Raw genomic sequence first — 143,730 nt, forward strand, 5'->3', positions numbered from 1 at the left:
GGTTTGTATTATTATTATTTGCTAAGGATTCTGTGCTTTTTAAAAAATTACTAGCTAGGTCACAAACTCATTTCACCTGTCATCTCCTGGATGAAGGAAACAGTATGATTGTTGAAATGATTGTGTAAATGGCTGATGTTGGTGCCCCTTGGTCAATTTAAAATACTAATCTTACTTTTGTAGGGTATTGAGAATGTTATTGCATGGATGGGCAACAGTTCTTCCCTTGGTTTGGTTCACTGTTTCTTGTTTGTTAAAACACTGGCAAAAGACACAAGTTTTTGTTTTCTTTTTTTGGTATGCAGAAGGCCCAAGTTGCAACATTCAGGACATGGACTTCTTAAAAATATGATGGAGTCTTACGGCATTGGTTTCCTGCCAGATCTGAGCTGCTGCCTGGGGAAAACAAGCAATAGAGGAAAGGCTACAAAGAGAATAATTTTTTTCTTTTGACAGCTGGCTAATCTATCTGAATTTGGAAGGTCATAGTCAGAAGGCATAGAAGGAGTAATAATAGCAAAGGGTGTTTTAGAGAATGCCCTGCTGCTTTATGGCTATTAGGAAAATACCACAGGAATGAATTTTTAAAAATAGCTCAACATTACAAGCACAAGGGGTGTGACTGTGGCTGCAGGAAAATGTTCTAGCTTCTTTGTTCCTAAAGTTAAAAAAAATTCTGTTTGCTTAATATTTATCTGGAGAAGTAAATTGGCCTCTCGTGCCAGTGAAAACAGTGTTTGGGTTCAGCAAGTCCTGAGGCAAAGAAACTTTATTATTGTTTGGGCAGGATCTGGAAAACGCTGCCAGGTGCAGTGCTTGATACCTAACTTGAATGTTCCTTGTAGATGAGGAGGCCTAAACTTAAAAGTATGCAGCTGAGGAGAAAGGCTTTGATAGCCTGTTTTTCATCAAAAACTCAAGACCACAGCAGCAGCAGAGAGTTGGAAGATGGAGAGAAATAGTTGAGGTCTTGGAACAAACTTGAGGGTAAAATTCTGTTGGAGAAACCCTGAAAGCTTTGTGAGGAAGAGGAGGAAGAGGAAAAGGAAGTGTGGGGGGGCTGAGAGATACAGAAGGTGGGAAGCTGTACCCCCACATGGTGTGCTGTGGTGAGACATGCAGCTCCAAAGCCCACAGACACATTTCCCATGGGCAAGATAAGAAACACTCCAGTTCTTAGTTCACAGCCCTGGCTGCTTGCTGCTTAATCAAAGACTTGGTCATGCTTAGAAGCACCACCAGTGCCCACTCACCTGCTGTCAGTCCAGTGTACCCTCAGCTCCTGGGGCTGCCCTGGCACTGTGGGGTGGGCAGTGCAGGTCTGATGGGCTGTGCAGATTCAGGTGGTTGTGCTTCATGGACTGCCCAGCTGGTAAGGCTCAGAGGCAAATGGGAATTCTTCCAGTGTGATTTGGAGGGACTTGGTTTGAATCTGTTCACACCTGGAGGCTCCAGCCCTCACTGAAGCTGGGGAAGTAGTGGCAGGATTGGGTCCTGCCAAGAGTCAGAGCCTCAGTTGGGGCTGGTAGTGAGCAGCACAACCTCTCCACCAGCCCAAAGGGTTCAAATGACTGGAACTAGAGGCAGCTTGAGGAGGCTGAGAGTAAGGTGAGAGTATTTCAAGTGTAGTGTTTATACAATTGCTGGTGGCTCTGTTGAAGAGCTTTTGATAGATTGATGTCACTGTGGGCTAGACTGGAAGCTCTGCAGCAAAGTAGTTGTGTCCCGAAATGTGAGGCTGCAAGAGCTCTCCTTTTGTCTTGTCCTCATGCTGCCCTGGTTTGTGTTGGTGCAAATGCAGTGTTAAAGTCTTCGAATGTTGATAGCTTTGTTTAATTGAAAAATGTACTCTGGAGCCCTTATAGTGGTCTGTATATGAGATAGAAATGACATGCTGTACCTAGGTAGGAAGAAAAGCAGCTGTGGTGCATGGTAGAATGTGATAGAGAAGGGAGGGATGTTGCATTTCAATGCTTTGATGTGGGCAAAAGAGGTTGTTCATTTTCAGATACAGGAGAAATAGGAGTTTTAAACAATATTTCTTACTTTGAGTAAAAACTCCATTTACAGCATCCACTTTGAACTACTGCTTGGATGTTTGTTTCTGGAGAACATGCAGTGAGTTTCACAACTGCTTGGCAAGGGACAGGGTCCTGTTAAAAATTAACTAGAGGCTCAGATAAATCACATACCAATATCTCAGAGACTGTGCTGAATTCATCAGTGTCTGATGTACTTGCTTGTGTCATGGCTGCCCAAGTTCCTTTGTAACGTGTTTTGGGTTTCTTAGCTTTGAGATGCCCTGTCCAGCAGTTCCTTCAGGAGAGAATGTCAGATGCGTTTCTCTGAGCAGCATTTTAATGTCTTGCCTGACTCTGGTGGTGAAAAAAGGATGGGTGAAAAAGTTCCAGGGTTCTGGAAATCAAAGACTTGTTAATAAAGTTTCTCCCCTTCAAAAATGCTGGATAGCAGAAGCTTTTAATTGTGTTAGTGCTTTGAACTAGCTGCTGTTGCAGGTTAGACTGGTTGACCTGAGTCTCTGTGGCTGAGGTCAAGAGGACAGTGTGTGGCAGGAGAATTTGGGAGTTCAAGTGAATGGCACTTACCTAATTGGGGAGCACAGTATAAACGTTTGCTCACTTATCTGTCATGGGGGTGAGTTTACTCACCTTTCTTACAGCAGCATGAAAAAGTGTGTGGAGAGGTGTACAGAGAAAATTTTTACTCCTTCCTTGAATGTGTTCAGGGAGCTCACAAGCAGCCTGACCCTGACAACTGAAAGGCTGGTGGGCAAGGCTTGAGACCACTGTAGCAGCCTGTGCCTGTCCTGCTGCACGTCTGTGCAGTTTCCTTATGAGTGCAAGATGTTTCCCTTCCCCAAAGGGAGTTGTTGCCACTGAAACATGAAGCAGGGGTTGCCTGTATTGAGTGTCAGGACAGAGCCATCATTCCAAGGATATTTTTAATAGCAAGGTTTGAAAATCCCCCTCACATAATATTTTGCATGCTGCAGGATTACCTTGTAGTTGCTGTTGGCAGCCTCATATGCTTGGAGATGCTGTGTTCCCAGGCTGTTCCAGGCAGACTGGCTGTTGGAAAACTCACAAGCCTGTCAGTTCAGGGCCAGAAATGGAGTCCAGTTGTTTTGCAGTTGTATACTGCTGAGTGCAAATTCCAGGATTTCTTGCATTCCCCATTTGCGCCTCCTGTAGTTTCATGCATAGCTGCTTGTTGAAGTGTCACATTTCCAATCTGTCTGCTGCAGGCTCAGGATATTGCCTTATTTGGGGAGGGGGGCAGTGGTTTGTTACCTGCAGACAATGGGATTTCAGTTGGAGCAGCAAGTGGTACAGAATGGGTGGTACAGAATGGGTCTCCTCTGGTGACGGTCTCTCTTTAGGGAGGCAGCAGACTTCCATATCAGGGAAGGAAAAGCTCCTTACCTTTGTTAGGGCACACGAAAGTTTGACTTTTCTCAGTGTCTGTTTAGCCTAGCTGATACCTCTGGCAAAACCAGAGGGAAAAATGAAGAGAGTTCCAACATTAGGGACCACCTAGTCACAGCCAGCCACAGAGAGAGGTAGTCATGGTTTGTGTTTGCTGTGATGCCAAGCACACCCTTTGGATGAAGTGGTACCCTGGGAGGGGATGGCTGAAGGAAAAATGAAGAACAGTGTTATGAAGAACTTGTGTGAGGGGCTGGGGGCTGGAGCTCTGTGGCCAAGCTGTAGTTGAATCCTTACAATTCTCATCCAGCTCTCTAGCTGCCAGTGTAATCTGACCAAAGGCCATATGGTGATGAAGGCATTCCTGATGTACCACATACTTTCTCTGCCTATGTTTTGTATTAAGGTAATATTTTTCAAGCCTGTCACATATCTTTATTTTGAAAGCAAATTACTCAAAAAAAAAACCTGGCAGAGCAGTTCACAGTGAATTTCATAATGAGTGTGCCAGAGCTGTTTACTAATACACAGATGAGCTGCCAGAATGCCAAGGTCTGCTAACCCCCAGAAAACTGCCTGATGTACCTTTTGAGTAATTAAACCTCACTCAGTTCTAAGAGGCAACCTTCAGTAATAGAGTTCACCCAACTATAATATCTTTAAAATCAGGATAGATTCAGTGGCATATGACAGGAGAGTGACTGAATTGCTCACAGTTAAATCACTCCTCCAACTATGCAATACAGGTTCTTGGTTCCTGTGTAAATTGATAGGCACCATAGAGTTGTGGACTTTATTACTAGTGAGCAGTTCCAGTGGCTTCAAACCTTGTGTATTCACAAATGGCTGAAGAAATCCCCATGACTATTAGGAAGAATCATCTATGTTTGAGAGAGAACACTCAGCATTGGGAAATGGAAGCTTTGAAGGGCTCCAACAACTTCAGTCCTCCAGCTGATCCAGGAAGATCACATTCTTTGAGCCAACTCAGAATTTCAGAGGGATGGAAATCAAAGTAAATTTCTTGTCGTTCTTTTCCTAATTTAAAACAACTGGCAATGCTCACTACTTATTTGCATTTAGTTCTCTACTTATATTGTGCTGGATATAAGGATGGTCTTTGCTGAGGATTCTGGTGGTGTCATCACCAGCTGAGGTGGCATGCAGTGCATGAGCTCCCAAACGAGGAGCTCTTGCTTTTGTGCTAGAATTGAACCCAGGGGTGTGAGAACCAAAGTCAATTTTCATTGGAAGGCTTTTTTTTTTTTTCTGTTCTTTGCAGTTCAAAGATGCTGGTACTGAACAAGAGTGTATGCATGCCACAGTAATCCTGCTTCACATATAAGAGAATTCTGTATTGAGCCATTCTGATAGAGGAAAAAATCTGCTGAGTTCACTTCTATAATTTTTTACCTAAAATACGGGCAGTGCAAAAGGCAAGCAAAAAGGTAATGTGATCCCATTTCTGCTGAGGTACCATGGTATCAAAATAGTGATGGTGTCTTCCTGAAATTCCATGAGAGTGTCAATCTCAAATTTTAGCACTGGTGTTGCATACAAATACAGTAAAATCATTCTCTGAGAACACACTATATTTTGTCTTTCCAGGTGCTTGCCAAACTCAAAATGAATGTATCAAGAGTATTCATTATAAGAGTCTGAAACAAGAACATGGGCTGCTGAAATGCATGGCAAGTTAAAACCTGGGAGAAAAGTGTCACAGAGGACTATTCCTGGCCTGAAGAGAAGGTAAAATTCCTGGGGAAGTGCTGTAGTTACTTGTGGTCAGAGGAAAGCAGGATTTGGCTGTGTCACAGAGAGAAGCATCCTTACCCTATGTACCAGATGGATCTTGGCTCCCTTGCTCAAACACCAAATACAGGTTTGGAAGAGGTCACACAAGCATACAAGGAGAATTGATAAGAGCAGAGCCCCTAGAATGTGATTTGATTCATTTTGGACTTACAATCCTGAAAACTTATGTGGCTCTGGTTCAGTCTGGACCATTGAAAACTTGTCTTTATGCTCCCTGATGGTTTTGGTCTGCTGGCATTTTAGACAAATGCAGCACTACAGGCATTCCAAATACATTTCCTCATGTGTCACTAGGTCTGCTTGATGTAGTAGGTGAGGTCTGACAAAGGAATCTCCTCAAGCTTTCAAAGTTAATGCAGTGATCTTTCAAATCATTACTGAAACTTACCACTAAAATGTTTTGCATTTCTTTCTGAAGTTGCAGGTTTACACCAATGCCATTGTTCAACCTCTTCTTTTGTTTTTAACTGATGTGGAAAATCTGAAGTCATAAACCGCTGTGTGACTACAGGATGTCAGGATAAAACAGCAGGTAAGAAAGTGTTTTAATCACCAGAAAAACTTCAATAATTTGGGTGTTTGAGAGATAGATCTATAAAAACAGAAGTTTGCATCCTATTTAACTGGACCTCACTTGCTAATTAATAACTCTGTAATATTCACAATTAAAATTTTAAAGACATCTATACTTTCTTGCAAATTTTTAAAGGCAAATTGAAAACTTTCAAGGTGAGTGTGACAATGCATTGCTAAAATCAAGAGACTTTGGAGCAAGCTATCTTTCTATAAATACTGTGAATAGATATAAATCTATCTTCAGATAAATACTGTGCTTCATTTTTAAGGAGAAATAACCTCTAATGGGATATATATAGAGCACACAGGTTAAAGGCAGCTGCTACTGTGGCAGTTTTTCTCCAGCAGAACAGAGCAGGATGATGGAGGTTGCTGTCATAAATGTTCTTCCATTCAGGGTTGTCTTCTTATGACTATTTGAGTCTTACGAGGGCAGTTATTGTAATCTCCAACTATGGTAAAAACCAATGTTGACCTCCAAGTCTCAGGAGATTTATTGAAGGAAACCTAGGGAAGCTTTTCTTCAGAATGAATTGGCTTCACTAAAAGCACTCACTAGTGATTTAGTGACATGGCTCTGATGAGAGATGAGAGCACTATATAGAATGGAATTGAGAACCAAAAATCGTGTCTTGGTCCCCTCCATTCTGCTGATTTTGATATCAGCAAATTCATAAATTGGCACACTGCCACTGGTCCCAGTACCTGTCATTTATAAAGAATCTTATTTTCAGTCTCTTTGGGGGAAAGAGTTGAACACATCTTTTAAGAACATTTAATTATAAACTGGCAAGAGGCTAAACATTAGGTAAGTATTTTCATATTAATTTAGCGTAATTTCTTGTGCTTGCTTAAGTCTCTAAGTGGGAATTTCCATTACCTATTTACTAAATCCAAAACTATAATCTGCTTCATAGGAAGACCTCAGGCCATATTTTCAAGGCCTCCCTTTCTTGAGGCTCATATGGAAAGGGCAGTCCTGGCTGAGGTGTGTGACTGGAGGGAGCTGCTTGAAAAGCACCTGGAGAGCAAGAACTGGAGAAGGATCCTTACAACCAGAACCCCTGAGTGACCTCACCTTGTCTATCTGAAAGATGGAGAGGAGGCAACACCCAGAGTCACAGCACAACCAGCTTTGGAAGTGAGTGACCTAGAGCCACAACAGCTCCCCCAGAGCTCAAAACCACTGCTGCACTCCTGTCTTTTCCTGCAGCTGTCACAAGGCTTTACAAGTCCATGTGTTACTGTGGCAATGAAATACAATGATAAAACAGAGACCTGAATCCCCCCCATCACCTGAGTATGCATTGCTGTCTACCTTCTGAATTAATTCAGATCCTGGGTTCTAGAGACCATTTGTAAAATGGCAAAAAACTCTGACAGTCTTGCATCAACAGGAGTTCCATTTTAACTGGGGAATCTTAATCTCAGCAAGCTGTAGTAATATGATGAGCCAGACTAAAATGTGTTAGTCTTATATTCCTTGGCATCTAACAGCAGTTTGTGCCGCTTGAATCACAGTGAGGAACAATAGTGAGGTGGCTGCTCCTTCTTGTAAAATGGACATCTAATATTGCAGAAACTCTTAAATTACCTGTGAGACTTCTCTTAAAGTTAAGTTGAAAATTGCCTTCTTCCTTCTGAATAATAAATACAGTGCTGTCTTCATATTACAGTGAAATGTATTTTGGTTTTTAAAACAGGTAATAAGAGCTATTTCTCTCTGGGATTGTCATCTTTTGTTTCATTTCACTGCAATGAAAATTGTGACTTTCAATCTAAAAATGAAAACAAGATTCCCAATTAGTAGCAATTAACAGTCTCTTTTACTGATTACTTTAAAATAAGGACAAGGTATTTCAACTATTCACAGATATTTCTGACATATCACAAAGTAACGTATAATAAAATAGATCATAATCACATTCAAAGCAAAATACTTTAAAATTTAATGTTTACAAACACATTGCTTTTTTCCTTTTCAAAATGTTTGCTGATACAGTTTTGCAGGAGACTCTCTGTTTGGTCACATATGTTTCTGCTCTACACACTATGCTTTGTCCTAGGGGGTGAATGGGAAAAAATATTTTCAGATTGGTACTTTGTCAGGAACAGTGATTTGGAATATGACCTTTAATGATGTTGCAAATTTGTATCTGTGAACTTTGTACAAGACTGAACATGCTATGCAGCTGACATTTATATTACACTGTATTTAAGTATTCAAAAGAACTGAGATTTTTTTTTTTTTTTTAGCTTTAAGGCTGCACCACTAACAACATTTTGTCAATCTCTTGTAATTTTCTTATATGTTACAAATACTTTGTCTATTTTAGAATTGCTAGCCGTGATGATGATGCCCACTTAAAAAATTCCAAACCAAACAGAAGAGTTCCCTGGAAAACTGCACAGCACATGCATGATATGTAACTATAAAATTAGTCCAAACTTTTGATAAATACTTAGTTCCCACCAGAAATAATAGTTGTTCTAGTTCTAAAGAATAAAATGTTTATTATATACAGAAGATTGGGTGGAGTATGGACATTTGACAAAGACCACTCAAGGCATTTCACCGTCTGAATTCTTTGTACAGTGTTAATGCAGCTGCCCTTTTTCCTTGTGTGTAGGCTTGTGCCATCTGTGGGAAGGGATCCTTCCTAGCAGTGTCAACAGGCTCAACCTTACAAGAGCCAAGTTCATCTTTTCCTGGCTGCTTAGTCTTCAGCTGAACCAGTAGCTTCTTGCAGGATTGAGAGCCCTTTAGGGCTGGCTTGTGAGCTCGATGCAAAACTTGTACAGCATTTTCAGATGCCATTTTCATCAGGTGAGCGTTTGGTGTTTTGCCTTCAGGACATTACAACATGAAAAACTGCACCAGCATTTTTCAATGAGCACCATTAACTGACTTTGATAATTTGGCATGACCAGCAGTATTGAAGATGATGCTGAACTCCTGTCTTGTACATAAAGAAAGTACAGCTGCCAATTACCCTGCAACTACAGCCTGTAAATACTAAAAAACATAAATATGTTAACCATACACATATACAAAAAACACAGCAGTAGCAATATTACAGGATGCAATGCCTACTCTCTATACCTGGTTTTGGTTAATACAGATGCAACAACAAAAACAAATGCTATTTCATATATGAAGAACCTTTCTTCAAAGGTCAGTGGCAGTAAGCCAAAGTTCAGGTCCAGGCTGTCACCAATCCAATGTGACTCACACAAATTAACCAATGAAAGATGGCACTTTGGCATGATAATGGCTGTCAGTTAATACTGAAACTTTGAGATGGAGCTTTTTTTGCTACCATTTGTAACTAATTCTCCCTTTTTCACAAGTGCTTTTTCTGTGAGAACTCACCAGACTTAACAGGGAACAAAGTAATTACATACAAAATATGATTATGGGGTACGGATTAATAAAAAGAACCAGCCTGAGATTTGATTTCCTCAATCCTGGGAGGTGCTCTCCATGTATTTAAGTGAAATTTCCATGAGATTGCACTTAGCAGACCACTAAGAAGTTGTTGCTCTCCCACTTTTTCTTCTTTTGTATGCAGTTCTGTTTCAAAGTTTGGTAGGAACTGCAAGGAACAAGGGCAAGAGGAGATGACTGCTGGTCCATTGTCTTGGCTAATGCTCTTCAGAGCAGCGTCCTCTCCTCAAGACCACATCATCTAGTCCAATATCCCCAGTTCTTCCTTTCCCTCTCTCACCTCTGAAAATAACCTAGAAAGAGAAATGGAACAACTTGAATGGGGGATTAAAAAAAAAATAATTACACAGAGATAATTCATTAAAAAGTGTGATGAGGCAGCTCCTGTTTGTGGTGTGATGGATGGCAGCCCATGCAACTACAGGGGGTCAGGAGAGTCAAGGGACAGTGCTACGGGGGACTGCCAGAAGTGATAAATTTAGGGAAAAGAAAGGTAAGAATATAGCAGATGTATTGTTCATCTGTTAAAAATATCCTCAGTCTGAGTCTGACATTCATTTACAGCTAACAAAGTCAGGTGTCTTTGCTACTGTTGCTGAGGTAAATTTTCTAGAAATTTATCTGTAGTAATTACAGCCTTAATATTAATTTTAGAGCTAGACACTGTATGTCTTTTAGCCTGCTCCTATCATGAACATTATCATATGTGAGCTTTTAAGAGCTCCTCGTATTTAAGCCAGAGTAAAATAGCCCCTGAAATACCCAAGTCACTGCTTCAGATCTGAAATAAAAACTACCTTCAGAGGTTGGAGAATAACACAGAGCTTTTGATACCAGTTAATCACACAGTGTTTCTAAAATTTCCAGGTATTGAAAGATTCTCCATGGCACTTCAGGCCGCTTCTTTTGATTGCACTAAACCATTTTGTGTTACGGGCACTGTTACGTCATCATTCACCTCCTTGGCCTAATCATCTGCAGGGATGCTAATTGCCATAAAACCAAGTGTGACTGCACATGTAATCTCCTTGCATTAACAAAAATTACTTATTTTCAGTATCTTTCTCCTGATTTAGCCAGTTATTAATCCACAGGGGATGGTTCTTCCTATTTCATGGCACTGTATTATTCAAAGCATAACTCATGCGAAATCTTGATACAGGCTTTTTTTTTAAAAATATCTATAGAGTATGCCTCTTGTCCATAGGGCTGTTCTTTCCTAGGTGGTGATTCCTTTAAAATGGGTTGTACCAGGTAGCTCAGGAAATGACACAGTAGCCTGTACTATGAGTCCATTTCTGTAGCTGGGATTTCTTTTCTTTTTTTTTTTCTTTTTTTTTTTTTTTTTTGTGCATACAAGTCATTTTAAAAAATGCACAATCATCTCTCTTGTGATTCCATTGGCAGAGATCAAAGTAGTAAAACAGAGAGAAACTGAACCCAGAAGATGAACACTGCTCCATTTAAGTGTCTTCAGCTTTTCTTGCAAAACTCCAAAAAGCAACACAATCATCAGTACTTACACTCTTGATGCCTAGTCCTCGTAAAGTTATGTGTGTGTGTCTCCAGCCATGGCCACCGTTTCTTCCCCACACAGCTGGGCCGTGAGCACCATTTTTCCTTACAAAGACTTGGAGAGCACCAGAATGCAGCCCGGGCACCTTATGCCTAAAGGACAGGCACAGATCTCCAGCCTGAGCCATGTAGCCCAATGGCAGGATAAGATGTGCTGCTCCTCCTTCTTTGCCCTTGGGATCAGAGATGGTGAGGTACTGTCCCCCTGCAGTGGAAAAAGCAGTTAGTTGGGGGAGTTTGGTTTTTTTGACACTACTAGGTTGCAGGACCAAATGCACAAGAGTTATTGAAAATAAAGGGGTCCACAAGATCCAGAGAGTGTAAAATAAGGCATACAGAACCAGAACTAGTGCATCTGCCTCCTACAGGGTAAGATTTACAGTGCTGCTCTTCTCTATACATTAGTACCAGGCTGGGCGTTGCCCATCTGATTTTTTTTTTTTTTTTTTTTTTGACAAAGTAAACAATATCCCTCTCAAAACCTAAAACCTCATGTATTTCATCATTTCTGACAACCACTTGGTCACTGCATGATTTTAAACACACAGTGATGTTAAAGCTACTGTGCAAATTTATTCCCCTTTTAAGCTGAAATATTTTGCTGTTGGATAGATAATGGAGACCAGAATAAATGATATCATGTGATTGAGCTATGGCTCTGTCCCTTTCCTTTTGTTTGGGAGCTGTGTTAACGGGCTAAGTCTCAAAGCATATCCATTTGCAACCCTGATAGCCTCTTTTATTTAACTGTAATTTAAACTCTTAATCTCGGTTAGATAGAAAAAGCAAGAAGCAGTAATGATTTCCACATGGCTGTTAACCCCAAATTCTAACAGTAGGAAGTTGTCAGTGAACATACATACTTAATTCAAAACCCTATTTTTATCTCTTGTCATGTATGAAGTAAAGGTGCCTTCCAGAAAACACTCAGAATATGAGAAGCTATGGATCTCAGGTATGGCAACATCCATTAAACCTAAAAAGAAAAAAGGCACCTTTCACACTGACACTCAATGAGATTTCACATCTTGGAGGAAACCCAGATCTATATGAGTTGTTTGTACTTTTCATTAAAGCTTTTTTCATTAAACCTTATCTTATACTGAATCTAAGAATATTTTTTCTTTAGGTGATCGGATTTTACATATTTTTTTAATTAAAAAACGCCACCTCTACTTTAAGTTAATTAAGAAAGTGGCATTTTTAGGGTTCTTAGTTAAAACAAAACATTGAGAAATATTGAGAGTTTGTAATATTGTTGACATACACAGTTAAACAGGACAGAAAAATATTTTTCAATTGTCTCCCTGCTAGTACTCAAACAGAGCATTATTTTTTGAAAGCTCCTCTTTGAAAGTCACAATGATTTCCCTCAAAAGCTGTAAGACTTAATTACAATGTACAAGGGCTTGCCACACACTTAAAAAGGAAAGTCAACCTGGTCTCCAATTCACTACTTCTATGAAAGTTTTTAAGTTCTTTGGTCTAAATAAGATTTCACAAAGCAAAGTATTATACTGCTGTCTGGGCCCCTAGATCAGCATTTAGCCATGAAGTGGGATCCATTTGTCCAAGGATCTGTTAAAGCCTTTTGGTGGGTATTTTCTCAGGGATTTTTTTTTTTTTTTTTTTTAAATGCACTGCTTTTGCAGCAAGGTCATTAATTGATAAAATAAGCATAATAGAGTTTAAATAACTGTACCTGTTTGCTGAAGATACAATTATACCACTATGAAAGTCCTGACTTATTAACTGCATCGTTTTCAGATAGTTACTGTGGCAGAATCCAATCAATAGGCAACAGATTTAGCTAAGCACAAAGCAAACATATCTGTAAGCAAGCCCCTGCAGGAAAAGGTCTCCTCAAATCAGCATTTTCTGCATGCAAGATAAGCTTATAATGCTTCAGCACAGCACCTTTCCAAATGCAGATTCTGATAAACCAATACATAGCAAACTTTGCAAGGTGAAAGCAAGCAGTCAGGAACAAGCTGTGAAAATAAATCCTTTCAACAAGGTATTCCAGACTGGCAGGGGTGGGTGGGTGACTTCAAGGGACTAGTTTTAACAGGTTATGTCAACAGCAGCAGAATATACACAGGAAATAAAAAGCTGAGCTTGTCTCTGATTACTGGGAAGCACTGCAGGGGAAAAGTGTGACAAAAAAAGAGCTAATTAAAAATCATAGTTCTTATAAATCATAGTTCTGGAATTTAGTATGTATTAATACAATTTCTGAGTACAGATAATTAATATGCTTTGAATTACTAACTTAAAAAACAATTATACATAATTCATACGTTTTTTGAAACAACAAATTTAAAAATCCATTTTTTCTAAATGCCACTCTGCGGGCAGGAGACAGCTGCCTGTTTTCTCATCTGCAGGAGGAATGAGCTCTGCTCTCCCAGTCATTCCCAAGGCTTTTCAAGTGTCACAAGGAGCTCTTGAAGGACTAGAGCAGCCTGTGTGGGGGGACCCCTGCCCGGGCAGGGAGGACAGCACTTGCACTGAGCCAGCCAAACAGCCTGGAAAAGGTGCCAGGTGACCTGCTGTGGTGCCAAATGACTGCCCCATCAGTGGCAGCATGAGGCCAGACAGCTCTGACAGGGTGGTGCATGAGGAAAATGGCTCTCAGTGTCCTCACCCTCCCTCATCTTAACCTGCACCAGTGTCCCGCCTGAGAGCGGTTCTTTCCTTCCGCAGGCTGCCCTCCTTGCATAATGTGAGCTTTGTGCACTTCAAAGGCTGCTCCTTGGGGATGCAGTAATCCCATCATTACGGGGAGCCAGGGATGTGTGTCTAATCCCCAGCACCGTGGGGCAGGCACTGCTGGGGGAAGGGTAGGCAGGCAAGGGCAGCAATCTCTCAGTGCCACACCAAAATCAACAGGAGACAAAACACATCCCACTTCCTGGGACAGCAGAGGAGGGAGACAGGGAAGGGTTGTTCCTTCCTCTCCTGCCCTGCAAGCAGCTACTACACACTCCCCTCTAATGTTTGGTGTAATGCCACTTTTTACCATCCCAAATAATCCCATTTTCAGAAGCTCTGTGTTCCAGCATTTAACTTGTCTGCCTTCCATTTGCTTAACATTTTTTCAATATACAGATTGATTTCATCGAATTCTACTCCATTATAGCAATCTGAGAGGTTAAACTAGAACATTATATCTGGCAGCAAAACAAAGCCTATTTCCAGTACTTTCCATAATTTTGCTAGTGATAGGGAAATAATTATGTATACATGGTAGTTTGAAAAATAAGGTTTGCTTCACCATAAATTAAAAGTTTTTCTTTAGTCCACAATTTTTTTCAGATTCCTTTAAGACAAACTTTTGCTGACTACATTTACTAGTCCTTCAGACTAGATGTCAGCTGTGATAAAAGTGTAAATTTTCAATTGCTCTTTCACACTGGGAATCCTCAATTTTGCTTTTTGTACACAGAAGAGGCATCAGTGTGCAATACACCCCAGAACTTAAGGGAACAGAAGCTGTGTAATTTGTCCTCAAGCAGGAACTGTCATCAGCCTCAAGCCTGGGAGGTTCTTCAGCTGCAGGATCTGATTCTACACAAACCACTCACCTGACAGATCTCTTACTGGTTCCCAGTGCAAGTCATCATCTTTGTCCTTGAGCCATCCACACAGTCCACTGTCAAAATCACAGCTGTGCACAAGCACACCTGGCAGAACAGAGCCAGAGGTCACAAAAAACCCCAGAAGTGATTCAGATTGTTTTGGTTTTCAATTTCCCATGTGGCTGACACTAGCAAGTATGAAAATTAAATGTAGAAGGAGCCCTAGGAAAAGAATCTGCAAAAATACTAAAACAATAAAAAGGATCCTTGTATTATTAACAATTCATGCTACATTTGTGCTGAATGATTTAGGAAATAAAACTGTAAGGTTCACATAGGCAAAGGGTTGGTTTCACATGGTTTTATAAAGCATAGTTTAAAAGATGGGCATAAGATGTACGAGTCCTAAAAAATGTATAAACCCCCAAGAAATCTCAAAAACTCATAAACATAAACCCTAGGTCTCAATAGCAGACATGGTCTTTACCTGGGTCATCATTTGCTTCAAATTCATCAGCTGTAATCCCTCTTTCAATTTCAAGTATTTCAAACAGATTATTGCTCACTCCAGGCTGGCGTGGAACTGTGAGAAAAAATGAATGAGATAAGGAAGTAGGTCTCTAACTAGCTTTATCTCTAACAAAAACCAGAAGAGCAGCTCTGGGCATTGTGCTTTTCCTGGGGATTTCAATATATTTAATTATATTCGACATGAAGACTCATAAACTTTATGCCTACATGATTTACGATTTGTGTAGTAACATTTGCCTAAGCACTGTAAAAGGTGATTCCAAATCTCCTAAAGGCCCTTTGAATGAAAGCTCCTTTTTAACCAGGGGGCAAAGCTTTAACCTCGAAGCACACTATTCCTCTCCAAATGCATTTTCAGAGATAGTGGTTTCTCAATAAAATAAAGTCACATGAAAGTCCTCACTCAACCCTTCCACAGATGTTTATAGGAGAACATCACCAGGAGGCAGCAGTACTTGGAAGAGGCACTTAACCTTTGAAATACCGCTGAAAGTACATCAATCTATCTGCAAAGGATTAGAGCTCCCAAAACAATTATCAGGGTTGTACTGGGAGTTGAGAAGGAGGAGCTCTAGTGGAAACTGGAATTCAACTGTAATTATACTTTTTGCTTTCCAGCACAGCCTGTCCTTCAGCTGCCGTTCCCAGCTGCAAGGAGAAAGAACAGCTCTCAGTGATTAAGAGGCCAGAGGTTATTAGCCATTCAGCATCCAGGACAACCGAAATTTATGAAGTCTTCATTGGAGTGATGGCTGCCAAAGTCAGGTGGCTACAAAGATTCCCACATATTTCTGAAGATGCTGTGCTAGTCACTGTAAATTTCACACAGATTTCTTGCCTGATGGACAACTGTCAGCCAGAGACAAAGAGATTGTACCAAATAAAGCTGTATTGGAAAATTCCTCCTTTAGAGGCAGGTCTAATGCATAATTCAAAACAGTAGTAATGTGTTTCAGACATGTCCTCAGATTTTATAGGCACCTCTGACACGTAAGGTATTTGTAAGGGTCTTATCTATTAAAAACTTGACATGTTTTTCCATTTGCAGTGCTAAAATAACTATTAATGTCTCTATAGAACAAGTGAGAACATGAAGAATGAAGATAACTGAAGGGATTGTTGTTTTCAGAAAATCAAATCAAAGGTTATGAAGGAACTTCTTTTGCACTAGGTCAACATGAAAATAGCACTGCTGCAAGAGCTCCTGTAAAGCCAGAAGACAGAAAAAAAAAAAAAATTGAAATTAGGACAAAATAAGCAAACTCTAATGTATTTTTAAAGTACTATTCTAGGCTAGAGGTCTTAAATAAAAATATTATACAACAAAAACAAACGGTTAAAAAGCTCAGCATCTGTAGGAAACCAATGAACTCCTAAATATAAGTCATTATTTGAATCATTAAGACTCCCTTTTTTGTTTTGTTTTTAATCCTTTGCAGATTTTAGATTATGTCCATTTGCAGTCTAGGATAATAATGCTCAAAACAGCTTCAGACTTAAGGCTGACTTGGGTATTAGAGGACTGTTAATTTTTAAAGATACCTTGATTGTAAATAGCATTTTTGCTGCTTTGTTTCACCTGGGCTGTTTTGCTTATATGATTAAAAACCTTGAGATTTAACATGAAAGAAACCTTACAAATGTGCACAGTCCACACAACCTAGGCCAATAATTGCCTTGCAGTACAGCTATGCACAAATTTTATATTCAGGCATATAAATCCATTGTTCACGCTGAATTTGTAGGTGGGGCAGTTGAACAAGCACATCTATGCTGCACACCCAGGGAGCACCACCTTGCCTTTCCACACCTCAGACTGTGCCAAGGGAAGAAGACACTGTTTGTTTTCTATGCTACAGAGAACAAGTCAGCAATTTGCTTCAGAACTGCTGAGCACAGCACAGCAGGCACCAAAGGCTCAGACCACAGGTTCACAGGCAGGTTATTACAAGGTTCTAAATCAGCACTGTGGCAAAGAGCATGAAGGAAAGCTCTAAGGTTTTTAGGATACTCGGGGGCCACAGTTTTAATGTCCTGTGCATCCTCCTCCCAGTCCGTCATAGTCCTGGTTTATGGAAAATACTGCAAAAAATATTAGGAACTTATCTTGTAAACTATTTCAGTTTACTTCTTCAAGTACCATTTCTAATGCACTAATGTTTTCTACAAACCTGATTTACATCTGCATACAAACACAAGAATTCTCCAAATTCAAGTTGATGTATCTGCCTATAATTAAAGTGCTGCAAAAGTAGTTTTTCAGAAAATTCCCTGACAGTCTTTTCCAAACACTTTATGAACTTCTGGAAGAATGTGTTGCAGTGCTTCAATTCAGTCACTTCCGTGCTTGGACCTAATTACAGGAATGAGCACTCAGTTTGAAACAAGGGTTACCATAAGAGATGCAGGACTCTAAATATGACCCAAATCAACACTCCTTTTTGCCACGACAACCAACACGTTGAGTGGCGATTGTGGGAGAAAGTATTTGGTACAATTATTTTCTGCAAGTTTTCCAATCTCTTTCTGTGTACTTTATAGTGTATCAGTGTACTTTTCACTTAACTTCAATGGTTTGATAAAGCTTGTTAAATAGAAACTTGGCTTCTTTTACTTGGGAGAATTTTATAAGCTTTGTGTGAGCCAATACATCAACACTACCATATTCTCAAAGTTCATGAGCTAACTTTCTCACAGATGCACAAATCTGGGGGAAAATATTAAATAACTGAGATTATTAAATATTAAATAAGAGCGATTTATTTTTGGATTTTTTAACCTTTGGGAAAACAATAGAGCTTTTTTGATTTACTTGCTAATTGCTGATATTGGCAGTATAAGAAAGTACAGGTATATATATATATCAGCTTGTTTGCAATAAACTGAATAATTGCTGTTTTGGTGTTACAAACCCAAAATATGGAGTGCAACTCCATGTGATTAGTAATTGTTATTACCATTAATAACGCCACTCTCTGGCTTACAGAAAAAACTGGTTTTGCACTGTAAGTACAATTCCACTCCACACAGTAATCATGACTAAGCTCCCCATTTGCTAAAAGCAACAACAAAAAAGAACAAAGATTTTTTGACTGAATAGTTACAACAGAAAGCTGTTAAATCCCACTTGCAAAAAAATTCCCACAAGTGATGAGATCTCACACACAACTAGTAGAAAACAGCTAAAAGTAAGGGTAGTCCAGAGGTCAGTCAGACTGAGAAAACAAGAATAAATCCTGTTTTCCTCAAGGGAAGATTTTGATGTATGCTGAGCTAAAAAGAAGGGGCAACAGAGAGGTACATTTCACCCTTTTGTTCAGACACCCACAGTGTCCACAATACGTTTCTTAAAACTCTACAGAATCAAATTCTGCAATAAGAATTATTTCAGGAAGTGCTTTCATGGACTGTGCTACCCTCTCCAGCACTATTTACACAACAGTGTCAGTATGCCACCACTCTGAAGTCCAATCTCACATTTCTTGGGCAGTTACAAGGCTAAGTTTTACTGAAATCAAGCATCTTGGTATTTATCTTTGCAGAAGGTTTTCTGCAAAGTGACCTGCCTGCTTTTGTATGAACATCCATTCAAGAGGTGCAGAGTGTCAGCTGAGTTCCAGGGAAACACAGCTAAAACAAGGAGTGTACAGAAGCTTGCATATCACATCTGGGGACAAAACCTGCTGGAAGACTGATTGAGGGTGAGACTTGTAAGATTCCTAGATTTCATGACTGAACTCCAGAGTACCAACAGGAACAAAGCACTTATCGTAAATGCTTAAATATAGAGACAAATACATTTTAAAAGGTGCCAGAACAGTGAAGACAAATGAAAAGATGTTGTGTAAAATAATGCTACTCTAATGATATCAAGGAATAACAAACTCCCTATTTCTTTGCTTTTATTATTTCCCTTTTTTCAACAGCTTCAAGGACCACAAAACTGCACTTACAGCACTAAGGACTTAGCAGTCACTGAAATGAAGAAAAGAAAGAATTCAGTTTTAATCCAATCTTTACATTTTTAATAGCTGTTATGAGAAACATTTCCTAACTCCAATCTTTTCAGCTCCACTAAGGGCTAAGAAGAAAAACTGCTGAACTGTCTTTTATTACAGATAAGGGGGTTTGTTCTTGCTATGCTGATATCTAGTATTATGCTTCAAGTTTATGCTTTTAGTGCTTATCATCCAGATCCCAATGATAGCAGAAATTCACATACTTATTGAGAAGTTGTTCTATCTGTTAGAGACTTATAACTAGACAAGATTCCTCTGTACTTCACTGTAGTTTGTAGCAGTGCTGAAATAGTTAAATATTAAGCTATCACTGCATTCCTCTCTCGTTGCCATTCCCCCCATATCCATATCAGGAGAAGATTATCCTTGGTGCCAGATTCCACTGTCTGCATCTGACTAAGTGGTTCAAAGGCCAAGTGTACGAATTCCATGTTAAAAAATACAATTTTTTTTGTTCTCTAAAAAAGCAGCTCCCCAAAGTCACTGAAAGCTTTTTTAAAGAAGGGGTAAAGCATCTAAAGAAAAGCAACAACCCAATACCTTTCAAAAATTGCAAAGGCATTTAAATAACATTATCAGCATTTTTATCATTTGTGCTCTCTGTCACTGCTTTTGAACAGAGCAATTTCTCTGGTCCTCAGCTCAATTCAGGTAGAGCAGCATATTCAAAAGAGCTCTAGAGTGAAATCCTAGGTCAAGTTTACTCAGTGTGTGGAACAGCAGGTCAAATAACAAAGGGAGAAATTAGGGAGCAATGAGTCACCAAGGGTACCCTAGGAAAAGGTTAACTAACAAAAAACTAGAATTTGAGAGATGCTTGCAGAAAAAAGTACATTTCCCCCAGCATGTTTCCTCTCCTGATGTGGACCAATCCTAGAGCACCAGGATGTGCAGGATTTGGTCTAGGACATCTGTGCAGCAGCCAATGGCCCCTTTGCCATGGACTGCCTGACAGAAGTACCACCTATTCAATGGCAGATCAAAGCAGTGGTGCTTCCTCCGAGTCTGGCCGAGGCTGCAGAGCCCCATGGGGAAAAAAAGGAAGGGAAATGTCCATGTATCACAAGACAATCTAGCTGAAAACACAACTTTGAGGTCTTCAGCAGATGCTAATGTCTGGGAGCACAGAACTGCCAGTGGTTGCTGGATACAGTGCTTTCTATGCTAGGTTTTGCCCATTTCTCTGTGATAGAACACTGGATTTTGTGACTCTTTAGAATACAACCACCCTTGGAGACACAGGAGGAAGCAGCCACCTAAGATGACACAAATTCTTTTGAAGATTTATAAAACTGAAGTTAAATCCTACTTCATAACCTGAGTGGATCCAATGTCAATCTTCTTCTGTTTCCCAAGAAAATAAGAGTTCCAAGACCACTAATTGCTGCCTGTATTCTCTAGTGGGAAACAAAGAAAGGCAGCAAGAGCAAGGCTTTTTCTTCTCTTTCCAGACAGGCATATGGGGACCACAGTGCAAATTGATTTTTGAGAACAGGAATCTTTGCTGCCGCAACTGGAGAAGCAGTTGATGTGGGGAAATAAACCTAAAGAATCTCACTATAAGCAAAACAAAATTAGCTTACATCTACAACCCAGGAATATTGCAAAGATGTCTGATGTAGGTGAGACTAAAACAGAAACAGCTTTAAAGAAGGCAAAGGAAATAGTTCAAAACTCCCCTTCCCTGAGGAAATATAGAGACAAGTGAAAAATGTTTTTGGAGGTGGGGAAGGTTTGGCACATCCCCATAGCAGCTAAGCAAGTCAAAGGTTAGCTAAATGTTACTAGTTATTCCAGTTTGAAATCCTGTATTGTCTTAACACCATGGCTGTTAACACTGTGTCTGGCGTGAGGAATGATTTTGGGGAGGCACTGGCTTACACTCAGTGGGAGTGCTGCCATCCTGAGCTCGCAGTACCTCACACTGAGGCAGGCACTGCTCTCCCACACACCCAGAGCAGGGGCAGCACTGGCCAGCAGGAACCTGAAGCTCAACCCACCATCTGTAAGATAATATGAAAGGTGTTTCAGCTAATGCACCTCACATTTGCCATGAGCCAAGAGCACTCATGCAGCCAGGTCTGCAGCCCAGCTAATGCCCAGGAATGCAGCATCTGGCATAATGCTCCCATGGTGTGATGGCATCTGGGGATGTTCAAGTATCTCTGTGTTATCCTTACAAGTGCAGTACTGAGGAGAGGCTGTCCCACACTCTGTGCATCCCACTGTAGTAATGTATGTGGGCTGTAACTTTTCTACCTGCTTTTCTGAATGTCCTACATGAGGAAATGTAACTTCTGCTCTACCCCACAAACTCCTGCAGCAACAGGATTCAACAGGTGAAGAAACACCTTACAATACAAGTAATGCTTTCTTTGAGAAAGTATTGCATCCTTCTGAAACTGAACTGTTTTCACGCGACTGAAGTTTCAAATCCTTAACAAATGCTTTGGTGCACTCCCAACAAAAATGCTTCTAGACAGAGAGAAAATAGGAGAGGACTCCAGTGACCACTACCTAGATGATACTTTCAAGGTGACCAGAAGAGAAAAGAGAGAAAAACAGAGCAGAAAGCAGAGTGGAAAGGAGAGAAAAAGATAAGAGAGAGGAGAAAAAAAGACGCCAGTTTCATTAAAGATCACACTACTGGCATCATCTAGAGCATGAGTGGAGTATGCTTTCAGTCACACAATTATGTCACAAACATATGTGTATCAAGTATGTCTCTTGCAGAGAATCAAAAAAATTATATGGAATTGAAGGCAGACATCTGTTGACTTGACCTGAGGACTATCTGTCCCTATATTACCTGCTGAGGCCAGGAACAGCTGGTGCTTGACCCATCTCAGTCCTGCTGTGCTGTGCACTGAAGCCTTTGAAAGTATGCATATCACAAACCTCAGTGTGGCACCTGACCTAAACCAATTGTTGATAAACACTTTGCAAAGGTCCTGTGTTTGTTAAATGTACCATAATATAAGCTGCAGTCAGACCAAACCAAGCTTAAAAGGCTTTTACTTTCCTATTTCCCAAACTCCTGTATCTGAAGCACATGTATTGAAAGCATTAGCTTCAAAATTCCTCTATGGACAATACAGACAAAACCAATTGTCAATAATAAGCTTTACACAGAGGATTGTTATGACTTCATGAAAATAGCTGAAAATCATCCTTCTGCTTTAGTACTCCAGAGAACACTTGCAACACAAGACAGACGCCTGGGATGCACAATTCTGGAGCCTACATAATTTCCACAAAACTATATTTTTAACTGGTTGGTTCCCATTAGATTAGGCCTCATAAATCTTTATTATATTTCCTTTTAGAATTTTACTTAAATTTAGAGTTTTACTTAAACATATCTCTATATGTTTAACTGAATATGAAGCCAAAAGTACACTCTACTAAGCAGTACCAGGATTTGTCTTCTAACTTTTGTCAGCTTCACTCTCAATTTTCTGTCTACAACAGATAAAATGTCACGAGGAGAACTCTTTTACAAGGAACAAAATATTGCATTGAGTAATGACCTAGAACAACAAAGCCCAAGAGATTACCACACAGATGCCAAAGCAACCAGAAAAAAACTCCCACATTGCTTGTGCACCTGCTCTGAGACAGCAAACTTTTCCTCCTACTACACTGCTTCAGCAGCTCTATTGTACAAGCTAAAGAGCTGATCCAACATACCCTCCCCGTCTCCAAAATTAGCCGCAGAACTAAAGATGAAATCGAGTGTTGAGTATTTCTTGGCAGATACACATAGCTCTGTAAGTGCCAGTAATGTCTCCTGTGGTATGCACTAAAGCTGGCACAATGGTGCTGCAGATTTCAGAGGAGAACTTAAAGTTACATGTGTTCATGCTATAAGAATCTTTACTATCTTCAGCTTTTCATGTATCCCTTTCCAGAGACATGGTCCATAAAGTTACCCTCTATGCTATTTTTATGCATTTTCCCCATTGCCTAGTCATGAACATCTGTGACTATTCAAACCCATACAAAATAGGTCACATAGAAGTCTTCAGGTAATCAGGCATGATCCCATTTCTTTACCATTCTTAAAGTTTTGGTAATACTGTGTTTAGGAGCGACTCTTAACTCTCTGAATTTAAATCCACTGACTACTTTATGAGTTGTGTTGCACTTCAATACTTTTCAATAAAACATCTTTCATTTTCTTAAAACCTTCATGTGAAAGCGTAATTAAGTATTTCTACAGGACAATGTATTCAATAATTTCAGGGAAAAAAAAAACAACCTTTTTTGATTAATTGATTCAGAACTTCTGTCCCAAACTTTTGCTAGGTAATAAAACCAAATACTTGTGCAGCTTTACCATATAACCTTTTTCAGTTTCATTTCCCTGTTCTCAATGGTATACAGTGTTCCAAAAAACCCAAACTGTATAGTGCATGCTTTCATCTACAGCTTTGATAAACGAAGGCATATGGAAAATTACTTACTGAACACATCTCCTCGGGGTTTCTGAGGATCTGGCTGGATCCTGTTGTCATCTATAACTCCTTGGGAAGATGTAGTTTCAATGGGAACATGTGATGGCTCTTCAGTTGTTACCAGAGGAGTTGTTTTTGGTGGTAGTGTAGGTCTTACCGTTGTAGGCTGAGGTGTTGTTGGAGGTGGAGGCTTCATCACTGGTGTTGTGACCGGCTTTGTCACTGGCACATATCTCATGGTGGGCTTTGGTGTCAGTCGAGGTGTTGTTCTGGGTGCAGGCTGAGTTGGCACATGTGTAGAACGAGTTGTTGGCACAGGTGCTGGACGAGTTGTTGGCACAGGTGTCGGACGAGCCGTCGGCACAGGTGTCGGACGAGCCGTCGGCCTGGTTATTGGCTTTTCTGTAACAAAAGCAGGTACATACAGTGGTCTGAGGAGTTGTGCCTTCAGCATCAACAGTCCCACTCATTCTACCACTGCCTCCCTCAGGGAGAGTGCAATTGGCCTTGAATATGTGATATGGACCAGGTGGTTCAATCATAACAATAGGAATAACTGCAAAGAGAATCAAAATGGGACCAAAATGGACATCTCAGCCTCTCACTCCAGAAACTTAATCTATTTCATTATGACACAAAGAGACTTGGATGGAATAATTTTTCTTTCACTGAAGGTTTCCATTAGATAGAAACATACTTTAGCATCAGCACTGCTAAATTATCACATCCCTTTAGGTTGTACTTGGCAGTGCAGCAGTTTAGAGATAATTTAGAATGACTGAAGGTCAAGACACTTCCATCCCACCTCCTCTAAAGCATCAAGTCTTTCAGAGTTGGCAAAACTTACACAAAAGCACTGCTGGTTAAAAAAAGCGTAGGCAGGAAGCCATGGGTTAAGCAGCTCTCTAAACTGGACAAGGTCATAATGAAGAGTGGAAGCAAGTTTAGTTTAGATGTTATAGCCACTTTGATCACTGATGGGCAGATACCTTTGGCTTAAGAAAGTTCTTGCAGACCTTTCCTTCTAAACATTTCACCTTGTCAATAGGCAGTAATAATTTTAGAGACTGAACCAAGCCAGCCTTCATTTAGATCCTTCCCTTTGCTGAACACCAGGAAACTAAGTAAATAACATTTTTCAGCCTCCACAAAAATGAGGTGCTGGACTGAGCATCACTTTCATCTCCTCCAGTGTTTCATGAAGAAAGGACAACAAATTTTAACTTAGTTTCACAAGGAGAGTTTCTGAAGACATGAAACACAAGAATATGTTTTGTTGCTTCCTATTGGTTAATAAACCTTTTATATCTCACTGGAGATCTTAAAAGGCTCACTAAGAGCTCTAGTCACATATTTTGTGTACAAGTGTTTCAAGTATAACACACAATTAAAATGAAGAACTACTGTTTGCTAATCAGTGAATTGTTTGATGATAGCAGGTAAAAAGGTTTTCCCCTCTGGCCTCTTTTTTGTTACTATTCCTTTGAATACCCTGTAGTTTTGACATTTATAGTACATTAAAATATAAAACACCCCTTTAAGACCATGTCCCACTAACACACATGAAATGTGCCCACATATACTTGCAAGCACTCAGGATGTGATAGAACACTTTTTACCAAGACAGCCAAAGGGAAAAAATGGTGCTGCTCTTTAAAGAGATCAGTGAGTCACCAAAGACCAGATCCCACAAAGGAATGCAGGATCAAAAAGATCCAGCAGATGTCGAAGAGCTGCACAGTCCTGTGGGACATCAAATATGGGAGAGCTCCAACACCTTATTCTGTACCAAGTGGGTGGCTGCTTCTCCCAAGAGAAAGGTGGCCAAGGGAATTTTCCAACAGCAAATCCTTACAGAGAAATCCTCCCTCCTGGCTCTTCTCACATCTGGGAAGCAGCAGGGAGTGGATGGGGGTGAGCTACTGAAACAGGCCAGTTGTGGAGTGTACATAACAACAGGGTATGAGTAATATGCACTGTTTGATCAGACTTACCCTGCTTACTCAGTTGTTCTCATCCTGAAGCAATCTCTAGAATCAAGCTGGGAATAGGGAGAGGTGAATTTCTTTCTAATTATGAAAATGTCTCAGGGAAAGATATTTTTACCAAGGCGTGCTAAGACCTACAAAACACCAACTACATTCCCTGGTCCCTTATTTAGTATTAAAAATAGTCAAGAGAAACTCAGCCTGATAGTGGTGTGCCTTAAAATTTACAAAATAGGACACACAAGCTTTCAGAATCTCTATTTTAAAAGGAGCATTACATACGTATGCAGTTTGTTCCATTGTCTCTGTACCCTTCTTTACATTTGCATTTATAGGATCCTGGAGTGTTGTAGCAGTGTGAAAAACTACCACACTGATGGTGACCAAGGGAACATTCATCTATATCTGCAACAGAAAATTTACATTAAAAAATCATTTGCTTCAAAGAAACCTGACTTTCTGCTTATCCCTGCAAAAAATCCCAAACATTATTACAATTCTGATTATTAAAAAAATAGTAATAATAAAGCTTTTGCCAGTGGGAAAAGGAAAATAGACAGTCACAAATCAATGTGGTGATGTAAATACTAGGGGAAATAGGGACTATTGGGCAACTTTGGTATTGTTCAGCTTTTACCTTAGCATCAGCTTCAGACATGCCTTAGGTAGATTGCAGCTAAGATCATTAAGATCACAATTTTAACAACCACTTCTTACAGGTGACAGAATAAGAAAAAAACAACCTGAGTATAGGAATATGCATGTTCTTAATCACACAGATATTAAACTAGTTTTTCTTAGCAAAATTCTTCCTATATTATACACCTGTATAGGTGTTTCTACATCAAATAGAAACTGCTGGAAACGTTTCATGTGGCATATCCATCCATATTTATTGTCAGTGATCAAGCAAAAATCTCCAAATTCCAGTACTCTGAACACAAATTGATCTGAAAAAAAATACTTAAGCAAAAAAAGTAATGCCTCATCTCCACATAATCTTTTTTTTCAGGGAAAGAATCATAACCATTTGAGACCCTGTGAAAGTAAGGCAGAGAGACCTGGGAATATCTTTGTTGAAGGGCATACACCAGCTGCATTCCAACCTCATGTCCAGACAAAAGCAGGTTATTTCCCAACTCCTGCCTCATCCCCACCTGTCTTCAGGGGAAGGAAAGTTGAGCAGTCTGGGTTGGGAGGAGCTAGGGTGTGCACATTTTCTTATCTTGGATCTTGGGACATGCAATGGAGCACACCAGTGTTACAGCTCAGACACTGCTCCAAGCCTGCAACTGCCAGTGACAGTGAATCCTACAGGAAAAACAGCTTTGGAAATGAATCCCTGGGGTCATCAGCTCTGCTCTCCCCACTAGCTTCCATACAAGAACCAGTTACAAGAATGTGGGCCATATATATGTCTTCTCTTTCAGACTCTGTTTCTCTAATTCATCCCTTTCTTAAAACACCGAAGCAGTGTAAAACAACCTGCTTCACGTTTCAGCCATAATAAAGGAACATCCCTCTTTGAGGCATTAATTTCATTTTCAAATACACAGCTCTATTACATGCACATGAGAAATAGCTTGTTATTACCATGGCATTGGTATTTGCCTCCAATGTACATCAGATCAAAGCCTTTATGACACCTGCAAATGTAGCTCCCGAAAGTATTGACGCACTGCCTAAAGCGTGGGCAGAGAACCCTCCCAGTAGCACATTCATCAATATCTGTGGAAACAAAGGAACTGTGTTATTCTTAATAACAGTGAAAATACTATTTATGCTGTCTAAATGAAACTGGTTTCACATAATGGAAAGCTAAAGAATAGCCAAAGTCTTTTTCATAAGGGCCCTTGGTCAGCCAGCAGTAATACCTGAGCACTTCTTTTGGCTGTGCCCTCTAGTTCAGCTCTGGGGTCATGGGTAGATCCCCAAGGAGCAGCTGATGCTCACCCACTGCTGCTCTCACTGCCTGAGGAACTCTCAGATGAGGTCAGGCTGACACACAACAGCTGCTTGCTTTACCAATCACTCTGTAGTCCCTGGACACTGAGCTGAGGCTGCTGAGTGCTCAAACACTAATCCTCCAGTGAGGCAGAGACCTGCCATGCATGGCTGCTTCTGACGCACGCAGCTCCTCGTGTTTGCTGCTTATCTGCAGGGCACAGTTCAACCCTTTGCTCTGCAGCTCTATCAGGCTCTTGATCTATGGGAAAGCAAGATTTTGCTCTCCACACAGTTCTTTTCCCAAAAGGAGCACTTCAGCTGCCGATGTCAAGAGTGCAAAACAAGCCAAGTGATTGATGCCCTGCTGCTCTTGTGAAAGAGGCCTGAACAAGGCAGAGTCTCTTCCACTGCACAGAAAAAATGTTACCACAAAGCTGCTGGTTAGTTAGGGCAGCTACCTGAGGTGGGAGAGATGGAGCTTCAGCTTCTCTCCAAGCTGTGCTCCCACAGCCAAAAGAAGTGACTTATAGCCATGAATTACTGGCCAGATGGGTTGTCCCAGTAGCTCCTGCTGGCACTGTCCCACTCTCCATGAAGAATTACTGGGGACAGCAGGGATTCAACCCCTGAGCCCCCACAGTCCTGGCCTGCCTGACTGCTCTCTCTCCATCAAGAGCATTACTGGAATGGTGCAGTAAAGGCCTCAATGAGAAAGAAAACAAGACCAATACTGGGCAGCTCTCCACATGCCTAAATCTTCCTATAAATCTGTCTCTTGATTTGAATTTATTGTTAACAATTTAGGCTTTTAATGTGCCACTAAGCTTTACAAACTCTACCATGTTTCTTGTTATAATTTAATCAACAAGTCAAAATTTTCTACCCTTTATTAAAATATTATTTCAGGGCTGCAAGTTTAAGACCCTTGTTTACTAAGAGTTAGTTGTGTTCTTCATTGGTTTTGGTTGGGATTTTTTAATATTTAAACCACAGCTTCAAAAAGTAGTTCAGTAAGAACAAGATTAGCTACTGGATATACTTCATCATGGCATGGATTATGATCTTTAAAAACCTAACGTAGCATGTTCTGCTTTTTTCTCTGTACACATTCATATTAATTCACATTTTTGCAAATTCACATAAGGGAAAAATTATGTTAAATCATGGCAGCAGTCTAGTGGTAGGCAGTTGTATGTCCTAGAGATACAGGACAGAACTGTTAATCAATACACTGTTCAAAACTGATGAAAAATATGAAAAAATGTAACAGCCTTCCACTTGCATATAATGAAAGGTGCATGGATGCTCATGGCTGAGGGGAAATCCACTTTCTGATCAGTAGCCACAAGATTATATACAAGTGATTAGTTTCCTGCAGCTCTCAAACAGTACAGTGACTGTGGCTTCTTTCCAGTCAATCCACACCTGGACCAAAAGTTGTAGAGCTGTTTTCCCTTTGCCTGCTGCAACATGCTGTGGTTCATACCTGCTTCCTATGAAAAGCAGGGTATGGAGGGGTGATTTGGACTCTCCCCTCAGCTCCAGGGAGCTGTTCCAAAGGCACATGAGGCAGAGTGACGGTCAGCATCTAATGAGTGTGATGGTCAGTGTGTGCCAGAGAAACAGAATTGCTTCTCTCTCTTGCTGCAAGTATGACCAACTCAAGCACAAAATAACTATGAGACTAATTTTAAAATAGCATGATTTTTAGGTTTACAAGGCTGTATTTTCCATTTTCCAAACACACACACAAAAAGGAAAGAATTAATTTTGTAGTGAAAAATCATTATTTTCAGCCCTCAAATAATTTCAGAACATTTGAAGCTGAAATGTGTACATGGCTCATTTCATTAAACGAAAATCCCAGTATAAAAACCTGGCAAGATTTATTATTTATTGATTCAAGAGTCATTAATCAATTAATTAGCTATATAATCCACATTTTCACTGAATACCTTGCTGAATTATTTTTTCCCTTTGTTATTTAGTTTATACAATTTATAGTCAAATTGGTGGCTCTTTACTGATTGTCTGAAAGGAACATTTTAAACAAGAGAATGGTCAGCAAGTGTTAAACTAAGAATAGAATAATGCCCAGAGGAATTTCCACCTGTACTAAAAATAGGCATTGCATTCCCAGCTGTCTTTCAAACTCTCCTCAAACAAGGACCTCATGAGCTGCAGCCAAGGCACACTTCCAATTTTCTTGCCATCACCTACACTTCTATCTGTACTGCAGCATTACCCAGACCCTTGCTGGAGCCAACAACTTCCCCAACAGTGACAAGCTTGTACAAACATGAGGAAAAAGCATAGCCTTCGACCCAAGCAGCTTCAATTCTTTGAGGTATTTACTGCAACTCAAACTTCACAGTGAAGTAACACAAAAGGGTGCATGTCACAATCCCTTCTTACCAAAAAAGGGGAGAACAGTGTGTTACGATGTGGGAAGAAGAGATATCTCTTGCTGTAACTATTTTCTGTGTATTGTACAAGGCTGGTCTGAAATTCTTGTGGAAATTTTAGAAATAGATTATGAGGTCATTTGGAATGATGCATACCCAACTAAAATGTGGGTACACAGTTCTTTGCCTTTCTGGGGGAAAAAAGTGTTTTTTGGAAAACTGCACTGAAAAACTCAAAGAGCTTCACAGGACTGATTTGAGTGATAATCTTTGGTAATAAAGTACACTTTGTTTATTTCAAAGTATGAATAGTATGTTTATTATATAATATCTATAATACATATAATAGTATGTTTATTTCAAAGTATGAAGCCTTCCTGAATAGAAAAATGCATACAAAGAGAAGGCTGCAAGCATTTTTTCTAGCAAATTTCTCTACTTGGTGTACCTTTCTTGAATTTGTACTTAAAATAACTCAGCTCACTATGGCATGGCACAAGTATTTTCCAAAGATATCCCTGCCATAATATCCACAATGGGATTTATCACAGCTTAATCCCTTCAGCATGTAACAATGGTAGGTTTTTTTTCTCCTGTTCTTTCCATTTTTTCCATACACAAATGTGCCAATCTCGTACTTCAGAAAGCCTCTGACTTGGGTGTGGAGCCTGCTCTTCTCATCAGAAGATCTAGAGTCTCTGTCCCTTCCTCTGCCAACAAATTCTTGGCCAGCATGGGTCAAGCACCTGGAGAACCATCTACCCTGTGGATAGCCAAGATATCCAAAGGGATGATTACAACATCCCCATTTTCTTACATTCTTTCAATGTTACTGGTCATGGAATTGTAGCACTTCATAGAATATAAATAATAAAATCACTGGAGCATCATATTTTACTCAGGATGTATAGTTAATGACTGATGAAATCACATGTCACACTGTTCTTCAGACCATAGTGGAGTTTGATTAACCATAAGTACCTTTTCCATGTTCACCAACGTGGGAACAAAACATTTCACTTTTATATGCTCCAAGTTCCTGTGTTTATTTTAACCTGGAGTTTTCACAGTTTGGAAGAAAGACAGCACATTCAATCCCACTAATATTGGGAACATGCACAGACCTTCACCTTGCCCCACTATAATTTCAATGATTTTTACAAATTATCCCTTCACCCACTGAGCTAGGCACCACCTTGTTGGGTATGAGGGAAAGGTGATCTCCCCATTCCTTTCTTTATGCAGGCAGGTATTTTGGAGTTAGCAATAATTTAAAATGACCCAGGAGCAGGAGTGGCAAGGGCCAAGGGCATGGATACCAAGGAGTCTGTATGGGCTTTAGGCAGACAATGAAACTTGCAGGACTGGTAGAAAACACTGGCGATCTGACACGAGGACACCTGAGCAACAGCCCTATTGCTATTCTCATTGTTAACATCTTCAAACTGCCCGTTCCGTGCATTCTAAGTACATCTGATAAACTCTCTTGCACTGCATTCTGTGTTAAGGATAAAAGCATTCTGGAGAAAAGAAATTACAATTAAATCTACATTTGATCACCTACCTACACAAGTCCTGCCATCAGGCCCAAGCTGCAGCCCTGGGGAAGGACAGCGGCAGCGCACCTCCCCTTTCAGCACATCACAGCCATACTGACAGTTTGCCATCAGGCAAGAAAAGGCATCTGGAGAAAAACAATTCAACACATTTAGATAAAAACACATTTACTGTGATCAGTACTAGAAAATGACTGAAAACTTTGGAGAATTAAGACAACAAATATTTACGATAAAAGTGGGAAAATGCTTGTTGAGTTTCACAGGTATCCTTCAAAGAGGAAATACATCTGCCAGAAAAATTTTTTGTTCCACAAACTCTCTATGAAAATTTAAAAAAAGAGAGAAAACCACCACAATTGTACTAAATTGTGTTATTGAATGCAGTCCTCAGAATATAAAGCCTAATATGTACTACAGACTCTCCTGGACAGTACTGCCATTTTAAAAATGGAGTATCTCTAATTGAAGGTAATTTCTCTCCCCTTCCCTCTGTCCAGATATTCGAAGTAACTGTTTTTATGGGAGCAAGTAGGAACCTGATCTCCAGAGAGATGACAGTACAATTTTTATACCAGTCAAACAACCAACATCTGCAGTTTTAAAGATTTTACGTTTGTAAGGCCATAAAGCAGCAGAAATGCTGGTATCTTGCTGCAATGAAAACTGCAAGCACTTGTCCTCCGAGGCCAATTAACAGTGATTTACAGCACTGAAGAATGCTTTGGGGGAAACTTTCAATAAAACTAATAAAATCAGAACAATTGCTCTTGTTTTTTTCAGCCTAATTTAACTAGAAAAAAAGGAGCTCATCCTTTGCAGCTGCCTAATTTCCAGCAAGATTAATCTTTTACTTCAGGACTCATCTTCATTTCACAGAAGTTTTCCAGGGAAACTCGAGCAGGGATTTTGAGAAGCTGTAAAAGAGCAAGCACCAAGGCTGGCCATACTTGAGCACGTTCCATCTGGCATAAGCATGTAGCCGTTCAGACAGTAGCACTTGTAGCTGCCGTAGGTATTCATACACCGGTGTTTGCACGGCCGCGGCTTTAGTCCACACTCATTCAGATCTGAAATGAAGGGCACAAGGGAAGAGGGTGGGAAAAGAAAACACAAAAGGCATGCATGGCAAAACTACCAGTTCAAGCTGCTGGAGAAGGAAAGAAAAATATGGCTATTAGCTTTTCATATGCAGTTCAGCTGATAGCAAGCATCCAAAACATCCTGCATGAAATGCCGTTCATCACGCCAGGCAAGCAGCTTATCTGGCTTGGTTTCACAGATATCTTTTCAAAAGTGACAATATTAGCATTAGATGAAGTGTGAACTGTTTCATTAGGCAACACACAAGCTCAGGCTGCCCACATCTTGCCACTATTCATGTTGATGCCATGTCAAGGACCAGGCAGCACTTGGAAGGAGGAGGAGAGAGAAAGCAAACATCACTCTGCAATTACTATCAGTGATTCTGATAGCAATTCAGTGATTCACTATCATGCTTCAAAATTAGCGGCAGAGGAAGGCAGGAAAGCTGATGCCAACTTAGTTTAAACAATCTCACAGAGAAAATTTATTCCTTATCACATAGAAAATGCTAAAAGAAAGTATCTGACATCAGCTATATTTGTCAAGGACTTTCCATGAGGGCTAGCATTTCAGATTCACAATTTAATAGAGAATTCATGGCTTAAACTGAAAAATTCAGCCTACAATTTCCATATTAGTAGACAGAACTTCAAACAAGATGATTTCCTTCAGAATTCTCTCCCAAGAATATGTGTTGATTTTTTCTGAGTAAACCAGAATAATTTGTTACTTATTATTGCTGTTAGTCATTTGTATAGTGATGAACAAAGATGAAAATAATAAATCTATTCACAAATCCAGCCAGCGCGAACTTTAAAAAAATGAGTTATCAACCATCATCTCTGATATTGTACCATGCTGTCTGGAGGTCTTTTGCAGACAGAGAATTGCTATTTTTTCCAGAAGTTTTCAAAGAGCCATCTCCCAGTACTAAGCACTATCTTATCAAGTGTCACTCAACCCATGTAGCAGAAAAGTAAGCCTTGAGGCTCCCATTATGTCCTACATACACACACACAGTAGCCACATCATAAAATGCCAGCTGAGAAGGTGACAGATGCCTCCTGTGGACTAGAGGCAAAGGCTCAGGGTTAAGATGCTGAACCAGAAAGATCATTGTAACGTCTCTGGTTACAATGAAGTCAGTAATTCATTGATCACTTTTCAGAAGTAAAGCAGAAAACTTAACTGGGTCTACGTGGTAAATGGAGTGAGAAAAGCTACATTCACTGTAGAGATTAAGCTAGAGAAAACACTGATTCTAGACATCTACATCTAGAATTTTACAAGTTTTTAATGTTTGGGTTTTAAATTTGTCCTGAAGCTCTATAATCCTTTCATTTTTGAGAGTAAATTCTTCACCTTACTCTTTTCAGGCAAAATACTTTTCAATAGCATTCCAAAACTGAGAAATAAATTCCCTTTCATTTTGCTTGGCAAAATGCAGAGCCCATCAAGAGAAAAATACATGTATCACACTACAAGTCACTGGTGTAATCCAAACTCAGCTGAGAGGATGTTGCCTATTACGTCACTGCAGCTCCTGAGAGCTCCTAACAGTGTTTATGTGTATCATATAACTTGTTGTCTTCTGACCTACTTTGTTTCCATCTTCATGGGGTCATAGAATAGCCAGCATCATGCAGACACGGCCCTCCCCAGAACCCTTCCCCTTACTTCGTTTTCCAAGGTGTCAGGAAGAACAGCATGTTTAAGGACAAGGATACTTCCTTCTCCCCTCTTCTGCAAGAGGGCAGTGGTAAGGGATGTAATTTTCCATTTCTTCCTGTGTAAGAAGAAATGAACAAGATATTTCCAGGAAACCTGAAGGGGAATATTTTCTCCTCGAGTGGTGAGGAAGATCAGGTGAGCCTAAGCAGGATTCAGTGAGGAAAGATTGCCAAAATAAGGGCTGGATCTGTGCACAATAAAAGAGTGATGACCATCTCTGCAGTCTTCCTGAGGACCGTGTGCTGCAGAGACAGCAGCTCTTTTCACCTCTCACCCTTTGGGAGTTGGAAAAAGTTTCAGCAGTTGCAAGGAGAATATATTTCTCACAGCAGGCACCAATGGCACACTCACAAGAAAGTGCCTGCTAGGTTTGAGAGAAACACCTGTAGAAGGAAGTACATTCTGTCCTGCGAAAGCAGGATCTTCTGCTAAAAGTTGTGACTATAGGTATATGTCTAGGCAAAATGGAAATGTAATAGATGCTTAGGCTAGAGTGCAAAGACAAGTTTTCATTGTGGAAACCTTTGTGTGAAAAGAACTTTACATAAAAATCTCCAATAATAAGCAGATGAAAGCTCACATTTTGAAAGGCAAACTTCTCTTGGCAGCACAAAAAGAAAAAAAAAGTAAAACAAAAAAGTTGTTTTTTCTTTTTTCTGTTAAATGTACCTCAAGTAGGCAGTTCCTGACAGACATTATAGCTGTATTAACATATTTATTCCACATGCAATGTGTCTGTTAAAAGTCATTGTTACATTCAAAAACTCTGTTAGCATTTGATTTCAATTCATAAATGTATCCCCAAGGAGCCCGTAGTATTGAATATACTGAGGTTAACTGACAACCATCATTTTGAAGTAAGAGGAGAAAGTTCTCTTAGTCTAAAATATCTGTATTCTTCCTCTTCTCTACAAAAAGCATCACTTGAAAAAATAAAGGCATAACAGAGCTAAGTATAAAATAGTTAACTAGAAGTAGGGGCAGAATAAGGAAAAGTAACACTGGAATTAAGTTGACAGGGCAGGATTTTAACAGTGCCTTGGTATTAAGTTCTAGTGTTTAAATTCCACTGCACTTCAGCTCCTAAGTTTAGATACTCCTGATGACTTAAAAACTGCCATGCACTTACTTCTAGAGTATGACCACAGACTCAAAGCTGAAAATAAGAGTTTATGACTGTTCTCAGTATATCACCCTGCACAGAGTATAGATTACATTATGAGCCTTGAAATACTGGATCCTTCTATAGAACTCTGACTCCTACATCACCACCTGATACTAAATATTCTTAGTACGAAAATAAAAGCTCTGGTACTGACAAATAGACAGCTATTAGTAACACACTATGAGTATAGTAACATACTATGAGAATAGTAAAAAGTTTAACAAATCCCTTTAATTTCTTTCTGGGAATGACCACCCATTGTCTTGCACTTGAGAATTTCGTTGTTCAGTCTTTTAATTTCCCACATTGCCTACAACTGCACAGCCAATGCAAAACCAGCATTCTTGATTTCAAGGGAACACAAGGCAGTAAAACACATAAAAGCAGACTGACTGTTTTGGCCACTTTGGAAAACAGGTTTATAACAAACACAAGCTGCTGAGCACAAGTATTTTATATCTAAAGAAGTGAAATGAAATGCAAGGAAAGGACAAGAGTGTTATGCTGGCAAACCCAGATGTGACTCCTCTGACTGCTGTACTGCACCACACATGATCCTGGACCAACTTCAGTGCACACCCAACAATGGGCCACTTATTTCTAGGCAGATTCAATACACTCTGCTATTTTCTTTTAATTAGCTTCTGTAAACTTCAGCACTCAATACTTTTTGTGCCTTTTTTTGCCTATCACCTAACTCGGATCAGGCAACACCGAAGTTAAATATTCGATACCACATTTACACAGCTCTGAAAATAGAAAGCCAAGGATCAGAAACCAAGTACAAAAATATAACTGTTATCACCATACTGTAAACAGTAGATCAGCTTTCATTTCCAGCAATTGCAATCACACTACCACGTCAACTTCTTAAGAGATTTGTATCACCTGAAGAGTTTTGTTCACTTAGTCTGTTTAATCAACAGCTGCCAAATTTATAAGTTTTTTAACCCTCATTTTCTAGAACTTCCAATTTCATCTGAATCACAGTTTTGCCTTTATCTAACCTGATAAACAATTTCTATCACTATCACTTCACAAAGGAACTTAGAAAAGAAAACAAGGCAGACTCTGAAAGAAGAGCAGAGGAAAGAAACAAATGTAAATGACAACCATGAGTACCACACAGTCAAAATATTTCAGAATACACATAGCAGCATCAACAAAATACAACCAATTATTTGCTGTGCATGCTAAGGGCACACTGCATGTTCAGTTTTCACATCCCAGCCATTGATAGGTCTGTCAGCCTCCACCTCCTGTGCAAGAAATTGCACTCCTGTTTGAAGCCATGCAGAAAGGAGGAGCACAACTGAAACACGGGACTACCTCACCCCTTGCTACTACATTTCTTGCATGATGATGCAGGGGGTGGAATACAAGAGCTCCACTGCTCTGACCAAGTGGACTTGTGTACAGCTGCACCTCTCCACAGGATAGGGAGAAGGCATAATAAAAATATGGCAAGACGCATTACTTCATATATAAATCAATAAATATACATATATATCAAGTGCTGACAAGGATTTCAAGCAGTGAACTTTGCATCATTTTCCTAGAACAGAGTAAGACAATAGAAAGTTACAGAAAAGCAGCCTTAGATTTTTTTGGCTAAAGACAATCTTTCCCAGCCAAAGGAAGTTAAACTGTACATGCTTTAGATTGTTAGCAAAAATTAAAGCTATTTCTCTCACTGAATATTATTTGTATTTTCTTCAAGAGGAGCTACCAATTTTCTGAGAAACACATTTTGAAAGTATGAGTTCTGTTATGATCACCATGAATTAAAAGGGGTGGCAGAGGGTACTTTCTCTCAGATTGCTCTGTTTGTTTCTTCACTGCTTACAGCTGTAAAGCTGGGATCAAAAAGCCAGAAGGGAAACACTAAAGCCATTCAGGAGGGAGAGAGAACACATGGTTAGCTCTTGTGCAGTCACTGCAATTTGATTACTGATGATACAACATAATTTAAAAAGTATCAGATAGTCTTAAGTTCTAAGTGATCCAAAGTGAGGTATGGATTGTCATAGCAGCAGCAGCGCCATTGGAAAAGGAAAAGCATGCAGCATCATCACACAGTCAGGGCTGAATAGCTCTGCTGTGAGGCTGGACTGATCTCTTGGATCAGTCCCAGGAACACAGCCTGATCCATGGGGCACATGAACAGATGAGATATAAAGCCTGTTTATCAGAGCTTGTACACAAAGAATGCCTTTCATCAAGAACATGAGCACGCTTTACAGCATAGAAACATTCACACATCCTAGAAAGACATCCATCTCTGCAGGGAACTCCAACATTTCCTCTGCCAACACTATTACTTCTGTTACTATTCTAGAACAGGATTGAGAAATGGGCCACAGACTGAGCAGGGCAGGTGCTGTATGAAGGTATAATAACCTAGGTCACATTTATCCTGTGCCATTTCAATCTCCTCCCAGCAAGAGCAGACTCTGGCATCCACTGTACACTTTCAAGTCTCACCCAGACACTGAGTCAGCACATGACAAGATCACAAATCATGACTCCAGGAACAGCTCAAGGGTGTCACCATGTAGCAGAGCAGCAGCAGCAACCTGAACTGATGCACATTTGGGGCACCACAGCCAGCTGGCATCTCAGAAACCTCATCTACATCTGCCAGGGCAGCTTTGTCACCAACACCATGCAAGAATATTTCATAAATACTGCCCAATGTGCTTCCTTTGATAATCTGTCACATTTTTTCCTTCTTTAGCATTTAGTGACAACTAAATTGTTTAGTTGAAGAGTGAAGCCTCCAGCAATCCACAAAGCATTCTTTCAATATTGTTAAACTATAAAAATAAAACAAATAAAAACTGTTACACATATATATGACTGTTAGTTCACTGCATTGTTATCTAAAAAAGTTCTGGACTGACTAAAACATATGTAGAATAAAATCACAGCACATCCTCTAAAATTTCAGCCCAGAGTAAGGGGCGGGGAGGGGAAGACAAGATAATACAAGAGATGACAGAAACTTTTGAGAAAACTGAAAAACACAATACACATTACCACATCAGTTCGGGAAGGATTAGTAAATCTGAAAACATATATGTATCTATTTTGAAAGAAAATAACTCAGTCTAAAAATCAACATATCGTAAGAGATTTAGCAGTATCAGGGTACATCCTTGAATTAAAAAATCATTCTAAATATCACACTTTTCTACCATACTTCCTCAACATTCAGAAAATGCATGAATTTTCCTGTAGGCTGAGACAACTGCAAAAGAGATATAATTGAGGTATCTTTGTATGGGAACATGTCATGTCTTAGCCATCAAAGTCTAAAACCCACATATTACAATTCTCTAATTGTTTATACTCTATGATCTTTATACTATTACATGCTTTGGACATAACTTTTGGGAAAAAAAAACCAAACACTGAAACCTGAAAACCTGATAATCCAGTAAGAGAAACTTCCTCTTTACAGCAACCCTTTAGTAGTTTAATTCAACCTAGTTAGTTCAGGATTAGAAACACTAAAATAAGAATGTATTAATTATGAGGGCTTAACTAAACAAGTATTATTTCACTATTCAAACATGAAAATTGTGACTTTATAAAAAACAACAATCCTGACCGTAAGGTTTAAATAATTTGTTTCCGATTAAGGAGAGCAGGTAACTACATTCTGTATATTAATCTCATTGATTTCTTCTGAATGAAGGCAGTTTTTCCCCTGTGTCATCCCACTGCAGATGTCAATCTCTCTACAATTATCAGACTCTCTCCAAATATCAGACTTGCTGCAGCAGTAACAGACCTGGTTCATTACTCTATAACACACATAGCATTAGTGAGGGTGCCTAGAGATCAACAATACTTCCACAACTTCAAAAAGAAATTCTCTCTTACCTTGGCTGCAAGTTTTTCCAGTGTATCCTGGGTGGCACTTACACTTGTTTGGCCCAATGCATTCACCATGTTTGCATCCTGGCTGGCATATAGCTGCAAATAGAGGAAAACTCATTATCTTTCCACTTCAGCCACAGCTGACCATGCTTTACTTTGAAAAAAAACAACAACTACCTAAAAAATAGTAGCACTGCCTATGTTATATGCAGAAAATAAGTACAGACCTCCAAGAAATAATAGAAAGCCACTTTTGGTACCTCTCTCAATATGACACAAACAAAATTCATAAAACAAACTTTCAAAGCATCAATAAAAAATAAAAAAATCATTGCTCTTGAAAAAATATAAGAATTCATGCACAAATATATTTTTGCTGATGTAGGAATAGCCAACAGGAATATTTTCCTGTGTAACTGAAAAACATGTGACAGATGAAAATTTTAAACAGCATTTCTAAGTCTTTTGCTTTTAAATGTTTTTCTACTATTAAACCTACTTTTTAAACCTACTGGAAAAATGCAGTATTTATTATGCTCAAAAATGTTGTTTATCATTGTATGACAAAACGCAGATATACAATCCTGCTGAGCTTTCTGCTAAATCAAGATGGACATAAAATAGACAGAAATCAGATGGTAGCATAACTTGAATACCCTGTAACCAGGATTTCTGTATTTACCCCAGTTTAAATAATTTTATAAAGTAACAGTATCATTTGGAATTTGCAAGTAACTGACTAGACCCAGGTGCAATATTAATCTGACTAGAACCGGCTGTATAATAAAACTGGATGTATCAAGGACGTAATTTAACAGAAATCTGCCAGAAAGTACTCAAAAATGTAATTTGCCTTCTAGCCAAGCAGTTCAACAGGGTTGAATTAAAGAAAACTTAAAAAGAAACAAGGAATTTGTTTTGGTTGTGGAAGAACCATCCTAATACATCTTTGATGTTCTGAAAATCTTCTCCATTAGAGTCAAAGCATCCAGAACTAACAAATCCCACAAATACACCCAGAGAAGTAACTGTTAGCATGGAAGGAGTTTGCTCCAGTTTTAGGACGGCCTTTATTTAGGACTGTTTTAGGACTCCCTTTATTATCGGGCATGTTTTTTTTGTTTAGGCACAGTATATACCTATAATATGTGATATACTCTGATGCCATAAAACCTTGTTTTGAATCTACAGCTCTGCTCCTGATGGATCTTCCTAGTCTGATGAAGTCTCTTTCCAAACAAGTATTAAGGAGCATCTTAAAAGGCAGTAGAAATGCAAGATTTTTTTACTTCCTCCCCTCACCCCAACAAACACTGTCTGGAAAAAAAGAAATGAGATTCCTATTTAGAAACACTTTCAATGGAAGTGTAAGTGAAAGGAGCTTCTCAGACTACTTAAAAGGGTATGCTTCAGGAAGTATATCCTTGGGTAATGGACAGGCCTGACTGAAGAGCAACTGATCCATCATGAGACACTTCTAGAACACCATAGTTGGAAACACTTACTGCTTTTTTAGTCACTACGGCCATAAACAGGAAAAAAGGATCTCCTTTGTTAAGAGTTCATTTAGATGCTGTGATTTTTATCTTCCTGGCATCACAGACCCAGGTCTAATCAGAGGTGATGGTGGCAAACTGAGAACTACGAAGACCAACTTAATGACTTCAAAGCAATCAGGGAAAAACAAAAGTTGTGATCTAAACTACAGTAGACAAAAAGGAATTTACTATAAATATGTTTTTGAAAACTTGTTTGAATTTTCAACTGCACTTTAGAGAAGATCCATACTGTGAAGTGGGATACACTTATTTAAATCAGTTCTTTTTAAGGAACAAGAACTACCATGGGATCGCTTAGGTGTAAAGTGTAGCAGTTCAGTAGCTGAGCCTGTCACAACTTTAGTTTAACTGAGTTTTTTAAAGCCTTGGTCCCTCCTTCAATTGCACAGATTGTACAGTAGCAGCTGCTCAGATAGAGAAAAAAATCTCATACTTGAAGACAAAAATCTCTATTACTCCAAGGAATGCTTCCTAATGACTAGCAAACCATTATCCATAAAGTCAAAGTCATCATAAAACACTGGGGTTTTTGGACATTAAATGGGTATTTGGAAACCTTTGTTCACTGCCAAATACTGTTCTTGAAGAAAACCTGTTTATTAAAGTATATTCTAGGAACTTAGGTTACTTCAGCATTATTAATCCTATTTAGACACAGCTGAAATTCAATATATTATCACAACTGAAGAATTTCTATATACAGGAGAAAAATGCTTCGCAGTAGGCTTAACAATATCTGTAGCTCAGCCAACACCACAGATAAATCTGATGCCATTTCCCATGAGGAATAAAGTCACCTGCAGGATAAAACTTGTGTATCTTTGTATTAACTTTATCAGGGCTTTGCAGGGTGCTCAGGACTAAAGAATCAGATGGTTCAGCCAAGTCTGCATGCCTGGCTGGGGTCCCCACTGACCCCTACCAGAGTAAACAGGCCCAGAGTGGTGGGTCAGCTCCTGCTCTGCTGTCTCCAGCATGAAAATCCTTATTCAAAGGAGAAGCTGCCCATACAAGGCAGTAAATCCACTCACTGACTCCCAACGAACTCTATTTGAACACTGGCAACAACCAGACGCAGGTACAAAAATAAGCTTAAGCCAAACTTTTGGCATTTCTTTTAATAGCAGACAACTATTTCAGCTGTTTGGCATGCATCTGAGCACACACTGCATGTGCTGATGTGACTGGGCATTTTAATTCTCCACTCTACTTGTTTTCTTGCAAAGCTCCAGATACAATAGAACATAATACTTCAGTCACCCCATTCAAACACAGACAGATGGAGTTTCTGCATTTTTTTTGAAAACAAGTAGACTCACAAGTAATGGAGGAAAAAAGAGTCTCCCAATTACTACTTTTCACCTCTTGAAAATTTAAAAATTCCTCCTCAACCAATAAACCATCATTTCCTTCCAAGTGAACTACATTTACAATGACCGAAATAACCCACATCCCTGGTTTTCAGCCTGTTATGTAACACTTGCTTCCCTACTAGGGAAGACGGAAATGTAGACAGAAGAGTTACACAAGGCTCAGAAAGTCACTCTCTTACGAACACAGGGCAGTGAAATCCAGAAAAGTCTGAAAACGGCTGCCAAAAATCAGTAAAAGCTTTCTACTCTTTATAATAGCAACTGTTGTAAACAAAAGTTAAAATTACACTTGCATAGACAAGTGCCACTCAGAATGAGACTGCTAATTTACTGTTGAATCAATATGAAAACAGACCTACCACATCTCCAAGGATTATTCTCTGAAAGCTGCTAAACTGCACTCCCATTGGGTAGGAATGTGGACTGACACAGAAAAAAAATCCTAACTACAGCAATTTTCATCTTTAATCAAGTCTTGCTTTTTTATCTGTGCCATAAACTATAATTAAACTTTCCTTTTCACTTTATTGACCAATTCATTCAAGAGATAACCAGCAAAAAACCCTCAGGTCTCATGATTATTCATTTCAACTGGATCATTTTAAATTTTTTTTTTGGGGTCCGATGCGAAGATTTGTTCTAAGTTCCCTCCCATTAACTTCAAGGGGGTATCCCAGAGCCTTTTATTTGGCCATAAATCTGAGTACCTATTTCCAAGGTTGGCAAGAACTACCTTCTTCCTCCAAAATAAGGCATCAAATACCACATTTTAAGTCTCACTTAAAGTTCAGAACAAATTAAACTTCCTGTAAAAATAATACAAGGATTTGAAATGTGAATGGATGGTTTGGGTTTATGATTGGTTGCTTGTTTTTTCTTTTTTTCAAGTGTGGGAGAGTGGAAGAAAGAATTTCTGGTGAAAAGCACATGCTGTTAGCATGTGCAAAAGCCAGAAGCCACCAATCTTGCGAGCACTGCTTGCTGTGGGTGGTATCTAAGCATGACTCAATCATTCTGACTTACTATTTTTTAATTGTTGCATAAATACAACAAATGGAAAACACATTCAACGAATTCATTATGGGTCTGTAATGCAGGGGTTTTTTTCAATTCATCTGTATTTTCTCACTGCACACAGTTACCTCAGAACTGCTTTGGAAGTACCCCTCAGACTTGGTCAGTTCCTCTACACTAAGCTGTCCACTTTTGAGGGCATGGTTGACCACCACATGCTGTCCCCTCCATTCCTTCTCTTCTAGAATTTAACCATTAATGATCTATTTGCTGACTACGAAACACTGTTTGGTGGAGTCCTAACCAGGAGATTACACTGCCTGGTTCCTACCTGACTAATTCCTCTTCATTTGTGGCCAACAATGGAAATCCCTGAGCTTTCTTAATGAACTATCTCTAGCAATTAAAATTCTCTTTGGCTTTCCAACACTCCCAGGTATGTTTTTTGTTGGAGTCCAGGGCATCCCTCTGGGTGCCCTGGGAAGTCACAGACCTCAGTAGAGAGGCCTGGGACCTGAGAAAGAGGGTCTGGGGTCTGTGCAGGGGGGCTTGCCTGGCACAGAGCCCAGGAAGACACAGGCTTTGATTTCAGTCCATGAGAAAAACTTCCAACACAGACAGGAATTAAAAGTCACAAATGTGTAACAGACAGTAGTGTAGTTTATCACTGTGTTGAAAGTTTTGTAGTTTTGGGTTTTTAGAATGTAGGTGCAGGGGAACAAGATGGAGGAATTAGGGTGCTGCCCTAAGTTCTTCTCCTTCTTCCTCATCCTCCATCTTCTGCAGTGACGTGGGCACAAGGTAGTTTGAGTGGATTGGGTCAAAGCAGAAATGACCCTTCTAGTATACATACCAGGCATTGGTATGAAATGGTAAATAATAAGTACGTAGTTATCTGTATAAAAGCAGAGGGACCTCCCATTGTGGGGGAGTAACATCGTGTCTGAGCTGCTGTGAACACCTTGGGCCAAGCACAATAAATTTGTAAGGTAAGAATTAATAAACAACGCAAGAAATCAGAGAAAAAACAAGACCTTGAGACTCCACTTCATTCTCACGCCAAGCACAGATCTAAAGCCTTCAGAGGTCAGAGGGCAGAAAAAGAACCACCCAAACCACCAGCCTGAAATCTCAGGTGAGAAACACAAACCCAACAGTTTTTTTCATTGAAACAGCATTGAGTATAATTCTTACATTCTTTTTTTCTGCTTTACCTCCCAATTTCTGAATTTTTTTTTTCATCTCTCTGAAGTCTAAAATTATGCACAGAAATACCTGCATCTGAAACAAACTATGCTAACCATCTGCCCGAATGGTGTTGTTTCTGCCCTCTCTTCCCAAGAAAAATACAGTCCCCTATTTATTCTGACTCCAGATCCCAGCTCCTTAAAATTCAATTTGCTCAGGCACAGCAAGTAATTTGTGCAGCAGCCCAGAAATGATTACATAATGTATTCAGCTTCGCAAACCTCTATTGGATCCTCTTACACTGCTGATTGCAGAACACATTTTGCATCTTCGGATCATTTCTTACATTCCCCCCCAGTGCCAGCTTTCTAACAAGACTTGCATTTTGGTGAAAGAAGCTTTCCTTTTCACTGCTTCCTTTGCCTGAACCTGGCTGCCTTTCTCCTGTGATGCTCACAGACCACAACACCAAGTTCCATAATACTTCTCTCTCTGAGTCAGCTGCAGCTCACATCTCTCTGTTTACTTTTTGCAATTCTTTGTAAATTATGCAAATACATAAACATGCTCAGGAAAATGAAACTGCCTTATTCAGAGTAATTTTGATCTAGGATCTCAAAGGTATGAGCTAATTTGCAAAATAAATCATTCTAGATCTTTCAGAGTTGCATATTTCTTTTTTGTTCAACTACATACTTCAATTACTCACAACTGCAAGAGAACGCATAAAGCTCATCCCACCTCAAAGTTACTAGAAGGTGGCAAAAACAAATCATATCCGTAACTCACATTAGAGAATTACTTCTGAAAAAGTGACTTTTTTTCCAAAAGAAGTGTATTAGTAGTCACTGAATATAACTCTGCAGAGATTAATGCCTGACTAGGGCAACTGGGTATTAATTTTCAGATAATTTTATCTGCACAACACTTCTTACTCTTTTTTTTGGAAGATAATAAATATCCATGACCAACTTCTGTAACTAGAAACTGACAATAACTTCAGACAAAATGGTAGTATCTAATGCCTGAACATTTTTTCAGAAATGTCTTGCCTTTATTTGTGACATTCATGTTGTCAAAATGCATGCTTAAGTTTTTTATCGGAAACATACATTCCACTAAGTAATCAGCTCCTTATTTTTCATGCACAGCTCCAACACTTGCCCGAGTAAATCAGTTACTCAGTTTGCACTTATGATTCTGGTAACAGCACATTAACATGACAAACTGCAACTGGTGTGGGCTATTCACTGCAGTGAATTCTTGGCTTGGCTATGACTGCTGCCAAATGTGTTTCTAAACCACACAGACAAATCCAGACCCCGGTTTATGAATGCCTTGCTATTCAGAACACCACTACACAGCATGCATAACTTAAGCATGGCTAACACTGAAATCAATAGGATTTAATGAAATCAGTAGAATTTAATCTAATGCTTACACACTTAAATACTCTTTTTGAAAATCAGCAAAAGTCTGATCTAACACACACAATATTAGAATAGCAAGAAATATTTCATGCTTTGTCAAGCTTCGTGTTTGCATTTCAAGTAGTTCACTAAAACTGCTTAAAGAATGGTGCTTATCATCTTAAATGACTGTTTGTTACCTGAATTTTTCTAAGTGTCTATGGAATTCCAACAGGTAGAAACAAGATAGCACGACTGTCTCTATGCGGTGACAGAAGGCAAACTGGGTCCTACTGATATTTTGTTTATTCAAATATAAAACATCTACTGGCTGCAGCAGAGTAACTTCTGTATCACAGTAACAAAAAATCTGATTTCACAGACAGATGAATGGCTGAGTGCTTTGCTCTCAACGAATTCATTGTCTGAGATCAGTACCTCAGCCACAGGGATATGGAAACAGAATCACAGAATCACTAGGTTGGAAGAGACCTTCATGATCATCGAACCCAACCCATGCCCTAACACCTCAATTAAACCAGTGCACTGAGTGCCATAGTCTTTTTTTAAACACATCCAGAGATGGTGACTCCACCACCTCCCTGGGCAGACCAGTCCAGTACTTTATCACTCTTTCCCTGAATTTTTTTTCCTAATATCCAACCTATTTCCCTTGGCACAGCTTAAGACTGTGTGCTCTCCTTCTGTCAGTTGCTGCCTGGAGGAAGAGACCAACCCCCACCTGGCTACAGGCACCTTTCAGGAGGTTGTAGAGAGTGACAAGTCACCTCAGAGTCTCCTTTTCTCCAGGCTAAACAGCCCCAGCTCCCTCAGCCATCCCTCACAGGGTTTGTGTTCCAAGCCCCTCACCAGCCTCGTTGCCTCCTCTGGACGTGCTCAAGTGTCTCAAGGTCCTCCCTAAACTGAGGGCCCAGAACTGGGCACAGCACTCCAGGTGTGGCCTCACCAGTGCCCTGTACAGGGGAGGAATGACCTCCCTGCTCCTGCTGGCCACACCATTCCTGATCCAGGCCAGGATGTCACTGGCCCTCTTGGCCACCAGGGCACACTGCTGGCTCATGTTCAGCTGCTGTCACCAGAATCCCCAGGTCCCTTTCTGCCTGGGCACTGTCCAGACACACCTTCCCCAGCCCATAACATTGCAGGGGGTTATTGTGGCCAAAATGCAGGACTTGACACCAGAACTTATTAAACTTCTTCCTATTGAACTCTGCCCATCCATCCAACCATTCCAGGTCTCTCTGCAGAGCCCTCCTACCTTCCTACAGACCAGCATACGATCCCAGCTTAGTGTCATCTGCAGATCTACCTACTAATGAAAGACTCAATACCCTCATCCATGTTGTCAGTAAAAATATTGAACAGAACTGGCCCCAGCACAGACCCTGAGAGACACCCCTGGTGACTGTCCCCAGCTGGATGCAGCACCATTCCCCACCACTCTCTGGGCCATCCAGCCAGTTCCTAACCCAGCAAACAGTGCTCCTGGTCCAAGCCCTGGGCTGCCAGCTTATCCAGGAGTGTGCTGTGGGAGACTGTCAAAGGCCTTGCTGGAGTCCAAACAGACAACATCCACAGCCTTTTCCACATCCACCAGGTGGGTCACCTGGTCATAAAAGGAGACCAGGTTGGTCAAACACTACCCACCCCTCCTAAACCCGTGCTGGCTGGGTCTGATACCCTGGCCATACTGTAAATGCTGCATGATGACACTCAGTATAAACTGCCCCATTACCTTACAGGGTACTGAGGTCAGACTGACTGGTCTATAATTACCAGGATCCTCCTTCCCATCCCTTTTGTGAATGGGTGTCATGTTGTTCCAGATGACTGGAAGCTGGCCATCACCAGTGAGCCAGGAACAAACAAGACACATCAATTCCTAAGCAGCAGCAGACTACAGCCCTGGGTTGCGAAGTAAACTATGTTGATTTCGTTTTGCTCTAACATGCCAGGTTCTACACTGCTGGAGACCAAGGGCTGTAAAGTTTCCCTGTTCTGGGAAGGACAACCTGTAGGGGAAGCGCCAAGCAGGCAGTGGGGGGCAATAAGTGCCTCAGCCATCCCAAAATAACCTCCCACTGCACATGATTCAATGCCATGAAAGCAAATTAGGCCTCCTAGGTCTGACAGCTTGTAAATGCATTGCTGGCAGTACAAACAATTTACAGAAAGGGAAAAATATTGCACAGGGCTTGAGGGTAAAATAAAGAAAAGGAGTGAAAAGGGAAAAAGTGTTGTATTTTGGAAAATAAATGTATCATTGTATAGGCATCTGGGATAAAATAGCCCTGTTAATTTCTTTTCCCCCTCATTTTCCCCAAATCAAACACTTAAAAAAATGAAAAACAACAAAAAATTATCTTCTTGTCACATATTATAATTTCCATGTAAACTTATGACTTCAAGGCCATAACTCCAAGTCATAACCTTGCCAAAATTATTTCAAGAAATATGTTCAGCTAACCTTTGGGCTGGCACCTTAGGCTGGCTATTCTCTGCCTTAAGACGTAGAACGCTGCAAAACAAATATCCAAAAGAGAAATTCCAGCTTTTTTTTTTTTTTTTTTTTTCTCTGTAAGGAGGATGGACTTGGCTGTAGTTTTTTATCAACTTGTTACATTCCTGGAGAATTACATACATTCAACATTCAGAGCTTCTCTGAAATAAAAAAAATTCTGGTACACATTTGAAAATGGAAATACATCAGTATTTCATTATGAGGCTTAAACATTCTGATACATAAAAGTAATTAAATATAATGATGTGATGCTATTCTTATTCAATCAACTAAGGAACTACACTTTTTCAAGTTTCATACAGTAAGTAGTTGTAAAAATTCTCATGTTTCATGGTTCAGGTTCAACATTTCCATCAACAGAACACAAATGCTTTTCTTAAAGACACAGTATCCTTTCATGTAAGCATGGGTATATATTTTAAATTTAATGCTGCGTCTCCACAGTTCAAACACAAAAGCTTAGCATCTGGATGCTAATTTGAGAGCAATTAAAATTACACCCATTTATACATATCTGAACATCTGTAACCAATAAACACGTTGCATACAAATTTACTGGTCATTTTTATTATGTTTAAAAATGTAACGTCATCTAAATGAAAAGTAAAACTAAGAAACCTTTCCAGCTCTTGCTACCACATGAAACAAGATATGCAACAAAACTTAAATAAGATGAAAACACAGATATATGTTTCAGGCTATTTGAAATCAATTTATTTGCCAATAAATTTAATGCTAGCAGCATGACTTGTTAGGCTACAAAGCCATGTGATAGCAGGCTGGGACTTGAGCAACAGCAGCTCTTTGTATTTCAAGTGGTGTTCGACCAACACTTAAGGGTTTCCTATGATTCCAACTTAAACTAGTTTAAATTAGTCTTAACCAGGAAGTCCCTTAATTTTGGTTACAGTGGAAAGAAGCTCCTCACGTTGTTGCTGGGCTTTCAGAGACGATGCAATTACAAGTATACTACAGTTGTAATTGGCCAAATCATGTTACTGATGATATTTCCTTAGAAAAAAATTGGGCTGCAAAACTACTAATCTGCATATGAAGTGCATGAGGAATGCAGTAGGGAAATGGAAAAGGATACTGTATCTTTAACACAGTAAAGTCATGCTTTAAAGGCATAAAGGTTCTAAACTGGAAAATAAACTGAATAAAAATAGCAAAACGTCATTTTTATTCTTGAATAGCAGTGTAAAGCAGTATTGCAATTCTGTATAAAATACTTTTTCTTTGAAAAGTACCAGGGATGCACAAAAATATCTGTCATTTTACAAGAAGCAGACATGCTTCATATCAGTATTTATTAAACACTGCCAAATGCAATGCATTAATTCAGTCTGTGATCTTGCAACCACAAATTCAGTAGCAAAACTCCTACTGACTTTAGGGATGCTTCTGTTAGTGGATCAGCCTCCTAGAAACCAGTATTTTCCCAGCTCAGTATTGACACAATCATGGTTTTATTTTTGTGCATCGTGGACTATACAGAATTGCCATTTCAGTGAAAGCAACGTTATGTGCAGGAAACAGAGGTCCTAAGAGCCCATGGCCTCTTCTCCCATTGATGTGTCGGATGATTTATATGGGTAAACTCCCATCAACTTCATTGTTAGCTGTCCAAAATCTCCTTCTCTGCATCAATGAGAGCACAGCCACCGCTTCCTCTCCCTCCCACCACCTCACACCCCTGCAGGAGATCGCACAGAACAGGTACACAGTCTTTGAGTTTCATTAGGACAGGAGCAGCAGCACAGATACTGCAAGAGCCTTCCCAAGGGGTGCAAGAAGGCAGCAGCATGCACAGTTCCCAGCAAAGCACTCACTTATGCCTGCATCTGCTATACATGAACTTGTACAAGCTCCTCTGTCTTGGAAGTCCTCTTTAGAACTTCCTGAAATCATATGCTTTCTACTAGGTTTGGCTAAAACTAAATGCCAGCCTGATATCCTTCAATTAACGCTTTTTTTTATGATGCAAAGCTAAGGGAAGGTGTCAACTGACAGTTTGACTTTATATATTCTTGACTGCTCTGTCCCTAGGCCTTTAAGCCAACTGTGGTGGAAAATTACTTTATTGATCTATTCTGGGTTTGCTTCCTAGGTAAAACACTCCAACCTCAGCACGGGGAGGTAACCAGATGGAGTTACAACTGATGGGCTCTCTGAAAGAGCACACTCATCTTCACCACCCCTTCTGAAGACAGACTGCATAAATTTTCTTACTGTTTAAGGAGAATTACCCATAGAAATGGGTGAAGCAATCAAATATCACTGCTTATCAAACCCATGTTTAGTTTAAATTTTATTCCTGTTGGTCAAACTTTTTATCCATCAGACAACACCTGCTGACTCCAACAGTCACACAGACTTCAGTCAGCAGAGGATTTGACAGTAGACCTGCATTTGTTTATTGAGGCTGCAGATCTAGTCTTCTCTTCTGTACCTATGTTAACAGAGCAAAAGGGACCATTTTTGTCATCACCTCTAGCAAAGGAGTTGTCCAAACTGTAATGCAGAATGATAATTCAAGCCACTTCATATTGCTTTTCTTTAAAAAATCGTACTTAACCTTTTGAATCCATGTTCAAGTATTATCTCTTTCTACAGTTTTTTGCTGTTAAACTGCAGCTAAAATTTTGAAACAATCTTTACATCTATCGTATACCTTGACTACATGTAACTGGTGTATGGATCAATTACAGACACACAGCCAGGTTCAAAGCAGGAGTATTTTGTTATGAAAGATACACACACAGAGGCAGAAACCATTTCTATAGCTTTTGAAAGAACTACAGAGGTATTTGTAAGCCAGCTAAAAAAGAGGCAGACAGACCATTAGTTTCAAAAAATCGTTTTGAGGCAACTTGGATAGATGAGTGGCAAGAATACCCACAAAGAATTATTTTTTGCATTTGTGCAAGATGCATGTCCTGACTGGGTTTTCCCTGTGTCCTTTAAAACCCCTTGAATGGGCTCTGGGTTAGGACAATGCTCAGTACCACAGACGCAGTTGCCTTACAATGCAAAAGCATTTAGGAATTAAAAATGCACTACTGATACCTGCTTTCACCAAAAATACTGTCACAGGAAGTCACCTCCCCTGCTCTGAGAAAAGAAATCCAGAAGAAACTCCTTCAACCCTCACTTTTGCTCTGGGTTATAGCTTAGCTGCATGCACAACAGTAAGACATAAAGCAAGACAACAACAACCCTATTTTTACACATATTTCATAAGGTACTTTATCAACATACCATCTTTCACAGAGGTAGGCTTTTGTGTGATTACTCCCACTTACAGCTATTACTCCCACTCCTACTAATTAAAGTGTGAGTAAATCCCGCAGGCTGGGCAACAACATGGGATTTTTGGACTAATTTCAAGTGGGATATTTAATATCAAACTTTAGAGCATTGATGCTGTGAGTCCCTCAGTGTAAAGGATCAACTCTATCAATGATGAGGGCACGTCATGGGACCTAATAGTTGGTGTTTAAACATAATTTCTGTTGCTTCCAAATTAGCCTTTCTACAAACTAGGTTTAATTAATTAATTTGGTTTACATACAAAATCAAAATCTAAGAAAAGCTACTTAGTTATCATAATGATGGCAGATAGACACAGTTCTAAATCTAAGCCACTAAACAAGTGTGGATGGATTGTCAATTTACAAGGACTAAGAAATGCCAATGAATTTGAGTTACATTTGTTCAGATTCTTTGAAAACATGCCTATATTTTTATTCATCTCAAACTGCATCTAGTTGCCTAAGCACAGATCTCACTTGGGTGTTCAAAAGCTGCAAGAAAGAAAAAAAAATCCAACCTTTTTGAAAGTTCTTGATTATTTCAGTTTGAAGGACACCTTCTAAGCACATTTACTGGAATTTGAAAGGGCACTTGGGAAGGGAATTTCATGCCACCACAGAGTGAATATTTCTACTGACTGAGATGTTACAGCTGACACTGACAGGCTCTGGAAGCAAGTTTACAGACAGATCAGACCTACGTGCACAAGTCTTGATTGGTGTAAAGAGGAGACAGAGGATGTTGTAGAAAGCAGTGTAAATTAAAGGAGGGCCCTATTTCAACTTCTTCCTACATGTTTATAAGAGCAGAAGACAGCTGAGTTATGCTGAGTGGTGTTGCTAAGCAGCACTAAGCATGATTATGCTCCACGTGCACTCCTCTGCCAGTCAAAGGGACATAAAAGGAATAACTTCACACTTCACAAAACCAAGTTTAGCTAACACAGTTCAGTTTCCCTTTGCAACTCTTTGGATGGATTATCGATGGAAGACCAGGAGCACAAAGTCACCAAGGCTTAAGGCCCTAATGACACTTGTCAGCTCCACCACACTCCTGCTCTGTTAGAGCTGACACATCCAAGTTTAACCATGTCCCAATTAAACCATTACCTTAGATCACACAGCTGGTTGAAACAAACACTTTTTTTTTTTTTTTCAATAGCTGTGGGCAGAGGGCATGCCCATACGTGCACAGTGGAGCAGCTCAGCTGGACAAGCAGAAAACATATCCAGGTATATGAGTGACCACTTGCCCTTGGCTCGTCACAGTTCAGAGGTCTCTGCAAACCGGGACCACCCTGTCATGTATCTGTGTGCCTGCTCCACTCTGGCTCCAGCACAGCTCTCACTTTATGCTTGTTGTCAGAAGGATAAATTGAGAGATAATTAGTGTCTGCATGGTAAATTATGCGTGAGTAAGCAGGTGAGAGTCCAAAGGTGCTGTAGCAGTTGCAGGCACACCAAGGATGGTTCAAGCTGGTTTGAAAAACAGCAGCTCCAACTCACTAATAAAGAGCTCAGGATTATTGCCTAAATATTTGAAGCTTCTTTTTTGGAGACATTTATAAATTAAGTCTCACTACTAATTTTTAAGCCTGACTCTATACTTGTTTTTCTTGTGCAAACAGACCTTATATTAAAACACCCAAGGAAATGTACACCTAGTAGGTTAAGTCTGACATCTATTTATGTCACTTATTTTGGGGATTGGGCTAAGAGCTTTACCTTTGACCAGTAAGAAAGAAGAAGAAATAATCATGTACTTGGCTTCTTGGAAAATTTTCAGCAATATTTCTTTGTATAGTAAAATACCCAAGTTTTCGTTTGAGGCCAGGAATGCTGCCTTCTGTGCCAGGTTAATCTTTCATACTAAGTGCCACATTCCCAAGGTGGAGAGCTGACTACAGGTTTTCTATTTGGCTGCAAGCACTAGAGAGATTCACTTTAATTTAGTGTAATCTCCTGCTTTGTGATACATCTGGAATTTTCACCACCCGCAACTGGGGCAGATTTTCATGTTTTATTTTGCCAATAGTTTGTCTCCTATTTAAAACAGAGAAGGAGCTGCTGATAGTTTTAGTAGAATTTTCACCTAAATATCTGAGACTCTTCTGGCCCAGCAATTCAAAAATTATCAGTATGTAAAGAAAAAAAAAAAAAGGGGGGGGGGGGAATTATTCTTGACACCTAAGTGATAATTGTATTATTTTGAAAGACTGGTCCAAATTACTGGAGATAAATTTGTGAATAATGGACTAAAATGCAGTGGAAGGAGGTGAGAATTCACCTACCTTCAGCCTTAAGGAAAAAAAATCATTTATAGGACCTCGAAAAGCTAGCACTAAAACTTATCTTACTGACAAAATTCAAAGAACAAACAATAAACCATACTTTCTGTGTATTATTACTTTTGTCTCATTTCCAATGTTTAATAACAAATCTTTTGATAGTATCACCTTATGCTATTCCTGTCTCCCAAGATCACAAAAATGCAAACACAAATCAGATTTGGGAATAATGAGAAACTGACTTCCACCTAAACATGAGCTGTAATTTAGGGTCACAACATTGGAGACAACTTGTCTAAGAAATGGGCCACAGAGACACAGTAGTCTGGACTCTTTTGGTTTTGCTTTTTGGGGGTTTTTAAACAATGCAAATTTCTGGTGTTTGCCAGTTAAGCCTTCACAGCCTCCGACATTTAAACACACAATGATTTTCAAATAAAACTGCATCATGAAAGGTGGACATAGGTCCTATTGCCTCTGGAGTAGCCTCAGTCAACCTACTACATATTCTTCTTCCTTCTTCATAAATATTCATACCAAGGAAAGGACTACTTATTACCAATTAGAGCCCTAAAACCCAAAAGTCATTCATGGTATGGCCTGAGAGGTATCAACCTGAGAACTCTGCATCAAAGAAACAGTATCAGAGATGTTGTATTCCAGAAGTACTTTCCATAGTTTTTTACTAGTCATCTTATGTATCTATTAAACCTTGTGGGCTTCTAACATACTTGGGAAGAGACAAACCAGTCTTGCTGTTTACAGATTTGAACAAAACCTTTGCTGAGGGTTACATTTCCAAAGCTTTTTCTATCTTTTGCCAAATATTTGCCCTGTAGACTATGAAACTTACAGCATTTAACATCTGTGTGACTTTGAAAATGGCTTGGCAGAAAATTATCTCCTCGACATATGTTTGTGTCTAAATTAAAAAAAAAAAAATTAAAAAAAGCTAAGGACCAGTGTTTATAGGCTTGCTCCTGCAAAAACTTCAGGATGTCCCTCATGTATGTTAAACACATGAGTAAGCATCCCTAGTATCAAAGGTGGTAATTTTAAGAAGCTGAGGTCTCTACATCACTTTTAACAATTTTAACTTCTACACAGTGCTAGCTGCCTCCACAGAATTCCTATTGAAGGTGTAGTTAATGATGAAGACTTATCTACTAGTTTATGCTGCAGTCATATCAAAGAGTCTAGACAGATGTGAGAATCTCAGAGGTGTTTCTCTTCACGTGTGACCCAGTAAAAGGATGCTGGCAGGCAGATTTATTCACTTAGTTTGGGGTTACTGAAAGAATGCTTGAGCTTAATACTTAATTGGAATATTTCCATCAATTTTCTAAGTAATTCTGGTTTTCTTTCTTGGATACAAATATTATAGCCCTGCAGTGTCTGTAACATGACAGAGTGTAGTCACACCAAGTTATCAGATCAGAGCATAGAATGAAGCAGGAACCAAAAAGAAATTTCCAAATTCTCATTGCCCAAACTCTGTTTTACATTACTTGACCACAGTCGTTTTTAGCACTGCTAAAAACAGGCAGAACTTTAACATGACAGCATCCTTCTGAGTCAGTCAGGAGCACACGTGCAAAAGCCTAGCCCTGCACTGTAAAGATGTGTGTGAACATGAAGACATGACTAGGTGTGTACAGGCTTTCCCTACAAGTGACTAGCAGCCCCAGCAGCAGTGATACTCACGTTGGCACTGTCCCCAGGCCACTCGGGCCCAGCCCCAGCAGCAGTCAATCCTGCTCCCAAAGCGACACAGTCCTGCAGACGAGACTATTTGTCTGGGCCACCTGTACGAGACAGTGCAACAAAGTCTGGTGAAACATTTTGAAAGTAGCTAAAATCAAAAAAAAAAAAAAAAAAAAAAAAAAAAAAAACCAAACAAAAAAAAAAGCCCAAAAGACAAAGAACAGCAAAAACCTCTCCCGCATATATATATACACACACACTTTTTTTCAGCATAGTAACTGCTCTCAGCTAAGCCTGGGATACTTCTGTCATTGTTACTTTGTTTAGTTCAAAAAAATGCAAATGGCAATAAGTGAAGAGGGGAAAAGGCAATTAGGATAACGGAGCAAAGCCTGACAAAGCTGACATGCTTGGCATTATGCTCACTGCTGCCACTCCCAGGCTGGCACTGAACAGAAGTTCAGGAGTCTGAGACAGAGTTTATAGTATGGAATAAACGTCAGCATAAAGTTTCAGTTCACAATATATGGCAAAATTTTCTCACTGACACGGTCAAACTTTCTCGCTGACACATGAAAGGAAAAAAAGAACGAAACCAAAAACTTCTCGGAGTGTTAAACAGAAATTAAGTTAAAAAAGGAGAGCTGTAGTCCAAGGAAAAGGCACCACGGCCTCACGCAGTCATAAACTACTGACACGAATCAGTAGCGTCTTTCAACGAGAGGCTGAAATCCCCCAAGCACCGCATTAGAACAAATCCTATTTAAAAAATTAGAAATCCCGGGGAGGGCGGGGGTCTCTCCCTGCAGCGACACCCGACAGGACAGGACAGGACAGGACAGGGCAGTGTACAGGCGTCCCGAGCTCCGTGTTTAGACTCGACTCGCCGTCCCCGCCGTCTGTTCCGAGAGCCCCGGGCGCCAATAAGATCATTTTATCTCTACGGCACGCGATGCGCTTTGTTTTTAATTCTTGCGGGACGCAGCCCCGCCACGGCAATACACTTCTCTAACACCTCCAGCCCGTGTTGAGGCAGCGAAGGAGGCGAGAGGCTCCGGGGCCGGCGGGGAGCGGCACCGGCGGCTCCTCCACCTGCGGCCCCCGGCCATCCCTGCCCGCAGCGGGATGGGAGCGCACACGCCTCCCGCCGGGACACAGCCCCGGGGACCCCACAGTGCCCCGTGTAAAGGGGAGAGCCCCGGCTCCCTCCGCTCTCCCCGCGGGAACGCCGGCTTCCCCCCGCGCCTACCTTCTGTCAAAGTCCCCGGCCGCCCCCAGCGAGAGGCAGGAGGCCAGGAGCAGCCGCAGGGAGAGCTCCATGGCCGGCGGCGGAGGCGCTCCGGCTGCCGCAGCTCCGGCGAGCTCCGCGCCCTCCCTTCCCTTCCCGTCCCCTCTCCTCCCTCTCTCTCTCCCGGCCCCAGGCAGGCAGAGGGGGCGCGGCGCGGGGAGCGGCAGCACCGCCCGCCCCGGCAGAGCAGCCCGGCCCCCCCTGCCCGGGCACCTGGCGCGGCTGCGACACCTGGGCGGGGACAGGGCAGCCAGCCCGGGCTGCTGCCCACAGCGGGACACAGAGCGCGGGCTGGGGCACCGGGGAGCGGGGGCTGCCTTGTCAGGGGGTTTTGTATCTCCAACTTCCTGAAGGAAGATGGTTACGCCCTCCTCCCTGCAAAGCTCCTGTCTAAAGCCAATGATATGATCTTCTCTACCAACCAAAAGTCCCCAACAACAAAGCTTTTTGAAAGACTTAAAAGGTGTGTGTATATTTTTTTTTTCTGTCTCAAGCACTCCTATGAATAGCTCTCAGGTGTTGGTGTGTGTGACATCAGGTGTCCCAGCCCCTTTCCAGAACAAAAAGGGACAAGTTTAAGCACTAACCACACTGCATGTGATGTGCTTGCACCACTACCGAGAGCAATGACTGCGTCTGTACTCACCACTAACATGTTAAAATACAGCCCTTATTTTTGTTTGGTTTCTATGAACTACGGCTTTGGGACTTAGCAAAGGACATTTCTAATAGCAGCCTGTCATCAGTTTAGGGTCAGAGCTGTTCTGAGGTCTCTATGATTACAGACAGATGGGGTCAACCACTTGGACTGGGTTGCAGCATTTGTTTGATTTGTGCCTACATCAAGGCTAAAGCTCATCAGCTGTTCCTACTTTAGAAGCAGAGAACAAGGATTTTCTCTGGTTTGTGCTGTAACACAAAGCCAAACCCTTCAGGAAGCAGTGGGATGCCAACCACGACTTAAAGCTTCAGATTTTGTTTGGTAGTTCTGTGCAGAGCATTTTCCACCCTCAAAACCCTTCACAGATAATTCAAGTAATACTGCACAAAGGTAGCCGTTTCTTGTACAAGATATAAATTGTGCCATTAAGCCTTCAAAAATTACCCCTTTCCTTAGAATGGTTTTACTACTTTCGGCTCACGTTTGAGCAGAAGACCCCCTCCAATGCTCCTTCCCCTCTTTTTTCATCTTTCCATGACCATACAATCCCCATGATAAGCTTTCTGTCCACAGCATCAGTCCAGAACTTTTCAGACACAGAGAAAGAACAACTGTAATAACTATAAGGCTGTATAAGCTCCAAGGCAATGATTCTGCAAGGTGCTTGTACCTGTGCTTGGATAATATGCAAGCCTCCTTAGAGGATTCAGATATAAGAACTGCACTGAGGACCAAACCTGGTTCCCTCCATTCACCTGAGAAGCTGATGGCCAAGCAGTGAATGCAATGACACAGTGCTGCTTGGGAAAGAGAGAAGAGCATCTGCCTTTTATTAGATCCTTGCTGAAATGGAGAGCTGATTGCCAGCTCTTGACTGATTGATAATTGGTTTTTTTCACTTGGACATGTGATGTGGTAAAACAGACCATGCGTAGTGAAATCACTGTCAAGATTTAATGGGCAAAAGGGGAGATAACCTATTTGTGATAACCACGGGGATTTCTTTCTGGTAACAGCATCTGCATGTGCCTTTCCAACTTGTAGAAAAAGAGTGTCCACGAATTATACCACAGCCAAGTCCAGGACAAGTGCCAAAACCAACATTTGAACATCACTCTGAATTAAGGTCTAGGGTAACCTGACACTTTCCCTTTCATGTCCAAAGGAACATGTCATAAAATCAATTCCTTTAGTGCAATGCTGCATAATGGTACTTCATGTATACAGCAACTTTAAAGCACACACTATTCCTTTAAAGCATGTTCACTCACAAATGGCAGTAAGATCATTTAATCTCTCCAGACTGCACTGAGTATTTAAGACTTACTCAGCAGCCTATTTGGCTCTCTTGTATATTACTACTAGTGTGCTGGTCAGACATGGTGCCTACTCTAATTAAGATTGTCTGCTCTTGGTTAACTTCTGCTGCCTTTACAATTTGTTTTGGAACATCAGTGCAAAAAACCAGTTACCCAGTCACTGAAAAATCACATGTTACACTTCCATTACCCATCAGTGGAACTGAACATAGAGTCACTTATGAATTCATTTGTTTTGGCAGTGGTTTATCATCAGTAGTAGAGTTTTCTTAACAAGGCAGTTTCTCATATTCACGACAGTAGAAGGATTACTGAATGAGCTGTCAAAGAACCAGATCTCTTGACAAGTTAAAGGTGTATTAAGTTATGTGGGTATGCATCAAGATACTATATAGAAGATGGAGAAGTTGTTGGCAGTATAACAATAAAAAGCACTTTTGTGCCTTCTTTTTAGTGAAGAGTATGAAAGTCTGGCAAAATGCTGATGCCATCAAGTGGGCTGACCTGATGACCAGCAAGACAACTAACAATAGAAATCTGGCAGCTGTGCATCAAGCACTCAGATGATTGACCAGAACAAGTGTCCAAGAAAATTTCTTCAAAGATACTGGTAAGTCTTTTGGTTAAACATAACATGATAGTCAGGTTTTAGCTGCAAATTAGCAACAATGAAGCAGAAACACAGAGGAAGATAATATTTTGAACAGCAATGCTGCTATCCTTGTGTATAAAAAAGTCAAAACTTGTAGGAAGGTGAATTTTGCCTGAAAAGGTGTTCATTTTATGCAAGCATAGTGATCCTTCCTGTTTTCTTTACTCTTCTCCATTCCTCCATAATTATATTTGTGCGTCTTGTGCCAAAAAAGCCATGCTATCAGTCATGATCTTCATCTCAGACTTCTAGTCTCACAGCTATATTGAGCTCAGATTGAGACGCTTCTATGCAAATCGAGACCCTAAACTTGATAAGATACACTGTGTTGAGAGCAGAGGAAGAGTTGAAGATACTTGCAGCTGAAAATACTTGCAGCTGACCATGCCATTAGCAAGCCCACTAGGTTCTGAGTTATCTGTAATTTCCCAAGGAATGAAGTCACAGGTATATATTCTATTCCTGCATTCTGCACCACTAATGATGAAAGCACATCTGACTGCACACAAATCTGAAACCTGGTGATAAGGCAGCAGAGAGTGAAGAAATACTTTTAGGGAGGGGCTTGCTTATTCTGCTGCAGGGAGGGTAAAGATGGTGAGGGCAACTGCTCCTTCTGGGATGGCGAGTGTGACAAAGTAACATCTGCCACACTGGAGTTTAACTACACAGGCGGGAACATGTTTAATGCACTGCTCAGGACATTACTGATGTTTACAAAATCCACAACAGTTCAGTGCAGAGTATATTTGCAGTGTATATTCCATTAAAGAATCGAGAATCACTGTCATTAGCCATACATGTAACTGGTAATACAAGGAACATCAACTAAAGACACGTGTAAACAACAGGAAACCCAGTCCTAAGGAAGACAAGCTTATTTACAGTTTTGTCTAGTGAAATGAACCTTCCTTGTGTGCGTGGGACCTGCTCCTCTCTAACAGTACTACTTACTTTTACTTCACCTGGGGTAGGCTGTCTCAGAGTTCCAAACTTCTGCTGCAGGATGTAGTCCAGGTTTTTGTATGCTCTTTGTTACTGTAACCATTCCCAAGGGGAAAACCAACAGAACACAGGTTTCTAGAGTACTCCCTCGCATCATCTGCAGGCAATATTTTTTTAAAAAAGAGCTATAAAGATACAAGTGGCAGGTATTGTAGGATGACAGATACTGGTCAATAAGGTAGATGATAGAATATAGTAGATATGACAGAAATTACACAGAAAGAACTTTATATTTATCTTCATTGTTACACATATCTATGAATTGGACATAAACACACCAATAGAAAATATTGCTTTCAGGATATTCTACTGCCAAGTAACTTTTCTTCGAGGAAGGTATTTAATAAGTTCTTTTGAGTCCACTTTCGTAATATTGACTTCCTCCTTGTCTTAAACCACATTATGAATGTTAATAAATCAAGTCCTCTATTCAGCAGAATAAGTCAATAACACTTCCATTTACATAAACAGAAATTAAGGAACAGAAAATTACTTTTCCACAAATCAAATAATCTGTCATCAAACCAGGAACAGATCTCCTGTTTTCCGATTTCATACTTAAACCACAAATCCATTTTTCCCCTTTTCTAGGTATTTCACCCTTGTTGAGGCTAAGAAAGTTGACCACAAATCCCACACTATCCCAAGTCACTAAATCACACCACAACTTGTGTAAAAGCCACTTGATTTGCAGTTAATAGCAAGCAAGATCACATTCTGCATTTGTGCTGCTAATGTAACATCTTATAAAATGAAACAGACAGAAAAAATCCAAGTCCAGATTTTCTCTGAGACTTTGAATGTCACTACTTTTCTTCTGGGGCTTTGCAATTCTGTGGTATATTTAAAAGTAAAATTTATTAAGTAAATATTATCTCCGTCACATGGCAGGTAAGAATTCTATGACTCTCATGCTAATAAGAAAACTATAAGGTATCAAGGAAATACAGCAATTCAATCAGCTAAATCACTCTTGTATTCCAGCTCAAGTTTTTTCCACACATACCTAGTCCTTCTTTAAAAACTATGTATTTGTGTTGAAGTTTACTGCATTTCATTATAGTGCAAAGAAGTTATCTTTCCCTGTAAATAAACAACAATTTGCCTTTCAAAACCCTGTGAAATTTCATACAAATGAAATATGCAGATACAATTTTTAAAGATTTCTAGCTCTCCACATTACCAATTTTGATACCAAATATATTTTGCACAGGGGATCAGAATGATAATCCCCCAAGTTTAACATTACCCTGTTCGTTAGGGAGTCAGTCTACTTCGCCTCACCTTTTTCCATGTGATTTTTGTAAGGTTCTACTGTTCCAGTAATACACTGAGTCCAGTACAACTCCTATAGCTTTACAGCATGTGTTTTTCAGATAAAGCTACAGCTGTTCATGTTCAGTTTTACACCATGCAGCCAATGCCTGGTGCTGCCTCCTTTCCTCAGGAAGGCAAATGCTTGAACGCAGGAACGCCATCACACACACAATCAAAAGTACTTTGTCGTTTAAATCATGATCATCTCCATGGGCTGCATTTAGCAGTCAGAGAGAAGAGACCAAAACTGAGGCACAAGCAAGACATTCAGCCTTAGTGGAATTTACCGAAGAAATATTACTTACATTGCAAGAAAATACACACTCAGCAACACTTAGGATCAACAGTGCACTGTCTTTTTCATGGGCAAGAGGTGCATAAAAACCTTCTGTTGAATAACATTAGAGGCAGATGACAGATTCTTAAAGAAAAAAAAAAAAAAACAACCAAAAACCAAAAATATAATCACCAGATTACTCTCCATAACTAAATAAAATAAAACAGGAAAAGAGTCACATATGTCACGCAGAAGATAACTATTAAAAAGCTTTTAAGAATCAAAACCTATGAATACGTGAGTTGAAACCAAACTTAACCTCACAATTTCTGTTATAATTTCAACAAAAGAAAAATATAACATTAACAGAAGAGATTTGCATGAAGACATGTTCTTGATCATAATTCTAATAGGAACTGTATTGAAAAAAGCAGGCCAGCAGTTTTGTATATTACCTGAAAAAATTACAGACTTCAGCTAAGTTTTCTCTTCTAAGAGCAAAAACTGCAAGCTAGGACTTCTTGAGTTCCATAAGAATTTTAATATATAAGTAAGATCCATAAATCAACCTGAAAAGTTACCAGAATTGTCTTTATGACAAAAGCAGCAAATAATCTAGTGCAGCATGGATTCAATTGTTCCTGCTCATGAATTATGGTCCTTACAGCCAGAAATACACTGAGAGATGCAGAATCAGAAGAAAATTATTTACAACTGCCTAAGGTACCAGCTTAGACTGTCAAACAGTTTTCATAATTTTGTTTCTCCCTGTGCCTTGGGCTCATTGCCAATATTGGGGGAGAGGGAGAGGGTAAGTAGGGGTATGCTGCCCAGACTTCCTATATATATATATTATAAATTACGACAATGCTGTTCCAGAGAGAAATGATCAAGCACTACTTTAACCTGGTTCTTTAGGCTGTTTTATTTTTTTCATAATGAACCTGAATCTCTGCATAAATTCTAGCAAAAATGGAGTAAAATAGCTGAAAATAAATAAATCACTCTTGGTCCTGGTTTTCCCTCAGTTTCATTTGGTTTCAGGTACTGCATCTTTGCTTGCCTAAGCTCAGCTATAGTAGTGTAATATCATGCATCCTCTGGTACTGCTGCCTGATAAAGTGACCTAGAACTGCTTATATAAATGAGTTTAAATTGCTATTCTCAAAGGGAAAATGGCTGTGTCTAATGGAATTCTTTATTTAATTTCACTCTTGTTTTTACATACAGAAAATTCCTAGTATATTTTGAGATACCAAGGGGAAGTAGTAGGCAGAAAAAAAACTACTGAAGATGCTCTGAGGAAGAGTTTTCATTTATTTTTTATGTTGTTGACCCAGCTTCTCTTTTCAACTTTTTATTAAACTGCAAACTCTGGAAGAATAGTTGAGAGTGAAAGGGACTTCTGTTGGTCACCTGGTTCAACCTCCCTGCTCAAGCAAGATCACCTACAGCTGGTTGCCCAGGACCATGTCCAGATTGCTTTTAAGTAGTTCCAAGGATGAAGACCCCTCAACCTCTCTGGGCAACCCATGCCTGTATTCAGTAACCCTCACAGTGAAAAAGTGTTTCCTCACATTCAGGTGGAATCTCCTGTTTGAGTCCATAGCCTGTTGTCTTGTCACTGGACATTATTGGCAAGTAGCTGGCTCCATCTGTTTTACTCCACCTTTCTTTCAGGTATTGTTACACATTGATGAAATTCCCCCAGGCCTTCTCATCTTTCAGGCTAAAGAGTCCTGTTTCTCTCAGCTCTTCCTCCTGGGAAAAATGATCTTGTCCTTTAAACAAGTAGTGCTCCTGTATATTGTGCATGTGTGTGCCTATATTTTCATGATAAAAAAATCTTCAGAGAGATACTAACATTCTTCATTATTAAATTCATAAGGAAAAACATAAAAATGTATTTTCCAGTGATCTCCATATAGAGTAGCAAATTCTGCATAAGGATGATAGACACAGAATGGTACTGTGTTCTCCTCAGAACTTGAGTGCTCCCACTTCTTTCAAGTAAGGTAAGTGCTACCATCAAATATATTAGCTGATTTATGTCTGTCAGGTTGGCAGTGTACATGCATGCCAGTAGTGTTTATTCTTGAAACAGTAGCTATCGTGTATACCAATAGTACACAATGCCCTGATAATGCAAACTGATCAAGAGCTAAAACAACTACAGTTGCAAGTTTGCAAACTCAGTACAGATTATTCACTTGGAATATGTTTTACTTCAGAGGGGTTTTGGTATTTGCTACAGAGCATATAAATATAATCCAATTGTAGTAAAGGTTCATAAACTAACCAAAGGTTTCAAATTGCATGTTTGCTTCAGACCACTTTGAAAAGGATTTTCTTTTCCACAATCCTACTTTGAATGTAAAATATTACTCCAACATGGATGAGGTATCTATTTATAACCAAATGTTTGTGTGCAATGGTCAAATCAAAAAAAAAAAAAAAAAAAAAAAGAGAGAATTTGAATGTTTATTTTAGTCTTGATTTTCTTCCAATACCTTGTGCAATTTATCCTGGAATTCTAATTATATCCCCCTATATAAACACTGCAAATATGAAAACTGAAAGGAAGTGTATTTGCTAGAGCAAATTTTTCCTCCTTTTTCCAAAGTAAAGAGATGCTTGTGGTCAAATTACTTAATGAAAAGAATTCAGTGTGTCAGCGATCATCCCAACAAAGAAAACATGTCCATTTACAGTACTGTTTAACTATTTCTATAGTTGGTGACCACATTAAGTGGGTATTTGAATGGAAGCATGCCAGATGAATAAAAAAACCTTCATGGGTGCCAAACATTAGCTCTTTCTACAAAATTATCTAAATGTGTGCAAAATCACACAGACCTACTATAACTGCTGACCTCTCAGGCAACTCAATAGTCTATATCTGATGTGATTTTGTTTAAGAAAGCAATGCCAATAAAATACACCAGGAGTTGTTATCAGCCCAACATGTCATCATCCAAGCTTATATTGAACCATAGCAAAATATATGCCTTATAGCTCAGGAACTGTAACAGTGCAAAATGGGTATAAAAATGGGTATCTATTCATGAGAGAATCTACAGTTTAAGCTGAAAAGTAATGTTAGCTGGACAAACCCCATAATAACCAGAAGCTTGGAAATTCTACAGCCTTTTCATAGTTGCAGAATAAAATGGAATAAAAGGTAATTTTAGGAAGTCACCCATTGCAGACCTCAGTTGAAGGAGGGTGCCTGGGATTTGCAATAGTGAATCAGAACTTTGATTCTTCTGGTTGCCAGCAGTGATCAGGACTGGATGCTTTTGAGAAAGGAGCAACAAAGTTTGTAATGAATAGCAGTTGGCTCAAAATTCTTGGCCTAAGTTCTAAAGCATGAGGCTTCCATCCCCCATGGTCCATCCCTATCATCTAGTTTAACTATGCATAACTTCATCCTCCTTATTTAAACCCCCCTCTATTTAAAACCCTAATTTAAAACCCGGGTCAATGGTAGTTGTTGTGGGAATTCCACTGGCTAAATACAAATGCCACGAAGAACTATGCACGTTATCAAATGCAAACTTTGAGTTTGCAAACTTATTGGCACTGTGAGAGCTCTACAAGAACTTGGTTATGATATCCCAGACCACCATTTTTGTATTTTCTTTGCAAAATAGTAGGATTCTTTCCATACAAGCTATTAAAATAACCGACATGATTTTATTCAGCTTATGCTTGTGTTTTAATGTATATTTTTTATACAGACTGAATGCAACCAAATTGGAGATCAACCTGTCACCAAAAAAAAAAAAAAGAACCCACCCCAGCACCCACCCCATAAGCCGCTCTTACCTCTATCAATTGAAAAAACACCCAGAAATAGTCCACAGTCCAGGACATACCAGATTAAACACTTTTCTACAAACATATGGCAGGGGAGGGAAAAATTGCAAAAGGGAGAGAGTTCCACAGCTGGAGTATGTCAAATAACCATGCTCCATTCAGCTCACCCTTCCCACTGCACATTTATACCTCACTGCTCCTCTCCACATCCCTTTACCAGAAGTACTCCAGCTATATGAAGAATATCAAGTTAAAACATCTGATCAGTAGGGTAGCTACTAGATGAGGGTTTTATCTTTTTTTTCCACCCAGTTAAAAATTACATTTTAGACTTAATTGTGTTTATTTCAGAGGTCAGAAAACTTACCATTTCCTCCATGTTTGCCATTTCCCACCCTACCACAGCCACAGCTTCTTTTCCCTTCTTGGGTGCAGTTTTTTAACTCATACAAGTCCAGGAGGAGAGAGAACCCATCTGAGAATCCTGGCAAAGCTGGCTGGTGTCATCATGAGACAGCTGATTATTGTCTTTGAAAGGCTGTGAAGCCTGGGGAAGTTTCCCAGTAATTTCAGAAAGGTAAATCTTTCAGCCAGGACAACTCAAGGACCTACATGGAAGTCACTCTCATTTCCACCCTTGGGAAAATGAGAGGAAGGCCTCTTGGAAGACCTCTAACCCAATGCGTCTATGATTTCCATCTAACTCCTCCTTGAGAAGAAGCTTCCTTGAGAAATGGGTATCACACCCCACATAAAATCTAAAACTGTGAAGTTTTTCTATCCTTCTTCTTATCTGCAATGTAATTTTTAGAAGACTTGACCTATAATTCCTGATTTGTTACAAAATGATAGCTCTGTGATGGGAGTCCTGCTGAGGCCTTTCAGACGTACTGTTTTGTACTGTGAACAAAATTACAGAAATTCAAAGGAAAAGAACACTAAAATTGAGAAAGACATAAAAAATTGGGCTTCAAGATAATGCTGAAAGTAAGGAAAGTTTAGTTTTCAGTTTTCTCTTTCATGGCACAATGGATTTACTGTTCCATTGTTTACCTGAGATCTGCCTTTGCCTTTTCATTACTTTTATGTAACAGAAGTAGTTTTCTTTCTTATGTCCAGTTATTATATCTCTGGACAATTGCATTTCTCTTCAATGCAACTTAGGATTACACTGCTGTAATTGAAGGAACTGGAGCTACAACACAGCTGTACTGCTAACAGCTCAAAGTCAGGAACCAACGTCATACATTCAAAGGCACATTCCTTCAAAAGCCTCCAGATCCTAATTCCAGTGAAACCTTACAACACTGAATGCAGCAGTTTGTTTATGTAGCAGTTCTTCTCAAAGAAAATGGCTTTCTTTGGATGTGTACACAACCTGCTACTCTTTCCATCTTCTGAGCAATGGAATCAGGACATTTTCACCAAAGTGTCCACCAGAGTCTGGCCTGAGAAATCAAATCCCTCACACCCCAAGCAGGGCCTGTTTCTTTTTCCCCATACAACACACACGGGCCACAAGAACTACAAAGCTTATGGCTTTAGCACATTTCCCCCAAATCAATGACCACAGTGTGATGGGAAGAATGAGCTTCTGAGTGCTCAAACCAAGAGCCTTATTTCCACCTGTGGAACAGCATCTCTGTCTATCAGCAGAGTCCAGCACAGAAGAGCAGACAGACTGCATTTAAAACAATCAAAACTTTATTTAAAATTGAACTCAGCAAAAACGAAACTATATACAGGAAGAACTATATACATAAGGAAACAAGGCTCTATATCGCCTGTTTCCAAGATCCATCTAAATCTGTCCTGAGAAGCAGAAGCACTCATATATAAAGGGGAATATACAGATCTGGAGTAAGTTCCTCCCTGCAGGTTGGGCATAGGGGAACAGTCTCCAGGGCAACAGGGAGGCACTCGCTGCAGAAGACATGGCCACACATGGTTGCCAGAATCATTCGTCCACTTTCCACAATCTGGAAGAAAGGAAAACACAACATGTATTGGGAGGAAAGAATTTGAGTTGGCTGCTCCATTGGCACCAGGCAAACGACACTTTAGAGCATCTGGAGTCAGAATAATGAGGGACCCACAGATGTGCCAGTGCCATCTTGGCAAGGGCTTCTCCCTCTACATTCCCCACCCAGAAGTGACTTGTGGAGCTTCACAGCAAGGGCTGTGCTTCCAGCCAGCTGCCCACAGCATCCCACATCAGCCACCTGACTTGGGCAGCTCCCCTTCTGGCTTGCTCCTCCTCCCACAAAGCAGAAAGGAAGACAACAGGTGGACCCTTACCTCTGAGTAGCAATCCATGCAAATTGGACATCTAATAACTCCTGGCTGTGCACTAAAGGGAACAGAACCAGAAGGAATGTGCAGCTGTTAATATCACAGTTAATATCAATGTTTATTGATACATAAAATCTCACATAATCATGCAACTACACTGACAGCCATATCATACTTCCTTTGACGAACCCTGATGTCCTTAACTCTGCTGCATTTAATGAAGATTTGGGGTCTCCCTGCCCTGAGGGGAAGAATGTCTTGGTTTTCACTAGGAGAAAGGTGCAGTCAGTCACCCTGCTCTGGGATTTGAAGCAGGTAGTACCCATTCTTTGCCATCCCCCACACACATCTCTAAAGTTCTGTGCAAAGTTGTACATCTGCCTTGGGCTGCCTTTTTCTCTCAAATGCAAATGGTATCACTTGATCGTCATGCAACAGGGGAGAAGGTGGGAAATAAGTACAGTGGGGAAGGCTTCAAAGATAAACCAGGCACAGCTGTATAGGTTAGTTCTATGCAGAAAAGAAAAAAAGGCACGAAATTCCATGTTTGGTGGGGCACGAGCCATACTTACTCTGAATGTGCAGTTCCCACCTCTGCTGCTCCCTCTTCTGCAGAGGCTGATCCAGCCACAGGTGCATCATTAGCTCGTGATCCATTACCAGAGACATCCACCTGTGTGTGTCTGCGCTGGGTGGCATTTCTCCTCCTCTGATTATAAACTGTAATTTAATTTTCTTAAGTTATATGTGATACAATATGTAGAATATGTTGAAGATGTCTCAAGAAAAAATGGTCTTTGCATTGCTATATTTGATCTTTGTATACTTTCAAGCCAATCAACTGGAAGGGAAATTTAATCCATTAAAAAGACAGCAACTAAAAAACAAGCTCTAAGTGATGCCCATGGGGCAGAAAAACAAATTTCTTGTTGGTAGAATTGCCTTGGTAAATTTCAGGGCTTGACATGCTTCACAGAGCTCAGACCTAGGGGAAAGTTAACAAAACATGGGGAGAAGAATGACCACTGAGAGTGGACACAAAGGATGAAGAACTGAGGGGCCAAAAAGACATCAGGCACAGCTCCCAAGATAAGGAAGAAACTAAGAAACCCAACTCTCCTGAAATCAGCTCTGATGGGTAAAAAGAAATTCCTGCAGGAGAAGATTGCAACCACCAAGTCATGGAGCAGCAACTCAAGAAACTCACCAGCCCAAAAAAAAAGAGAGACTGAGCAATGGACTGAGTGGACTAATTACAGTGAGAAGTGAGATCATTAACAATCATTAACCAATACAAGACAAAATACAACCTAATAAGATAACCATGTCACTTGCAACCAATTAATACCATTTTCTTTCTTTGTTCAAATTTATAAATAATAAAAGTTTTGGTAGTGGGTGTGTCTGATTTGTCAAACACCACTGAACACCCAGACTTGTGCAACACGGAAATAAACAATCAATGTCTCTCTCAAGTGTAAAATTATTGACCTGGTGTACCCCAGTAACAAATTCAATTTTTGTGGGCAACATATTGACCAAGTCACAGGGAGATCAATTTTTAAGGCCTGCTCTGTGACAGCCAAAGGGTCAAGAAATGCTGTTTGCTTTTTAACCCTCAGAAGCCACAGGCAACGATGACCTCTGCAACTCCAGTGTCCACGTGACAATAATCAATCACTAATCCATTAAAATTGCAGAAAGAGTTACCAAATTAAAGTTCCTTCTACATAAGTATTCAGCTACAACTCTTATTGCAGGGATTTTCCACTGTGACTGATAGAGGCCATCACCCACACATTGGGGCCTTTCTCTAAGACTCTGGCCTGGGGCTTTGGCCTTGTCCTTTGCCTTTTGCTAAAGGCAGTTTCAATCCCTGCTGCTCGAGTTTTTTGAAAAATAACAACAGAAATAACTATTACATTTTAGATAAAAGTTGGTTACCAACTGTACAACATCTGCTTACCTTGATGAAGCTTCCATTGATGCACATGGGAAGGGAGAGAAAAGAAGATACAGTTAGATTTGGTGAGCCCCCCTGCGCCACATGCAAACCTCTGCTCAGAAAGCAGCTAAAGCAGGGGAGGTGAGGAAGTGTAGTTCATCACCCTCTAAGTTTGGGTAAGAGCATTCAAAGCAGTAGCACAAAGAGCTGCTGCCCTGAAAACAAAAATGGGGCTGCTGCAGATTCTGCTGTCATGGCTACAACAGGGTAAAAAGAGAGGCAGCTTAGGAAGCACCTGAACGCCCACCTCCCTCCTCCCCTGCTCCTCTTCCATATTTGGGGTTGACCTGCAGCTGTTTCTTTGCCTCCTTCTCCCCCAAACTGGCAAGCTCTGCTCTGATAACCCTAAACACTTCACATTAGATGAACAGTGGCTGTAGAAAAGAAACCACAACAGAGATTTGGGAGTAAAGAATTCTATCAGTCAATGCTAGAACTACAAGGAACACACAGATCTGCCAGTGCCATCCTGGCAAGGACTTCTCCCTCTACAGACACCACTAAGGAGGGACTTGGAGGGATGTGCAAGTTGGAGCTTCCCAGCAAGGGCTGTGCTTCCAGCCAGCTGCCCATACCATCCCACCTGAGACAACTGAGTTGTGCAGCTTCCCCTTTGTCTCCTCCCCTCCCACAAATCTGAAAGGAAAATATGTGGATCCTTACATGTGAGTAGCAATTCATGCAAATCACGCAGAGGAGACTAGCATCGGGCCTTCTGTTATAGAGAACAGATGCAGAAAGAACATGCAGCCATTAATCTCACCATGCATGACAGGTTACTGATACAGAAATTCCAGAAAATTAAACATTCCTTATTCAATTTAGCAACATCCCAGCCCAACAGCACAATAACTTCAATTACTTTTATGTACTGCAAGCATTTCATCCTTCCTGAAGTTTTACTGAAGTATATATTCAATTAATATTTAATGAACAGGGAAGAAAAGCCATTAAGCTTGGCAGAAACCTTTTGCTACCATATATCAGAAATTAGACTTTGGAAAGATACTTTATCTCTCACATACAATTCAATATCTTCTAGTTCCTCTTCATTCTCATTTGCCAGTACTTCAGCTGCATTCTCTGCTGCTCTGGAACCAAGTGAGTATTGCTGGCTCTGCTCCTAGCAATGGGTTAAAAATGGAGACAGATTAGGATCTCTCTGAATATTCCTGAACAACCTGCTCTTCTGTATCAGTTCCCTAAGTGGATTTGGCCCGCAGTATTTTCTTTCCCTTTTTCTCCCCAAAAAGACACAATGAAAAATCTAAACACTTTGTGTTAGATGGACAGCTGCTAAACAACAGAAACCACAACAGGAATTTGGAGCAAAGGGCAATTGCCTGCTCTATTGGCACCAGGGAAACATGACTTTAAGTATGTGCAGTCTGTCACTCAATGCTAGAACTACAAGGAACACACAGATCTGCCAGTGCCAACCTGGCAAAGGCTTCTCCCTCTATGGATACCACCAAGAAAAGACATGGAGGAATGTGCAAGTTGGACCTTCCCAGCAAGGGCTGCGGATGCTCACCTCTGCATTATCATCTTCTAAAATCGGAGGACTAACAGGAGTATCTGTCCATGCCCTAGAGAGCAGAACCAGAAGAACATGCAGCTGTCAATTTCACAGTGCACAGAGGGCTACCAAATCATAAAATTGTAGAAATTTAAACAATCCCTTATTCTAATTTAGAAACATCCCAGCCCAGAAACACAATCAAGTGCAAGAGCTTTTATGTATTACAAGCATTTCAGGGTGTCGCAATCCATGATGTAAGAAACATTCCATAATGATTTCCTGAATGGAGAAGAAAAGTTTCTTCTGAATTTTGCTGGGCTTTAGAGTTTTTTCCCCATTACATCCCTTCCAGACAGCCACTATAGTTCAAATCAGATTCCATCACACAGAATCAGGCAGAATCAGGCAAAAACCTGTGTCTAGGGTATATCAGAAATTACAGTTTGGAGAGATGCTTCATCTGCCACATACTCATCATTATCTCTTGGTTCCTCTTCACTGTCGCTTGACCCTAGCTCAGCTGAATTCTCTTCCTCGCTGGAATCAACTGGGTACTGCTGGCTCTGCCCCTTGTCCTGCACCTCTGGGGTGTCACATTCCCTCATCAGAGGACTACCAGGATCTGCTGGCCATGCACTAACAGAGAGCAGAACCAGAGAGAACATGCAAGCATTTGAAAATGGAGCAAAAAATTTCACTGGGAACAGACAGCTAACAACAAAGAAAATGTTGGTTCTTCAAACATCCCCAATTCTGATTAAGCAACATCCCAGCCCAGAAACACAATCATTGAAAGAATTTTCAGGTACTGCAAGCATTTCAGTGAGTCAAGCCACAGTCTTACATTCAATGTTAGAAGGACAACTTCTAAGATGCTAAGGCTTCACAAACAGAGAAGAAATGCTTCTGCTGGATTTTGCTGGGTTTATTTTAATAAATAAACCAGGCAGGCCACTATATTCCAGGGCTGAAGCATTTGCACAGAGTTAAGCAGAACCCAAAAGCTTGGCAAAAACCTCCGTCCACCACATCTCTGAAATGTGAGTTTTGACAGACACTTTCTCTCTCACATACCCATCATCTTCTCTTGCTTCCTCTTCATCGTCCCTTGCCAGTGGCTCGGCTGAATCCTCTGATCCTCTGAAAAGATGTGGCTGCTGCTGGCTCTGCTCCCTCTCCTGAAACAGGGTAGAAATGGAGGCACTTAGGAACCACCTGAACACTCTACTTCCTGCTCCCCTGGTTCAGTTCCCCAGCTGGATTTGGGCTTTGAGCCATTTCTTTCCCTCTTTCTCCCTCAAACTGGCAAGTTCACCTGTGATGGCCTGAACACTACTTATTATATGAACAGCTACTGAAGAGAAAAAAACTCTCTATCCAAACCTGCTCTTGTGTTTGGTGCAAGTGGAGCAGGGTCATGCAACTTCTGTTGTAAAATTTGATGCCCTTGCTTTGCAAAGGTTCAGGAAAAATCCTGTCACGTTATAACTCCCATTCTATGTTTGCTGCATGTTTCTGTTTTGCACAGCAGCAGTGGCAACCCAAATTTGAGCAGACACACTGCACTGTGGGCTGCATGAAACCATATTCTTTCAAAATAATAGGGGAAAATTAAAACCAACAAACAAACAAACCAACAAATGTGACCCTTTTAAAGACTTCTTGGAATAAGAACCAGAATTCGTGTCTACTCCTGACAGCTGCAGTTGCATTTTACATCTCACTGGCAGGGCTACCTTAAACTGATGCTGCAGCTAAAACACTTCTTCCTTGGGAAGTCAAAGACTTCCAGTGCTCTCCTTTAAATCACTGAAGCAACAACCTCATTTAGGTTGTTCACCCACTCACTGCAAGTGATTCTCAGGCACGCTGATGTGCTCAGGAGTGTGTTTGGGGCAGACTGGGAACTGTGTCTGAAGTGCTAAATCAGAGCCATCTTTCAACCTTTGAGGCCAGGCTACTTAGGAAGATTTCAGAAGACAGGCAAGAAAACTAATCTGACTGCAAGCTGGAGAGGAGTGTGCCAGTCACTGCTTACCACAGCAGACTCATCATCACTGATAATGATGACTTCAGGCTCAGAAGATTCGCCTGTGAGATCGATGACTTCTTCACCAGTTGGAAAAGAAAACATTAGAATCAAGGTGAGAGATTGCAGAGGAATGAAATGGGCTGCCAGTGTGGAACAGGCAGTGTGTTGGATTCACTGTGCCCTAGGTCTCTTTTTTTCAGCAATGTGACTAACATTTCACTCAAGCTTTGCCCTCACCAGTCCACAGGGAGCATTGCTAGCCCTGTCCTCAAAAGGGCAGCACAAGAGGAAGAGCAGCTGAGCTCCTCACAAGTTCTATTGGATGACAACAGTTTACGGGAGGTTCACATCAACAGATAAATCATCTCACATAGAGGAGTGTTTAGCACATAGGAGAAAAAACCAAACCACAATAGCTACTAATTTATAGTACCATGCTCTAGATCCCTTCCTTGAAGGACGGGCCACAGCTGATGACAAGCTTTTCCTCATCTTTGTTCAGCTTGGGAGATCCCAAACTCAGCTTGCCATCTCCACTGTGGCAGCTGCAGTGACTGCCAGCTCATCAGAACACCCTTTCAGGTGTTTGAGCAGCACTGGAGGACCTTTGCTACACAGCTCATCTCCCACCAGAGGCCAATGGATCGAGCTCAGTAACAAACCACAACAGTTGTCAGAAGGCTTGTTGGTTGGGGATGCCACACCAGGAACCCCCTCCACCCCAAGGTTTCCCTTCCTCCCCAGTAAAGGGCCTAGCAACTGGCAAAAGCACGTGGCCAGCAGGTCATCACCCTCCAGCAGCAGTTTCTGTTCTTACCAGGCTCAAAAGCAGGTGCAGCACCTTGCTCAAGGTCTATTGGCTCTGTCTGCGAAGTTCCAGCAGCACTGGAGGGCAGCAGCCTGCTCCGTTTCCGAGCTGGTCTGGAATCAACGGCCCCTCCAGGGCGCTTTCGCTGACGCTGAGGGAGAACAAAGCCTGAGCATTTCCTGTGCCACCAATATTAACACCACCCTCATTTGTGCAACACCAAGGACAGCACACAAGGATACAGGAAACACTTCTGCAAAGGCCGGAATATGCATCCAATGGTGCTATGGGCCATTCCCACCTGAGCACATCACTGCAGGGTAAAGACAGCACCCCTGATCCCTGACAAGCCACCTCTCTAAAAGAGCCTGTCCCAATGGCTTGAAAATGAGAAGATCAGTTCCCAATTCTATCAGGTTGCTGCTCACACTGGAAGCATTTCTGAACTACTGATATTACCCACAGAAATTCAAAACCTTCAGTATTCCAGAATGTCAAGTTACATGAAGTTTTCAAAGGGTTCTGTTCCTATGCATTTGCTACAAACTCTTGAAACCCTTTCTAGAAGTATGCTAGAAAATATTTCAAGAATCAGATTTGCATTGAGTAGCAAAGTACTTACTGAGCTCATGGTGTTTGGTGATCAAAAACCACCGGTAAAGTAAGTGGGACAAACACCAAAAAAGGAATGTCAGGGATGGGATCAATCCCTTTGGTTCCTTCAGGTAGCCCACTGCAGATTTGTCGGAGTGACAGAAAACTGCTCTTCCAAACCTATCAGAAAAGTGGAGGGGAGATTATCTATTTGGAATGCCAGATTTCTTGAACACCCCCGTGCCCTAAGACTGCCATTCCCGGGCCTCCAGTTCCTGTCCAAAGTTCGAGGGGAAGTCCATGCCTTTGGCACTCGAGCCCACCTGCAGCCCACCCTGCAGCCCACCAGGAGCCTTTTCAAGCATAGTCTGCACTCACCTGCACAGTCAGTCCAGAGTTTGGCTGGCAAGTCTCAGCAAATGGCTCTCTGTTCCCACCCGGGATGGAGAAGACGGATGCTCCGCGTCTGCTGCGCAGCACAGAATCCGCCAACTGGCTCAACAGACTCCGTGCCAACAGAGCCCTGGGAGCAGGAGTGCCCCTGGCAACCGGGGGCAACATTCCATGCCCAGGTAACGGGTGTCCGCTTGGCTCCCCCATGGAGTTCCAGAGCGCCTTGGAGGCACCTCAACCATCACCTGGTTCTGCTGCCCCCCGCCAGACCAGGGAGCTCAGGGCCTGTCCAGCCTGGCCTGGAACATTCCAGGGCATCCCCAGCTCCTCTGGCAGCCCGTCCCATGGTCTCACCACCCTCACAGTTCTTCCAAACATCTGACCCCAATCTCCCCCCCAAGTCTAGTCTAAACCCTTCCCCTTCCCCCAGGGCTCTGTGCCCCCTTTGGGCCGCAGCGAGGCCTCCCCGGGCCCTGCTCCTCCCCGGGCTGCACAGCCCCGGCTCTCCCAGCCCGGCTGCCCAGGACAGGACAGGACAGGACAGGACAGGACAGGACAGGACAGGACAGGGGCTCCAGGCCCCCACACATCCCCACGGCCTCCCCCGGCCCTGCTCCACGGGCACATCCTGCTGCTGCTGCTGGCACAGCTGGACACGGCTCTGCACATGGAGCCTGACGGGGCAGAGCAGGGGCAGAGCTGCCCCTCCCTGGAGCCGCCCTCAGCCCGAGGGCCCTGAGCCTCCCTGGAGCCTCCTGTGCCTAAAGAAACCCCAACAACCACCCCTCCCCAAAGCTAAAACTCATTTACACCCTTCCTGAACCATCCTCCTCCTCCTCCAGCTTTAGTAGTCTGCTGCTGGTTTAACTCTTCTGGCAGTGTTCAACTTTTACCCTAATAAACAGCAATTAAAATAAAAACAAAGTTTGTTGGGTTTTTTGCCCAAACGGTTGAAAATCTAACACTTCAGATCCTCAGTCCTAATCTCTGAAGTCTTGACATTTTCAGCTGCTCAACTACTCCTCCACCAGGATTTCCCAACAGGCTTGAGGAGGTTTGCTCTGCTCCCAGGGACAGCACCTTCCTCCTCAGGCCCTGCTCTGCTATCAAAAGTGACACAGCAGAAAAAGCAGAATTGATATTCCATTTTCCCTCTAGCCAGTCTGCCACGGGCCCTGTGCTCAGAGGGATGGGCTGGGGCTCCTGAGAGCAGCAGGGAACCTGTCTCAGCCCTGCCAGATGCAGGGATGCTCCTCAGCCCCTGCTCCCGTTGGGTGCTCTGCGCTCTGGGGACAATGGTGGGGACTGATCCAGTGCTGGGAGAGCACAAGGATATGCCCAGCCCATGCTCTACATGAGGAGGCTCATTTCTTACAAAACTTTCTCTGTTATTACAATTCATCCTTTTGGGTAATTGACAACATGTTGAGTGTTGAAGAATGGGTGGCATTGACTTTTCCATTGGTTTGAAAAAACCTAAAGGAGATGTAAGCTTCTATAAAAATGCTAAGATGCTAAAGCAATTCCAAATATACATTTAATATAGGAATAATTAGGTACCTTGTATGAGTCTCATAGCACTAATTATGAGAAATGAACAATGCAAATATGCTGTTTCTCTGGTCTGGGCTTCTAAGGCTCAAAAACACCCCAATTCCCCTATGCCTACAGATCAATGATGGAATGAGCTGAAAATGTGCTTTTCTGTCTGCTGACAAACATGCACCAAAGACCAAAACCAATACTTCAACTATTCACTTACCTTTTGCTAATCAATACTTTCCAAGATCAATAGTTTAAAAAATTATATAGATATATATATAAATATATATACATTGAAAGTATTAATTGCCAACCCTAAATCAAAACTTTAACCGAAAATTGAAACAGCTGATGGTTTTGAGACACTAACATGGGTTTAAAATTATTATAAACTCAGTAGAGTGCCTTTTCATTGCAAGTTACTAAAGATCAAAATTTCTTGATCAAAATGGTTTCTTTAAATGCTCTTTTCATTATTCAGAATACCTGGCATTGCATGTCGCCTAGGAATACAGCTATTTAAAAAGACATTTCTGCTTACTGTCACTGCATCCACCAAGTAGCTAAAAGTCTAGCAATAATGAGAGACAGAAAACATCAGTTTTGAATTTATGGCCATCCTCTAAGTAAATCATTTTATATGTGTCTGTTGAAGGATTATTTTTGAGTGATTTTGACAACAACTCAAGTAATTTTCATTAAAAATGAAAATCAAAAGATCACTTTTTCAGGCTAATACTAATGTTTTCATATTTTTTTTTAAGATCAAGCACATAAAAATTAGGTGGTACAATGAACATTGTTTGTTATTACTACGTCTGCCTAAATATGGCAATACTAAGACCTCTTGAAAAATGACTGTGAAGTAAATAAATAAAACAAAAAAGAGAAAAATTAAAAACTCAAATTAAAGACATATATACACACAGATGACCAACTTTCAAAGCACAGAGGACCTCAGTTCACTTTGGTTACCTGAATTTTCTATTTCATGGCACAATGAATTTACTGTTTACCTGAGATCTGCCTTTGCCTTTTTATTACTTCTGTGTAACAGAAGTAGTTTTCTTTCTTATGTCCACTTATTATATCTCTGGACAATTGCATTTCTCTTCAATGTAACTGAGGATTACACTGCTGTAATTGAAGGAACTGGAGCTACAACACAGCTGTACTGCTAACAGCTCAAAGTCAGGAACCAACGTCATACATTCAAAGGCACATTCCTTCAAAAGCCTCCAGATCCTAATTCCAGTGAAACCTTACAACACTGAATGCAGCAGTTTGTTTATGTAGCAGTTCTTCTCAAAGAAAATGGCTTTCTTTGGATGTGTGCACAACCTGCTACTCTTTTCATCTTCTGAGCAATGGAATCAGGACATTTTCACCAAAGTGTCCACCAGAGTCTGGCCTGAGAAATCAAATCCCTCACACCCCAAGCAGGGCCTGTTTCTTTTTCCCCGTACAACACACGCCGGCCACAAGAACTACAAAGCTTATGGCTTTAGCACATTTCCCCCAAATCAATGACCACAGTGTGATGGGAAGAATGAGCTTCTGAGTGCTCAAACCAAGAGCCTTATTTCCACCTGTGGAACAGCATCTCTGTCTATCAGCAGAGTCCAGCACAGAAGAGCAGACTGACTGCATTTAAAACAATCAAAACTTTATTTAAAATTGAACTCAGCAAAAGCGAAAATATGTACAGGAAGAACTATATACAGGAAGAACTATATACATAAAGAAACAAGGCTCTACATTGCCTATTGTTCAAGATCCATCTAAATCTGTCCTGAGAAGCAGAAGCACTCATATATAAAGGGGAATGTATAGATCTGGATCAAGTTGCTCCCTGCAGGTTGGGCATAGGGGAATAGTCTCCAAGGCAATAGGGAGGCACTCGCTGCAGAAGACATGGCCACACATGGTTGCCACCAGCTGTCGTCCATCTTGCATAATCTGGAAGACAGAAAACACAACAGGTAGTGGGAGGAAAGAATTTGAGTTGGCTGCTCCATTGGCACCAGGCAAACAACACTTTAGAGCATCTGGAGTCAGAATAATGAGGGACCCACAGATGTGCCAGTGCCATCTTGGCAAGGGCTTCTCCCTCTACATTCCCCACCCAGAAGTGACTTGTGGAGCTTCCCAGCAAGGGCTGTGCTTCCAGCCAGCTGCCCACAGCATCCCACATCAGCCACCTGACTTGGGCAGCTCCCCTTCTGGCTTGCTCCTCCTCCCACAAAGCAGAAAGGATGACAACAGGTGGATCCTTACCTCTGAGTAAAAATCCATGCAAATTGGACACCTAATAACAACTCCTTGCTGTGCACTAGAGGGAACAGAACCAGAAGGAATGTGCAGCTGTTAATATCACCACACTAAAATCTTTATTGACACGTATAATCTCACATAGTCATGCAACTGCACTGACTAGCCATGACATATTTCCTTTGAAGAACCCTGCTGCCTTTAAGTCTCTGTTTGCTGCATTTAATGAGGATTTGGGGTCTCCCTGCCCTGAGGGAAGGAGTGTCCTGCTTTTCACTAGGAGAAAGGTGCAGTCAGTCACCCTGCTCTGGGATTTGAAGTAACAGCAGTCTCTAGCACTGGCCAGTTTGTGTAGGGCAACTTTGACTTTCCAGCTGTCCTCTGGGAACTATTCACTCCAGAATATTCACTCCAGGACCCAGTTCTAAACTACAGAGTAACATGGCTCTGGCAAGATCCAGCCCAGGGAAGAGCCTTTGGTCAATGTTAAATGCTGCAGCACTGAGCTCTTTCAGCCTTACCTAAACAGAGCAGTTACATTCAGTAGCTGAGAAGCTTGAGACTGAAGGAACAAATTATTCCTTTTTTATATTAACCTAGTGTGGTGGGATTTGTTCACCTACAGACTTAACAACCAAAACTTAAACATCTACAAATTCATTGGCAAAATACACTATGGTTTAGAATAGCAGAAGCCCTTTAGGGGTCATATTTAAGACCTGACACCTCAAAGTTACATACTCAAGTTCTCTCCTTCATTGCCTTTCCAAAAGTCTCAAAGTACACCAGCTTTATTAAAACCTGTGTTTTTCCCTGCCACCCCAGTTTAGAAACCCTTCTACCATAATTCTCGTGTTCTTTGTCTTCCCTAGTGACACAGACACCTGGTTTAATTTAATCAGTCTAATGCATTGCATCTTTCTTATCGTGATGGAGTGCTCCTAGAGCAGGACTTTCCTGTTTCTCTGCAGAATGGGGATTTTTCTGTGCAGGCCCCCAAGTTGAAGTGCAAGATGTCCATCCCAGAAGCAAAGAAATCAGGGCTTGTGCCATCCAGCACTGGCCATAAAAGCATGACCTCCACAAGTGCCTGTGTGCAAGTCTCCCGGGGGAAGAAGGGCTCCAGCCCCAGGAGAACAGCAGCCAGCTGGCACCGTTCCAGCAGGGAATTTCTCCTGGAATTTGCCTGGCTGCAGCCTGCTGGCCCCATGATGCCAAGCCTCATTGATAACAATGGAAGTATTTCCATATCTAACCTTGGTTCTAGAGCTTGTCAGAAAAAGCAAATGCAATAGTGAGCTATGGCCTGTGACCAATCCCCCTTCCTTGCCACACCCCCACACTCATCTCTAAAATTCTGTACAGTTGTGTTCTCTCCACCTGCCTTGGGCGGCCTTTTTCTCCCAAATGCAAATGGTATCATTTGATCATCATGCAACATGGGAGAAGGAGGAAAATAAGTATAATGGGAAGGCTTCAAAGATAAACCAGGCACAGCTGTATAAGTTCCTCCTACACAGAAAAGAAAAAAAGGCAGAAAATTCCGTGCCTGCTGAGGCTCGAGCCATACGTACTCTGAACTCTGAGGACCTTCCTGCTCTGGTCCCTCTTCTGCAGGGGCTGAGTCAGCCACAGATGCATCATTAGCTCCTGATCCATTACCAGAGCCATCCACCTGTTCCTGGCAGCTCAGTGAGATATTTCTTCTTCCTTGTCCATACACTGCAATTTAATTTTCAGAAGTTAGATCTATTATTTTCCCCCTGCATAGAGCTATATTTGAAATTAGTTATGTAAATAGTCAGTAATGGTTCCTATTTAAAATGGACTCTATTCAACTGGCATAAAAACAATCTTAAACAAACTACTTTCCCAAAGAGGAAGGCTGAACCCTTCCAGATATTGTGACTACTCAGCTACACATCAACACAGACTATTTGCTCTGTTCATCCTACACACAGCCAAAAGGACATCTGGCACAAATCCCAAGATAAGGAAGAAACTAAGAAACCCAACTCTACTGAAATCAGCTCTGATGGGTAAAAAGAAATTCCTGCAGGAGAAGATTACAACCACCAAGTCACGGAGCAGCAACTCAAGAAACTCACCAGCCCAAAAAAAAAAGAGAGAGACTGAGCAATGGACTGAGTGGACTAATTACAGTGAGAAGTGAGATCATTAACAATCATTAACCAATAGAAGACAAAATACTGCCTAATAAGATAATCATGTCACTTGCAACCAATTAATTCTATTTTCTTTCTTTGTTCGAATTTATAAATAATAAAAGTTTTGGTAGTGGGTGTGTCTGATTTGTCAAACACCACTGAACACCCAGACTTGTGCAACACGGAAATAAACAATCAATGTCTCTCTCAAGTGTAAAAATATTGACCTGTTGTACCCCAGTAACAAATCCAATTTTTGTGGGCAACATATTGACCAAGTCACAGGGAGATCAATTTTTAAGGCCTGGTCTGTTACAGCCAAAGAGTCAAGAAATGCTGTTTGCTTTTTAACCCTCAGAAGCCACAGGCAATGATGACCGCTTCAACTCCAGTGTCCACGTGACAATAATCAATCACTAATCCATTAAAATTGCAGAAAGAGTTACCAAATTAAAGTTCCTTCTGCATAAGTATTCAGCTACAACTTTTATTGCAGGGATTTTCCACTGTGACTGATAGAGGCCATCACCCACACATTGGATCCTTTCTCTAAGACTCTGGCCTGGGGCTTAGCCTTGTCCTTTGCCTTTTGCTAAAGGCAGTTTCAATCCCTGCTGCTCGAGTTTTTTGAAAAAGAACAACAAAAATAACTATTACATTTTAGATAAAAGTTGGTTACCAACTGTACAACATCTGCTTACCTTGATGAAGCTTCCATTGATGCACATGGGAAGGGAGAGAAAAGAAGATACAGTTAGATTTGGTGAGCCCCCCTGCCCCACATGCAAACCTCTGCTCAGAAAGCAGCTAAAGCAGGGGAGGTGAGGAAGTGTAGCTCCTCACCCTCTAAGTTTGGGTAAGAGCATTCAAAGCAGTAGCACAAAGAGCTGCTGCCCTGAAAACAAAAATGGGGCTGCTGCAGATTCTGCTGTCATGGCTACAACAGGGTAAAAAGAGAGGCAGCTTAGGAAGCACCTGAACGCCCACCTCCCTCCTCCCCTGTTCCTCTTCCATATTTGGGTTTGACCTGCAGCTGTTTCTTTGCCTCCTTCTCCCCCAAACTGGCAAGCTCTGCTCTGATAACCCTAAACACTTCACGTTAGATGAACAGTGGCTGAAGAAAGGAAACCACAACAGAGATTTGGGAGTAAAGAATTCTATCAGTCAATGCTAGAACTACAGGGAACACACAGATCTGCCAGTGCCATCCTGGCAAGGACTTCTCCCTCTACAGACACCACTAAGGAGGGACTTGGAGGGATGTGCAAGTTGGAGCTTCCCAGCAAGGGCTGTGCTTCCAGCCAGCTGTCCATACCATCCCACCTGAGACAACTGAGTTATGCAGCTTCCCCTTTGTCTCCTCCCCTCCCACAAATCGGAAATGACAACAACATGTGGATCCTCACCTCTGCGTTGTCATCCTCCCAGTTTGGAGGACTAAGAACTCCTGCCCAATAACTAGAGGGAGCAGAACCAGAAGAACATTAAGCTATCAATTTAACAGAGCACAGAGGCTTACCAAAACATAGAATTGCAGAAATTGAAACAACCCCTTGTTCTGATTTAGCAACATCCCAGCCCAGAAACACACTCAAGTGCAAGAGCTTTTATGTACTGCAAGCATTTCAGTGTATCACAATCCAAAAGGTAAGAAACATTCAATAATGACTTCCTGACAGAGAGGAAATGTTACTCCTGGATTTTACTAGTTTTTAAGAGGTTTTTTCCGCTACTTCTTTCCCTGACAGGCCACTGTGTTTGAAGTCACAATTCTCCAAAACAAGTAGAACAAAAAGACTGCCAAAAACCTGTATCTACTGTACATCAGAAATTACACTTTGGAGAGACTCTTTATCTGCCACATACAATTCAATCACTCTTGGTTCCTGTTGAAAGTTGCTCTCCAGTAGTTGGAATGAATTCTCTGCTGATCTGGAACCAAGTGGGTACTGCTGGCTCCCTTCCCAGTCCTGCAGTGGGGTAAAAATGGAGACAGATTAGGAATTGCTTGAAAGCCACCCTGTCCTGCTTCCCTGTTTCAGTCCCCTAACTGAATTTGGGCTAGAACGTTTTCTTTCCCTCACTAGCCCTAAAACACTTCATGTTGGATGAACAGCTGCTGAGAAACAGAAACCCCAACCACAGGAATATGGGACAAAAAACTGCTGCTGCTCTATTGGCAGCAGGCAAACAGAATTTGCAGTATGTGCAGTCTGTCACTCAATGCTACAACTACAGGGAACACACAGATCTGCCAGTGCCAACCTGGCAAAGGCTTCTCCCTCTACGGACACCACCAAGAAAGGACTTGGAGAAATGTGCAAGTTGGAGCTTCTCAGCAAGGGCTGTGCTTCCAGCCAGCTGCCCATACCATCCCACCTGAGACAACTGAGTTGTGCAGCTTCCCCTTTGTCCCCTCCCCTCCCACAGAGCAGAAAGGATGAAAACATGTGATAAGAACATGATCCTCACATCTGTAATGTCATCCTGCCACGTCGGAGGACTCTCAAAACGGTCTGGCCATTCACTAGAGTCAACAGAACTAAAAGAACATGCAGATTAATTTCACAGTGCACAGAGGGCTACCAAATCATAAAATTGCAGAAATTTAAACAACCCCTTATTCTAATTTAGAAACATCCCAGCCCGGAAACACAATCAAGTGCAAGAGCTTTTATGTATTACAAGCATTTCCGAGTGTTGCAATCCATGATGTAAGAAACATTCCATAATGATTTCCTGAATGGAGGAGAAAGGTTTCTCCTGATTTTTGCTGGGTTTTAGGGTTTTTTCCTCATTAGTTCCCTTCCAGACAGCCACTATAGTTCAAATCAGATTCCATCACACAGAATCAGGCAGAATCCAACAGTCAGGTAAAAACCTGTGTCTACAGCATATCAGAAATGACACTTTGGAGAGAGACTTCATCTGCCACATACTCATCGTTATCTCTTGGTTCCTCTTCATTGTCACTCGCCCCAAGCTCAGCTGAATTCTCTTCCTCTCTGGAACCAAATGGGTACTGCTGGCTCTGCTCCTTGTCCTGCACCTCTGAGTCCTCATCCTCCCTAGCTGGAGTACTAGCAGGACCTGCTGGCCATGCACTAGAGGGAACAGAACCAGAGAGAACATGCAGCCATATGAATGTGGAGCAAAAAATTTCACTGGGGACAGAGAGTTACCAACACGTAACATCTGTTCTGCTTAAGACACATCTCAGTCCAACACCACACTTATTCCCTGAGCTGCTTTGTACAACAAGCATTTCAGCATGTATCAAGCCATTCTGTAAGAAATATTACAACCATGACTTCATGAAAAGAGAAGAGAAGAGAAGAGAAGAGAAGAGAAGAGAAGAGAAGAGAAGAGAAGAGAAGAGAAGAGAAGAGAAGAGAAGAGAAGAGAAGAGAAAAGTTTCTGCTCGATTTTGCTATGTGTTTTTTGGAATTCTTTACTTATTTCTCTGCCAGTCTGGCCACTGTTTTCTAAGTATGAAGTTTCAGCACAGACTTCAGAAGAACCCAGATGCTTGGCAAAAACCCATTCCTATCATATATCAGAAATTAGAATTTAGAGATACATTTTACTCTCACTTACCCATCATTATATCTTGGTTCCTCTTCATCACAAGTTGTCAATGGACCAGATGAATTCTCTGCTGATCTGGAAAGATGGGATTGCTGCTGGTTCTGCTCCCTCTCCTGCAATGGGGTAAAGATGGAGATAGATTAGGAACCGCTCAAAACAACTCTGTCCTACTTCCCTATTTCAGTTCCCTGACTGGATTTGAGCTAGAACCTTTTCTTTCCCTTGTCAGCCCCAAAAAGAGCAACTTCTGCAGTCATAGCCCTAAACACTTCATGTTGGAAGAACAGCTGAAGAAAGGAAACCACAACAGGCATTAGGAGTAAAGAATTCCAGTTTGCTGCTCTATTGGCAGCAGGCAAACAGAACTTGCAGTATGTGCAGTCTATCACTCCATGCGAGAACTACAAGGAGCACACAGATCTGCCAGGGCCATCCTGGCAAGGGCTTCTCCCTCTACAGACACCACTAAGGAGAGACTTAGAGGGATGTGCAAGTTGGAGCTTCCCAGCAAGGGCTGTGCTTCCAGCCAGCTGCCCATACCATCCCACCTGAGACAACTGAGTGGTGCAGCTCTCCCTCTGTCCCCTCCCCTCCCACAGAGCAGAAAGGATAAGAACATGTGGATCCTCACCTCTGAGTCCTCATCGGACCAATATGGAAGATCAAACTCAAATAGGATTGAATCTCTAGAGAGAACAGAACACGAAGAATATGGAGCCAATAATTTCAATGGGCACCAAGGGTCACCAAGAAAGAAAATGTTGGTTCTTCAAACATCCTCAATTCTGATTAAGCTACATCCCAGCCCAGAAACACAATCATTGAAAGAATTTTCAGGTACTGCAAGCATTTCAGTGAGTCAAGCCACAGTCTTACATTCAATGTTAGATGGACAACTTCTAAGATGCTAAGGCTTCACAAACAGAGAAGAAATGCTTCTGCTGGATTTTGCTGGGTTTATTTTAATAAATAAACCAGGCAGGCCACTATATTCCAGGGCTGAAGCATTTGCACAGAGTTAAGCAGAACCCAAAAGCTTGGCAAAAACCTCCTTCCACCACATCTCTGAAATGTGAGTTTTGACAGACACTTTCTCTCTCACATACCCATCATCTTCTCTTGCTTCCTCTTCATCGTCCCTTGCCAGTGGCTCGGCTGAATCCTCTGATCCTCTGAAAAGATGTGGCTGCTGCTGGCTCTGCTCCCTCTCCTGAAACAGGGTAGAAAGGGAGGCACTTAAGAACCACCTGAACACTCTACTTCCTGCTCCCCTGGTTCAGTTCCCCAGCTGGATTTGGGCTTTGAGCCATTTCTTTCCCTCTTTCTCCCTCAAACTGGCAAGTTCACCTATGGTGGCCTGAACACTACTTATTATATGAACGTCTACTGAAGAGAAAAAAACCCTCTATCCAAACCTGCTCTTGTGTTTGGTGCAAGTGGAGCAGGGTCATGCAACTTCTGTTGTAAAATTTGAGGGCCCTTTCTTTGCAAAGGTTCAAGAAAAACCCTGTCAGGTTATAACTCCCATTCTATGTTTGCTGCATGTTTCTGTTTTGCACAGCAGCAGTGGCAACCCAAATTTGAGCAGACACACTGCACTGTGGGCTGCATGAAAGCATATTCTTTCAAAGTAATAGGGGAAATTAAAACAAAACAAAACAAAAAAACAAAACAAACAAAAACAAAAACAAAAACAAAATCAAAACAAAAACCAAAACCAAAACCAAAACCAAAAACAAAAACAAAAACAAAAAAAAATCACAAATGTGACCCTTTTAAAGACTTCTTGGAATAAGAACCAGAATTAGTGTCTACTCCTGACAGCTGCAGTTGCATTTTACATCTCACTGGCAGGGGTACCTTAAACGGATGCTGCAGCTAAAACACTTCTTCCTTGGGAAGTCAAAGACTTCCAGTGCTCTCCTTTAAATCACTGAAGCAACAGCCTCATTTAGGTTGTTCACCCACTCACTGCAAGTGATTCTCAGGCACGCTGATGTGCTCAGGAGTGTGTTTGGGGCAGACTGGGAACTGTGTCTGAAGTGCTAAATCAGAGCCATCTTTCAACCTTTGAGGCCAGGCTACTTAGGAAGATTTCAGAAGACAGGCAAGAAAACTAATTTGACTGCAAGCTGGAGAGGAGTGTGCCAGTCACTGCTTACCACAGCAGACTCATCATCACTGATAATGATGACTTCAGGCTCAGAAGATTCGCCTGTGAGATCGATGACTTCTTCACCAGTTGGAAAAGAAAACATTAGAATCAAGGTGAGAGATTGCAGAGGAATGAAATGGGCTGCCAGTGTGGAACAGGCAGTGTGTTGGATTCAGGGTGCCCTAGGTTTCTTTTTTCCAGGAATGTGACTAACATTTCACTCAAGCTTTGCCCTCACCAGTCCACAGGGAGCATTGCTAGCCCTGTCCTCAAAAGGGCAGCTCAAGAGGAAGAGCAGCTGAGCTCCTCACAAGTTCTGTTGGACAACAACTTACAGAGGGTTTGCACAAAGAAATGTATCATCACAAAGGGCAATGTTTAGTACACAGGAGAAAAACACCCAAAAAACCCCCTTAAAACCCCAACACTAGAGGGGATCCTAATTGTATAGTACCATAGTGTAGATTGGTCCCTTGAAGTTTGGGCCCCAGCTAATGACAAAGAACAGTTTCTGTTCTTACCAGGCTCAAAAGCAGGTGCATCACCTTGGTCAAGGTCTATTGGCTCTGTCTGCGAAGTTCCAGCAGCACTGGAGGGCAGCAGCCTGCTCCGTTTCCGAGCTGGTCTGGAATCAACGGCCCCTCCAGGGCGCTTTCGCTGACGCTGAGGGAGAACAAAGCCTGAGCATTTCCCGTGCCACCAATATTAACACCGCCCTCATTTGTGCAACACCAAGGACAGCACACAAGGACACAGGAAACACTTCTGCAAAGGCCGGAATATGCATCCAATGGTGCTATGGGCCATTCCCACCTGAGCACATCACTGCAGGGTAAAGACAGCACCCCTGATCCCTGACAAGCCACCTCTCTAAAAAAGAGCCTGTCCCAATGGCTTGAAAATGAGAAGACCAATTCCCAATTCTATCAGGTTGCTGCACATGCTGTAAGCATTTCTGAACTACTGATAATACCCACAGAAATTCAAAACCCTCAGTATTCCAGAACGTCAAGTTACATGAAGATTTCAAAGGGTTCTGTTCCTATGCATTTGCTACAAACTCTTGAAATCCCTTCTAGAAGTACGCTAGAAAATATTTCAAGAATCAGATTTGCATTGAGTAGCAAAGTACTTACTGAGCTCATGGTGTTTTGTGATCAAAAACCACCGGTAAAGTAAGTGGGACAAACACCAAAAAAGGAATGTCAGGGATGGGATCAATCCCTTTGGTTCCTTCAGGTAGCCCACTGCAGATTTGTCGGAGTGACAGAAAACTGCTCTTCCAAACCTATCAGAAAAGTGGAGGGGAGATTATCTATTTGGAATGCCAGATTCCTTGAACACCCCCGTGCCCTAAGACTGCCATTCCCGGGTCTCCAGTTCCTGTCCAAAGTTCGAGGGGAAGTCCATGCCTTTGGCACTTGAGCCCACCTGCAGCCCACCCTGCAGCCCATCAGGAGCCTTTTCAAGCATAGTCTGCACTCACCTGCACAGTCAGTCCAGAGTTTGGCTGGCAAGTCTCAGCAAATGGCTCTCTGTTCCCACCCGGGATGGAGAAGACGGATGCTCCGCGTCTGCTGCGCAGCACAGAATCCGCCAACTGGCTCAACAGACTCCGTGCCAACAGAGCCCTGGGAGCAGGAGTGCCCCTGGCAACCGGGGGCAACATTCCATGCCCAGGTAACGGGTGTCCGCTTGGCTCCCCCATGGAGTTCCAGAGCGCCTTGGAGGCACCTCAACCATCACCTGGTTCTGCTGCCCCCCGCCAGACCAGGGAGCTCAGGGCCTGTCCAGCCTGGCCTGGAACATTCCAGGGCATCCCCAGCTCCTCTGGCAGCCCGTCCCATGGTCTCACCACCCTCACAGTTCTTCCAAACATCTGACCCCAATCTCCCCCCCAAGTCTAGTCTAAACCCTTCCCCTTCCCCCAGGGCTCTGTGCCCCCTTTGGGCCGCAGCGAGGCCTCCCCGGGCCCTGCTCCTCCCCGGGCTGCACAGCCCCGGCTCTCCCAGCCCGGCTGCCCAGGACAGGACAGGACAGGACAGGACAGGACAGGACAGGGGCTCCAGGCCCCCACACATCCCCACGGCCTCCCCCGGCCCTGCTCCACGGGCACATCCTGCTGCTGCTGCTGGCACAGCTGGACACGGCTCTGCACATGGAGCCTGACGGGGCAGAGCAGGGGCAGAGCTGCCCCTCCCTGGAGCCGCCCTCAGCCCGAGGGCCCTGAGCCTCCCTGGAGCCTCCTGTGCCTAAAGAAACCCCAACAACCACCCCTCCCCAAAGCTAAAACTCATTTACACCCTTCCTGAACCATCCTCCTCCTCCTCCAGCTTTAGTAGTCTGTTCCTGGTTTAACTCTTCTGGCATTGTTCAACTTTTACCCTAATAAACAGCAATTAAAATAAAAACAAAGTTTGTTGGATTTTTTGCCCAAATGGTTGAAAGTCTAACACTTCAGATCTTTATTCCAAATCTCTGAAGTCTTGACATTTTCAGCTGCTCAACTACTCCTCCACCAGGATTTCCCAACAGGCTTGAGGAGGTTTGCTCTGCTCCCAGGGACAGCACCTTCCTCCTCAGGCCCTGCTCTGCTATCAAAAGTGACACAGCAGAAAAAGCAGAATTGATATTCCATTTTCCCTCTAGCCAGTCTGCCACGGGCCCTGTGTTCAGACGGATGGGCTGGGGCTCCTGAGAGCAGCAGGGAACCTGTCTCAGCCCTGCCAGATGCAGGGATGCTCCTCAGCCCCTGCTCCCGTTGGGTGCTCTGCACTCTGGGGACAATGGTGGGGACTGATCCAGTGCTGGGAGAGCACAAGGATATGCCCAGCCCATGCTCTACATGAGGAGGCTCATTTCTTACAAAACTTTCTCTGTTATTACAATTCATCCTTTTGGGTAGTTGACAACATGTTGAGTGTTGAAGAATGGGTGGCATTGACTTTTCCATTGTTTTGAAAAAACCTAAAGGAGATGTATGCTTCTATAAAAATGCTAAGATGCTAAAGCAATTCCAAATATACATTTAATATAGGAATAATTAGGTACCTTGTATGAGTCTCATAGCACTAATTATGAGAAATGAACAATGCAAATATGCTGTTTCTCTGGTCTGGGCTTCTAAGGCTCAAAAACACCCCAATTCCCCTATGCCTACAGATCAATGATGGAATGAGCTGAAAATGTGTTTTTCTGTCCGCTGACAACTATGCACCAAAGACCAAAACCAATACTTCAACTATTCACTTACCTTTTGCTAATCAATGCTTTCCAAGATCAATAGTTTTAAAAAGTTATATATATATATATATATAAATATATATACATTGAAAGTATTAATTGCCAACCCTAAATCAAAACTTTAACCGAAAATTGCAACAGCTGATGGTTTTGAGACACTAACATGGGTTTAAAATTATTATAAACTCAGTAGAGTGCCTTTTCATTGCAAGTTACTAAAGATCAAAATTACTTGACCAAAAATGGTTTCTTTAAATGCTCTTTTCATTAGTCAGAATACCTGGCATTGCATGTCACCTAGAAATACAGCTATTTAAAAAGACATTTCTGCTTACTGTCACTGCATCCACCAAGTAGCTAAAAGTCTAGCAATAATGAGAGACAGAAAACATCAGTTTCAATTTATGGCCATCCTGTAAGTAAATCATTTTATATATGTCTGTTAAAGGGTTATTTTTGAGTGATTTTGACAACTCAAGTAATTTTCATTAAAAATGAAAATCAAAAGATCACTTTTTCAGGCTAATACTAATCATTTCCTTGTTTGTTTTTTTTTTAAGATCAAGCACATAAAAATTAGGGGGTACAATGAACATTGTTTGTTATTACTACCTCTGTCTAAATATGGCAATACTAAGACATGTTATGACTGTGAAACAGATAAATAACACAAAAAAAAGACAAGAATGAAAAACCCAAATTAAGGATACATATACACACAGATGACCAACTTTCAAAGCACAGAGGACCTCAGTTCACTTTGGTTACCTGAATTTTCTATTTCATGGCACAATGAATTTACTGTTTACCTGAGATCTGCCTTTGCCTTTTCATTACTTTATGTAACAGAAGTCGTTTACTTTCTTATGTCCAGTTATTATATCTCTGGACAATTGCATTTCTCTTCAATGTAACTGAGGATTACACTGCTGTAATTGAAGGAACTGGAGCTACAACACAGCTGTACTGCTAACAGCTCAAAGTCAGGAACCAACGTCACACATTCAAAGGCACGTTCCTTCAAAAGCCTCCAGATCCTAATTCCAGTGAAACCTTACAACACTGAATGCAGCAGTTTGTTTATGTAGCAGTTCTTCTCAAAGAAAATGGCTTTCTTTGGATGTGTACACAACCTGCTACTCTTTCCATCTTCTGAGCAATGGAATCAGGACATTTTCACCAAAGTGTCCACCAGAGTCTGGCCTGAGAAATCAAATCCCTCACACCCCAAGCAGGGCCTGCTTCTTTTTCCCCGTACAACACACGCCGGCCACAAGAACTACAAAGATTATGGCTTTAGCACATTTCCCCCAAATCAATGACTCCAGTGTGATGGGAAGAATGAGCTTCTTGAGTGCTCAAACCAAGAGCCTTATGTTCTGGGTTGCAGTGTAAGATATACACAAAGTATTTATTCTATCACCATCTTCATGAACTGTTGAAACCAGGTGGGCTAGTGTTTTTCCAAGCCCCCTGCCTTTTCTGCTAATGGCCTTTGGAGTGTCTTCTGCTAATGGCCCATTAACGCCTTTGGGGTGTCTTCTGCTAATGGCCCATTAACGCCTTTGGGGTGTCTTCTGCTAATGGCCCATGAGTTACGGGTAACTCCCTCCAGGGGTTATCTCTGTTAATGGGCCATCAAGGACCCATTTCACACTTCTCATGCTATTGTGAGATGCTCTGCCCAGGGAGAGGAGCCAAGCATTCTCACCTGGATATAAGCTGGTATGTGAGACAGTGCAGGTAGCACTTACCCACTGGATTCCCAGAGGACCAGAGCTCCCAGACCTTTCTACAGGATCACTGCTTCAGGAAGAGAACTTCACCTGGACTGCTTCCACCATCCTGCTCAGGTTGTATTCTGACCTTGTCAATGATCCTTTGTGTTATTGCATTTATTTTATTTTTTTTTTACCTTTTTACCTTTCTTTTTTATTAAATTATATCTCTGACTTAGAGCCTATCACTCGTTTTGCTTTCAAACCACAACATCTTATTTCCACCTGTGAAACAGCATCTCTGTCTATCAGCAGAGTCCAGCACAGAAGAGCAGACAGACTGCATTTAAAACAATCAAAACTTTATTTAGAATTGAACTCAGCAAAAATGAAACTATATACAGGAAGAACTATATACAGGAAGAACTATATACATAAGGAAACAAGGCTCTATATCGCCTGTTTCCAAGATCCATCTAAATCTGTCCTGAGAAGCAGAAGCACTCATATATAAAGGGGAATATACAGATCTGGATCAAGTTGCTCCCTGCAGGTTGGGCATAGGGGAACAGTCTCCAAGGCAATAGGGAGGCACTCGCTGCAGAAGACATGGCCACACATGGTTGCCACCAGCTGTCGTCCATCTTGCATAATCTGGAAGACAGAAAAACACAACAGGTAGTGGGAGGAAAGAATTTGAGTTGGCTGCTCCATTGGCACCAGGCAAACGACACTTTAGAGCATCTGGAGTCAGAATAATGAGGGACCCACAGATGTGCCAGTGCCATCTTGGCAAGGGCTTCTCCCTCTACATTCCCCACCCAGAAGTGACTTGTGGAGCTTCCCAGCAAGGGCTGTGCTTCCAGCCAGCTGCCCACAGCATCCCACATCAGCCACCTGACTTGGGCAGCTCCCCTTCTGGCTTGCTCCTCCTCCCACAAAGCAGAAAGGATGACAACAGGTGGATCCTTACCTCTGAGTAAAAATCCATGCAAATTGGACACCTAATAACAACTCCTTGCTGTGCACTAGAGGGAACAGAACCAGAAGGAATGTGCAGCTGTTAATATCACCACACTAAAATCTTTATTGACACGTATAATCTCACATAGTCATGCAACTGCACTGACTAGCCATGACATATTTCCTTTGAAGAACCCTGCTGCCTTTAAGTCTCTGTTTGCTGCATTTAATGAGGATTTGGGGTCTCCCTGCCCTGAGGGATGGAGTGTCCTGCTTTTCACTAGGAGAAAGGTGCAGTCAGTCACCCTGCTCTGGGATTTGAAGTAACAGCAGTCTCTAGCACTGGCCAGTTTGTGTAGGGCAACTTTGACTTTCCAGCTCTCCTCTGGGAACTATTCACTCCAGAATATTCACTCCAGGAGCCAGTTCTAAACTACAGAGTAACATGGCTCTGGCAAGATCCAGTCCAGGGAAGAGCCTTTGGTCAATGTTAAATGCTGCAGCACTGAGCTCTTTCAGCCTTACCTAAACAGAGCAGTTACATTCAGTAGCTGAGGAGCTTGAGACTGAAGGAACAAATTATTCCTTTTTTATATTAACCTAGTGGTGGGATTTGTTCACCTACAGACTTAACAACCAAAACTTAAACATGTACAATGACACTGGCAAAATACACTATGGTTTAGAATAGCAGAAGCCCTTTAGGGGTCATATTTAAGACCTGACACCTCAAAGTTCCATACTCAAGTTCTCTCCTTCATTGCCTTTCCAAAAGTCTCAAAGTACACCAGCTTTATTAAAACCTGTGTTTTCCTCCCGTAGGCCAGAAAACCAGTTTAGAAATCTTATACCATAATTCTCATGTTCTCTGTCTTCCCTAGTGACACAGACACCTGGTTTAATTTAATCAGTCTAATGCATTGCATCTTTCTTATCGTGATGGAGTGCTCCTAGAGCAGGACTTTCCTGTTTCTCTGCAGAATGGGGATTTTACTGTGCAGGTAGCAAACTTGAAGTGCAAGATGTCCATCCCAGAAGCAAAGAAATCAGGGCTTGTGCCATCCAGCACTGGCCATAAAAGCATGACCTCCACAAGTGCCTGTGTGCAAGTCTCCCGGGGGAAGAAGGGCTCCAGCCCCAGGAGAACAGCAGCCAGCTGGCACCGTTCCAGCAGGGAATTTCTCCTGGAATTTGCCTGGCTGCAGCCTGCTGGCCCCATGATGCCAAGCCTCATGGATAACAATGGAAGTATTTCCATATCTAACCTTGGTTCTAGAGCTTGTCAGAAAAAGCAAATGCAATAGTGAGCTATGGCCTGTGACCAATCCCCCTTCCTTGCCACACCCCCACACTCATCTCTAAAATTCTGTACAGTTGTGTTCTCTCCACCTGCCTTGGGCTGCCTTTTACTCCCAAATGCAAATGGCATCATTTGATCATCATGCAACAGGGGAGGAGGAGGAAAATAAGTATAATGGGAAGGCTTCAAAGATAAACCAGGCACAGCTGTATAACTTCCTCCTACACAGAAAAGAAAAAAAGGCAGAAAATTCCGTGTCTGCTGGGGCACGAGCCATACGTACTCTGAACTCTGAGGGTCTTCCTGCTCTGGTCCCTCTTCTGCAGGGGCTGAGTCAGCCACAGGTGCATCATTAGCTCCTGATCCATTACCAGAGCCATCCACCTGTTCCTGGCGGCTCAGTGGGATATTTCTTCTTCCTTGTCCATACACTGCAATTTAATTTTCAGAAGTTAGATCTATTATTTTCCCCCTCAATAGAGCTATATTTGAAATTAGTTATGTAAATAGTCAGTAATGGTTCCTATTTAAAATGGACTCTCTTCAACTGGCATAAAAACAATCTTAAACAAACTACTTTCCCAAAGAGGAAGGCTGAACCCTTCCAGATATTGTGACTACTCAGCTACACATCAACACAGACTATTTGCTCTGTTCATTCTACACACAGCCAAAAGGACATCTGGCACAAATCCCAAGATAAGGAAGAAACTAAGAAACTCATCTGTCCTGATCAGATCAGCTCTGACTGGCAAAAACCTATTCCTGCAGGAGAAGATTGCAACCACCAAGTCATGGAGCAGCAACTCAAGAAACTCCCCAGCCCAAAAAAAAGAGAGACTGAGCAATGGACTGAGTGGACTAATTACAGTGAGAAGTGAAATCATTAACAATCATTAACCAATAGAAGACAAAACACTGCCTAATAAGATAATCATGTCACTTGCAACCAATTAATTCTATTTTCTTTCTTTGTTCAAATTTATAAATAATAAAAGTTTTGGTAGTGGGTGTGTCTGATTTGTCAAACACCACTGAACACCCAGACTTGTGCAACACGGAAATAAACAATCAATATCTCTCTCAAGTGTAAAAATATTGACCTGTTGTACCCCAGTAACAAATCCAATTTTTGTGGGCAACATATTGACCAAGTCACAGAGAGATCAATTTTTAAGGCCTGGTCTTTGACAGCCAAAGGGTCAAGAAATGCTGTTTGCTTTTCAACCCTCAGAAGCCACAGGCAACGATGACCTCTGCAACTCCGGTATCCACGTGACAATAATCAATCACTAATCCATTAAAATTGCAGAAAGAGTTACCAAATTAAACTACCTTCTGCATAAGTATTCAGCTACAACTCTTATTGCAGGGATTTTCCACTGTGACTGATAGAGGCCATCACCCACACATTGGATCCTTTCTCTAAGACTCTGGCCTGGGGCTTAGCCTTGTCCTTTGCCTTTTGCTAAAGGCAGTTTCAATCCCTGCTGCTCGAGTTTTTTGAAAAAGAATATCAAAAATAACTATTACATTTTAGATAAAAGTCGGTTACCAACTTTTGTTGGTGCAACATCTGCTTACCTTGATGAAGCTTCCATTGATGCACATGGGAAGGGAGAGAAAAGAAGATACAGTTAGATTTGGTGAGCCCCCCTGCGCCACATGCAAACCTCTGCTCAGAAAGCAGCTAAAGCAGGGGAGGTGAGGAAGTGTAGTTCATCACCCTCTAAGTTTGGGTAAGAGCATTCAAAGCAGTAGCACAAAGAGCTGCTGCCCCGAAAACAAAAATGGGGGTGCTGCTGATTCTGCTGTCATGGCTACAACAGGGTAAAAAGAGAGGCAGCTTAGGAACCACCTGAATGCCCACCTCCCTCCTCCCCTCTTCCTCTTCCATAGTTGGGGTTGACCTGCAGCTGTTTCTTTGCCTCCTTCTCCCCCAAACTGGCAAGTTCTGCTGTGATAACCCTAAACACTTCACGTTAGATGAACAGTGGGTGAAGAAAGGAAACCACAACAGAGATTTGGGAGTAAAGAATTCTATCAGTCAATGCTAGAACTACAGGGAACACACAGATCTGCCAGTGCCATCCTGGCAAGGACTTCTCCCTCTGCGGACACCACTAAGGAGGGACTTGGAGGGATGTGCAAGTTGGAGCTTCCCAGCAAGGGCTGTGCTTCCAGCCAGCTGTCCATACCATCCCACCTGAGACAACTGAGTTGTGCAGCTCTCCCTTTGTCTCCTCCCCTCCCACAAATCAGAAATGACAACAACATGTGGATCCTCACCTCTGCGTTGTCATCCTCCCAGTTTGGAGGACTAAGAACTCCTGCCCAATAACTAGAGGGAGCAGAACCAGAAGAACATTAAGCTATCAATTTAACAGAGCACAGAGGCTTACCAAGACATAGAATTGCAGAAATTGAAACAACCCCTTGTTCTGATTTAGCAACATCCGAACCCAGAAACACACTCAAGTGCAAGAGCTTTTATGTACTGCAAGCATTTCAGTGTATCACAATCCAAAAGTTAACTAACATTCAATAATGACTTCCTGACCGAGAGGAAATGTTACTCCTGGATTTACTAGTTTTTAAGAGGTTTTTTTTCCGCTACTTCTTTCCCTGACGGGCCACTGTGTTTCAAGTCACAATTCTCCAAACAGAATCAAGTAAAACCTAAAAACTGCCAAAAACCTGTATCTACTGTACATCACAAATTACACATTGGAAAGACTCTTTATCTGTCACATACAATTCAATCACTCTTGGTTCCTGTTGAAAGTTGCTCTCCAGTAGTTGGAATGAATTCTCTGCTGATCTGGAACCAAGTGGGTACTGCTGCCTCCCTTCCCAGTCCTGCAGTGGGGTAAAAATGGAGACAGATTAGGAATGGCTTGAAAGCCACCCTGTCCTGCTTCCCTGTTTCAGTCCCCTAAGTGAATTTGAGCTTGAACGTTTTCTTTCCCTCACTAGCCCTAAAACATTTCATGTTGGATAAACAGCTGCTGAGAAACAGAAACCCCAACCACAGGAATATGAGACAAAAACCTGCTGCTCTATTGGCAGCAGGCAAACAGAACTTGCAGTATGTGCAGTCTGTCACTCCATGCTAGAACTGCAAGGAACACACAGATCTGCCAGAGCCATCCTGTCAAAGGTTTCTCCCGCTACAGACACCAAGAAAGGACTTGGAGAAATATGCAAGTTGGAGCTTCCCAGCAAGGGCTGTGCTTCCAGCCAGCTGCCCATACCATCCCACCTGAGACAACTGAGTTGTGCAGCTTCCCCTTTGTCCCCTCCCCTCCCACAGAGCAGAAAGGATGAAAACATGTGATAAGAACATGATCCTCACATCTGTAATGTCATCCTGCCACGTCGGAGGACTCTCAAAACGGTCTGGCCATTCACTAGAGTCAACAGAACTAAAAGAACACGCAGATTAATTTCACAATGCACAGAGGGCTACCAAATCATAAAATTGCAGAAATTTAAACAACCCCTTATTCTAATTTAGAAACATCCCAGCCCAGAAACACAAGTCAATGCAAGAGCTTTTATGTATTACAAGCATTTCAGGGTGTCGCAATCCATGATGTAAGAAACGTTCCATAATGATTTCCTGAATGGAGAAGAAAGCTTTCTCCTGGATTTTGCTGGGTTTTAGAGTTTTTTCCCCATTAGTTCCCTTCCAGACAGGCCACTATAGTTCAAATCAGATTCCATTACACAGAATCAGGCAGAATCCAACAGTCAGGTAAAAACCTGTGTCTACAGCATATCAGAAAGGACACTTTGGAGAGAGACTTCATCTGCCACATACTCATCGTTATCTCTTGGTTCCTCTTCATTGTCACTCGCCCCAAGCTCAGCTGAATTCTCTTCCTCTCTGGAACCAAATGGGTACTGCTGGCTCTGCTCCTTGTCCTGCACCTCTGAGTCCTCACTGTCCCTAGCTGGAGTACTAGCAGGACCTGCTGGCCATGCACTAGAGGGAACAGAACCAGAGAGAACATGCAGCCATATGAATGTGGAGAAAAAATTTCACTGGGGACAGAGAGTTACCAACACGTAACATCTGTTCTGCTTAAGACACATCTCAGTCCAACACCACACTTATTCCCTGAGCTGCTTTGTACAACAAGCATTTCAGCATGTATCAAGCCATACTGTAAGAAATATTCAACCATGACTTCATGAAAAGAGGAGAGAAGAGAAGAGAAGAGAAGAGAAGAGAAGAGAAGAGAAGAGAAGAGAAGAGAAGAGAAGAGTTGAGTTTCAGTTCGATTTTGCTATGTGGTTTTTTTGATTCTTTTACTTATTTCTCTGCCAGACAGGCCACTGTTTTCCAAGAATGAAGTTTCAGCACAGACTTCAGAAGAACCCAGAAGCTTGGCAAAAACCTCCTTCCACCACATCTCTGAAATATGAGTTTTGACAGACACTTTCTCTCTCACATACCCATCATCTTCTCTTGCTTCCTCTTCATCGTCCCTTGCCAGTGGCTCGGCTGAATCCTCTGATCCTCTGAAAAGATGTGGCTGCTGCTGGCTCTGCTCCCTCTCCTGAAACAGGATAGAAATGGAGGCACTTAGGAACTACCTGAACACTCTACTTCCTGCTCCCCTGGTTCAGTTCCCCAGCTGGATTTGGGCTTTGAGCCATTTCTTTCCCTCTTTCTCCCTCAAACTGGCAAGTTCACCTGTGATAGCCTGAACATTACGTATTATATGAACAGCTACTGAAGAGAAAAAAACCCTCTATCCAAACCTGCTCCTGTGTTTGGTGCAAGTGGAGCAGGGTCATGCAACTTCTGTTGTAAAATTTGATGCCCTTGCTTTGCAAAGGTTCAGGAAAAACCCTGTCACGTTATAACTCCCATTCTATGTTTGCTGCATGTTTCTGTTTTGCACAGCAGCAGTGGCAACCCAAAGTTGAGCAGATACACTGCACTGTGGGCTGCATGAAACCATATTCTTTCAAAATAATAGGGGAAAATTTTTTTAAAAAAACTAAACAAATGTGACCCTTTTAAAGACTTCTTGGAATAAGAACCAGAATTAGTGTCTACTCCTGACAGCTGCAGTTGCATTTTACATCTCACTGGCAGGGCTACCTTAAACTGATGCTGCAGCTAAAACACTTCTTCCTTGGGAAGTCAAAGACTTCCAGTGCTCTCCTTTAAATCACTGAAGCAACAACCTCATTTAGGTTGTTCACCCACTCACTGCAAGTGCTTCTCAGGCACGCTGATGTGCTCAGGAGTGTGTTTGGGGCAGACTGGGAACTGTGTCTGAAGTGCTAAATCAGAGCCATCTTTCAACCTTTGAGGCCAGGCTACTTAGGAAGATTTCAGAAGACAGGCAAGAAAACTAATTTGACTGCAAGCTGGAGAGGAGTGTGCCAGTCACTGCTTACCACAGCAGACTCATCATCACTGATAATGATGACTTCAGGCTCAGAAGATTCGCCTGTGAGATCGATGACTTCTTCACCAGTTGGAAAAGAAAACATTAGAATCAAGGTGAGAGATTGCAGAGGAATGAAATGGGCTGCCAGTGTGGAACAGGCAGTGTGTTGGATTCCTGTGCCCTAGGTTTCTTTTTTTCAGGAATGTGACTAACATTTCACTCAAGCTTTGCCCTCACCAGTCCACAGGGAGCATTGCTAGCCCTGTCCTCAAAAGGGCAGCACAAGAGGAAGAGCAGCTGAGCTCCTCACAAGTTCTATTGGATGACAACAGTTTACAGGAGGTTCACATCAACAGATAAATCATCTCACATAGAGGAGTGTTTAGCACATAGGAGAAAAAACCAAACCACAATAACTACTAATTTTATAGTACCGTGCTCTAGATCCCTTCCTTGAAAGACGGGCCACAGCTGATGACAAGCTTTTCCTCATCTTTGTCCAGCTTGGGAGATCCCAAACTCAGCTTGCCACCTCCAGTGTGGCAGCTGCAGTGACTGCCAGCTCATCAGAACACCCTTTCAGGTGTTTGAGCAGCACTGGAGGACCTTTGCTGCACAGCTCATCTCCCACCAGAGGCCAATGGATCGAGCTCAGTAACAAACCACAACAGTTGTCAGAAGGCTTGTTGGTTGGGGATGCCACACCAGGAACCCCCTCCACCCCAAGGTTTCCCTTCCTCCCCAGTAAAGGGCCTAGCAACTGGCAAAAGCACGTGGCCAGCAGGTCATCACCCTCCAGCAGCAGTTTCTGTTCTTACCAGGCTCAAAAGCAGGTGCAGCACCTTGCTCAAGGTCTATTGGCTCTGTCTGCGAAGTTCCAGCAGCACTGGAGGGCAGCAGCCTGCTCCGTTTCCGAGCTGGTCTGGAATCAACGGCCCCTCCAGGGCGCTTTCGCTGACGCTGAGGGAGAACAAAGCCTGAGCATTTCCTGTGCCACCAATATTAACACCACCCTCATTTGTGCAACACCAAGGACAGCACACAAGGACACAGGAAACACTTCTGCAAAGGCTGGAATATGCATCCAATGGTGCTATGGGCCATTCCCACCTGAGCACATCACTGCAGGGTAAAGACAGCACCCCTGATCCCTGACAAGCCGCCTCTCCAAAAACGAGCCTGTCCCAATGGCTTGAAAATGAGAAGACCAATTCCCAATTCTATCAGGTTGCTGCTCATGCTGTAAGCATTTCTGAACTACTGATAATACCCACAGAAATTCAAAACCTTCAGCATTCCTGAACGTCAAGTTAAATGAAATTTTCAAGGGTCTCTGTTCCTATGCATTTGCTACAAACTCTTGAAATCCTTTCTAGAAGTCCCCTGGAAAGCCCTTCAAGAATCAGATTTGCATTGAGTAGCAAAGTACTTACTGAGCTCATGGTGTTTTGTGATCAAAAACCACCGGTAAAGTAAGTGGGACAAACACCAAAAAAGGAATGTCAGGGATGGGATCAATCCCTTTGGTTCCTTCAGGTAGCCCACGGCAGATTTGTCGGAGTGACAGAAAACTGCTCTTCCAAACCTATCAGAAAAGTGGAGGGGAGATTATCTATTTGGGATGCCAGATTTCTTGAACACCCCCATGCCCTAAGACTGCCATTCCCGGGTCTCCAGTTCCTGTCCAAAGTTCGAGGGGAAGTCCATGCCTTTGGCACTTGAGCCCACCTGCAGCCCATCCTGCAGCCCACCAGGAGCCTTTTCAAGCATAGTCTGCACCCACCTGCACAGTCAGTCCAGAGTTTGGCTGGCAAGTCTCAGCAAATGGCTCTCTGTTCCCACCCGGGATGGAGAAGACGGATGCTCCGCGTCTGCTGCGCAGCACAGAATCCGCCAACTGGCTCAACAGACTCCGTGCCAACAGAGCCCTGGGAGCAGGAGTGCCCCTGGCAACCGGGGGCAACATTCCATGCCCAGGTAACGGGTGTCCGCTTGGCTCCCCCATGGAGTTCCAGAGCGCCTTGGAGGCACCTCAACCATCACCTGGTTCTGCTGCCCCCGCCAGACCAGGGAGCTCAGGGCCTGTCCAGCCTGGCCTGGAACATTCCAGGGCATCCCCAGCTCCTCTGGCAGCCCGTCCCATGGTCTCACCACCCTCACAGTTCTTCCAAACATCTGACCCCAATCTCCCCCCCAAGTCTAGTCTAAACCCTTCCCCTTCCCCCAGGGCTCTGTGCCCCCTTTGGGCCGCAGCGAGGCCTCCCCGGGCCCTGCTCCTCCCCGGGCTGCACAGCCCCGGCTCTCCCAGCCCGGCTGCCCAGGACAGGACAGGACAGGACAGGACAGGACAGGACAGGGGCTCCAGGCCCCCACACATCCCCACGGCCTCCCCCGGCCCTGCTCCACGGGCACATCCTGCTGCTGCTGCTGGCACAGCTGGACACGGCTCTGCACATGGAGCCTGACGGGGCAGAGCAGGGGCAGAGCTGCCCCTCCCTGGAGCCGCCCTCAGCCCGAGGGCCCTGAGCCTCCCTGGAGCCTCCTGTGCCTAAAGAAACCCCAACAACCACCCCTCCCCAAAGCTAAAACTCATTTACACCCCTCCTTAACCATACTCCTCCTCCAGCTTTATTAGTCTGCTGCTGGTTTAACTCCTCTGGCAGTGTTCAACTTTTACCCTAATAAACAGCAATTAAAATAAAAACAAAGTTTGTTGGATTTTTTGCCCAAATGGTTGAAAGTCTAACACTTCAGATCTTTATTCCAAATCTCTGAAGTCTTGACATTTTCAGCTGCTCAACTACTCCTCCACCAGGATTTCCCAACAGGCTTGAGGAGGTTTGCTCTGCTCCCAGGGACAGCACCTTCCTCCTCAGGCCCTGCTCTGCTATCAAAAGTGACACAGCAGAAAAAGCAGAATTGATATTCCATTTTCCCTCTAGCCAGTCTGCCACGGGCCCTGTGTTCAGACGGATGGGCTGGGGCTCCTGAGAGCAGCAGGGAACCTGTCTCAGCCCTGCCAGATGCAGGGATGCTCCTCAGCCCCTGCTCCCGTTGGGTGCTCTGCACTCTGGGGACAATGGTGGGGACTGATCCAGTGCTGGGAGAGCACAAGGATATGCCCAGCCCATGCTCTACATGAGGAGGCTCATTTCTTACAAAACTTTCTCTGTTATTACAATTCATCCTTTTGGGTAATTGACAACATGTTGAGTGTTGAAGAACAGGTGGCATTGACTTTTGCATTGGTTTGAAAAAACCTAAAGGAGATGTAAGCTTCTATAAAAATGCTAAGATGCTAAAGCAATTCCAAATATACATGTAATATAGGAATAATTAGGTACCTTGTGTGAGTCTCATAGCACTAATTATGAGAAATGAACAATGCAAATATGCTGTTTCTCTGGTCTGGCCTTCTAAAGCTCAAAACCACCCCAATTCTCCTATGCCTACAGATCAGTGATGGAATGAGCTGAAAATGTGCTTTTCTGTCCGCTGACAACTCTGCATCAAGACTAAAACCAATACTTCAACTATTCACTTATCTTATGCTAATCAATGCTTTCCAAGATAAATATGTTTTTAAAAATTATATATATATATGTATATTTATATATATATATACATTGAAAGTATTAATTGCTAACCCTAAATCTAAAATTTAACAGAAAATTGCCACAGCTGATGGTTTTGAGCCACTAACATCAGTTTAAAACTATTATAAATTCAGTGGAGTGCCTTTTCCTTGCAAGGTACTGAAGATTAAAATTACTTGATGAAAAATGGTTTCTTTAAAAGCTCTTTTCATTATTCAGAATACCTGGCATTGCATGTCACCCTGGAATACAGCTATTTAAAAAGACATTTCTGGTTACTGTCACTGCATCCACCAAGTAGCTAAAAGTCTAGCAATAATGAGAAACAGAAAACATCAGTTTGAATTTATGGCCATCCTGTAAGTAAATCATTTTATATATGTCTGTTAAAGGGTTATTTTTGAGTGATTTTGACAACTCAAGTAATTTTCATTAAAAATGAAAATCAAAAGATCACTTTTTCAGGCTAATACTAATCATTTCCTTGTTTGTTTTTTTTTAAGATCAAGCACATAAAAATTAGGGGGTACAATGAACATTGTTTGTTATTACTACCTCTGCCTAAATATGGCAATACTAAGACATCTGGAAATATGACTGTGAAGCAGATAAATAACACAAAAAAAAGACAAGAATGAAAAACCCAAATTAAGGATACATATACACACAGATGACCAACTTTCAAAGCACAGAGGACCTCAGTTCAGTTTGGTTACCTGAATTTTCTATTTCATGGCACAATGAATTTACTGTTAACCAGAGATCTGCCTTTGCCTTTTCATTACTTTTATGTAACAGAAGTCGTTTACTTTCTTATGTCCAGTTATTATATCTCTGGACAATTGCATTTCTCTTCAATGCAACTTAGGATTACACTGCTGTAATTGAAGGAACTGGAGCTACAACACAGCTGTACTGCTAACAGCTCAAAGTCAGGAACCAACGTCACACATTCAAAGGCACGTTCCTTCAAAAGCCTCCAGATTCTAATTCCAGTGAAACCTTACAACACTGAATGCAGCAGTTTGTTTATGTAGCAGTTCTTCTCAAAGAAAATGGCTTTCTTTGGATGTGTGCACAACCTGCTACTCTTTCCATCTTCTGAGCAATGGAATCAGGACATTTTCACCAAAGGGTCCACCAGAGTCTGGCCTGAGAAATCAAATCCCTCACACCCCAAGCAGGGCCTGTTTCTTTTTCCCCATACAACACACACCGGCCACAAGAACTACAAAGCTTATGGCTTTAGCACATTTCCCCCAAATCAATGACCACAGTGTGATGGGAAGAATGAGCTTCTGAGTGCTCAAACCAAGAGCCTTATTTCCACCTGTGGAACAGCATCTCTGTCTATCAGCAGAGTCCAGCACAGAAGAGCAGACTGACTGCATTTAAAACAATCAAAACTTTATTTAAAATTGAACTCAGCAAAAGCGAAACTATGTACAGGAAGAACTATATACAGGAAGAATTATATACATAAAGAAACAAGGCTCTACATTGCCTATTGTTCAAGATCCATGTAAATCTGTGCTGAGAAGCAGAAGCACTCATATATAAAGGGGAATATACAGATCTGGATCAAGTTGCTCCCTGCAGGTTGGGCATAGGGGAACAGTCTCCAAGGCAATAGGGAGGCACTCGCTGCAGAAGACATGGCCACACATGGTTGCCACCAGCTGTCGTCCATCTTGCATAATCTGGAAGACAGAAAAACACAACATGTATTGGGAGGAAAGAATTTGAGTTGGCTGCTCCATTGGCACCAGGCAAACGACACTTTAGAGCATCTGGAGTCAGAATAATGAGGGACCCACAGATGTGCCAGTGCCATCTTGGCAAGGGCTTCTCCCTCTACATTCCCCACCCAGAAGTGACTTGTGGAGCTTCCCAGCAAGGGCTGTGCTTCCAGCCAGCTGCCCACAGCATCCCACATCAGCCACCTGACTTGGGCAGCTCCCCTTCTGGCTTGCTCCTCCTCCCACAAAGCAGAAAGGATGACAACAGGTGGATCCTTACCTCTGAGTAAAAATCCATGCAAATTGGACACCTAATAACAACTCCTTGCTGTGCACTAGAGGGAACAGAACCAGAAGGAATGTGCAGCTGTTAATATCACCACACTAAAATCTTTATTGACACGTATAATCTCACATAGTCATGCAACTGCACTGACTAGCCATGACATATTTCCTTTGAAGAACCCTGCTGCCTTTAAGTCTCTGTTTGCTGCATTTAATGAGGATTTGGGGTCTCCCTGCCCTGAGGGATGGAGTGTCCTGGTTTTCACTAGGAGAAAGGTGCAGTCAGTCACCCTGCTCTGGGATTTGAAGTAACAGCAGTCTCTAGCACTGGCCAGTTTGTGTAGGGCAACTTTGACTTTCCAGCTGTCCTCTGGGAACTATTCAGCCCAGAATATTCACTCCAGGAGCCAGTTCTAAACTACAGAGTAACATGGCTCTGGCAAGATCCAGTCCAGGGAAGAGCCTTTGGTCAATGTTAAATGCTGCAGCACTGAGCTCTTTCAGCCTGACCTAAACAGAGCAGTTACATTCAGTAGCTGAGAAGCTTGAGACTGAAGGAACAAATTATTCCTTTTTTATATTAACCTAGTGGTGGGATTTGTTCACCTACAGACTTAACAACCAAAACTTAAACATCTACAATGACACTGGCAAAATACACTATGGTTTAGAATAGCAGAAGCCCTTTAGGGGTCATATTTAAGACCTGACACCTCAAAGTTCCATACTCAAGTTCTCTCCTTCATTGCCTTTCCAAAAGTCTCAAAGTACACCAGCTTTATTAAAACCCGTGTTTTCCTCCCCCACCCCAGAAAACCAGTTTAGAAACCCTTCTACCATAATTCTCGTGTTCTTTGTCTTCCCTAGTGACACAGACACCTGGTTTAATTTAATCAGTCTAATGCATTGCATCTTTCTTATCGTGATGGAGTGCTCCTAGAGCAGGACTTTCCTGTTTCTCTGCAGAATGGGGATTTTTCTGTGCAGGCCCCCAAGTTGAAGTGCAAGATGTCCATCCCAGAAGCAAAGAAATCAGGGCTTGTGCCATCCAGCACTGGCCATAAAAGCATGACCTCCACAAGTGCCTGTGTGCAAGTCTCCCGGGGGAAGAAGGGCTCCAGCCCCAGGAGAACAGCAGCCAGCTGGCACCGTTCCAGCAGGGAATTTCTCCTGGAATTTGCCTGGCTGCAGCCTGCTGGCCCCATGATGCCAAGCCTCATTGATAACAATGGAAGTATTTCCATATCTAACCTTGGTTCTAGAGCTTGTCAGAAAAAGCAAATGCAATAGTGAGCTATGGCCTGTGACCAATCCCCCTTCCTTGCCACACCCCCACACTCATCTCTAAAATTCTGTACAGTTGTGTTCTCTCCACCTGCCTTGGGCTGCCTTTTACTCCCAAATGCAAATGGCATCATTTGATCATCATGCAACAGGGGAGGAGGAGGAAAATAAGTATAATGGGAAGGCTTCAAAGATAAACCAGGCACAGCTGTATAACTTCCTCCTACACAGAAAAGAAAAAAAGGCAGAAAATTCCGTGTCTGCTGGGGCACGAGCCATACGTACTCTGAACTCTGAGGGTCTTCCTGCTCTGGTCCCTCTTCTGCAGGGGCTGAGTCAGCCACAGGTGCATCATTAGCTCCTGATCCATTACCAGAGCCATCCACCTGTTCCTGGCGGCTCAGTGGGATATTTCTTCTTCCTTGTCCATACACTGCAATTTAATTTTCAGAAGTTAGATCTATTATTTTCCCCCTCCATAGAGCTATATTTGAAATTAGTTATGTAAATAGTCAGTAATGGTTCCTATTTAAAATGGACTCTCTTCAACTGGCATAAAAACAATCTTAAACAAACTACTTTCCCAAAGAGGAAGGCTGAACCCTTCCAGATATTGTGACTACTCAGCTACACATCAACACAGACTATTTGCTCTGTTCATTCTACACACAGCCAAAAGGACATCTGGCACAAATCCCAAGATAAGGAAGAAACTAAGAAACCCATCTGTCCTGATCAGATCAGCTCTGACTGGCAAAAACCTATTCCTGCAGGAGAAGATTGCAACCACCAAGTCATGGAGCAGCAACTCAAGAAACTCACCAGCCCAAAAAAAAAAGAGAGACTGAGCAATGGACTGAGTGGACTAATTACAGTGAGAAGTGAGATCATTAACAACCATTAACCAATAGAAGACAAAACACTGCCTAATAAGATAATCATGTCACTTGCAACCAATTAATTCTATTTTCTTTCTTTGTTCAAATTTATAAATAATAAAAGTTTTGGTAGTGGGTGTGTCTGATTTGTCAAACACCACTGAACACCCAGACTTGTGCAACACGGAAATAAACAATCAATGTCTCTCTCAAGTGTAAAAATATTGACCTGTTGTACCCCAGTAATAAATCCAATTTTTGTGGGCAACATATTGACCAAGTCACAGGGAGATCAATTTTTAAGGCCTGGTCTGTGACAGCCAAAGGGTCAAGAAATGCTGTTTGCTTTATAACCCTCAGAAGCCACAGGCAACAATGACCTCTGCAACTCTGGTATCCACGTGACAATAATCAATCACTAATCCATTAAAATTGCAGAAAGAGTTACCAAATTAAAGTTCCTTCTGCATAAGTATTCAGCTACAACTCTTATTGCAGGGATTTTCCACTGTGACTGATAGAGGCCATCACCCACACATTGGATCCTTTCTCTAAGACTCTGGCCTGGGGCTTAGCCTTGTCCTTTGCCTTTTGCTAAAGGCAGTTTCAATCCCTGCTGCTCGAGTTTTTTGAAAAAGAATATCAAAAATAACTATTACATTTTAGATAAAAGTCGGTTACCAACTTTTGTTGGTGCAACATCTGCTTACCTTGATGAAGCTTCCATTGATGCACATGGGAAGGGAGAGAAAAGAAGATACAGTTAGATTTGGTGAGCCCCCCTGCGCCACATGCAAACCTCTGCTCAGAAAGCAGCTAAAGCAGGGGAGGTGAGGAAGTGTAGTTCATCACCCTCTAAGTTTGGGTAAGAGCATTCAAAGCAGTAGCACAAAGAGCTGCTGCCCCGAAAACAAAAATGGGGGTGCTGCTGATTCTGCTGTCATGGCTACAACAGGGTAAAAAGAGAGGCAGCTTAGGAACCACCTGAATGCCCACCTCCCTCCTCCCCTCTTCCTCTTCCATAGTTGGGGTTGACCTGCAGCTGTTTCTTTGCCTCCTTCTCCCCCAAACTGGCAAGTTCTGCTGTGATAACCCTAAACACTTCACGTTAGATGAACAGTGGGTGAAGAAAGGAAACCACAACAGAGATTTGGGAGTAAAGAATTCTATCAGTCAATGCTAGAACTACAGGGAACACACAGATCTGCCAGTGCCATCCTGGCAAGGACTTCTCCCTCTGCGGACACCACTAAGGAGGGACTTGGAGGGATGTGCAAGTTGGAGCTTCCCAGCAAGGGCTGTGCTTCCAGCCAGCTGTCCATACCATCCCACCTGAGACAACTGAGTTGTGCAGCTCTCCCTTTGTCTCCTCCCCTCCCACAAATCAGAAATGACAACAACATGTGGATCCTCACCTCTGCGTTGTCATCCTCCCAGTTTGGAGGACTAAGAACTCCTGCCCAATAACTAGAGGGAGCAGAACCAGAAGAACATTAAGCTATCAATTTAACAGAGCACAGAGGCTTACCAAGACATAGAATTGCAGAAATTGAAACAACCCCTTGTTCTGATTTAGCAACATCCGAACCCAGAAACACACTCAAGTGCAAGAGCTTTTATGTACTGCAAGCATTTCAGTGTATCACAATCCAAAAGTTAACTAACATTCAATAATGACTTCCTGACCGAGAGGAAATGTTACTCCTGGATTTACTAGTTTTTAAGAGGTTTTTTTTCCGCTACTTCTTTCCCTGACGGGCCACTGTGTTTCAAGTCACAATTCTCCAAACAGAATCAAGTAAAACCTAAAAACTGCCAAAAACCTGTATCTACTGTACATCACAAATTACACATTGGAAAGACTCTTTATCTGTCACATACAATTCAATCACTCTTGGTTCCTGTTGAAAGTTGCTCTCCAGTAGTTGGAATGAATTCTCTGCTGATCTGGAACCAAGTGGGTACTGCTGCCTCCCTTCCCAGTCCTGCAGTGGGGTAAAAATGGAGACAGATTAGGAATGGCTTGAAAGCCACCCTGTCCTGCTTCCCTGTTTCAGTCCCCTAAGTGAATTTGAGCTTGAACGTTTTCTTTCCCTCACTAGCCCTAAAACATTTCATGTTGGATAAACAGCTGCTGAGAAACAGAAACCCCAACCACAGGAATATGAGACAAAAACCTGCTGCTCTATTGGCAGCAGGCAAACAGAACTTGCAGTATGTGCAGTCTGTCACTCCATGCTAGAACTGCAAGGAACACACAGATCTGCCAGAGCCATCCTGTCAAAGGTTTCTCCCGCTACAGACACCAAGAAAGGACTTGGAGAAATATGCAAGTTGGAGCTTCCCAGCAAGGGCTGTGCTTCCAGCCAGCTGCCCATACCATCCCACCTGAGACAACTGAGTTGTGCAGCTTCCCCTTTGTCCCCTCCCCTCCCACAGAGCAGAAAGGATGAAAACATGTGATAAGAACATGATCCTCACATCTGTAATGTCATCCTGCCACGTCGGAGGACTCTCAAAACGGTCTGGCCATTCACTAGAGTCAACAGAACTAAAAGAACACGCAGATTAATTTCACAATGCACAGAGGGCTACCAAATCATAAAATTGCAGAAATTTAAACAACCCCTTATTCTAATTTAGAAACATCCCAGCCCAGAAACACAAGTCAATGCAAGAGCTTTTATGTATTACAAGCATTTCAGGGTGTCGCAATCCATGATGTAAGAAACGTTCCATAATGATTTCCTGAATGGAGAAGAAAGCTTTCTCCTGGATTTTGCTGGGTTTTAGAGTTTTTTCCCCATTAGTTCCCTTCCAGACAGGCCACTATAGTTCAAATCAGATTCCATTACACAGAATCAGGCAGAATCCAACAGTCAGGTAAAAACCTGTGTCTACAGCATATCAGAAAGGACACTTTGGAGAGAGACTTCATCTGCCACATACTCATCGTTATCTCTTGGTTCCTCTTCATTGTCACTCGCCCCAAGCTCAGCTGAATTCTCTTCCTCTCTGGAACCAAATGGGTACTGCTGGCTCTGCTCCTTGTCCTGCACCTCTGAGTCCTCACTGTCCCTAGCTGGAGTACTAGCAGGACCTGCTGGCCATGCACTAGAGGGAACAGAACCAGAGAGAACATGCAGCCATATGAATGTGGAGAAAAAATTTCACTGGGGACAGAGAGTTACCAACACGTAACATCTGTTCTGCTTAAGACACATCTCAGTCCAACACCACACTTATTCCCTGAGCTGCTTTGTACAACAAGCATTTCAGCATGTATCAAGCCATACTGTAAGAAATATTCAACCATGACTTCATGAAAAGAGGAGAGAAGAGAAGAGAAGAGAAGAGAAGAGAAGAGAAGAGAAGAGAAGAGAAGAGTTGAGTTTCAGTTCGATTTTGCTATGTGGTTTTTTTGATTCTTTTACTTATTTCTCTGCCAGACAGGCCACTGTTTTCCAAGAATGAAGTTTCAGCACAGACTTCAGAAGAACCCAGAAGCTTGGCAAAAACCTCCTTCCACCACATCTCTGAAATATGAGTTTTGACAGACACTTTCTCTCTCACATACCCATCATCTTCTCTTGCTTCCTCTTCATCGTCCCTTGCCAGTGGCTCGGCTGAATCCTCTGATCCTCTGAAAAGATGTGGCTGCTGCTGGCTCTGCTCCCTCTCCTGAAACAGGATAGAAATGGAGGCACTTAGGAACTACCTGAACACTCTACTTCCTGCTCCCCTGGTTCAGTTCCCCAGCTGGATTTGGGCTTTGAGCCATTTCTTTCCCTCTTTCTCCCTCAAACTGGCAAGTTCACCTGTGATAGCCTGAACATTACGTATTATATGAACAGCTACTGAAGAGAAAAAAACCCTCTATCCAAACCTGCTCCTGTGTTTGGTGCAAGTGGAGCAGGGTCATGCAACTTCTGTTGTAAAATTTGATGCCCTTGCTTTGCAAAGGTTCAGGAAAAACCCTGTCACGTTATAACTCCCATTCTATGTTTGCTGCATGTTTCTGTTTTGCACAGCAGCAGTGGCAACCCAAAGTTGAGCAGATACACTGCACTGTGGGCTGCATGAAACCATATTCTTTCAAAATAATAGGGGAAAATTTTTTTAAAAAAACTAAACAAATGTGACCCTTTTAAAGACTTCTTGGAATAAGAACCAGAATTAGTGTCTACTCCTGACAGCTGCAGTTGCATTTTACATCTCACTGGCAGGGCTACCTTAAACTGATGCTGCAGCTAAAACACTTCTTCCTTGGGAAGTCAAAGACTTCCAGTGCTCTCCTTTAAATCACTGAAGCAACAACCTCATTTAGGTTGTTCACCCACTCACTGCAAGTGCTTCTCAGGCACGCTGATGTGCTCAGGAGTGTGTTTGGGGCAGACTGGGAACTGTGTCTGAAGTGCTAAATCAGAGCCATCTTTCAACCTTTGAGGCCAGGCTACTTAGGAAGATTTCAGAAGACAGGCAAGAAAACTAATTTGACTGCAAGCTGGAGAGGAGTGTGCCAGTCACTGCTTACCACAGCAGACTCATCATCACTGATAATGATGACTTCAGGCTCAGAAGATTCGCCTGTGAGATCGATGACTTCTTCACCAGTTGGAAAAGAAAACATTAGAATCAAGGTGAGAGATTGCAGAGGAATGAAATGGGCTGCCAGTGTGGAACAGGCAGTGTGTTGGATTCCTGTGCCCTAGGTTTCTTTTTTTCAGGAATGTGACTAACATTTCACTCAAGCTTTGCCCTCACCAGTCCACAGGGAGCATTGCTAGCCCTGTCCTCAAAAGGGCAGCACAAGAGGAAGAGCAGCTGAGCTCCTCACAAGTTCTATTGGATGACAACAGTTTACAGGAGGTTCACATCAACAGATAAATCATCTCACATAGAGGAGTGTTTAGCACATAGGAGAAAAAACCAAACCACAATAACTACTAATTTTATAGTACCGTGCTCTAGATCCCTTCCTTGAAAGACGGGCCACAGCTGATGACAAGCTTTTCCTCATCTTTGTCCAGCTTGGGAGATCCCAAACTCAGCTTGCCACCTCCAGTGTGGCAGCTGCAGTGACTGCCAGCTCATCAGAACACCCTTTCAGGTGTTTGAGCAGCACTGGAGGACCTTTGCTGCACAGCTCATCTCCCACCAGAGGCCAATGGATCGAGCTCAGTAACAAACCACAACAGTTGTCAGAAGGCTTGTTGGTTGGGGATGCCACACCAGGAACCCCCTCCACCCCAAGGTTTCCCTTCCTCCCCAGTAAAGGGCCTAGCAACTGGCAAAAGCACGTGGCCAGCAGGTCATCACCCTCCAGCAGCAGTTTCTGTTCTTACCAGGCTCAAAAGCAGGTGCAGCACCTTGCTCAAGGTCTATTGGCTCTGTCTGCGAAGTTCCAGCAGCACTGGAGGGCAGCAGCCTGCTCCGTTTCCGAGCTGGTCTGGAATCAACGGCCCCTCCAGGGCGCTTTCGCTGACGCTGAGGGAGAACAAAGCCTGAGCATTTCCTGTGCCACCAATATTAACACCACCCTCATTTGTGCAACACCAAGGACAGCACACAAGGACACAGGAAACACTTCTGCAAAGGCTGGAATATGCATCCAATGGTGCTATGGGCCATTCCCACCTGAGCACATCACTGCAGGGTAAAGACAGCACCCCTGATCCCTGACAAGCCGCCTCTCCAAAAACGAGCCTGTCCCAATGGCTTGAAAATGAGAAGACCAATTCCCAATTCTATCAGGTTGCTGCTCATGCTGTAAGCATTTCTGAACTACTGATAATACCCACAGAAATTCAAAACCTTCAGCATTCCTGAACGTCAAGTTAAATGAAATTTTCAAGGGTCTCTGTTCCTATGCATTTGCTACAAACTCTTGAAATCCTTTCTAGAAGTCCCCTGGAAAGCCCTTCAAGAATCAGATTTGCATTGAGTAGCAAAGTACTTACTGAGCTCATGGTGTTTTGTGATCAAAAACCACCGGTAAAGTAAGTGGGACAAACACCAAAAAAGGAATGTCAGGGATGGGATCAATCCCTTTGGTTCCTTCAGGTAGCCCACGGCAGATTTGTCGGAGTGACAGAAAACTGCTCTTCCAAACCTATCAGAAAAGTGGAGGGGAGATTATCTATTTGGGATGCCAGATTTCTTGAACACCCCCATGCCCTAAGACTGCCATTCCCGGGTCTCCAGTTCCTGTCCAAAGTTCGAGGGGAAGTCCATGCCTTTGGCACTTGAGCCCACCTGCAGCCCATCCTGCAGCCCACCAGGAGCCTTTTCAAGCATAGTCTGCACCCACCTGCACAGTCAGTCCAGAGTTTGGCTGGCAAGTCTCAGCAAATGGCTCTCTGTTCCCACCCGGGATGGAGAAGACGGATGCTCCGCGTCTGCTGCGCAGCACAGAATCCGCCAACTGGCTCAACAGACTCCGTGCCAACAGAGCCCTGGGAGCAGGAGTGCCCCTGGCAACCGGGGGCAACATTCCATGCCCAGGTAACGGGTGTCCGCTTGGCTCCCCCATGGAGTTCCAGAGCGCCTTGGAGGCACCTCAACCATCACCTGGTTCTGCTGCCCCCGCCAGACCAGGGAGCTCAGGGCCTGTCCAGCCTGGCCTGGAACATTCCAGGGCATCCCCAGCTCCTCTGGCAGCCCGTCCCATGGTCTCACCACCCTCACAGTTCTTCCAAACATCTGACCCCAATCTCCCCCCCAAGTCTAGTCTAAACCCTTCCCCTTCCCCCAGGGCTCTGTGCCCCCTTTGGGCCGCAGCGAGGCCTCCCCGGGCCCTGCTCCTCCCCGGGCTGCACAGCCCCGGCTCTCCCAGCCCGGCTGCCCAGGACAGGACAGGACAGGACAGGACAGGACAGGACAGGGGCTCCAGGCCCCCACACATCCCCACGGCCTCCCCCGGCCCTGCTCCACGGGCACATCCTGCTGCTGCTGCTGGCACAGCTGGACACGGCTCTGCACATGGAGCCTGACGGGGCAGAGCAGGGGCAGAGCTGCCCCTCCCTGGAGCCGCCCTCAGCCCGAGGGCCCTGAGCCTCCCTGGAGCCTCCTGTGCCTAAAGAAACCCCAACAACCACCCCTCCCCAAAGCTAAAACTCATTTACACCCCTCCTTAACCATACTCCTCCTCCAGCTTTATTAGTCTGCTGCTGGTTTAACTCCTCTGGCAGTGTTCAACTTTTACCCTAATAAACAGCAATTAAAATAAAAACAAAGTTTGTTGGATTTTTTGCCCAAATGGTTGAAAGTCTAACACTTCAGATCTTTATTCCAAATCTCTGAAGTCTTGACATTTTCAGCTGCTCAACTACTCCTCCACCAGGATTTCCCAACAGGCTTGAGGAGGTTTGCTCTGCTCCCAGGGACAGCACCTTCCTCCTCAGGCCCTGCTCTGCTATCAAAAGTGACACAGCAGAAAAAGCAGAATTGATATTCCATTTTCCCTCTAGCCAGTCTGCCACGGGCCCTGTGTTCAGACGGATGGGCTGGGGCTCCTGAGAGCAGCAGGGAACCTGTCTCAGCCCTGCCAGATGCAGGGATGCTCCTCAGCCCCTGCTCCCGTTGGGTGCTCTGCACTCTGGGGACAATGGTGGGGACTGATCCAGTGCTGGGAGAGCACAAGGATATGCCCAGCCCATGCTCTACATGAGGAGGCTCATTTCTTACAAAACTTTCTCTGTTATTACAATTCATCCTTTTGGGTAATTGACAACATGTTGAGTGTTGAAGAACAGGTGGCATTGACTTTTGCATTGGTTTGAAAAAACCTAAAGGAGATGTAAGCTTCTATAAAAATGCTAAGATGCTAAAGCAATTCCAAATATACATGTAATATAGGAATAATTAGGTACCTTGTGTGAGTCTCATAGCACTAATTATGAGAAATGAACAATGCAAATATGCTGTTTCTCTGGTCTGGCCTTCTAAAGCTCAAAACCACCCCAATTCTCCTATGCCTACAGATCAGTGATGGAATGAGCTGAAAATGTGCTTTTCTGTCCGCTGACAACTCTGCATCAAGACTAAAACCAATACTTCAACTATTCACTTATCTTATGCTAATCAATGCTTTCCAAGATAAATATGTTTTTAAAAATTATATATATATATGTATATTTATATATATATATACATTGAAAGTATTAATTGCTAACCCTAAATCTAAAATTTAACAGAAAATTGCCACAGCTGATGGTTTTGAGCCACTAACATCAGTTTAAAACTATTATAAATTCAGTGGAGTGCCTTTTCCTTGCAAGGTACTGAAGATTAAAATTACTTGATGAAAAATGGTTTCTTTAAAAGCTCTTTTCATTATTCAGAATACCTGGCATTGCATGTCACCCTGGAATACAGCTATTTAAAAAGACATTTCTGGTTACTGTCACTGCATCCACCAAGTAGCTAAAAGTCTAGCAATAATGAGAAACAGAAAACATCAGTTTGAATTTATGGCCATCCTGTAAGTAAATCATTTTATATATGTCTGTTAAAGGGTTATTTTTGAGTGATTTTGACAACTCAAGTAATTTTCATTAAAAATGAAAATCAAAAGATCACTTTTTCAGGCTAATACTAATCATTTCCTTGTTTGTTTTTTTTTAAGATCAAGCACATAAAAATTAGGGGGTACAATGAACATTGTTTGTTATTACTACCTCTGCCTAAATATGGCAATACTAAGACATCTGGAAATATGACTGTGAAGCAGATAAATAACACAAAAAAAAGACAAGAATGAAAAACCCAAATTAAGGATACATATACACACAGATGACCAACTTTCAAAGCACAGAGGACCTCAGTTCAGTTTGGTTACCTGAATTTTCTATTTCATGGCACAATGAATTTACTGTTAACCAGAGATCTGCCTTTGCCTTTTCATTACTTTTATGTAACAGAAGTCGTTTACTTTCTTATGTCCAGTTATTATATCTCTGGACAATTGCATTTCTCTTCAATGCAACTTAGGATTACACTGCTGTAATTGAAGGAACTGGAGCTACAACACAGCTGTACTGCTAACAGCTCAAAGTCAGGAACCAACGTCACACATTCAAAGGCACGTTCCTTCAAAAGCCTCCAGATTCTAATTCCAGTGAAACCTTACAACACTGAATGCAGCAGTTTGTTTATGTAGCAGTTCTTCTCAAAGAAAATGGCTTTCTTTGGATGTGTGCACAACCTGCTACTCTTTCCATCTTCTGAGCAATGGAATCAGGACATTTTCACCAAAGGGTCCACCAGAGTCTGGCCTGAGAAATCAAATCCCTCACACCCCAAGCAGGGCCTGTTTCTTTTTCCCCATACAACACACACCGGCCACAAGAACTACAAAGCTTATGGCTTTAGCACATTTCCCCCAAATCAATGACCACAGTGTGATGGGAAGAATGAGCTTCTGAGTGCTCAAACCAAGAGCCTTATTTCCACCTGTGGAACAGCATCTCTGTCTATCAGCAGAGTCCAGCACAGAAGAGCAGACTGACTGCATTTAAAACAATCAAAACTTTATTTAAAATTGAACTCAGCAAAAGCGAAACTATGTACAGGAAGAACTATATACAGGAAGAATTATATACATAAAGAAACAAGGCTCTACATTGCCTATTGTTCAAGATCCATGTAAATCTGTGCTGAGAAGCAGAAGCACTCATATATAAAGGGGAATATACAGATCTGGATCAAGTTGCTCCCTGCAGGTTGGGCATAGGGGAACAGTCTCCAAGGCAATAGGGAGGCACTCGCTGCAGAAGACATGGCCACACATGGTTGCCACCAGCTGTCGTCCATCTTGCATAATCTGGAAGACAGAAAAACACAACATGTATTGGGAGGAAAGAATTTGAGTTGGCTGCTCCATTGGCACCAGGCAAACGACACTTTAGAGCATCTGGAGTCAGAATAATGAGGGACCCACAGATGTGCCAGTGCCATCTTGGCAAGGGCTTCTCCCTCTACATTCCCCACCCAGAAGTGACTTGTGGAGCTTCCCAGCAAGGGCTGTGCTTCCAGCCAGCTGCCCACAGCATCCCACATCAGCCACCTGACTTGGGCAGCTCCCCTTCTGGCTTGCTCCTCCTCCCACAAAGCAGAAAGGATGACAACAGGTGGATCCTTACCTCTGAGTAAAAATCCATGCAAATTGGACACCTAATAACAACTCCTTGCTGTGCACTAGAGGGAACAGAACCAGAAGGAATGTGCAGCTGTTAATATCACCACACTAAAATCTTTATTGACACGTATAATCTCACATAGTCATGCAACTGCACTGACTAGCCATGACATATTTCCTTTGAAGAACCCTGCTGCCTTTAAGTCTCTGTTTGCTGCATTTAATGAGGATTTGGGGTCTCCCTGCCCTGAGGGATGGAGTGTCCTGGTTTTCACTAGGAGAAAGGTGCAGTCAGTCACCCTGCTCTGGGATTTGAAGTAACAGCAGTCTCTAGCACTGGCCAGTTTGTGTAGGGCAACTTTGACTTTCCAGCTGTCCTCTGGGAACTATTCAGCCCAGAATATTCACTCCAGGAGCCAGTTCTAAACTACAGAGTAACATGGCTCTGGCAAGATCCAGTCCAGGGAAGAGCCTTTGGTCAATGTTAAATGCTGCAGCACTGAGCTCTTTCAGCCTGACCTAAACAGAGCAGTTACATTCAGTAGCTGAGAAGCTTGAGACTGAAGGAACAAATTATTCCTTTTTTATATTAACCTAGTGGTGGGATTTGTTCACCTACAGACTTAACAACCAAAACTTAAACATCTACAATGACACTGGCAAAATACACTATGGTTTAGAATAGCAGAAGCCCTTTAGGGGTCATATTTAAGACCTGACACCTCAAAGTTCCATACTCAAGTTCTCTCCTTCATTGCCTTTCCAAAAGTCTCAAAGTACACCAGCTTTATTAAAACCCGTGTTTTCCTCCCCCACCCCAGAAAACCAGTTTAGAAACCCTTCTACCATAATTCTCGTGTTCTTTGTCTTCCCTAGTGACACAGACACCTGGTTTAATTTAATCAGTCTAATGCATTGCATCTTTCTTATCGTGATGGAGTGCTCCTAGAGCAGGACTTTCCTGTTTCTCTGCAGAATGGGGATTTTTCTGTGCAGGCCCCCAAGTTGAAGTGCAAGATGTCCATCCCAGAAGCAAAGAAATCAGGGCTTGTGCCATCCAGCACTGGCCATAAAAGCATGACCTCCACAAGTGCCTGTGTGCAAGTCTCCCGGGGGAAGAAGGGCTCCAGCCCCAGGAGAACAGCAGCCAGCTGGCACCGTTCCAGCAGGGAATTTCTCCTGGAATTTGCCTGGCTGCAGCCTGCTGGCCCCATGATGCCAAGCCTCATTGATAACAATGGAAGTATTTCCATATCTAACCTTGGTTCTAGAGCTTGTCAGAAAAAGCAAATGCAATAGTGAGCTATGGCCTGTGACCAATCCCCCTTCCTTGCCACACCCCCACACTCATCTCTAAAATTCTGTACAGTTGTGTTCTCTCCACCTGCCTTGGGCTGCCTTTTACTCCCAAATGCAAATGGCATCATTTGATCATCATGCAACAGGGGAGGAGGAGGAAAATAAGTATAATGGGAAGGCTTCAAAGATAAACCAGGCACAGCTGTATAACTTCCTCCTACACAGAAAAGAAAAAAAGGCAGAAAATTCCGTGTCTGCTGGGGCACGAGCCATACGTACTCTGAACTCTGAGGGTCTTCCTGCTCTGGTCCCTCTTCTGCAGGGGCTGAGTCAGCCACAGGTGCATCATTAGCTCCTGATCCATTACCAGAGCCATCCACCTGTTCCTGGCGGCTCAGTGGGATATTTCTTCTTCCTTGTCCATACACTGCAATTTAATTTTCAGAAGTTAGATCTATTATTTTCCCCCTCCATAGAGCTATATTTGAAATTAGTTATGTAAATAGTCAGTAATGGTTCCTATTTAAAATGGACTCTCTTCAACTGGCATAAAAACAATCTTAAACAAACTACTTTCCCAAAGAGGAAGGCTGAACCCTTCCAGATATTGTGACTACTCAGCTACACATCAACACAGACTATTTGCTCTGTTCATTCTACACACAGCCAAAAGGACATCTGGCACAAATCCCAAGATAAGGAAGAAACTAAGAAACCCATCTGTCCTGATCAGATCAGCTCTGACTGGCAAAAACCTATTCCTGCAGGAGAAGATTGCAACCACCAAGTCATGGAGCAGCAACTCAAGAAACTCACCAGCCCAAAAAAAAAAGAGAGACTGAGCAATGGACTGAGTGGACTAATTACAGTGAGAAGTGAGATCATTAACAACCATTAACCAATAGAAGACAAAACACTGCCTAATAAGATAATCATGTCACTTGCAACCAATTAATTCTATTTTCTTTCTTTGTTCAAATTTATAAATAATAAAAGTTTTGGTAGTGGGTGTGTCTGATTTGTCAAACACCACTGAACACCCAGACTTGTGCAACACGGAAATAAACAATCAATGTCTCTCTCAAGTGTAAAAATATTGACCTGTTGTACCCCAGTAATAAATCCAATTTTTGTGGGCAACATATTGACCAAGTCACAGGGAGATCAATTTTTAAGGCCTGGTCTGTGACAGCCAAAGGGTCAAGAAATGCTGTTTGCTTTATAACCCTCAGAAGCCACAGGCAACAATGACCTCTGCAACTCTGGTATCCACGTGACAATAATCAATCACTAATCCATTAAAATTGCAGAAAGAGTTACCAAATTAAAGTTCCTTCTGCATAAGTATTCAGCTACAACTCTTATTGCAGGGATTTTCCACTGTGACTGATAGAGGCCATCACCCACACATTGGATCCTTTCTCTAAGACTCTGGCCTGGGGCTTAGCCTTGTCCTTTGCCTTTTGCTAAAGGCAGTTTCAATCCCTGCTGCTCGAGTTTTTTGAAAAAGAATATCAAAAATAACTATTACATTTTAGATAAAAGTCGGTTACCAACTTTTGTTGGTGCAACATCTGCTTACCTTGATGAAGCTTCCATTGATGCACATGGGAAGGGAGAGAAAAGAAGATACAGTTAGATTTGGTGAGCCCCCCTGCGCCACATGCAAACCTCTGCTCAGAAAGCAGCTAAAGCAGGGGAGGTGAGGAAGTGTAGTTCATCACCCTCTAAGTTTGGGTAAGAGCATTCAAAGCAGTAGCACAAAGAGCTGCTGCCCCGAAAACAAAAATGGGGGTGCTGCTGATTCTGCTGTCATGGCTACAACAGGGTAAAAAGAGAGGCAGCTTAGGAACCACCTGAATGCCCACCTCCCTCCTCCCCTCTTCCTCTTCCATAGTTGGGGTTGACCTGCAGCTGTTTCTTTGCCTCCTTCTCCCCCAAACTGGCAAGTTCTGCTGTGATAACCCTAAACACTTCACGTTAGATGAACAGTGGGTGAAGAAAGGAAACCACAACAGAGATTTGGGAGTAAAGAATTCTATCAGTCAATGCTAGAACTACAGGGAACACACAGATCTGCCAGTGCCATCCTGGCAAGGACTTCTCCCTCTGCGGACACCACTAAGGAGGGACTTGGAGGGATGTGCAAGTTGGAGCTTCCCAGCAAGGGCTGTGCTTCCAGCCAGCTGTCCATACCATCCCACCTGAGACAACTGAGTTGTGCAGCTCTCCCTTTGTCTCCTCCCCTCCCACAAATCAGAAATGACAACAACATGTGGATCCTCACCTCTGCGTTGTCATCCTCCCAGTTTGGAGGACTAAGAACTCCTGCCCAATAACTAGAGGGAGCAGAACCAGAAGAACATTAAGCTATCAATTTAACAGAGCACAGAGGCTTACCAAGACATAGAATTGCAGAAATTGAAACAACCCCTTGTTCTGATTTAGCAACATCCGAACCCAGAAACACACTCAAGTGCAAGAGCTTTTATGTACTGCAAGCATTTCAGTGTATCACAATCCAAAAGTTAACTAACATTCAATAATGACTTCCTGACCGAGAGGAAATGTTACTCCTGGATTTACTAGTTTTTAAGAGGTTTTTTTTCCGCTACTTCTTTCCCTGACGGGCCACTGTGTTTCAAGTCACAATTCTCCAAACAGAATCAAGTAAAACCTAAAAACTGCCAAAAACCTGTATCTACTGTACATCACAAATTACACATTGGAAAGACTCTTTATCTGTCACATACAATTCAATCACTCTTGGTTCCTGTTGAAAGTTGCTCTCCAGTAGTTGGAATGAATTCTCTGCTGATCTGGAACCAAGTGGGTACTGCTGCCTCCCTTCCCAGTCCTGCAGTGGGGTAAAAATGGAGACAGATTAGGAATGGCTTGAAAGCCACCCTGTCCTGCTTCCCTGTTTCAGTCCCCTAAGTGAATTTGAGCTTGAACGTTTTCTTTCCCTCACTAGCCCTAAAACATTTCATGTTGGATAAACAGCTGCTGAGAAACAGAAACCCCAACCACAGGAATATGAGACAAAAACCTGCTGCTCTATTGGCAGCAGGCAAACAGAACTTGCAGTATGTGCAGTCTGTCACTCCATGCTAGAACTGCAAGGAACACACAGATCTGCCAGAGCCATCCTGTCAAAGGTTTCTCCCGCTACAGACACCAAGAAAGGACTTGGAGAAATATGCAAGTTGGAGCTTCCCAGCAAGGGCTGTGCTTCCAGCCAGCTGCCCATACCATCCCACCTGAGACAACTGAGTTGTGCAGCTTCCCCTTTGTCCCCTCCCCTCCCACAGAGCAGAAAGGATGAAAACATGTGATAAGAACATGATCCTCACATCTGTAATGTCATCCTGCCACGTCGGAGGACTCTCAAAACGGTCTGGCCATTCACTAGAGTCAACAGAACTAAAAGAACACGCAGATTAATTTCACAATGCACAGAGGGCTACCAAATCATAAAATTGCAGAAATTTAAACAACCCCTTATTCTAATTTAGAAACATCCCAGCCCAGAAACACAAGTCAATGCAAGAGCTTTTATGTATTACAAGCATTTCAGGGTGTCGCAATCCATGATGTAAGAAACGTTCCATAATGATTTCCTGAATGGAGAAGAAAGCTTTCTCCTGGATTTTGCTGGGTTTTAGAGTTTTTTCCCCATTAGTTCCCTTCCAGACAGGCCACTATAGTTCAAATCAGATTCCATTACACAGAATCAGGCAGAATCCAACAGTCAGGTAAAAACCTGTGTCTACAGCATATCAGAAAGGACACTTTGGAGAGAGACTTCATCTGCCACATACTCATCGTTATCTCTTGGTTCCTCTTCATTGTCACTCGCCCCAAGCTCAGCTGAATTCTCTTCCTCTCTGGAACCAAATGGGTACTGCTGGCTCTGCTCCTTGTCCTGCACCTCTGAGTCCTCACTGTCCCTAGCTGGAGTACTAGCAGGACCTGCTGGCCATGCACTAGAGGGAACAGAACCAGAGAGAACATGCAGCCATATGAAGGTGGAGCAAAAAAATTTCACTGGGGACAGAGAGTTACCAACACGTAACATCTGTTCTGGTTAAGACACATCTCAGTCCAACACCACACTTATTCCCTGAGCTGCTTTGTACAACAAGCATTTCAGCATGTATCAAGCCATTCTGTAAGAAATATTCAACCATGACTTCATGAAAAGAGGAGAGAAGAGAAGAGAAGAGAAGAGAAGAGAAGAGAAGAGAAGAGAAGAGAAGAGAAGAGAAGAGAAGAGAAGAGAAGAGAAGAGAAGAGAAGAGAAGAGAAGAGAAGAGAAGTTTCAGCTCGATTTTGCTATGTGGTTTTTTTTTATTCTTTTACTTATTTCTCTGCCAGACTGGCCACTGTTTTCCAAGTATGAAATTTCAGCACAAAAGTCAGCAGAACCCAGAAGCTTGGCAAAAACCCATTCCTATCATATATCAGAAATTAGAATTTAGAGAGACATTTTACTCTCACATACCCATCATTATCTCTTGGTTCCTCTTCATCACGAGTTGTCGATAGCCCAGATGAATTCTCTGCTGATCTGGAAAGTTGGGATTGCTGCTGGTTCTGCTCCCTGTCCTGCAATGGGGTAAAGATGGAGATAGATTAGGAACTGCTCAAAACAACTCTGTCCTACTTCTCTATCTCAGTTCCCTGATTGGATTTGAGCTAGAACCTTTTCTTTCCCTTGTCAGCCCCAAAAAAAGCAACTTCTGCAGTCATAGCCCTAAACACTTCATGTTGGATGAACAGCTGAAGAAAGGAAACCACAACAGGCATTAGGAGTAAAGAATTCCAGTTTGCTGCTCTATTGGCAGCAGGCAAACAGAACTTGCAGTATGTGCAGTCTGTCACTCCATGCGAGAACTACAAGGAACACACAGATCTGCCAGTGCCATCCTGGCAAGGGCTTCTCCCTCTGCGGACACCACTAGGGAGAGACTTGGAGGGATGTGCAAGTTGGAGCTTCCCAGCAAGGGCTGTGCTTCCAGCCAGCTGCCCATACCATCCCACCTGAGACAACTGAGTGGTGCAGCTCTCCCTCTGTCCCCTCCCCTCCCACAGAGCAGAAAGGATAAGAACATGTGGATCCTCACCTCTGAGTCCTCATTGGACCAATATGGAAGATCGAAATCAAACAAGATCGAATCTCTAGAGAGAACAGAACAAGAAGAATATGGAGCCAATAATTTCAGTGGGCACCAAGGGTCACCAAGAAAGAAAATGTTGGTTTTTCAAACATATCCAATTCTGATTAAGCAACATCCCAGCCCAGAAACACAATCATTGAAAGAATTTTCAGGTACTGCAAGCATTTCAGTGAGTCAAGCCACAGTCTTACATTCAATGTTAGATGGACAACTTCTAAGATGCTAAGGCTTCACAAACAGAGAAGAAATGCTTCTTCTGGATTTTGCTGGGTTTATTTTAATAAATAAACCAGGCAGGCCACTATATTCCAGGGCTGAAGCATTTGCACAGAGTTAAGCAGAACCCAAAAGCTTGGCAAAAACCTCCTTCCACCACATCTCTGAAATTTGAGTTTTGACAGACACTTTCTCTCTCACATACCCATCATCTTCTCTTGCTTCCTCTTCATCGTCCCTTGCCAGTGGCTCGACTGAATCCTCTGATCCTCTGAAAAGATGTGGCTGCTGCTGGCTCTGCTCCCTGTCCTGAAACAGGGTAGAAATGGAGGCACTTAGGAACCACCTGAACACTCTACTTTCTGCTCCCCTGGTTCAGTTCCCCAGCTGGATTTGGGCTTTGAGCCATTTCTTTCCCTCTTTCTCCCTCAAACTGGCAAGTTCACCTGTGATGGCCTGAACACTACTTATTATATGAACAGCTACTGAAGAGAAAAAAACCCTCTATCCAAACCTGCTCTTGTGTTTGGTGCAAGTGGAGCAGGGTCATGCAACTTCTGTTGTAAACTTTGAGGGCCCTTTCTTTGCCAAGGTTCAGGAAAAACCCTGTCAAGTTATAACTCCCATTTTATGTTTGCTGCATGTTTCTGTTTTGCACAGCAGCAGTGGCAACCCAAATTTGAGCAGACACACTGCACTGTGGGCTGCATGAAACCATATTCTTTCAAAGTAATAGGGGAAATTAAAACAAAAACAAAAACAAAAAAAAAAAAAAAAAAAAAAAAAAAAAAAAAAAAAACCAAACAAAACAAAAACAAAACAAAAAAAAACCTAAACAAATGTGACCCTTTTAAAGACTTCTTGGAATAAGAACCAGAATTAGTGTCTACTCCTGTCAGCTACAGCTGCATTTTACATCTCACTGGCAGGGCTACCTTAAACTGATGCTGCAGCTAAAACACTTCTTTCTTGGGAAGTCAAAGACTTCCAGTGCTCTCCTTTAAATCACTGAAGCAACAACCTCATTTAGGTTGTTCACCCACTCACTGCAAGTGATTCTCAGGCACGCTGATGTGCTCAGGAGTGTGTTTGGGGCAGACTGGGAACTGTGTCTAAAGGGCTAAATCAGAGCCATCTTTCAACCTTTGAGGCCAGGCTACTTAGGAAGATTTCAGAATACAGGCAAGAAAACTAATCTGACTGCAAGTTGGAGAGGAGTGTGCCAGTCACTGCTTACCACAGCAGACTCATCATCACTGATAATGATGACTTCAGGCTCAGAAGATTCGCCTGTGAGATCGATGACTTCTTCACCAGTTGGAAAAGAAAACATTAGAATCAAGGTGAGAGATTGCAGAGGAATGAAATGGGCTGCCAGTGTGGAACAGGCAGTGTGTTGGATTCAGGGTGCCCTAGGTCTCTTTTTTTCCAGGAATGTGACTAACACTTCACTCAAGCTTTGCCCTCACCAGTCCACAGGGAGCATTGCTAGCCCTGTCCTCAAAAGGGCAGCACAGGAGGAAGAGCAGCTGAGCTCCTCACAAGTTCTGTTGGATGACAACTTACAGAGGGTTCGCATGAAGAAATGTATCATCACAAAGGGCAATGTTTAGTACACAGGAGAAAAAAACAACAACAAAAAAACAACACCTAAAAAACTCAACACTAGAGGGGATCCTAATTGTATAGTACCATAGTGTAGATTGGTTCCTTGAAGTTTGGGCCCCAGCTAATGACAAAGAACAGTTTCTGTTCTTACCAGGCTCAAAAGCAGGTGCAGCACCTTGCTCAAGGTCTATTGGCTCTGTCTGCGAAGTTCCAGCAGCACTGGAGGGCAGCAGCCTGCTCCATTTCCGAGCTGGTCTGGAATCAACGGCCCCTCCAGGGCGCTTTCGCTGACGCTGAGGGAGAACAAAGCCTGAGCATTTCCTGTGCCACCAATATTAACACCACCCTCATTTGTGCAACACCAAGGACAGCACACAAGGACACAGGAAACACTTCTGCAAAGGCTGGAATATGCATCCAATGGTGCTATGGGCCATTCCCACCTGAGCACATCACTGCAGGGTAAAGACAGCACCCCTGATCCCTGACAAGCTGCCTCTCCAAAAAAGAGCCTGTCCCAATGGCTTGAAAATGAGAAGATCAGTTCCCAATTCTATCAGGTTGCTGCTCATGCTGTAAGCATTTCTGAACTACTGATAATACCCACAGAAATTCAAAACCTTCAGTATTCCAGAATGTCAAGTTACATGAAGTTTTCAAAGGGTTCTGTTCCTATGCATTTGCTACAAACTCTTGAAACCCTTTCTAGAAGTACGCTAGAAAATATTTCAAGAATCAGATTTGCATTGAGTAGCAAAGTACTTACTGAGCTCATGGTGTTTTGTGATCAAATATCACCGGTAAAGTAAGTGGGACAAACACCAAAAAAGGAATGTCAGGGATGGGATCAATCCCTTTGGTTCCTTCAGGTAGCCCACGGCAGATTTGTCGGAGTGACAGAAAAGTGCTCTTCCAAACCTATCAGAAAAGTGGAGGGGAGATTATCTATTTGGAATGCCAGATTTCTTGAACACCCCCATGCCCTAAGACTGCCATTCCCGGGTCTCCAGTTCCTGTCCAAAGTTCGAGGGGAAGTCCATGCCTTTGGCACTTGAGCCCACCTGCAGCCCACCCTGCAGCCCATCAGGAGCCTTTTCAAGCATAGTCTGCACCCACCTGCACAGTCAGTCCAGAGTTTGGCTGGCAAGTCTCAGCAAATGGCTCTCTGTTCCCACCCGGGATGGAGAAGACGGATGCTCCGCGTCTGCTGCGCAGCACAGAATCCGCCAACTGGCTCAACAGACTCCGTGCCAACAGAGCCCTGGGAGCAGGAGTGCCCCTGGCAACCGGGGGCAACATTCCATGCCCAGGTAACGGGTGTCCGCTTGGCTCCCCCATGGAGTTCCAGGGCGCCTTGGAGGCACCTCAATCATCACATTAGGTACCTTGTATGAGTCTCATAGCACTAATTATGAGAAATGAACAATGCACATATGCTTTCTCTCTGGTCTGGTCTTCTAAAGCTCAAAAACACCCCAATTCTCCTATGCCTACAGATCAGTGATGGAATGAGCTGAAAATGTGCTTTTCTGTCCACTGACAAACATGCACCAAGGACCAAAACCAATACTTCAACTATTCATTTACCTTTTGCTAATCAATGCTTTCCAAGATCAATGGTTTAAAAAATTATATATATATATATATAAAAATATATACTTTGAAAGTATTAATTGCAAAATCGAAATCAAAATTTTCACAGAAAATTGCAACACGTGATGGTTTTGAGCCACTAACATCAGTTTAAAACTTTTATAAATTCAATGGAGTGCCTATTTATTGCAAGGTACTGAAGATCAAAATTACATGACCAAAATTGGTTTCTTTAAATCCTCTTTTCATTATTCAGAATATCTGGCATTGCATGTCACCTAGAAATACAGCTATTTAAAAAGACATTTCTGCTTACTGTCACTGCATCCAACAAGCATTGTTCATTTCTCATAATTAGTGATATGAGACTCACACAAGGTACCTAATTATTCATATATTAAATGTATATTTACAATTGCGTTAGCATCTTAGCATTTTTATAGAAGCTTACATCTCCTTTAGGTTTTTTCAAAACAATGGAAAAGTCAATGCCACCCATTCTTCAACACTCAACATGTTGTCAATTACCCAACAGGATGAATTGTAATAACAGAGAAAGTTTTGTAAGAAATGAGCCTCCTCATGTAGAGCATGGGCTGGGCATATCCTTGTGCTCTCCCAGCACTGGATCAGTCCCCACCATTGTCCCCAGAGTGCAGAGCACCCAACGGGAGCAGGGGCTGAGGAGCATCCCTGCATCTGGCAGGGCTGAGACAGGTTCCCTGCTGCTCTCAGGAGCCCCAGCCCATCCCTCTGAACACAGGGCCCGTGGCAGACTGGCTAGAGGGAAAATGGAATATCAATTCTGCTTTTTCTGCTGTGTCACTTTTGATAGCAGAGCAGGGCCTGAGGAGGAAGGTGCTGTCCCTGGGAGCAGAGCAAACCTCCTCAAGCCTGGTGGAGGAGTAGTTGAGCAGCTGAAAATGTCAAGACTTCAGAGATTTGGAATAAGGATCTGAAGTGTTAGATTTTCAACCGTTTGGGCAAAAAATCCAACTAACTTTGTTTTTTATTTTAATTGCTGTTTATTAGGGTAAAAGATGAACACTGCCAGAAGAGTTAAACCAGGAACAGACTACAAAAGCTGGAGGAGGAGGATGGTTAAGGAGGGGTGTAAATGAGTTTTAGCTTTGGGGAGGGGTGGTTGTTGGGGTTTCTTTAGGCACAGGAGGCTCCAGGGAGGCTCAGGGCCCTCGGGCTGAGGGCGGCTCCAGGGAGGGGCAGCTCTGCCCCTGCTCTGCCCCGTCAGGCTCCATGTGCAGAGCCGTGTCCAGCTGTGCCAGCAGCAGCAGCAGGATGTGCCCGTGGAGCAGGGCCGGGGGAGGCCGTGGGGATGTGTGGGGGCCTGGAGCCCCTGTCCTGTCCTGTCCTGTCCTGTCCTGTCCTGTCCTGTCCTGGGCAGCCGGGCTGGGAGAGCCGGGGCTGTGCAGCCCGGGGAGGAGCAGGGCCCGGGGAGGCCTCGCTGCGGCCCAAAGGGGGCACAGAGCCCTGGGGGAAGGGGAAGGGTTTAGACTAGACTTGGGGGGGAGATTGGGGTCAGATGTTTGGAAGAACTGTGAGGGTGGTGAGACCATGGGACGGGCTGCCAGAGGAGCTGGGGATGCCCTGGAATGTTCCAGGCCAGGCTGGACAGGCCCTGAGCTCCCTGGCCTGGCGGGGGGCAGCAGAACCAGGTGATGGTTGAGGTGCCTCCAAGGCGCTCTGGAACTCCATGGGGGAGCCAAGCGGACACCCGTTACCTGGGCATGGAATGTTGCCCCCGGTTGCCAGGGGCACTCCTGCTCCCAGGGCTCTGTTGGCACGGAGTCTGTTGAGCCAGTTGGCGGATTCTGTGCTGCGCAGCAGACGCGGAGCATCCGTCTTCTCCATCCCGGGTGGGAACAGAGAGCCATTTGCTGAGACTTGCCAGCCAAACTCTGGACTGACTGTGCAGGTGAGTGCAGACTATGCTTGAAAAGGCTCCTGGTGGGCTGCAGGATGGGCTGCAGGTGGGTTCAAGTGCCAAAGGCATGGACTTCCCCTCGAACTTTGGACAGGAACTGGAGACCCGGGAATGGCAGTCTTAGGGCATGGGGGTGTTCAAGAAATCTGGCATTCCAAATAGATAATCTCCCCTCCACTTTTCTGATAGGTTTGGAAGAGCACTTTTCTGTCACTCCGACAAATCTGCAGTGGGCTACCTGAAGGAACCAAAGGGATTGATCCCATCCCTGACATTCCTTTTTTGGTGTTTGTCCCACTTACTTTACCGGTGATATTTGATCACAAAACACCATGAGCTCAGTAAGTACTTTGCTACTCAATGCAAATCTGATTCTTGAAATATTTTCTAGCGTACTTCTAGAAAGGGTTTCAAGAGTTTGTAGCAAATGCATAGGAACAGAACCCTTTGAAAACTTCATGTAACTTGACATTCTGGAATACTGAGAGTTTTGAATTTCTGTGGGTGTTAGAAGTAGTCCAGAAATACTTAGAATTGGGAACTGGTCTTCTCATTTTCAAGCCATTGGGACAGGCTCTTTTTTGGAGAGGCGGCTTGTCAGGGATCAGGGGTGCTGTCTTTTCCTTGCAATGATATACTCAAGTGGGAATGGCCCATAGCACCATTGGATGCATATTCCAGCCTTTGCAGAAGTGTTTCCTGTGTCCTTGTGTGCTGTCCTTGGTGTTGCACAAATGAGGGTGGTGTTAATATTGCTGGCACAGGAAATGCTCAGGCTTTGTTCTCCCTCAGCGTCAGCGAAAGCGCCCTGGAGGGGCCGTTGATTCCAGACCAGCTCGGAAACGGAGCAGGCTGCTGCCCTCCAGTGCTGCTGGAACTTCGCAGACAGAGCCAATAGACCTTGAGCAAGGTGCTGCACCTGCTTTTGAGCCTGGTAAGAACAGAAACTGCTGCTGGAGGGTGATGACCTGCTGGCCACGTGCTTTTGCCAGTTGCTAGGCCCTTTACTGGGGAGGAAGGGAAACCTTGGGGTGGAGGGGGTTCCTGGTGTGGCATCCCCAACCAACAAGCCTTCTGACAACTGTTGTGGTTTGTTACTGAGCTCGATCCATTGGCCTCTGGTGGGAGATGAGCTGTGCAGCAAAGGTCCTCCAGTGCTGCTCAAACACCTGAAAGGGTGTTCTGATGAGCTGGCAGTCACTGCAGCTGCCACAGTGGAGGTGGCAAGCTGAGTTTGGGATCTCCCAAGCTGGACAAAGATGAGGAAAAGCTTGTCATCAGCTGTGGCCTGTCCTTCAAGGAAGGGATCTAGAGCATGGTACTTTAAAATTAGTAATTATTTTCTCCTATGTGCTAAACACTCCTCTATGTGAGATGATTTGTCTGTTGATGTGAACCTCCTGTAAACTGTTGTCATCCAATAGAACTTGTGAGGAGCTCAGCTGCTCTTCCTCCTGTGCTGCCCTTTTGAGGACAGGGATAGCAATGCTCCCTGTGGACTGGTGAGGGCAAAGCTTGAGTGAAGTGTTAGTCACATTCCTGGAAAAAAAGAGACTTAGGGCACAGTGAATCCAACACACTGCCTGGTCCACACTGGCAGCCCATTTCATTCCTCTGCAATCTCTCACCTTGATTCTAATGTTTTCTTTTCCAACTGGTGAAGAAGTCATCGATCTCACAGGCGAATCTTCTGAGCCTGAAGTCATCATTATCAGTGATGATGAGTCTGCTGTGGTAAGCAGTGACTGGCACACTCCTCTCCAACTTGCAGTCAGATTAGTTTTCTTGCCTGTCTTCTGAAATCTTCCTAAGTAGCCTGGCCTCAAAGGTTGAAAGATGGCTCTGATTTAGCCCTTTAGACACAGTTCCCAGTCTGCCCCAAACACACTCCTGAGCACATCAGCGTGCCTGAGAATCACTTGCAGTGAGTGGGTGAACAACCTAAATGAGGTTGTTGCTTCAGTGATTTAAAGGAGAGCACTGGAAGTCTTTGACTTCCCAAGAAAGAAGTGTTTTAGCTGCAGCATCAGTTTAAGGTAGCCCTGCCAGTGAGATGTAAAATGCAACTGCAGCTGACAGGAGTAGACACTAATTCTGATTCTTATTCCAAGAAGTCTTTAAAAGGGTCACATTTGTTTGTTTGTTTTTAATTTCCCCTATTATTTTGAAAGAATATGGTTTCATGCAGCCCACAGTGCAGTGCATCTGCTCAACTTTGGGTTGCCACTGCTGCTGTGCAAAACAGAAACATGCAGCAAACATAGAATGGGAGTTATAACGTGACAGGATTTTTCCTGAACCTTTGCAAAGAAAGGTCCCTCAAATTTTACAACAGAAGTTGCATGACCCTGCTCCACTTGCACCAAACACAGGAGCAGGTTTGGATAGAGGGTTTTTTTCTCTTCAGTAGCTGTTCATATAATAAGTAGTGTTCAGGCCATCACAGGTGAACTTGCCAGTTTGAGGGAGAAAGAGGGAAAGAAATGGCTCAAAGCCCAAATCCAGCTGGGGAGCTGAACCAGGGGAGCAGGAAGTAGAGTGTTCAGGTGGTTCCTAAGTGCCTCCATTTCTACCCTGTTTCAGGACAGGGAGCAGAGCCAGCAGCAGCCACATCTTTTCAGAGGATCAGATGATTCAGTCGAGCCACTGGCAAGGGACGATGAAGAGGAACCAAGAGAAGATGATGGGTATGTGAGAGGGAAACTCATGGGTATGTGTCGGTCAAAACTCAAATTTCAGAGATGTGGTGGAAGGAGGTTTTTGCCAAGCTTTTGGGTTCTGCTTAACTCTGTGCAAATGCTTCAGCCCTGGAATATAGTGGCCTGCCTGGTTTATTTATTAAAATAAACCCAGCAAAATCCAGAAGAAGCATTTCTTCTCTGTTTGTGAAGCCTTAGCATCTTAGAAGTTGTCCATCTAACACTGAATGTAAGACTGTGGCTTGACACACTCAAATGCTTGGCAGTACCTGAAAATTCTTTCAATGATTGTGTTTCTGGGCTGGGATGTTGCTTAATCAGAATTGGATATGTTTGAAGAACCAACATTTTCTTTCTTGGTGACCCTTGATGCCCATTGAAATTATTGGCTCCATATTCTTCGTGTTCTGTTCTCTCTAGAGATTCGATCCTATTTGCGTTCGATCTTCCATATTGGTCCGATGAGGACTCAGAGGTGAGGATCCACATGTTCTTATCCTTTCTGCTCTGTGGGAGGGGAGGAGACAAAGGGGAAGCTGCACCACTCAGTTGTCTCAGGTGGGATGGTATGGGCAGCTGGCTGGAAGCACAGCCCTTGCTGAGAAGCTCCAACTTGCACATCCCTCTAAGTCTCTCCTTGGTGGTGTCTGTTGAGGGAGAAGCCCTTGCCAGGATGGCCCTGGCAGATCTGTGTGTTCCTTGTAGTTCTAGCATGGAGTGACAGACTGCACATACTGCAAGTTCTGTTTGCCTATTTCCAATAGAGCAGCAAACTGGAATTCTTTACTCCTAATGCCTGTTGTGGTTTCCTTTCTTCAGCTGTTCATCCAACATGAAGTGTTTAGGGCTATGACTGCAGAAGTTGCCCTTTTTGGGGCTGACAAGGGAAAGAAAAGGTTCTAGCTCAAATCCAATCAGGGAACTGAAATAGGGAAGTAGGACAGAGTTGTTTTGAGCGGTTCCTAATCTATCTCCATCTTTACCCCATTGCAGGAGAGGGAGCAGAACCAGCAGCAATCCCATCTTTACAGATCAGCAGAGAATTCATCTGGGCCATTGACAACTCGTGATGAAGAGGAACCAAGAGATAATGATGGGTATGTGAGAGTAAAATGTCTCTCTAAATTCTAATTTCTGATATATGATAGGAACAGGTTTTTGCCAGGCTTCTGGGTTCTCCTGAAGTCTATGCTGAAACTTCATTCTTAGAAAACAGTGGCCTGTCTGGCAGAGAAATAAGTAAAAGAATCAAAAAAACCACATAGCAAAATCGAGCTGAAACTTCTCTTCTCTTCTCTTCTCTTCTCTTCTCTTCTCTTCTCTTCTCTTCTCTTCTCTTCTCTTCTCTTCTCTTCTCTTCTCTTCTCTCCTCTTTTCATGAAGTCATGGTTGTAATATTTCTTACAGAATGGCTTGATACATGCTGAAATGCTTGTTGTACAAAGCAGCTCAGGGAATAAGTGTGGTGTTGGACTGAGATGTGTCTTAAGCAGAACAGATGTTACGTGTTGGTAACTCTCTGTCCCCAGTGAAATTTTTTGCTCCACATTCATATGGCTGCATGTTCTCTCTGGTTCTGTTCCCTCTAGTGCACGGCCAGCAGGTCCTGCTAGTACTCCAGCTAGGGACAGTGAGGACTCAGAGGTGCAGGACAAGGAGCAGAGCCAGCAGTACCCATTTGGTTCCAGAGAGGAAGAGAATTCAGCTGAGCTTGGGGCGAGTGACAATGAAGAGGAACCAAGAGATAACGATGAGTATGTGGCAGATGAAGCGTCTCTCCAAAGTGTCCTTTCTGATATGCTGTAGACACAGGTTTTTACTTCACTGTTGGATTCTGCCTGATTCTATGTAATGGAATCTGATTTGAACCATAGTGGCTGTCTGGAAGGGAACTAATGGGGAAAAAACTCTAAAACCCAGCAAAATCCTGGAGAAAGCTTTCTTCTCCATTCAGGAAATCATTATGGAATGTTTCTTACATCATGGATTGGGACACCCTGAAATGCTTGTAATACATAAAAGCTCTTGCATTTGATTGTGTTTCTGGGCTGGGATGTTTCTAAATTAGAATAAGGGGTTGTTTCAATTTTTACAATTTTATGATTTGGTAGCCCTCTGTGCACTGTGAAATTAATCTGCATGTTCTTTTAGTTCTGTTGACTCTAGTGAATGGCCAGACCGTTTTGAGAGTCCTCCGACGTGGCAGGATGACATTACAGATGTGAGGATCATGTTCTTATCACATGTTTTCATCCTTTCTGCTCTGTGGGAGGGGAGGGGACAAAGGGGAAGCTGCACAACTCAGTTGTCTCAGGTGGGATGGTATGGGCAGCTGGCTGGAAGCACAGCCCTTGCTGGGAAGCTCCAACTTGCACATTTCTCCAAGTCCTTTCTTGGTGGTGTCCATAGAGGGAGAAGCCTTTGACAGGTTGGCACTGGCAGATCTGTGTGTTCCTTGTAGTTCTAGCATGGAGTGACAGACTGCACATACTGCAAGTTCTGTTTGTCTGCTGCCAATAGAGCAGCAGGTTTTTGTCCCATATTCCTGTGGTTGGGGTTTCTGTTTCTCAGCAGCTGTTCATCCAACATGAAGTGTTTTAGGGCTAGTGAGGGAAAGAAAAGGTTCTAGCCCAAATCCAGTTAGGGAACTGAAACAGGGAAGCAGGACAGGGTGGCTTTCAAGCAATTCCTAATCTGTCTCCATTTTTACCCCACTGCAGGACTGGGAAGGGAGCCAGCAGTACCCACTTGCTTCCAGATCAGCAGAGAATTCATCTGAAGTACTGGAGAGCAACCTTGAAGAGGAACCAAGAGATATTGAATTGTATGTGACAGATAAAGTGTCTCTCCAAAGTGTAATTTCTGATGTATGGTAGATACAGGGTTTTGGCAGTCTTTTGGTTCTACTTGATTCTGTTTGGAGAATTGTAACTTCAAACACAGTGGCCTGTCAGGGAAAGAAGTAACGGAAAAAAACCTCTTAAAAACTATTAAATCCAGGAGTAGCATTTCCTCTCTGTCAGGAAGTAATTTTTGAATGTTTCTTACCTTTTGGATTGTGATACACTGAAATGCTTGCAGTACATAAAAGCTCTTGCACTTGATTGTGTTTCTGGGCTGGGAGGTTGCTAAATCAGAACAAGGGGTTGTTTCAATTTCTGCAATTCTATGTTTTGGTAAGCCTCTGTGCTCTGTTAAACTGATGCCTTCATGTTCTTCTGGTTCTGCTCCCTCTAGTTATCTGGCAGGAGTTCTTGTTAGTCCTCCAAACTGGGAGGGTGACAACGCAGAGGTGAGGATCCACATGTTGTTGTCATTTCTGATTTGTGGGAGGGGAGGAGACAAAGGGGAAGCTGCACAACTCAGTTGTCTCAGGTGGGATGGTATGGGCAGCTGGCTGGAAGCACAGCCCTTGCTGGGAAGCTCCAACTTGCACATTTCTCCAAGTCCTTTCTTGGTGGTGTCTGTAGAGGGAGAAGCCTTTGCCAGGTTGGCACTGGCAGATCTGTGTGTTCCCTGTAGTTGTAGCATTGAGTGACAGACTGCACATACTGCAAGTTCTGTTTGCCTGCTGCCAATAGAGCAGCAGGTTTTTGTCCCATATTCCTGTGGTTGGGGTTTCTGTTTCTCAGCAGCTGTTCATCCAACATGAAGTGTTTTAGGGCTAGTGAGGGAAAGAAAACGTTCTAGCTCAAATTCACTTAGGGGACTGAAACAGGGAAGCAGGACAGGGTGGCTTTCAAGCAATTCCTAATCTGTCTCCATTTTTACCCCACTGCAGGACTGGGAAGGGAGCCAGCAGTACCCACTTGGTTCCAGATCAGCAGAGAATTCATCTGAAGTACTGGAGAGCAACTTTGAACAGGAACCAAGAGTGATTGAATTGTATGTGGCAGATAAAGTGTCTCACCAAAGTGTAATTTCTGATGTACAGTAGATACAAGTTTTTGGCAGTCTTTTGGTTCTACTTGTTTTGGAGAATTGTGACTTCAAACACAGTGGCCTGTCAGGGAAAGAAGTAACAGAAAAAACCTCTTAAAAACTAGTAAAATCCAGGAGTAACATTTCCTCTCTGTCAGGAAGTCATTATTGAATGTTTCTTACCTTTTGGATTGTGATACACTGAAATGCTTGCAGTACATAAAAGCTCTTGCACTTGATTGTGTTTCTGGGCTGGGATGTTGCTAAATCAGAACAAGGGGTTGTTTTAATTTCTGCAATTCTATGTTTTGGTAAGCCTCTGTGCTCTGTTAAATTGATAGCTTAATGTTCTTCTTGTTCTGCTCCCTCTAGTTATCTGGCAGGAGTTCTTGTTAGTCCTCCAGACTGGGAGGATGACAACGCAGAGGTGAGGATCCACATGTTGTTGTCATTCCTGATTTGTGGGAGGGGAGGAGACAAAGGGGAAGCTGCACAACTCAGTTGTCTCAGGTGGGATGGTATGGGCAGCTGGCTGGAAGCACAGCCCTTGCTGGGAAGCTCCAACTTGCACATCCCTCCAAGTCCCTCCTTAGTGGTGTCCGCAGAGGGAGAAGTCCTTGCCAGGATGGCACTGGCAGATCTGTGTGTTCCCTGTAGTTCTAGCATTGACTGATAGAATTCTTTACTCCCAAATCTCTGTTGTGGTTTCCTTTCTTCACCCACTGTTCATCTAACGTGAAGTGTTTAGGGTTATCACAGCAGAACTTGCCAGTTTGGGGGAGAAGGAGGCAAAGAAACAGCTGCAGGTCAACCCCAACTATGGAAGAGGAAGAGGGGAGGAGGGAGGTGGGCATTCAGGTGGTTCCTAAGCTGCCTCTCTTTTTACCCTGTTGTAGCCATGACAGCAGAATCATCAGCACCTCCATTTTTGTTTTCAGGGCAGCAGCTCTTTGTGCTACTGCTTTGAATGCTCTTACCCAAACTTAGAGGGTGATGAACCACACTTCCTCACCTCCCCTGCTTTAGCTGCTTTCTGAGCAGAGGTTTGCATGTGGGGCAGGGGGGCTCACCAAATCTAACTGTATCTTCTTTTCTCTCCCTTCCCATGTGCATCAATGGAAGCTTCTTCAAGGTAAGTAGTTGTTGTACAGTTGGTAACCAACTTTTACCTAAAAAGTAATAGTTATTTCTGTTGTTCTTTTTCAAAAAAACTCGAGTAGCAGGGATTCAAATTGCCTTTAGCAAAAGGCAAAGGACAAGGCCAAAGCCCCAGGCCAGAGTCTTAGAGAAAGGATCCAATGTGTGGGTGATGGCCTCTATCAGTCACAGTGGAAAATCCCTGCAATAAAAGTTGTAGCTGAATACTTATGCAGAAGGAACTTTAATTTGGTAACTCTTTCTGCAATTTTAATGGATTAGTGATTGATTATTGTCACGTGGATACCGGAGTTGCAGAGGTCATCGTTGCCTGTGGCTTCTGAGGGTTAAAAAGCAAACAGCATTTCTTGACCCTTTGGCTGTCACAGACCAGTCCATTAAAAACTGATCTCTCTGTGACTTGGTCAATATGTTGCCCACAAAAACTGGATTTGTTACAGGGGTACAACAGGTCCATAATTTTACACTTGAGAGAGACATTGATTGTTTATTTCCGTGTTGCACAAGTCTGGGTGTTCAGTGGTGTTTGACAAATCAGACACGCTCACTACCAAAACTTTTATTATTTATAAATTTGAACAAAGAAAGAAAATAGAATTAATTGGTTGCAAGTGACATGATTATCTTATTAGGCAGTATTTTGTCTTCTATTGGTTAATGATTGTTAATGATCTCACTTCTCACTGTAATTAGTCCACTCAGTCCATTGCTCAGTCTCTCTTTTTTTTTTTTGGGCTGGTGAGTTTCTTGAGTTGCTGCTCCATGACTTGGTGGTTGCAATCTTCTCCTGCAGGAATAGGTTTTTGCCAGTCAGAGCTGATCTGATCAGGACAGATGAGTTTCTTAGTTTCTTCCTTATCTTGGGATTTGTGCCAGATGTCCTTTTGGCTGTGTGTAGGATGAACAGAGCAAATAGTCTGTGTTGATGTGTAGCTGAGTAGTCACAATATCTGGAAGGGTTCAGCCTTCCTCTTTGGGAAAGTAGTTTGTTTAAGATTGTTTTTATCCCAGTTGAAGAGAGTCCATTTTAAATAGGAACCATTACTGACTATTTACATAACTAATTTGAAATATAGCTCTATGCAGGGGGAAAATAATAGATCTAACTTCTGAAAATTAAATTGCAGTGTATGGACAAGGAAGAAGAAATATCCCACTGAGCCGCCAGGAACAGGTGGATGGCTCTGGTAATGGATCAGGAGCTAATGATGCACCTGTGGCTGACTCAGCCCCTGCAGAAGAGGGACCAGAGCAGGAGGGTCCTCAGAGTTCAGAGTACGTATGGCTCGAGCCCCACCAGACATGGAATTTGGTGCCTTTTTTTCTTTTCTATGTAGGAGGAAGTTATATAGCTGTGCCTGGTTTATCTTTGTAGCCTTCCCATTATTCCCATTATACGTATTTTCCTCCTTCTCCCATGTTGCATGATGATCAAATGATACCATTTGCATTTGGGAGAAAAAGGCCGCCCAAGGCAGGTGGAGAGAACACAACTGTACAGAATTTTAGAGATGAGTGTGGGGGTGTGGCAAGAAAGGGGGATTGGTCACAGGCCATAGCTCACTATTGCATTTGCTTTTTCTGACAAGCTCTACAACCAGTGTTAGATATGGAAATACTTCCATTGTTATCAATGAGGCTTGGCATCATGGGGCCAGCAGGCTGCAGCCAGGCAAATTCCAGGAGAAATTCCCTGCTGGAACGGTGCCAGCTGGCTGCTGTTCTCCTGGGGCTGGAGCCCTTCTTCCCCCGGGAGACTTGCACACAGGCACTTGTGGAGGTCATGCTTTTATGGCCAGTGCTGGATGGCACAAGCCCTGATTTCTTTGCTTCTGGGATGGACATCTTGCACTTCAACTTGGGGGCCTGCACAGAAAAATCCCCATTCTGCAGAGAAACAGGAAAGTCCTGCTCTAGGAGCACTCCATCACGATAAGAAAGACGCAATGCATTAGACTGATTAAATTAAACCAGGTGTCTGTGTCACTAGGGAAGACAAAGAACATGAGAATTATGGTAGAAGGTTTTCTAAACTAGTTTTCTGGGGTGGGGGAGGAAAACACGGGTTTTAATAAAGCTGGTGTACTTTGAGACTTTTGGAAAGGCAATGAAGGAGAGAACTTGAGTATGGAACTTTGAGGTGTCAGGTCTTAAATATGACCCCTAAAGGGCTTCTGCTATTCTAAACCATAGTGTATTTTGCCAGTGTCATTGTACATGTTTAAGTTTTGGTTGTTAAGTCTGTAGGTGAACAAATCCCACCACTAGGTTAATATAAAAAAGGAATAATTTGTTCCTTCAGTCTCAAGCTTCTCAGCTACTGAATGTAACTGCTCTGTTTAGGTCAGGCTGAAAGAGCTCAGTGCTGCAGCATTTAACATTGACCAAAGGCTCTTCCCTGGACTGGATCTTGCCAGAGCCATGTTACTCTGTAGTTTAGAACTGGCTCCTGGAGTGAATATTCTGGGCTGAATAGTTCCCAGAGGACAGCTGGAAAGTCAAAGTTGCCATACACAAAGTGGCCAGTGCTAGAGACTGCTGTTACTTCAAATCCCAGAGCAGGGTGACTGACTGCATCTTTCTCCTAGTGAAAACCAGGACACTCCATCCCTCAGGGCAGGGAGACCCCAAATCCTCATTAAATGCAGCAAACAGAGACTTAAAGGCAGCAGGGTTCTTCAAAGGAAATATGTCATGGCTAGTCAGTGCAGTTGCATGACTATGTGAGATTATACGTGTCAATGAAGATTTTAGTGTGGTGATATTAACAGCTGCACATTCCTTCTGGTTCTGTTCCCTCTAGTGCACAGCAAGGAGTTGTTATTAGGTGTCCAATTTGCATGGATTTTTACTCAGAGGTAAGGATCCACCTGTTGTCATCCTTTCTGCTTTGTGGGAGGAGGAGCAAGCCAGAAGGGGAGCTGCCCAAGTCAGGTGGCTGATGTGGGATGCTGTGGGCAGCTGGCTGGAAGCACAGCCCTTGCTGTGAAGCTCCACAAGTCACTTCTGGGTGGGGAATGTAGAGGGAGAAGCCCTTGCCAAGATGGCACTGGCACATCTGTGGGTCCCTCATTATTCTGACTCCAGATGCTCTAAAGTGTCGTTTGCCTGGTGCCAATGGAGCAGCAAACTCAAATTCTTTCCTCCCACTACCTGTTGTGTTTTTCTGTCTTCCAGATTATGCAAGATGGACGACAGCTAGTGGCAACCATGTGTGGCCATGTCTTCTGCAGCGAGTGCCTCCCTATTGCCTTGGAGACTGTTCCCCTATGCCCAACCTGCAGGGAGCAACTTGATCCAGATCTATACATTCCCCTTTATATATGAGTGCTTCTGCTTCTCAGCACAGATTTAGATGGATCTTGAAAAATAGGCAATGTAGAGACTTGTTTCCTTATGTATATAATTCTTCCTGTATATAGTTCTTCCTGTATATAGTTTCGTTTTTGCTGAGTTCAATTCTAAATAAAGTTTTGATTGTTTTAAATGCAGTCTGTCTGCTCTTCTGTGCTGGACTCTGCTGATAGACAGAGATGCTGTTCCACAGGTGGAAATAAGGCTCTTGGTTTGAGCACTCAGAAGCTCATTCTTCCCATCACACTGTGGTCATTGATTTGGGGGAAATGTGCTAAAGCCATAAGCTTTGTAGTTCTTGTGGCCGGTGTGTGTTGTACGGGGAAAAAGAAACAGGCCCTGCTTGGGGTGTGAGGGATTTGATTTCTCAGGCCAGACTCTGGTGGACACTTTGGTGAAAATGTCCTGATTCCATTGCTCAGAAGATGGAAAGAGTAGCAGGTTGTGCACACATCCAAAGAAAGCCATTTTCTTTGAGACGAACTGCTACATAAACAAACTGCTGTATTCAGTGTTGTAAGATTTCACTGGAATTAGGATCTGGAGGCTTTTGAAGGAACGTGCCTTTGAATGTGTGACGTTGGTTCCTGACTTTGAGCTGTTAGCAGTACAGCTGTGTTGTAGCTCCAGTTCCTTCAATTACAGCAGTGTAATCCTCAGTTACATTGAAGAGAAATGCAATTGTCCAGAGATATAATAAGTGGACATAAGAAAGAAAACTACTTCTGTTACACAGAAGTAATGAAAAGGCAAAGGCAGATCTCTGGTTAACAGTAAATTCATTGTGCCATGAAATAGAAAATTCAGGTAACCAAACTGAGCTGAGGTCCTCTGTGCTTTGAAAGTTGGTCATTTGTGTGTATATGTATCCTTAATTTGGGTTTTTCATTCTTGTCTTTTTTGTGTTATTTATCTGCTTCACAGTCATATTTCAAGACATCTTAGTATTGCCATATTTAGGCAGAGGTAGTAATAACAAACAATGTTCATTGTACCCCCTAATTTTTATGTGCTTGATCTTAAAAAAAATATGAAAACATTAGTATTAGCCTGAAAAAGTGATCTTTTGATTTTCATTTTTAATGAAAATTACTTGAGTTGTCAAAATCACTCAAAGATAATCCTTTAACAGACACATATAAAATAATTTACTTACAGGATGGCCATAAATTCAACACTGATGTTTTCTGTCTCTCATTATTGCTAGACTTTTAGCTACTTGGTGGATGCAGTGACAGTAAGCAGAAATGTCTTTTTAAATAGCTGTATTCCTAGGTGACATGCAATGCCAGGTATTCTGACTAATGAAAAGAGCATTTAAAGAAACCATTTTTGGTCAAGTAATTTTGATCTTCAGCACCTTGCAATGAAAAGGCACTCCACTGAATTTATAATAGGTTTAAACTGATGTTAGTGGCTCAAAACCACCAGCTGTGGCAATTTTCTGTTAAAATTTTAGATTTAGGGTTAGCAATTAATACTTTCAATGTATATATAAATATATATATATATATATATATAATTTTTTTAAACATCTTGATCTTGGAAAGCATTGATTAGCAAAAGGTAAGTGAATAGTTGAAGTATTGGTTTTGGTCTTGGTGCAGGGTTGTCAGTCGACAGAAAAGCACATTTTCAGCTCATTCCATCATTGATCTGTAGGCATAGGAGAATTGGGGTGTTTTTGAGCCTTAGAAGGCCAGACCAGAGAAACAGCATATTTGCATTGTACATTTCTCATAATTAGTGCTATGAGACTCATACAAGGTACCTAATTATTCCTATATTACATGTATATTTGGAATTGCTTTAGCATCTTAGCATTTTTATAGACGCTTACATCTCCTTTAGGTTTTTTCAAAACAATGCAAAAGTCAATGCCACCCATTCTTCAACACTCAACATGTTGTCAATTACCCAAAAGGATGAATTGTAATAACAGAGAAAGTTTTGTAAGAAATGAGCCTCCTCATGTAGAGCATGGGCTGGGCATATCCTTGTGCTCTCCCAGCACTGGATCAGTCCCCACCATTGTCCCCAGAGCGCAGAGCACCCAACGGGAGCAGGGGCTGAGGAGCATCCCTGCATCTGGCAGGGCTGAGACAGGTTCCCTGCTGCTCTCAGGAGCCCCAGCCCATCCGTCTGAACACAGGGCCCGTGGCAGACTGGCTAGAGGGAAAATGGAATATCAATTCTGCTTTTTCTGCTGTGTCACTTTTGATAGCAGAGCAGGGCCTGAGGAGGAAGGTGCTGTCCCTGGGAGCAGAGCAAACCTCCTCAAGCCTGTTGGGAAATCCTGGTGGAGGAGTAGTTGAGCAGCTGAAAATGTCAAGACTTCAGAGATTTGGAATAAAGATCTGAAGTGTTAGACTTTCAACCATTTGGGCAGAAAACCCAACAAACTTTGTTTTTATTTTAATTGCTGTTTACTTGGGTAAAAGTTGAACACTGCCTGAAGAGTTAAACCAGCAGCAGACTACTAAAGCTGGAGGAGGAGGAGGATGGTTAAGGAAGGGTGTAAATGAGTTTTAGCTTTGGGGAGGGGTGGTTGGTGGGGTTTCTTTAGGCACAGGAGGCTCCAGGGAGGCTCAGGGCCCTCGGGCTGAGGGCGGCTCCAGGGAGGGGCAGCTCTGCCCCTGCTCTGCCCCGTCAGGCTCCATGTGCAGAGCCGTGTCCAGCTGTGCCAGCAGCAGCAGCAGGATGTGCCCGTGGAGCAGGGCCGGGGGAGGCCGTGGGGATGTGTGGGGGCCTGGAGCCCCTGTCCTGTCCTGTCCTGTCCTGTCCTGTCCTGTCCTGTCCTGGGCAGCCGGGCTGGGAGAGCCGGGGCTGTGCAGCCCGGGGAGGAGCAGGGCCCGGGGAGGCCTCGCTGCGGCCCAAAGGGGGCACAGAGCCCTG

At 42.7% G+C, this 143,730-nt stretch overlaps 3 protein-coding genes and 1 long non-coding RNA gene across 5 annotated transcripts; 1 reads left to right on the forward strand and 3 right to left on the reverse strand.

Annotated features, from left to right (window-relative positions):
• Positions 1 to 7,624: 7,624 nt before the first annotated feature.
• Positions 7,625 to 57,012, reverse strand: NPNT (nephronectin). Of its 2 annotated transcripts, XM_083861176.1 has the most exons (13): positions 56,852 to 57,012; positions 55,603 to 55,703; positions 48,243 to 48,293; positions 39,215 to 39,307; positions 32,295 to 32,414; positions 31,353 to 31,472; positions 27,030 to 27,164; positions 25,719 to 25,841; positions 23,458 to 23,850; positions 14,929 to 15,024; positions 14,448 to 14,546; positions 10,809 to 11,065; positions 7,625 to 9,578 (listed from the first exon to the last, which is right to left on the reverse strand). In XM_083861176.1, the coding sequence occupies exons 1-13, from the start codon at positions 56,920 to 56,922 to the stop codon at positions 9,483 to 9,485; spliced, it is 1,755 nt and encodes a 584-aa protein (XP_083717302.1). In that variant the 5' UTR covers positions 56,923 to 57,012; the 3' UTR covers positions 7,625 to 9,482. The 2 variants fall into 2 exon arrangements, with proteins under 2 accessions (XP_083717302.1, XP_083717303.1); XM_083861177.1 differs by lacking the exon at positions 48,243 to 48,293 and having other exon boundaries at positions 56,852 to 57,008.
• Positions 57,013 to 92,775: 35,763 nt separating this feature from the next.
• LOC310909356 (E3 ubiquitin-protein ligase RNF4-like) lies at positions 92,776 to 101,715 on the reverse strand (the record flags this gene model as incomplete). The annotated part of the gene is made up of 7 exons (XM_083861084.1): positions 92,776 to 92,925; positions 97,890 to 97,959; positions 98,358 to 98,522; positions 98,996 to 99,099; positions 99,953 to 100,023; positions 100,764 to 100,905; positions 101,674 to 101,715. 7 exons carry the CDS (start codon positions 101,713 to 101,715, stop codon positions 92,776 to 92,778), a joined length of 744 nt encoding a protein of 247 aa, XP_083717210.1.
• A 3,376-nt stretch (positions 101,716 to 105,091) lies between these two features.
• On the reverse strand, positions 105,092 to 114,024 carry LOC310909357 (E3 ubiquitin-protein ligase RNF4-like; the record flags this gene model as incomplete). Its single annotated transcript, XM_083861085.1, has 7 exons — positions 105,092 to 105,241; positions 110,209 to 110,278; positions 110,677 to 110,841; positions 111,305 to 111,408; positions 112,262 to 112,332; positions 113,073 to 113,214; positions 113,983 to 114,024. The coding sequence occupies 7 exons, from the start codon at positions 114,022 to 114,024 to the stop codon at positions 105,092 to 105,094; spliced, it is 744 nt and encodes a 247-aa protein (XP_083717211.1).
• A 24,656-nt stretch (positions 114,025 to 138,680) lies between these two features.
• LOC310909599 lies at positions 138,681 to 140,763 on the forward strand. The gene is made up of 3 exons (XR_014590113.1): positions 138,681 to 138,756; positions 140,285 to 140,339; positions 140,659 to 140,763. It is a non-coding gene; the product is annotated as an uncharacterized lncRNA (long non-coding RNA).
• The last annotated feature ends 2,967 nt before the right edge of the window (positions 140,764 to 143,730 follow it).

This window comes from Zosterops lateralis (genome assembly GCF_965231275.1).
Source record: "Zosterops lateralis genome assembly, chromosome: 5".
Classification (NCBI taxonomy): domain Eukaryota; kingdom Metazoa; phylum Chordata; class Aves; order Passeriformes; family Zosteropidae; genus Zosterops; species Zosterops lateralis.

Coding starts and splice junctions, on each gene's coding strand:
- NPNT (XM_083861176.1), bottom strand. CDS start 56,922: ATGGAGCTCTCCCTGCGGCTGCTCCTGGCCTCCTGCCTCTCGCTGGGG. Junction 39,308..48,242: donor CCTAAGGTGCCAGCCCAAAG/GTTAGCTGAACA, acceptor CTCTATTTGCAG/CTATATGCCAGCCAGGATGC. Junction 25,842..27,029: donor AGGCAAATACCAATGCCATG/GTAATAACAAGC, acceptor TTTCTGTTGCAG/ATATAGATGAATGTTCCCTT.